The sequence below is a fragment of the Maylandia zebra genome, linkage group LG10 (genome assembly GCF_041146795.1).
Source record: "Maylandia zebra isolate NMK-2024a linkage group LG10, Mzebra_GT3a, whole genome shotgun sequence".
Taxonomy (NCBI): Eukaryota; Metazoa; Chordata; class Actinopteri; order Cichliformes; family Cichlidae; genus Maylandia; species Maylandia zebra.
The window spans coordinates 32,822,008-32,966,186 of NC_135176.1; the positions used below are offsets into that span (position 1 = coordinate 32,822,008).

The 144,179-nt window shown below is 43.1% G+C and overlaps 7 protein-coding genes across 12 annotated transcripts in view; 4 read left to right on the top strand and 3 right to left on the bottom strand.

Annotated features, from left to right (window-relative positions):
* The window catches only part of LOC101470144 (arrestin red cell), a 22,390-nt gene extending 11,385 nt beyond the window's left edge, over nt 1-11,005 (bottom strand). Inside the window, exons 1-4 of one of the 4 annotated variants that reach the window (XM_012920681.5) lie at nt 10,719-11,005; nt 1,480-1,510; nt 423-483; nt 234-278 (exon numbers count right to left, since the gene is read on the bottom strand). In XM_012920681.5, coding sequence (XP_012776135.1) covers nt 234-278; nt 423-483; nt 1,480-1,510; nt 10,719-10,741 — 160 coding nt within the window. In that variant the 5' untranslated portion in view covers nt 10,742-11,005. The remainder of the gene's footprint in view (nt 1-233; nt 279-422; nt 484-1,479; nt 1,511-10,718) is intronic. The other 3 variants (XM_012920682.5, XM_004556866.6, XM_004556867.6) reach the window with 3 other exon arrangements.
* A 3,890-nt stretch (nt 11,006-14,895) lies between these two features.
* ap4m1 (adaptor related protein complex 4 subunit mu 1) lies at nt 14,896-31,775 on the bottom strand. Of its 2 annotated transcripts, none has more exons than XM_004556868.5 (16): nt 31,476-31,775; nt 30,918-30,976; nt 30,620-30,705; nt 30,094-30,200; nt 29,874-29,970; nt 28,599-28,709; nt 27,289-27,366; nt 26,701-26,763; nt 26,424-26,490; nt 25,397-25,450; nt 22,698-22,804; nt 22,264-22,355; nt 18,828-18,872; nt 18,266-18,316; nt 16,435-16,552; nt 14,896-15,347 (listed from the first exon to the last, which is right to left on the bottom strand). In XM_004556868.5, exons 2-16 carry the CDS (start codon nt 30,973-30,975, stop codon nt 15,156-15,158), a joined length of 1,326 nt encoding a protein of 441 aa, XP_004556925.2. In that variant the 5' UTR covers nt 30,976; nt 31,476-31,775; the 3' UTR covers nt 14,896-15,155. The 2 variants fall into 2 exon arrangements, with proteins under 2 accessions (XP_004556925.2, XP_023011030.2); XM_023155262.3 differs by having other exon boundaries at nt 30,918-30,979.
* A 186-nt stretch (nt 31,776-31,961) lies between these two features.
* rbmx2 (RNA binding motif protein X-linked 2) lies at nt 31,962-36,590 on the top strand. Its single transcript, XM_004556870.6, has 6 exons — nt 31,962-32,093; nt 32,931-33,046; nt 34,037-34,088; nt 34,161-34,290; nt 35,605-35,788; nt 35,876-36,590. Exons 1-6 carry the CDS (start codon nt 32,089-32,091, stop codon nt 36,283-36,285), a joined length of 897 nt encoding a protein of 298 aa, XP_004556927.3. The 5' UTR covers nt 31,962-32,088; the 3' UTR covers nt 36,286-36,590.
* Nucleotides 36,591-39,766: 3,176 nt separating this feature from the next.
* Nucleotides 39,767-67,603, bottom strand: siah2l (seven in absentia homolog 2 (Drosophila)-like). 2 transcript variants are annotated; one of them, XM_004556871.5, is made up of 3 exons: nt 67,019-67,603; nt 43,578-43,757; nt 39,767-42,987 (listed from the first exon to the last, which is right to left on the bottom strand). In XM_004556871.5, the coding sequence occupies exons 1-3, from the start codon at nt 67,463-67,465 to the stop codon at nt 42,616-42,618; spliced, it is 999 nt and encodes a 332-aa protein (XP_004556928.1). In that variant the 5' UTR covers nt 67,466-67,603; the 3' UTR covers nt 39,767-42,615. The 2 variants fall into 2 exon arrangements, with proteins under 2 accessions (XP_004556928.1, XP_076745578.1); XM_076889463.1 differs by lacking the exon at nt 67,019-67,603 and adding an exon at nt 58,609-59,043.
* Nucleotides 67,604-73,144: 5,541 nt separating this feature from the next.
* LOC112429908 (neuronal acetylcholine receptor subunit alpha-10) lies at nt 73,145-97,767 on the top strand. The gene is made up of 6 exons (XM_024801117.2): nt 73,145-73,293; nt 91,040-91,185; nt 91,280-91,434; nt 91,512-91,758; nt 91,832-92,117; nt 93,627-97,767. Exons 1-6 carry the CDS (start codon nt 73,236-73,238, stop codon nt 94,325-94,327), a joined length of 1,593 nt encoding a protein of 530 aa, XP_024656885.2. The 5' UTR covers nt 73,145-73,235; the 3' UTR covers nt 94,328-97,767.
* Nucleotides 97,768-133,814: 36,047 nt separating this feature from the next.
* LOC112432606 (olfactory receptor 2K2-like) lies at nt 133,815-135,456 on the top strand. The gene is made up of 3 exons (XM_024801114.2): nt 133,815-134,176; nt 134,501-134,727; nt 135,119-135,456. Exons 1-3 carry the CDS (start codon nt 133,815-133,817, stop codon nt 135,454-135,456), a joined length of 927 nt encoding a protein of 308 aa, XP_024656882.2.
* Nucleotides 135,457-143,971: 8,515 nt separating this feature from the next.
* Nucleotides 143,972-144,179, top strand: part of LOC143420649 (uncharacterized) — a 1,119-nt gene continuing 911 nt past the window's right edge. Inside the window, exon 1 of the mRNA XM_076888786.1 lies at nt 143,972-144,179. This exon is cut by the window's right edge and continues 911 nt beyond it. Coding sequence (XP_076744901.1) covers nt 143,972-144,179 — 208 coding nt within the window.

Genomic DNA, 144,179 nt, shown 5'->3' on the forward strand with positions numbered 1-144,179 from the left:
GCTTCAGCTCTGCACAGAAAGGTCAGCAGGAAGTTGATGAAACAACACGAGCGCAAGGCTTTTACTCTCGTTTATTTACACACGGCAACAAGTCAAAGTCGCTGCACAGTTGGCTTCAGCACACTCTGCCACATGATTGGCTGATGAGACATTTGCTTTATAGACTTAACGTTTAGATCTTGCAGTGAAGTCTCAGTGTGTTCCTGTACATGTGTGCAGGTGTTCTCGCCTACCTTTCCTGTCCTTCAGGTACTCTGGGTCGACCAGGATCACGCCATCTGTTGGCAGGAAGGAAGACAAACAGTCACGAAGGTCACCGGTTTACCTGATCAGGATCTCTGACTCCTGTAAATACAGGACTGCACCACAGCAGCCGTGCTCCCTGAAAACTCCAAAACAAACACAAACGAGTCCAGACTCACCGACTGGGTCCACGTGGTCCAGGTGGTCCACAAAGTCTCGCTTTCCCAAGTAAACCGTCAACTGCACAGACCAATCACAGGATTAGTTTATTTAATCCAGATGTGTGATCACAACAGCTCAGTGAAAACTGGATAAATCCTACTGGAATAACTTTGACCTCTTCCTGGTCCCCACACAAAGATCACCAGCTCTGTGCACACGTTTGCAGACGATGTGCTGTTAATAACTTATTTATAAACTGCTGCTCTCTGTATTGTTTCCAAGTACAACAATGGAAGGTTTTTGGTTTGGAGTACAAAGGCGGTCACTGGCTACAGCATCCAACCTTCCAGAGAGCTGCTGCAGGACGTTGTAAAAACACCTCACACAGGTGGAGACCAGTGTCAGGTTAACTTCCAGGTTATTTCTCGACCAACCTGGAAGTTAGCGACCCCTAAGCCAGAAGTCCGGGAGAAGGGACGCTCTCTAATCGAAGTCCTAAAAGAACAGAATCTGCTAACAGCATGCAGCGTGTGAGCTCATGTTAAACTTCCCCATCGACAGGAAGTTTAAAAAAGAAAAATGTAACTATATCAAAGGAGTAAAGCAGGATCTGCCCGAGTGTTTAACCACACTGAACCACAACCTTCTGACAGGGAGTGAATTTAGAGGCAACAGTAAAGGAACGACTGCATAACACTGAATATTAATCTTTATCTCGACTCTCTTCTTAACAAATGTTTAAACTAAAACTGGATGAACTGGTCACACTGGTGACGTCCCAGTTTACTACCTGACTTCACTGTGGAGCTGCTCTGCCTGCTTCATCTTTGTCACATAATGAGTGCTTTGCGTCGCTCCCTTTGGCAGCTCGTTTTTCTGCCCTTACGTCTGTATATCTGCTTTTAATCGCCCTGATTCTATGATTGTGGTTTTTACTCTGGTGTTTGAGTGAAATGCTGCGATCTGAAGGGTCAGTATGAACAAAGCTTCATGTTTTAGGTGGCAGAGGGAGAAGAGTGCTTTCTACTGCTTCCTCACAGTGTCAGATGTTGCAGAACAAACTCGTGGACTCACCTTACAGTTGGGGCTCGACTTCTTGAAAACTCTGAGAGGTTTGGGAAGAGGAGACAGAGAGGAGGAAAGAAAGAGAAGGTTAGCTCGTTTTTTCTGGCTGAACCCTGTCGCTAAACGAAGAGCGCTGCGGTCGATTCAAACAGGTTTTCAGACCCGCTGCAGCTCATCGAGAGCGTGTGGGTGAGACAATTCTGTGAAAAATAACCCGAGGAAGTGTGGCAGCTTCCTGCTGTGTCGAAATAAACAGTGGCCTTGTTTGAAACCGATGGTTGGGGGTGGGGGGGAAGTGGTTTTGATGAAAAACAGTGTACATGACCTAGGGTTATTATGGGATGTCACCGCACTGCTTTAAGAGGGAAACAGGTGGATGTTAACCAACACGATCACTTAAACTACTCGAGTCCAAGTCTGCGCGATGCCACTGAAACTTTTACAAACCTTTGAACCACCAGAAACACGCCGCAGGATCTCAACAATCATTACAAGAACAGCTGAACACACCGACACCAGGACTGAGTCTAGACCTGAGCCGCAGCTGAAAGAGCGAGGCTTTAGCGTGGCTGCAGTTTCACTGCCAAAACACAAGGTGGCAGCGGACTGCCCATTTCCTAACTGATATTAAAAAGTGGTGGAAGAGAGAAGAGAAGCATCGAAGAAAAACTAATCTCCCAAAACCGGTCCCAGGCGCAGCTTGGACCCACGATCTTGATGTCAATAAACCAAAGTAAACTTCGGCCCCTCTTCGATCAGCGCCGCCCCGGATCACTTGCAGTCCAGCACTACTGGGTGTGTCTGGTTGTCGTCACAGCTTTGCCGGGTTTCAAAGATGGCGGTTTTGATTTTGGTGAACCTGATGCTCACTGAGTGATGCTACTTGCCAGGCATGCAGTCTGATGACATCACATTTTACCACCTGCTCAGATCGCTAAAAAAGTAGCTGGTACTATGACCTAATGGAAAACCCTGAAAGGTGTGGCGAACCGCGGCTTTTCTGACAATAACCTGCAGAGAGAGCACAGATGGACTAAACCTTCAGTTTGTGACCGCGGTCTTCGTTCTGCTCTGCAAACACAAACCGCAGCAGGACCAAAGTTTAACCTCGGACAATGACGGAAGTGCCAAAAGCATCCTGCTCACAGTGATGAAGCTCCACCCACTCTGGTGTCCTCCCACAGTGCAAACCAGAAATGCCACATCCCGTGTGTTACGCTGCTTTTCACGCTGCTGAATTTTATCAGTCAGCTGGAAAAGGACGCCGCTGCAGTTCCTTTAATGTCCACTTGAGGCTTCAGAACTCAGTCAGACCCCGCAAGGTCTTAAAATCTCTAACTTTTCATTTTCTTCATCATAACAACTGCAGCTAAATGTTTTTAGAACTCATCAATTTGAACTGCATCCAGTTTGGAAATTAGGGGCGTGGCCTCTGTGGCTGACAGCAGATGGCCGTTTGGAGTCTTTTCAGTCAAGTGATGTGATGAAAAACCACCACAGGTGCCAACACACCTTGAAAAGCTGAACTCATTTTAAGGCCTGAAAACCAAACATGCCCACAGTTCAGCAGCTGTGTGAGGAAGCACCGAGGCTCTCAGCATCTGTATGAAGCCGTCACTTCCTCCAGGCCCTCGCCGCCTCAGACATCATCCTCTGCCAGGACGAGGCGCTGCTGTCCTGCTTCACAGCAGCTCCTGCTTCCTGTCACAGCCGCTGATGCTTTCCACACTCGGGTTAAATTTAGATCACTTCAAAGCATGAATTAAAACTGATTTACAGGTTTCTGCGGCTCCGATTTTTGGCGCTCGAGGCTTATTTACGACTGTGGTGTTTTTTAATCTGCAGCTTTGAATCCAGAAAGAACAAAAACACGTCGTAATGAGCTGCAGATATGAACCGCACGCACAGCTCAGCTCCACGCCTCTTCAGGCCACGCCGTTCCAGATCTGCTTCCCAATTAGGGCCGATAACAGCAATCGTTTTCTTTATCGATTACCCTCAAACACCACAGCAGAGGATGGTCACAGCTTCTCGAAGCCAGAGGCGACTGATGTCAGACTAATAATCCAGAAACTGTTTTATTTAACAGAGTTGAAGAAAGCGTTTAAAATGTTAGCATATATGAATAAATTAGAGTCACTGTGGTCATTTTGCTCATTCATGCACAGAAAGTTACCCCAGGTCAGAGACATCAGCTGTTTCTGCTTTTATTTTCACTTACTGACATTTTACAAGAGCGAGATTCACTAATTGAGACTGTTTACTAATCGTAGCCTAAACCTGGTGCATTTCTTTCTCCTGGTATTTACACAAACCTGCTGAAAACAAAGCTCGACTGCTCAGAACAAAACGCTCCAAGTGACTTTTTAGGCCAGAATCAACTAATTATTCTACACTTCAAACAGGAAACAGGTGGAACCAAGGCAGGCGCCGCGGTGCAGCGGTTCACACGTCCACCTGTGTCGGCACCTCTGCACATCCAGCCCAAAGAAATCTCATTTAATTTTCAGGAACGATGACTCGACGAGACGCAAACGCTGCAAAGGAGGAAGGGGGCAGACATGGCAGGGTGTGAGGACTATAATGGGCCTGCGTCCGCTCACGTGTTTCCTGCTCCCGTTGGTGAATGTTGGTGGCCACAGTCCCCAATAATGAGGTCAGTGTGTAGAAGTGGTCCCAGGAAAGCACAACAAAAAAAAGACTCAAGTGTGTGTTTGTTGCTGCTGCACACACGACTGTTTAAAGACACGGATGGTGTTTGGACTGCTGACGAGTCTAAATTGTCACTTCTGCCCATATTCGTCTGCTGCTTCTTACTAATAAAGTTATTTGGTTCAGTGAGGCTTCAGATATGAAATAAATGAATACATTTTGTTTCCTTTCAGGAGCATTTTTGTGACTTCACCGTCAGAAAACAAACTAAAAGCAGGAGGAACAAGCTGGAGCTAAGTGGGTCACCCTCCATCCCAATTATCTGAGAGCACGTTTTCCAAACTTTGTGCCAATACCAGTTATCAGCACCTTGCAGAGAGGCCCACAGGGCTGCCAGATCACACCACAATGATGGCAGCAGCCTGCCAGCGCCTCTCAAACCATTACAAATCACAGCAGCACGGCTGGAGCTCATCGACTTATTTTAGCTGCTGCTAATTTCAGCTCGCTGCCTTTACCTTTAATTCCACCTTAAACTCTGAGTTTGTGTGTCAGCTGAACCACACAGTGGACCTCTGGGACCACGGCTCCTTTTAGCGTCATGGCCGCTCATTGCTCGCCCATCAGCTGGTTACTGCGGGCTGCTGTAAGAATTGGATAACTTGTAAGACCCTGCATCATTCTTTCTTCTAATTGGTCAGCTTCTGGAAGCCTGCTGAGGAGCAGACGGTGGGCTTGTGGTTTGAGTGTGTTATGGACCAGTATTTTAACTCTGAGCTCTGCAGGCAGAGAAACTAGGAGGAGAAACTCGCTCGAGTCCTCGCAGGATGAAGTCGTAAACGTCCCTGTGAGCTGCTAACCTTAACGAACAGCAGGCCTGCTTTGTTCTCGACTCCAACGTTAAATCTGAGGTGATGAAGGGCCCTGCTGCGCAGATATAAACACGCCTCGTCCTGAAATGCTTCCTGGACTGACGAAGTTACAGCGACAGTGTTTGTGTCCAGGCTGAGCAGAAACACTCGTCCATCATGGAGTCCAGCTGTAGTGCTTCAGCTGAGCGTCGCTGCAGCTCCTGCGATTCATTCAGCGATCGCTGCATTTTTATTCTGTGGTCTTTATAATTTAGGCACCTTCATATTATTTTTATTATTTTTGCAGTCAGTGGGTAGAAATGGTTACATTCTGGAGGACATGTTGGTTTCATGTTAAACTGCTGGTTCTTATTGTGGCTGAACGAGGTAAAGGGAACCTCTGTGGCTCGTTTCCACGTTTTTATTCTGGGACTGCACCAGAGCAGTTTTACATGAGTCACAGTTCAGAAATAATCCTTCCTCTTTACTCTGAGCCTGCTGCAGTCCCTTTAGTTCACCCTCCAACAAGCTTTCATCTGACTGGTTAACTTCTGGAAGTCAGCTGAGGGGCAAACAACCCCCTTCATCCTGGCTCCAAGCATAAACAGATGCTTTGGACAGTGGGTGGGGCTTCTGTGCTTCTCTGTGACTTCATACAGATCCCAGAGTAGAAAAAAAAACAAGCGGTGTTTAGCGTGCTGCAGACACCGAGCTCATGTTTAATATGAACAGGAAATTTAAAAACAGCTCACTTTTGGTGTGATTAATAAACCAGGAGGATGACGCACTAATGAGTAGGTTAAAATGAATACATGCAGATGTTTCAGCAAAGCTTCAAACCCATCAGTGAGACTTAGTGTGGCCCCAAAACTCAAATATTCTCATTTGTATTTGTGTCAGAAACAGAGAGAAGCAGCAGCGGATGATACGACCACGTGAGGCTGAAGCTGGCGTCGAGGGAAAGAGATCCCGTAAACAGGAGAGCGTCACAGCGAGCGCTTCCACCTGCAGGGGGGAGGTCTGCAGGGACGGCGCTCGCTCAGACAAACAGCTGACGTGAAGCTTCATGTCTGAACATGAACTGTTGCCATGTGACAACGGGATCGTGTTACCCAGCTGCTGGTGTTAAAAACATTTCAGATGATTTGAAGAGTCTGAGTGCAGATTTTCTCTTCTTAATTGTTTGTAACCAGAGAACACTCGGAGCTTCAGCTGCTGAAACGGGAGAGCGATGGGCTTAGAACGGCTCCATGCACCAATCTGAGAGCTGGGAGTCTGCAGCCATAAACCCTACATCTTCATCTGATGATCTGCAGCATGGTGCAGCATCATGCTGGAGAAGGCTCAGCATCACCAGAGAGCTCCTGGGAGGGGAAAGGACTGCAAACCAAAATTGAGCAGCTTTAAAAAGCTCCAAACGACACAAATTCAAATTCATGCTCCATGAATGACTGTTTTTTAAATCACGAGCGTGACCACAGCCGCTGCAGTACCTGTACAAGCAGGTGGAGGACAGGAAGCAGGTCGGACCGCAACACGAGGAAACCAGGTTTCCTCTCGGTCACAGTTCAGTGAGCGGCGGCGTCTCGTGCTGTTTATTAGCCAAACACTCAGAGCGGCAGGAGCGTGATGCTCGCTGCGTTTCACACTCTGACAAAACTTCCTCATGTTTGCCGGACGCCACCGTCGCTGCACTTCCTCTGCAGCGCCTGCCGCCCACAGACACTCGCGTTTCAGGGCCGCCTGCCTTCACATGCATGCCAGCCTCAGTTACACCTTCCTCTGGATTTACACCCAACAAACACAGTTTAGTGGCAGCAGAAATAATCCCAGGAACAAAGCGCACGAGCAGGCTCTTATTGTGGCAGTTCAGCCCGCCCTTCCTGTCAGGCCGATGCCTTCAGCTGAGCCTGTAACGATGAAGCTGCAGATAAGCAGGACTCAGACTGGTCTGACCACCGGAGCAACGAAACAGGGTGAAAGTTAAATTTTAAACTCTGCAGCTGAGCGAGGAACCAGGAAGTTATTCTGCAAGACTCAAACTAGACGTTCATCTCCAGGCTGTTTTCTTCCTCTTTCAAACTGCTGATTCAGATTAAATGACTAAACTGTGGGCGGTTTTGCAACTGTTTTCATTAGTAATCAGCCAATTAGTCGAACAACTGCTCCTAGAAAAACTAAAATTAGTGCAGAATGAGGGGAGAAAAGTGATGAAAGGGAGGGATTTCTGCGGCTGGTATTAAACTACAGACCTGTAACTGAGCTTCAGACACAAACGCCAACACAACAAACCGTCTGTGTCATTTTCTGAGAGTCAGATTTGACGTTTTTGTCAAAAAATATTCAACAATAAAGTGAATATCTGAGCTTTGTGTTGAGGATTATTTTCCTTTAAATGTCCTGATCCAGCATCAGTTGCTCCTGTTACACCAGCAGGAAAAAGTACTGCAGTATCTGCTGTTTCCATCCCCTCAGCGCTCAATCAGCTCTGCAGCTAACAGTTATTTTTATCACCAAATTCACGTTTATGTGACATAAGAATCATTTTATTGTTTATAAAATGAATTAAAAATGTATAATTTGGACACTTTATGGAGCCACTAAGGCCTGAAACAGTCACAGCTTATTTTTCTTCATTGCTTCTAAAAAAGACACAAAACTTCTATTCTGATTAATCTGAAATCGATCAGCGTCGCTCCAATGTTGGAGCTTCAGGCCGCAGGAAGTCCCTCAAAATGAATAAATAAATATTGCAATTATGTCTCCCATTAAATATTTACGCCTGGAGAACGAAGCGGAGCTTTAAAAAGCCACATGGGATGTAAGCATTAAAGCTATTCTTCATTTCCTGATATTTCTGATCAGCTTTTATCATTGGCAGGTCAAAAATGGACTTTTTGCGGCTTTTTGGTCCTTTTTAACATTTACCCTGAAAAAACCCGACGTTAGAAACATTCGTGTATTTAGCGGCGCTCTGAACGAACCAACTTTGAGGTCACATGTTAAAGCTTCATACAGGCCATCGAGTCGGACTCTTCCTCTGCCTTTGAGCACAGTCTGACGCCCTGAGTAAGAAACCTGCGGTCGTGTATATATTAGTTGGTTTTGAATTCGATTTCTGGGCGTGTGAACATCTCCAGCCGATGTACGACATTTCACACCTGGTCGGTGTTTCGTACGTTTGTACAAATTAAAAGCAGGATGAAGAACAGGAAGTGCATCACTGTTTGTTTCCAGCTAAAAATAACACAACCAGTTTTGTTTTTTTTCAAAAAGAAATGATTTGCTTGCATTTGCATGCAGAGCAAATACACACTGCTACTTTCATCTGTGTCTGCAGCATGAAGAGGGTCAGGCCTGGGTCAGCCATTTTTGATAGTAATAAAAACAACAACCAGACATGAATAATAATAATTAGACGTTTGAGCTGTGACAATAATTCCAGACATCTAAACTTCACGTTGAGCACAAAAACAGCTGCAGCTTTGAGAGCACGCCAACCTGTTTACACGAAAAATGTGGCAACAAGGGACAAAGTCAGCACCAGACTCCTCTTACAAAACCAGCGACTCTTACATGAAAACAGGGTCGAGTTTATGCAACGCACCATTTCCGATATGACTAAATACATTAGGAACACCAAAGTCATGCAGCAGCAAGAACTAAGCAGCTGAGCGAGCTGTAAACAAGCAGCTCACGTGTTTTGTGACATAAAATTGCTGTTTTTGTGAATGAGTCTGGTAAAGCGTGACGGCTTCACGTCCTTGACACAGGTGTTGAAGATGATCTCAATACAACAGCCAATTAAAACGGATTCTTTTAGCTGTGCAACACCTGACACGGTAAACAACTGGAAGCAAAGCGTGAAATAACAGTTTTCCTGAGCCGTGGCCTCTGAAGGAGAGGCCTTTTTGTCTTTAATGTAACACACAGACAAAATATCAGGATGTGATTGGTTCTAGCTGGGCTCGTCGCTACACCTCGCAGCCACACTTACTAATCTAGTCGTACAAGACTCGAGGAGAGAAGCTTCACAGCTGTCAGTACAAAAGGTGAAAGGTCAAAGAGAAAAACTTTCCACTGCTGGCTGGTGTTTTGCAAACAGGCGAAGTGCCACAGAGCCACTCGACATGCAGCTTCGATGTATAATCTGTTAACAGCAGCTCGAGCGTGAATGTCAGTGAGAGCCATTTCTTCAACAGCTATGACGTTGGTCTTTCCTCCTGCCCGTTTCCTCTCCTCCCAGTTTTCCACCTGCTTCCTAACAGGAAGTAACTGGCAGGAAAGAAAGTTAAGTTGCAAGTGGAATGGGCTGGGCTGACTCGCCCCCCCCCCCAGTTAGAGGAAAATCCATCAAAAACAGCGGCGATGATCAGCATTTTATAGCAAAAAGCTGCTACACATGAGGAAACGGATCGTGTGCATGAAAGCTGTACATCCAACAAACCTTGACCTCACAGAGGAGAAACAGGCAGGATGTGGATGTAAACAGCCTGAAGCAGTCAGCACTTTAATGTCATTTTCAGCAGCTTACATGTGCTGGAGTAAAGGAAAGAGCTGAACCTGACTTTAAAGGCCCTGTATTCCTGCCACATTACAACAGGACGGGGTCTGATGAGCTGCACAAAAACATAACAGTTATTCCTCATCATTAGTCTTATTTGTGTGTGTTGGATTAATGCAGTTAAGCCCTCTGGGTCTCTTCTGTTAATCGGAATCTGCAGAAGAAGGAATAAAGGCGAAAACACGGGAAGGAACGCTGATCCACAGCAGTGCTAACCCAATTAACTGGGGGTGTAAACACACAAGGGAAGGGGGGCATCCTGAGCTTTATAGAAACCACAGTTACTTTGTGTCGTTGTGCTGTGCCTACACACCGAGTAGATCGACCCGAAACAGGAACCAGAACTTACAAATGTCCGAAAACGAAACCTCCACCCTCTTTAAAACACATTTACAGCTAACTGGCATGAACCTGCGGTACCAGAAACCCGAAATAAGCCCGTGATGGAGGTAAGCGAACCTAAATAGCCCACCAATACGCTCCTCCGTACCAAATTCCATTCAAAAACACTTCATTTTAACATTTCGCCCCTGGTTAACGAGAATAAACAACACTCTAATATTTCACGTTTCATAAAAGCTGACTGTAAACATTGGAACTGAATCGAACAAGAACAAGCTCCATAATTTAAACAAATCTCGAGTTAAAATGCTGTTTTGCAGGTTACATGTCGATACCGCCCACTAAGGTTTCAGCGGTCTTTTACTGGACAAACACCGTGGGAATTCCTCTCTAAAACACCCAAATGTGGTGTAGAATTACACGAATATGGTGCCGATTTTTTTTCTTTGTGCTAGATTAAGCGGTGGGCATTAACAGTTGATCATTTTTGGTGTGCTTTTCAGTCAAACGGAAACGTTAGCGGGATGTTGAAAATTGACAGATTTCTGAGCGGACGCTGGAACGCCGTCCCTTCCACCACAGCCGCGGATAGCTAACCCCACCCTGCTGTGCTAACTTCGCCTCCTGCAAACGAGGTCATCGCTCTGAGAGCTCCGGACCAGAACCAGAGGGCTCGCTCGCTGGTCTCGGCCCGGGTCTAGCTAATTAAGCGGGTAAATCTCTGATGCTCGAGCTGAGAGGAGAAACTCCTCCGCCTGGGCCACTAGCACGACTGCTAGCGAAGTGCGTGAGAACCGACGCTAACCCGCAGCTAGCCGTTTATAGCCTAGCCGTCCTACCTGGTGCCCGCCTTGTCCCCCATCTCCTCTGCAGGCGGACGGCAGGAAGATCCCAACAAAATGAGGCCGGACTCGTAGGTGTCTTGACTTTAAAACGGAGGCTTTTCTTCAGGCTGTTCCCCTCACATCGGCGCACAGAGAACTAGTTAGTATGGTAATTTGATTTAGCGCCGCCTCGGCTCTCCACTGGCTTCCGCAAAGGCAGCAGCTCCCCCTCCCCTCTGCGTGTTTGTGCGCGCTCTGCTGTCTCTGTGAGGACCCGCTGCGAAATGAAACAGCAGCGGGCTAATCCAGCTGCTTTACAGGCTGACCGAGGGTTTACTGCTACTTCAAGGTCCATTCATAGTTTGGCATAAATGATTCCTAAACTGCGGTGCAGCGCAGACATGCTGCTACCACCGGCCAGTCAATGGTAAACAGAGCAGGAGATGATTCACATTAAACAGCCTGACATGTTTAAGGTTCACCGCAATCCAGGGCCGTATTACCCACAAGGCTTCAGGTTTCCCGGATCCTCAGGAGCCCCCAGGAGTCCTCCACATTATGAAGCGATACAGAAATCAGGGAGTTGCTGATCTTTACTGTAGCTGATGTTTTTTCCCAATAACACACCAGGAAACACAGTATGACAAAAGTACCAAACAGACGTAATTTTTTTTATTTAAAAAGATACAAAACAAGTAGCGGAGCCCAAAAACTCCGAATGACTTTTTCCCATAGACGTCTACATGATCACCAACCACATGGTTTTAACTTGTCTGTCATTTGAGACGTGATGTCCTTACAGACTGGTCTGCAACCGTTTGGCAACCGCTGGTCGGTCGTGAGCGAAAAGTGTATTCCCCAACTCATCAGCGATTGCTTTGGTTGCTAGCAAGTTGCTGCAATCATCCGTGTGTCTGCAAAGCTGTGAAAAAAGCAACACAAATAGAAATGTCGAAGATTCACCTTCAAAGTGGAATTTGTGCCTTCTGACACATATCGGCGTGGTTCTGAGCCATCACTTGTACTTTGAAGGCGACCCTTCTCTGATTTGCATCGCACTATTTCAGGTTTCACCGTCACCACATCAGTAATTAGCAAAGCGTTTGCCCACAATTGGCATCTTCCATGCAAACTACAGGCAACCGAAGCAACCACAAAGACGTTTTTGTCGCAGCGTGCTCCTTGCAACCGATTTCACCAGGCATACGCTAACAACCTCCAGGAACCGTCACCAACTACTGAGGGAATACATACTTTGCCCTAATGTGTATCACCTCCAATATTGCAGACCACTCTGGAGGAATGCAGACTGACATCATGTGACAAGCCTCTAGGAGACTGGAGGTCTTTTTATGCAACCACAGTCATCGCCATCTATTGGTCTTCAGGTAGAACACGGGTTTAAGACACGTGCTTCATTTTTCCAACCTGTTCTGCTGGGCTTCACCTCAGCTTATCCGAGTGCCTGACCAATAAACTACACGGTTTCAGGCTTTAATCTGTAAATCACAATTTTGGGCTATTGTCTTCAAATTTGGACTTATTAAAACAACATTTCTTGAGTTACCGAGTGTCAGGCTAACCCTAGTTTTGAGTTATTAGATTGAAATTTAAATGTAGTGTTAAAGACGAGCTTCCATATTTCCTCCATAGATGTTAATGTTCTTCTGAGCCGCTGTAGGAACAGTGTTTGCGCTGTAAAAGGACATGCAGGCGTTTGCCCTGTGACATCATTGCAGGACATTTGCAAGTTAAGCCTGCAGCTTGTGCAGTTAAAGATTAGATGTTGTCACCTCGTTCCAGACTTAACACGCATTTCACAACTTCAAACTATTTTGTAACTAATTTCTGATATTATCAGCTGCAGAACACCGAGCATCAACTGGGATGTTTCATCATTTAAGTTTCTAACCACGAATGCAGGCGTACAATAAAGCAACAACTTATTTCTTACGACGCAGGAATTTGTTCATGTGTCACTTTTAGAACATTTAATCCCAAAATAAATTAAAAAATGGTCTCGATGAGGTCATCCAGGTAAGTCACCTGGATGAATGAAAAATAGATTTTGCTGTTGATCCTGTTTAATTTCTTGACATATCAAACACATACCCACTGTTAGCTTGTTGTAAAGAGCAGATAGCTCCGTAGGAAACATGGTGTTTATACCATATTTCTATTAATCTTATTAACACACTGATATCAGTTAAAGTTTGATGCTTAAGGCTGCGTACTTTCACTCCAGGCTTAGTCTGTTGGTTTATTGGCTTCGGTGCATTTTAGGAAACTTTCATTCATCTGATGAACTCTCTGCTCTCAGACTAAAGGCGATGTCACAGCAAGAGCAATAGGAAAACCCCACTCCCTTCTTCTGGGAAAGCATAATAAAATTATAGTTATTTGAACTAATTGCATTACTTCAGAAATTCTGTCCTTAGATACACCAACAAAATTTCCATTTTATTGAAAGTTCTTATTAATTACCAAGGGAATAACAGCACGCCACTCATATCTGGAGGTTTGTTACATTTGACACTGAACAGGCGGCGCGCTCGAGAGGAGTGGAGTCACAGGTCACGCATCAAGCATCGCCAAACACTCACTCGGTTTTCGAGGGCTTCATAATCCACTTAACACTAATTGGGTTGGAATGGCACTCCATGTGGCGGACCCTCCACGTGAACACGAGATGGTAGCTCAAAGGTAGCTCTTGTGCTGCCTACATGTGCTAACAACATCTGCTTTCAACGGTCTCTCCTTCCAGTTTCTGCACAACATGAGGTTTGGATCAGAACGTTCTTCATTGGACTTTAAGGACTAACACGTTTATTTGAAGCTAGACAGACACTTTACTCGATTCATCTAGAGCTAACAGTTGGTTCTTTGTGAACAGAAATATTTTATCCTGAATAAGCCCCAAAAGTTGGTTTTCTAACAGTGAAAACAGGAGTGCCTTAAACTGTATTCTTTTCATGGGGTGGCTGTAGCTCAGGTGGCAGAGCAGGTCAGCCACTAATCAGAAGGTCGGTGGTTCGATCCCAGGCTGCCTCCTGGCTGCATGCCAAATATCCTTGGGCTAACCCCATGTTTGCCTACTGGTGGTGGTCAGAGGGCCCGGTGGCGCCTGTGTCCGGCAGCCTCGCCTCTGTCAGGCAGGGCAGCTGTGGCTACAATGTAGCTTGCCATCACCAGTGTGTGAATGACTGAATGTAGTGTAAAGCGCTTTGGGGTCCTATGGACTAGATAAGCGCTATACAAATGCAGGCCATTTACCATTTACCATTTTTAATGGCCACCAGGGGGCCAACGACTTCTCGTCCTGTGGACCGTTATCTAACCTAGTGGGCCGTGACGGTACTGCAGGTGTCATAGAAATTCAGTTTTAATTTACTTACAAACTACAATTACATATTTATATTAATTTATGTGAACTTGAAATGCAGGAGAAGTTTGTGTCCTAGTGACAGATGGGTCACGTTAGCCTTAAAACTTTGCATATAAACTGCTAATGGGTAACATTAGCAGTTTATAGCCAACAGACTGATTTTGAATAAAATTGTCATGTAAATGCTTCACTCTCTCACACTTTGATCAGAGTGGAGGTTTGAGATCGGGATTTTCTGGTTTTGCAGCACTCCTGACTTTGGGAATCGCTGCTTTGGAGAAAAAGCTTTAACAGCTTTCTTTACGAAGTCATTGACTTCTGCAGAGTAAGACCGGTGACCTACGCAGAGGCTTCGTCACATGTGCAAAGCTGGTTTCGCCCTCAACCCCCACTGATGGTAATGACCCATACCAGCGACTGTCAGGATCAACTCCAAACAGGTTAAATACCTAGGACTCTCCTGTTTTAGAACTGAAGGAGCTCCTTGGATGAGACGTGGCATGTCTTTACAAACATAAAGAAGTCACGCTGCCTTCTTTTTCCCAAACTTTAGGACTAGCAAAGACAAACAATGTCAGATTAAACCAGTTAGCTCCTGAACATCAGCATGAACAGCAGGTGAAGGAATTCACTAGTTTAAACTTTAGTTTGAACTTGAGCAAAAAGAACACAAGAACTAATAACAGGGATTGTTTATAAAGGCCTGAATGGAAATGTAACAGCTGGCTCTTCACTTCCAGGATGCCTACATCCTCATCATCAGCGCCACCATCCATCCACCCTGAGGAAACAAAGAGCTACACAGTGTCCTAAAGCTCAATTTTAATTTCAACTTTATGTCATGCCTAGAAGGTTAAATGCAAGGAGGACAAAGAGAAGTGGAACTGGTCACCGAGCAGAAATGATTCAACTGAATCAGCACATAGCTCCGATTCTGCACAAACCACCAAACACAGAGTCACAAAAGGATGAAACAGCGAGAATCACATTTGCGTTATTGATGTCACGTGTCTCGTCTCCAGTCCTGTGATCAGTCAGTAAGATCATCGCTGAGGTAATCCAAATGTTCAGATCCGGATCGTGTAGGAGTCCGAGTGGGTGACGTATCGGACCCAACGCTGCGAGGGGCCAGGCTGGATGGGCGACAGGCGCAGGAAGCGGATCTGCAGCCCCGTGGCAGTGATCTTCGGCAGCTCGAAGCTCAGACCCACCGGACCGACCTCCAACATAGAGGCCGAGCTGAGGCTGGGGACCTCCAGCTGAAAACAGGGGGGGCAGAGGTGAGGGGTGGGGGTGCTCGTTAGTTAATAATTTATATGTTCATGTGATAACTTGTTATCTTTCACACAAACTATAGGCAGCCGAGGCTTTCAGTATCACCTCACACCTGTCTGGAGATTCGCACAAACATTCGCAAACCTCTCGGTAAATTCATTTTTGTCCCTAGCGACCGGTGGTTGCCGGGCGGTCACTACCAGCCTTTAGGCCCGTGTGAGCAGGCGTTTAGCCAGCGTGACGGAAGTAAAGCTAAACGTTTCCTCTATTAATATTTCTGTTTTCTTGGAACTTTTTAATCACATTGATGGTAATGAATCAGATTAGCGTGTTTTCACGGGACTGTGCAGTCATGTGAAAACACGCCATACTTGTTCAGGCTTTTTCCAATTGGACTGTGTTTCCTTCAATCAAAGCACAAATCTAAAACCTGAACCGTCTCTTAGGATTAGACACATCACTGCACCATCCTCCATCTTGATTTCAGTGATCACATGACCACTTTGCCTGTTGTTTGGAGGCAGGTGTCACTGAGGGAGGAGGTCCTTTCCTAAATCTCTGACCGATCAGCACGCTGTAACAGAGGGCGTGGAGCACGAAGAATAACGTGTAACTGGAACTCCCGATCGTTTTTGTCACTGCTGTGATGGCGGCCATGTTTGCGCTTCGTTTTTGTGAAGCTGCAGGAAGCGGTTGAGTGTCGCCCGTCTGTAACTACATTTATGTGTTTGAAAGTTTCATTTTGGCCTGCATCACAAGAGTTTGTGTATTTGATTGTTAGTATGAACAAATTTCCAGACATGTGGTCACCACACACGGGGCGATCGTGGTTCAAGAGTTGAGTTCGCCTTGCAATCGGAAGGTTGCCGGTTCGAGCCCCGGCTCCGACAGTCTCGGTCGTTGTGTCCTTGGGCAAGACACCACTCCACCCTACTGGTGGTGGTCAGAGGGCCCGGTGGCGCCAGTGTCCGGCAGCCTCGCCTCTGTCCGGGCGCCCCAGGGCAGCTCTGGCTACAATGTAGCTGCCATCAGCAGTGTGTGTGACGCGCTACACAAATACAGGCCATTTACCTTGAACAGCGCTGAGAGCTGTGTCCCTCCAGCGAAGCGAGCGATCTGCCAGACGACGGCTCGGCTCTGCGGCTTCAGCTCGGCGCTCTGATCCGGGCTGCTCAGCTCCTGCGACAAACTGAGCAAACAAACAAACGTGAGCGGCTTCATTCACACCTGACAACCTGCTGCAAACCACCCCCGCCAGAGGTCAGAGGTCACCTGGCTGCTGTTACAGACATAATCTCAGTGTGCGGCGGCGAGGCGGAGAAGCTTTCAGACATGATTTGATTGGTAATCCTGACGGCAGCTTTCAGCTGATGTAACCGTCATTTTCCACAATGCTGCTCTGTCCATAACTGAACTCTGTGGTCGTTAAACTGACCTCAGCTCTCCAGTCACGGCGAGCGTAACGTCCAACAGGAAGGACGCAACGTTCATCAATCACTCGCAGCTGTCGGCAGCAGTTTGTAAAGCAAGGCCTCAGATGAGACTTCATTCTGATTCAAGCAGCTCAAAGCCGTCTGGAGACCAAAATACTAATTTTGCTCTACAAGGGCCTGATATCCACTGACGAGGACGTTATGCTGCCACTCTTCTATCAAAATTTAAAACGAATGTCCTCATACGTGGATCTCATTTTCATCAAAAACAAAAGTCAGGTAATTCTTTGTTTTTACATTCATCGGGTCCCAATCAGGCCAAAGAGCAAAGAGAGATTAAAAATGCCGTGAAAGAGTTCGTGTCTTAGGAGGTTAAAGCTTTAAACTTCTGAAACATTTTTCTTAAAACTTTGTGATGAAAACTTCATCGCTGCGAGTTTGCCACATCAACACAAGCTGTACAGAAACCACCTCAGCTCACGCCTGCTGCTGGAAGATTTACGGCTGGATGGAGCGAGAAACCACGACCCCTCTGCCCCGCGGCCTGAATGCTGCCAGACTCTTCTGTGTGGAGCTTGTGGTTATTCTATGGTTCAGTGCAAGTCGGGCTCCACGGTGCTGGGCACTGAGCACCAGAGGACGTCGAGCCCTCGGGCCACCCTCTTCTGATTGTTTGCTCAGAGATCAAGGTTCTTTATTTGTCACATGCATAGTTATACTTGTATAACTATGCATGTGACAAATAAAGAACCTTGATCCTTGTTAAGGACCTGAGCCTGTGCTGGGAGACACAGCAAAGAGCTGGACTACCTGTGCACCCTCCACAGGGTCCAGGTATCACCTCCTGCTAGCAGCAGTGACACTGAGACTAGCCAAATGCAAAGTGTCCTGTCACAGCGTTCCTGTTTAGGGTTTGTCTCGTTGTTGGCCCTCTGAACCTGACTTACGATCAGTATCCCTGATGTTTCATTGACATGACGGCACAGTGATTAAAAAGCGGCCCTGTAATCCTTCTGATCAGTGGATTACAGGGATCTGATCATGTGATCTGCGCTGAGTTTGACAGGCTTTTAAGTAAATTGATGTCTTTATGATTTTACTGGTTTGGACTTCACATGACGTGAGAACCTAAACCAACACCATCCCTGCTGCCTGTACGTCACCTGTGACTGTGCAGCAGGACTGTGTCTCGAGGCCCTCCACACATCGCTGACTTTGATTTCCATGACTTTCCTTAACAAATAAGAACCGCCCCTCCTACTTTGCTAATGTTGTTTTCTATTTAAAACACTTCTAAGAAGAGCCGCGGTTTCTTCACAGGCTCGAGGAACTCTCGTCTGGCCTTAAGCTTCCTGTTCGGGCAGAACAACAACAACTGAGTCACATTGAAATCGACGCGCCGGCGCTGCGTTTACATACAGACTGATTTCCATGAGAAGCAGCAGCTGGTTTGAATGGCAGCGCCTCACCTCACGGAGCCTTTGGGGACGGGGATGGTGGCACACACGTTGATGGCGGCGCTGCAAAACAAAACAATGATGTCATCATCATCTGTCATTATCACCCGAGTGCTGCACTGACGCCTCAGCTCGGTCCTCGCTTTGCTTACAGTGATCGTAAAAAAGCTGTTAGAGCTTTTTCTCCAAAGCAGTGATTCAGTCAAAGTAGCATTATTCTGCTCGGTTCCCTCCTCAGATCACAATAATCCTTCTTTATCTTAAACAGCTGAGAAGAAAGGAAGGAGACTCCCATATCCTCAAACTCTAAAAAGACTGGATCCTACACTTCCCATCATGCCTCTGGATTGTGTGAGCCCCTGCTGACTGCTTCCCCAGATTGAACTCTCCTTTTTAATTTGGTGCGCTGGCCCTTTAAAGCGGCGTCTGGCCGACAGCAGCTGGTGTCGTTTCCAACACGGACGCCGTGAATCATTCAAACACACCTGCTGCACCTGCAGACGGCCTCAAGCAAACATGTCTGCTGCTTCCACCTGAAGCGCTTTCTGTGCAAATATGTGGGATGCAAACAGACCTCTTTGGTGGTAGATCGCAGCGAAGCTTCATGTACATCAGCAGCCTGCAGAGAGGAGAAACTCGTTCACACAGAACGTCCCAGAGTTAATAAAACCAGCTACAGCAAAACCATGATGGTGCCGAGTAAAGCTGTGAGCTCCTGTGTGATGTTAGTGAACAAGCTGATCTCCCCAAGGTCAAAACTAAAGAAATAAAATAAACAGAGAAGTTTTAGTCACCGAAAACTGAAACACAAAGCCTGCCAGTAAACTGTGATGTGACTTTACTGCAGAAGGTTTTCTTGTACGCTGATAAAATGAAAGAGACACAGAGACAGGCTGGCAGGTCAGCAGGTTAACGAGCTTTAATAATCAGTTTATTCTATGCTTCAGTTTTAAGTTCAGTTACAATTTAAATACACGTTCCTGAGCTACGGAGCTAGAGTCCTATACTGCAGTTCCTCTAATGTCCACTAGAGGCTACAGCGGTGAGTGGGTCCCCACACCAGAAACAAACATGTTTACAGCCTGAAACACAAACTCTTCATTCTCTGCTCATCATTTCACACCTGTATTTTATAACTCATGTGTTTAAACTGCATTAAGGGTTAAAGTTTCCATCAGGGGCGCGTCGGTGCTTTTGGAGCATTTCTATAATAATCCTGCTGTCGGGTTGTTGGACCAACGGACCTTTCAGGAAGTCTGAGCTCCAGGTCTGGTGAAATTCTGGGATGTTAATTGGACGTTTTTTAGCATCAGTTTGCAGATGGGATGCTGCAAACTGAAGTTAGGCAGCTTTAGCTGATATGATCAACAATCATTTGCATATTATTGATCATGAAACTGAGCTCACGGCATCATTGTTCATCAGTGGAGTTATTTCACTCATTATGCAAATGTGGAGTTTATAAGGTTGGAAAGCTGCAGTCAGCTGAGACTGAAGAGTCACCAGGATGATGATGATGAACAGAATCCACTCTCTGGGATTCAATGATGGCTCAGTATTCCCCCTCTTATCCAAATACAGTCACATGGTTACGGTGTGACAGTCAGCACTGCACAGCCCTGTTGGGTAAATCTGCTGTCAGCCTGATGATGGACTGAGTTTTGTGCTCACAGCTCTCACACTGAGGCTGCAGTTGTTACTATAAAGCAGGGGCCGGCAACCCTGGGTTAACTGATGGCACAACCATAGCTGGACTGGCCCGATGGTGATTTTTTTTTTTTTTTGGTAACAGTATAAACAATGAGAGGTGGTGGATTGGTCAGGATCTGGTCAACATGTAAAAATAAGTCAGTTGTTTGGTGGTGGCATCACGGAGCTTCCACAGAGGCCAGCAGGTGGATGAGAGGAAGGGGAGGCAGGAGCAGAGACCTGAAGCGGCCGCTGGTCCGAGTGTCAGGTGAACTGAACTTCAGGTAAGAAGTTATGACCTGCTGTCTCTGGGTCAGATATAAACTAAGTTTACATGGAGTTTATTTTCGTTATGCTGACTTTTTACAGTCAGTTGCAATAACTCGTACTGCTACTAGCTAGCATGACGGAGTTTCTATACAGGTGGGTGGTGCTATGATGTTACTGATAGTGAACTTTATTTTATTCCTAAGGTCAGTTAGTAGAGTTTCCAACCGTCCCGTAAAAAGACAGAATCGTCTCGTATTCAGAGAAAATATTACACGTTTCGTGTTGAGGTGGAAAGGAACCGTTTGTGCCGGACTTCAGCTCGAATGGAAAAAGACACAAAGCTGGAGTTACTCTGTCTTTGCTGCACAGCTGCCTCTCCTCTCACTCTCTCTTCTGATCAGCTGATCGGCTTTTCTCTCTGCGCCACAAACAGGAAACCAGCTGATGTCGCGCTAAACAACAGCAGCACGTTTGATCAGCTGTTGTTAGAATTTATTTAATATTAATTTCTAGTATCAGCTGATGTTTGCTGGAGCCACAGCTGTAAAGCTGCTGGTCATGATGTCGGTTTGGTTATCTGGTGAGAGGGAAACATGAAGATGAAACCAGGAGATGTCCTTACTGAACCATCAGAGCTGAACAGGTGATGGAGAAACAGGTTTACCTTTTAGGTGACATGAATGAGTTGAAGTTATGAACTGTTTCTGAGAGACAAATAACACCAGGATCCTTGTCTGTGCAGGGGCGGGTCTAGCAAAGTGTTGCCAGGGGGGCAGGCAGGGCATTAACAGGGAGAGGGGGGCACAAAGACATACTTTCTTATTCTCATTTAAAATGTCTGGCTTTTAACAAATAATTATCTGAATCTTACAACCAAAGTTTTTATCTGACGTAAAATGTATAGAAATCATACATATACCAACAAGACTGTGCATCACTGTCACCACAGCGTTGGCTTTCATTCAAAGCTTTCACCTGCTGGACGTCACTACCTGACAGGTTTACCTGTCTTCAGAACATTGCAGAGGCCTTACTGACAGTGTTTGGCTCGACATGTCTGTGTGAGCAGGTTTTCTCTCACATGAGTCCTCAGGCAGCCTCTGAATGCTGGACACTCTGAGACCAGAGATCACAGTAACATGTGTGTCTCTGTATCAACAAACATATTGGCCCAGTTTACTTTTCTTATCACTGTTGTGAGGAGGTCATAAACAGCATTTGTATTTTCTGTTGTTCAGTTCATTTGCTGTTATGGATAAAAAGTCTTTTTTTGTTTCAAAGTAGCTGATAACTATTCGCTGACAGCTGCCAACATCTGAACAAATATAATTCTGTAAAGTGGATCTATATAGTGTGTAACTGTTAATATAGAGCGTTATTAAATTTATTGATAATGCAGTCATATGGCACACTGACCTCTGAGGAAACTTTAGATGGCACTCATCATCAGAAAGGTTGCCGACCTGCTATAAAGGATGAAGCTGGCGGCCGCAGCCACAGGAATAGAAGGCGAGCTGCACTAAAGCAGCAGGAAACGATGGAAGAAAGCCTGTTAACAGGGTGTAGGCTGAAAACTGCTGGAGCAGCCTGCTTCCTGTTTTCCAGCACGTTTTTCCCTTTATGGCTGATAAATGTCAGTTTGAGCTCAGGGAAGCCTGGAGTGAACAAACGGGTGAAGAATCAGGCGAATATACCTGAAAGGGGGCGCCGGAGCTCACCCTTTCACAGATCAAACCTCACCTGCCTGCAGGAGGTGAAACACCTGCTCAGACTGTCTGCCCTCTGCTGGCACAACTGTGCAACCACAACCCTCACCCTGCAACCAGCTGCTGAGTGAGCGATGTGTCCGTCACTCAGCATTCACCTGTTTCATGTTGGCATAGTATTCGTTTAACTTACAGGTTTTATGAGAATCGTTTAAGGAGGCCACGCCACATTTTAACTGGGGAGTCTGAGGAGACAGTGCACCGCTGGAGCCTCTGCTGGACGTTAGAGGAACTGCAGGTTTCTGAACCTCATGTAGTTTGTGTCGATGTGTCTGAAGGTCCTACCTTCCTCCGTTGTCTCTCTCGATGGTGGGGAAGAGTCGGAAAGGAAGCGCAGACGGCAGGTCGTCGCTGAGCTGGTACTGCATCACAGTTTGCTGCAAGAGGAGGAGATGAAGAGCATGAGGAGCAGTCGAGAAACAAACTGCACACGCTCAGAGTTCAGTCTGATTTGATGATGTGAGTGAAACGTTTCAGTGTGTTACAGAAACCAGAGCGCGCTGCTGACGTAACCCTGAAACTACAACAGGTGAGTGCTCAGGCAGCGCCTTCATGCTGACTCTGATGGTGCTGAGGAGCAAGCTCTCTTCCTGCAGGCAAAGCTGTCGCTTCCTGTTAAAAGGGAGTTTTTCCTTCCCACTGTCGCCAAAGTGCTTGTTCATAGGGGTTCATATGATTGTTGGGTTTCTCTGTATGTAATACTGGAGGATTAGGATCACCTCTCCCTGGCTGGGACACAGTCGGAGGATCCGATGGCTGTCAAACTCGTCCAGCCGCACCGCCTGGTGAAAGCTGCACTCGTCGACCCGAACGGCGGCTCCGTAACCTGAACAGGAACAAACACGGCAGGTCACACACACCCTTCATTTTAACCTGCACATCCTCTCGCCTTAGTGATGGGAGTCCATCCAGATGTGGATCCAACATCATGACCCACAAAAAAACTGGGTCACGATGTTGTCTGAAAAACATCACCGACTAATCTGAATCCAGACTTTTCAGGATTCGGGGACTCCCAGAGTCTCCCGACTTCCTGCTCAGATCCGCTCCAACATTTTCAGTCATAACCATAAACTGACGCCAGCCGCAGTCCGGACTCTTTAACCAGCCCCGCTCAGTACGTGCCGACTTTCAAACCTTTAAATCCACCGTGAAGCTAATAAGCAAATAAATACCAAAATAAAGACACATGCATCTGTGAAAAGCAACGACACAAACAGCAGCAGGAAATGAAGCCGTGCTGTTTTTAATAACACCGACAGGATGAAGCACGTTTAACGCTGCTCTGTGTTTATGAGGACGGACATCGTGCACGGCTCACTTTGTCTTTCTACTCACACTTCACTTTGATTTGATCGCTGAACAAAAACACGGCTGCAACATTTCAGCATGAAAGGTGTATTACAGTTCGTGTGAATCAGGTCAGAAACACAAATAACTATGGAAGTCTGACCCGGGTGCTGATAATCACTGATCACACCACTGAGTGTGATCACCTCCGTAAGGTCAGTTTGCTGGTCTGCAGCATTAGACCGTCCTGTCAGGACTTTACCCCGAGCTCAGAGCGTGTAATGCTCAGAGAAACTGCTCAGGCCTCAGTTAGCATGCTAACAGTCAACGATCACGACAGATTGTAAGGGCTGTAGGAGAAAGCCTCTTCTCTGTAAAAAGAACACAGCGCCATAGATTAGATGAACTCTGCATACCAGAGTGTTCGAGTCACATGTGAGGCCATCAGTCCCACAGATAAAGCTTGGACCAAACTGGGTCGTCAACAGGACAATGATCCCAAGTACAGCAGCAAATCTCCAACAGAACAGCTGAAAAATAAACCAATCAAGCTGCAATGGTCCAGTCAAAGTCCAGACCTGAGAGAGCTTTGCATGAACGAACAACTAGAATACAGAGTGGACCAAAACCGCCCCACAGTGATGTGAGAGCCTGATACAGTCACACAGAAAACCGTCACTGCAAAGTAATGCTGCTTAAGGAGGTTATAGTTGCTGCTGACTCAGTTCTTACAGAACTGCAAACAATAGTGAAAAACTTTGAAAGCAAATTACTTGTCACTTAGAAGTGTGGCAGCACTGCTCTTCTTCATGGGCAGCACTGTTGGCGCACAGCACGAAGGTCCTGAGTTCAATTCCACCATCATGCTGGGGTCTTTCTGTGTAGTTTGAATGAATGTGGGAGTGAATGTGAGCGACCCTGAGAAGCGGATGGCTGCTCTTCTTCATATCTAAGTAATATCAGTTAAATCCTGTTTCTGTGCAGACGACACAGTTGTCTGTTGTTTATCCCCTTCACTGGTACAAACTCACATCCCTGCAGTCCATCTTTGTCTGGTTCTTTCTTCTTTGCAGGTTAGAATAGTTTTAATGTCAAATCTGTAGGCTGGGCTTATAGCAGCCTTTCTTCTGCCTGTTCACTACTGAACACAGATCGTGGACTTCATATGTGCTGCATCCTGACCAACTGTACAACAGTCTGGTACGGGAACTGCTCTGCGTTGCAGAGGGTCATGAAAACTGCCCAGCGCATCGCCGGAGCACCACTTCCTGCCATAAAGGACATCTACAGGAAGCGGTGTCTGAAAAGGGCTGGGAAAATCATCAAAGACCCCAGTCACCCATCACATGGACTCTTCACCCTCCTGCCCTCTGGGAGGCGCCACAGGAGCCTCCGGACTAAGACCACCAGGTACCGGAACAGCTTCTTCCCCACAGCTGTCAGACTCCTGAACTCTGCCTCCTGACATCTGACCCACGTTAAACTCATGGACTGAACATACACACACCCACAATGGACAACTGTACCCTCAAACACAATAATAACATGGACTGAACCACCACTCACAACCACTAGCACTTTATATAGCCTCTGTAGAAACTATCTACACCCTCACTTATCTTAACTGCACTACTGTATAGCTCTGTGTAAATAATCATTCTGTACATTCGATAATCTTTAATCCTACAACTGTTTACAACTTGCATAGTTCCCATTTCTGTATAGCTGTATATCTCAGATTCTGTAAAGTTATTTATTTCATATTCTGTATAGTTTTTCATATTTATATCTTGTTCATATCCTGTTCATAGCTTGTACTCACTACAGCCTGTACATACTTATAGTTATAGAATATTCACAACATACTTCATACCGTGTACATTATAACATAATAGACCCATTTCTGTAATATACTCACATATCTATATTATTGCTAATATATATTGTAATATATCTATATCACTAAAGCACTTCTGGATGGATGCAAACTGCATTTCGTTGCCCTGTACCTGTGCATGTGCAATGACAATAAAGTTGAATTCTATTCTATTCTATTTACTCTGTGATGACAACATAACATAAATACAATAAACTAATGAAAGGCTGCGATGTGATTGTGCGTTTTTACCTCTGAGCTGAGACTTGCCGATGCTGAACTCTTCGTTCAGTCCGATTCGCATCTCTGTTAAAGAGACGGCACAGACACACCAAACTGAGACGAGAAGATGACATCGCTTCAGATTTTAGAGACAAAGAAACAAATCACAAGTATTAACGTATAAGACGTTTATTTTGATATTGTAATGCACATGTGTTGTACTGGTTCACTCGGTGCTGCTGGATTAGTTTAATTCAGATATGAGGAGAGCTAAACAAGGAAATAAACAAAAACTTCTCTTTAGAGGATACTGGGGGGGAGTCGAACTTCTGTGTAGGGAGCGAACAGCAGCATTCATGAAGCAGATGGTTCCTGACTGGGTCGCGGTTCTGCTGGACGAGAACATGAACCTGGACTGTTCACGTTCAGGTTAAGTTAGCAGTGTTGTCGTTGCTGTCATGCTGTGATGTCTTTACTGCTGCTGAGTGTGACGATTAGCTGCGACTGAGGAAACCTGACCTGTGCTCAAAGTTCAACGTTTACCTTTATTGGCTCATTATGACGCGTTTGTTCACATTATAATAATAATAATAAACACAACAACAAAAAGTGCATCAACACCAGTCAGAATAAACGAGACGCAGCCTTTTCTCATTGGACTGGCTGCTGCGTGCGCCACCTATGACATCATCAACCTTAATGACAGCTGTGTTTGATTGGCTGTGCGTTTCTCTGTTTGATGGGAAGTTGCTGGTACAACTTCACATCTCAGCAAAACTGAAGACTGATTGTTTCCTCTCGTTTAAACGAGTAAAATCGGTCGCCAGGAACTGAGTCGACGGCGAGCATCAACTGACTTTAAATCCTCCAACTCACTGGAGGACATACGATGCTTCATCTTTTCTTTACCACTGCTGATCCTTGGAAATCCACAGTTTCAGTGCATCCACTCAGACACATCTGACAACGGATGTGTCTGAGTGGACGGGACCAGCTGACTGAACCCTCCACAGACACCACCTGGTGGCTCGCTGAACCTCTTTTTGAGCTGTCTCACCTGAGCAGCTCGGCATGTAGCACTTCACTCTGATCTCGCCCTCCACATCTGCCTTCATCAGAAGTCCCTGCAGCACAAACCCAACAGCTCTGCACAAAGTTCTCTGTTTTGGTTGATTCACCTCAGAAATCTTTTGTAATTAAATGTTTTTGACACTAACACATTCCTCAGAGTATTCAGTCTTATTTGTTGCGAGTCTGAAACTGCACCACAAACACTTTTGGCCATTTTTAAGCTTTTCGGGTGTGACTGTTCTTCTCACGCTGATATTACTCACGTTGGAGCCGATGACGACCGTCATCCTCTCAATCACGTCCACAAATATCTCGCTCTTCCCTCCCTGGAAAACACACACAGACCAGATGATCAGAAGCCAGGACATGAAAAGTTCTGTTTTTTTCCAGGAAGTTTTCAGTCCAGCTGGGACCAGACTATTTACTGAAATCTGACAGTCAGTTTCAAACCTCCAAACCTGCTTGTAAAACGGAGCAAATCCGTTCCCATAAAAACGGACCTAACTGAACTTTTACTAACTCATATCTCGGTGAACGACGACTGCCTCACCCTCGGCTTTAGGCGTTCTGAATGTTGATTTAACCTTCGTCTTAAACTAATCAGCTCATCTTCTTGGAAAAATGAAAGAATATCAACATTTTTACACCAGAAACAAAAACATGTATATGAATATAGATCGCCTTCATTTTTTGAGGCTTGTTTATCTAAAAGATAAAAGCCCACTCCAGGGCAACGAGCCCACAGATCATCCACAGACTTGAAACGAGAGCAGCTTGTTCTTCACTCGTCTGTCAGGCTGTCGGCGTCCTCTCGCTCAGGTGTTCCCCTCCCACACTTGTGTGGGTTTTACCTGCTCTCTGCTGGACTGGATTGGTCTGGTGGCTGCAGAGCTTGGAGCCACTTTGCTTTGCTGCGTCTCTGCTCCAAACTGCAACGACAGCAAACAAAGAAAAACAAGGTAAACAACGCGGTGAATGCAGACTGTCAGCTGACTGCAGAATGAACACTAAAAATAAAAATCCATTAAAGCTCCACGAAGGCTCTGAGGTCTTTGTTCCAGCACAGTTAGCTCTCAAAGGCAAAAACAGACAAGTGTTTCCCCTAAAACAGTAAACTTTACAGCGGGCCTGTCTGCCAGCTGCTTTGCAACCCGCCTCCACCCCAAATACCCTCAGTTTCTCCTGGTGTCTGATCATCGCTGCTGCCACTGCTCAGTAAATCTTGGTGATGTGATGCTCCTGCTCTCAAATAAACTCTCTTTTCTAAAATAAAGGTGAAGACGATAAATCAAACTTGCCTTCTTGAGGCAGACGAGCACAACCTTACTAACTCACAGAGCTGCTAACAGTCAAACAGACTGAAGACAAGACATAATTAACTTTTACAGCCCAGTTTGACCAGCCAAACATTTCTCCTGGGACTCTTTACTATCGGCACAGACGCGTTCCCTGGATGTTTAACAAAAACCAGACACAGGGGCTGATGGGAAACCAGGAGTGCTCAGAAACATAAAACAACAAGAAAAACTTGTATTCAGCAGCAGAGCTAATAAGAGTCGTGCACTGAGGAGGTCAAACCCGTCTTCCCGTAACGTCCAGCCCTGGGTGCACGGACTTAAGGTCACAGATTTGAGGAGGAGCCCAGCGCTGACAGAGTAATCTGTCCTTAAAGCCTCAAAATTTGGAGGAAGAAAACAAAACAGGCAGTTGTGTCGAGACATTATGGAACCAAGAAGACCGACCTTAAAAACATGGCTCAGATTATTTTCTTCGGCAGGTTAGACGACTCTAACATCGTCTGCAGTTCAGCCAGAGCCTCATTAAGACCAGACAGCTGGAGGAAATTACATCCATCCGTGTGTCTAAGGACAGATTTACAAAGCACGAACGGACCTCGGCTCACATATTTGTTTTCTGCTGCCTTAGAAAAAAAGCCCAAAGCCTCTGACTGTGAAGCAAACGTCCTGAACACCTGATTCAGCCGAAACTCCTGTTTTTAATCCTGTTGCTATGACAGTTCTTATTCCTCTGGGCCAAATCACCTTGAATGATCTGAAAACAAAAATGTGACTTTGATGCCTCCTGAGGACAGATGGCTGCGGTTCCCCTCGAAGCTAATGTCAAGAAAACAAAGCAAGCAAGCGAGGCGGTGCTACCGTACCAGGCCGACATTGCTGAGGTCAAACAGGCTGAACGGCCTGGAGGTGACGGCTTCGGTCTGGATGAAGTTCTTCAGGACGTCAGAGGAAGTCGTCTGGATGTAACCGTAGTCCTGACAGACAGAAGGAGAGGACGGTGTTTACACGAGCAGAGGTTCATCAAACGAAAATGTGACTAAAGCTGCGTTCACACTGCAGGCGAAAGCGCATCAAAGCCGATTTTTTGACCCTCTGCGACACATCTATCCCATCATGGTGTGACAGTGTGAACGACACAAATCCGATCTGGGTCACTTTCGTATGTGGTACTGAATCGATACATATCTGTTTCAGAAAGCGACTGCTGTTTGACGGTCACGTCGCATTAAATCCGTCTTTTACGTCACTGACACAAGACAGACGCCAATTATCAGCGCCGGAGAAGACATCGCGAACGCTTCCTGACCATCCAATGTAGATGTCAGTGAAACTGTTGGGAAGACAACGTTGGAGAAACGTGAACATTTTATTTGTACTGTATAATCTGCAACTATCCTTTGAAGCAGCGCTCCTCTAAAACAGCAATAAGGATCATTATTAGGTTATTTACATTATTATGTCAATAACAAAATAACTTAAAGCAAAAACTGGGAAACGTAAAGTCCGAACTCTTTATATTAAGGCCATCAGTCACACATGCTGTTGGTCTGGGTCTAAACAGAGCGCGTTGTGTGTGACGTCTTCTTTTGCGCATGCGGCGCTTTGAGCGTTCACACTAGAGCGCGTTTGCTGTCGCATTTTATTTGTAGTGTGAACGAGCAGACAAAAAAATCTGAATTGAGCAGAGTGAGCGTAGCCTAAATGCTTGTTTCCCTCTAAGAGAGATGGAGCAGGAGGTGCTAAATCTGCACTACAGAAGAGGAAAACATGCTGCTCCACCCACAGCTCATGTTTTTACCTCTTCGCTGTAAACCTGAGCGATAACGAGCTCCACACTGCTTCCACACCAACGGGAAAACTTTCATATAAGTTTGTCCGATGTGAAAAACGACTTTGGATAATTGGAAGAAAATTCATGGGAAATTAATGAGATCATGAACTCATCAGTGAAGCATTAACAGAGGTCACAGAAAAAGTGCGATACGTTCATTTTCACAAAGACTTCTTCACAATCAGACCAGAGTCTTCCCCAGGTGGATATCTGTAAGAGTGCAGGTTTGAGGCTACGTCCTTCTTTACATATATTAAAACTTTACAGCACCACCTGTAGCCAAAAGGGTGGCAGCACGGAGACTCACCACGATCTCGTCCAGCAGCTCGTAGATGAGGGCGAAGTTCATCTGCACCGACTTCTCTGATAGGCTGCCGCAGTAATCTTTAACCAGAGCTGCTAACCTGCAACAAAGCGCATGCTCAGTCAGCTCAGGAGCTGTAACACCATCAGGTGCAGAGCCTCAAACTGTCTGAGGTCACAGCCATCCTCAAACACAAGCAGTCAGCTTACGGATGACCTCATACCTGTTGAGAAACTCGGTAATGGTGAACGGCGAGGAGCCCGCCGTGGTCGTGGCGACCCAGTACAGTCCTCCCTGCCTGATGTGGACGAAGTAAATATCCTTATGATTCTGCAGGAAAACAAAAGATGTTTAACCAGACATGAGGAGAAAATAACTGGCATTATAATCAAACATAATGACTCCTTCTGAAATCTGAGAACAAGCTGCTCATTGTTGGTTTAAATGTTTTTAATTATGAGCTGACTGGACAAAGTCCGGACAGAGAGCAGATGTTGCTGCATTGCAACAGCTTTTGCAGCTGGAACGCTGACCACGTCATGGAAACACATAAAATGAACCAAAACAGACACCAGAACATCATGTGGAGTCCGAGTCACTCACACGGACCAATAATCTAACTGCTGTCAGGTTAACTGTTCTAACAAACCCTTCAAAAAGTCTGAGCTCCACTTTGTGTGTTTGGATGGTCCTGAGCATTAATCAGCAGGTATGCGTGTCTCAATAAAAAGAAGCCATAATTTATTTACCATGACGACCGGAGGCTGGTCTCCGGTCAGCGCCGTGACCTTCTCGTAGAAAATACTGACAATGTCGTTACCAGCTCCTCCACGGACTGGTGGGTCAGGTCAAGGTTGATGTTTACACACAAAATAAATAAAGCACATTTTCAGATTCAGAATTGTCCCCATACAGCCGACAGTATGGAGGTCCGGCACTGCCGAAATATATTTACAATTCAAGTTTACTTAATGGGGGACTAATACAGTTATTCATACAGCTTTCATTTGTCCTGAGCTGTTTCCAGCTGTGGGAACAGAAGGATACAGTCTTTATAAATGAGATGGTCCCCCTTCGAGGACAAGATGAAGACCTGAGAGATCATCCTGCTGAGAGACACACAGGAGAAATGAGAAAATAATAATCGTCTTTATTTACTTATATGAATTAATTATGTTGCAAACAAAAAGTGACAGAACTCGGTAACTAAATAAAAACACTGAAAAGGAGATAAAATCAAGTACAATCAGGAAAAAGTTGTTTGTTTTTTAAAGAGGAGACTTTAAGTACCTGAGGCCACGATTTGATTTCCTCAGGCAGATCGAAGCCTCAGAGCTCCTCATGCAAACACCCAGGTGACAATAAAATATTTCGTCCTTAATCAGCTCTAATGATTCTTATGCCGAATTTGATTTTAGAACCAAAATAATCCGAGAAACCCTTAAATGTGATTTTAATGCGTGCATGTGCTAGAAGAAGTGAAAGAATATTTTAAAATGACGGAAACTGTAAGCGACCTCAGTCTAAAGCCATTAGCATGCGGAAATTAGCTTTTCACGCTCATTTTGTAAAGCTGAGGTTAATAGCAGTTACTGATTCACTCACCCACAGATGGCCTCCGGGGAAACAGATGTAAAAATAAATAAATAAAAAAGTAAAAAGGTTTCTTTTAACCCTTTTTTTTTATCCCTAGGAAGCCATGACTGGCAAGGAAAGCTAATTTACTGATCGTAACTGGGAATTCGAGTGAGCTAACCCAGCATTTATTAACTCAAAACGGCAAAAATAAGATGTTAAAAGGTGAAATTAAAATTTAAAAAAGTTCGTTTGTAAGCTAGATCCCGGCTATCCGGGTAGTTGACACACACACACCACAAGAGCATCTCAGTTGACAGGTTAGTGTTTACAAACCGCGTCATCACCTCGCAGTTAGCGCACAGCGCCGCCAGCAGTGCGGGAGGATAATTTAAGTTAAAATATTTAGAAATGTAACCCCATAAATAGCCTTTATAGCTACATCGTCTTTCTATCAATATCAATTAGTGTCACTCACACTAATGACAGTTTAGACATTTAGCCGTGTAAATGTAGCTCGTTTTAAAGACATCCTAACAGCAGGGGGCAGCACTAGCAGAGGCGGAAATTCAAACGGAAGTTGTTTCTGCCTGAGATTAGCCATTTTCAGCACAGCGTTGATGTACAAACCGTATAGTCGATCATGAAGTAAGTAATTATTTTCTTATTAAGCGTTTAATTCAAGTTTTTTTTATCGTTTACTGATCAATGACAACTATTCGGTAATGATTATAGCCATTCGAAAATGACTATTCGCTACCAAAAGCGCCAGCATGAAGATTGTTTGAGTACTTCTTCATGTACAATCTCGTCTCCCAGAATCCATTCAGAAAACCTGAGATTTTATGTTTATTTTCCACCAACTTTTCCCCATAAAATAATCAGACACACTTTCTGCGGTTATTATACAATTACAGGAGCCTTATTTCAATTCGGCATTCAGTAAAATAGCATAAAATGAAGCTTGGACCAGAGTTTGAAGAGGTGATCATCGCCTCCTGTTTTGGCGATAGGCGATTTTCTTTACCGTTGCGGATGTGTGTTAGCTCACTAAAATAAAAACGAATCAGAGCTTCACAGAGCACAAACACCCGTGTTGCGTTCCTGTCAGTGTGTTCACGGGGCTTTAAATCAGTCATAATCTGAATGGAGTTTGGTCTGTAGAAACAGACGTCATTGCGCTCCACATATCTGGAATCAGTGGTCTTAAAATCAGTTCTGTTTGTGCCTTATGTTTAGGTTTAAATTACATTTCTTTTATATTTTACTGTTTATGGCTTATGTCTTTTTATATTTTTGCCTTTTTATTATAAACTCATATGATTAAGCTCATGTTTCTTCTCCAAATCCTCAAATTTAGCTTTGCAGAAATAAAACTTAAACGCTGGGTTGTACGAGATGAAAGCAGATGACTGTCACATATTAATTACAGATTATGAACCAGGATTCTGAAAAGGAAACACTTTGTTTTCTCTCTGTTTTCAGTCCTCTAACGAAGGTAAAGCTGATAAACGAGCTGAACGAGCGTGAAGCCAGCCTCGGGGTCAACGAGTCCGTTTCCTGGCACAGCGAGTACAAAGACAGCGCCTGGGTCTTTGTTGGTGAGACTGCGTGACAAACTGAATAATCCACAGATGAGCAGATAATGAAAATAATCATTAGTTTAAAGTTGAGGGGAAAATGTAAACTGGGAGGAAGTAAAGGCTTTTCTTTAGAAGCCACATCCTCACATGACTGAATCATTCACCATCCTTTGCCTCTTGGCTGACAGGTGGTCACCAGTCTGCCAAGGTCCTTGGTCAGTCAGGGATGTCCTGTGCTCCCATTGGTTGTCATTTCTGCTTCAAAGTTTCTGTCTCTGCAGCACAAACTTTTTGACTCTTCCTGATCGGCTTAAGCTCCACGTGTCATGTATTAGTGAGCTTAAGAGGTTTTTCATAGACCGATATTTCATATGTTCCAGATAAATGATCGACGGGTATCAAAAAATGGTCCCTATGGACCAATCAGATCTCTGGAAAATGACTTCACTCAATCTGGAAGATCCATGAGACATCTCAGATCGTGTAGTCTGTGTGGAAAATTCCCACTTAAAATCGAATACAAAAACCCTCAGACCGCCTTAAAATCTGTACTCTGAGTGATTCCAGCGATGGTGAAGCTGCTGTTCAGAGATCTGATTGGTCAGGTGATGGTGAGTTCCTACCAGCTGACCTATAATCTTGAACATCACATGCTCTGGAGCAGGTTAGCTGTGCGTCATAAGCATAAGTTACTGAGGTGGTAATAATGAACCACTTTTGTAACACCAAAGTGAAGCTAGTTTAAAAACCACAAATGCTGTTTCATAGTCACACCTCTGGAGAAGGGGTTTGATGAAGACTTGGCTTTTTGGAAATATTCCTTTTACATGAAACACTCTGAACCATTACCAACCATGGTATCTTCAGCTTTAATAAAGGTGTTTATACTGGAAACAGCAGTGTTGTTTTGTGTTGTTGCAGTGTTTATGTTGCTGACATTAGTGATGAAGTAATGAAAGGTTTTTGGAGAATGAATAAGCAGCGTTTTGGATGTTGTGTTTTCTGCAGGAGGGTTTCCATACGAGCTGACTGAAGGAGACCTGATCTGTGTCTTCTCTCAGTAAGTACCTCATCATTTCTTAACTACACTACTCACAGATGGGGAGCACCAAGATTCACTTTGTCCTGTCAGGTATGGAGAGATCGTCAACATCAACCTCGTGCGTGACAAGAAGACCGGAAAGTCCAAAGGTTTCTGTTTTATCTGCTATGAGGACCAGAGGAGCACCGTGTTGGCTGTCGACAACTTCAACAGCATTAAGGTGAAAGGACACACTCTGCTGCGCTGCTCTGAATCTCGTCTGACTCGTAGCTTGCAGTTTGTTCCTGTTGACACAGAGGTCAGTCATGGAGGTCCACAGAGTCCTGTGTGTCTAATGATACTGTTTGTGTTACACAGGAAAACACTACATCTGCTTTCACTGATATGCAGATGATACCCAGCTGTATTTATCCAGCCACCAGATGACACAAATAAAGTTAAACTACAGTTTAATGATTTAAGAAATGCTGGAGTCATGTTTGACCAGGACATGTCCTTCAATGCACATATTAAACAAATATGTAAGACTGCTTTCTTCCATTTGTGCAACATCTCTAAAGTTAGAAACATCCTGTCTCAGAGTGACGCTGAAAAACTAGTTCATGCATTTATTACTTCCAGGCTGGACGACTGTAATTCATTATTATCAGGACGTCCTAGAAACCCGCTGCAAAGCCTGACCTTGTAGCACCATAATCACCCTGTTAGAGCACTTCGCTCTCACACTGACAGAACGACTTTAGATCCTGAAGGTTTTTCGAGGGTATCGGGCACGCGGGGCCTTTTTGTGCTTCATCCCTTTTACTCACTTTACTAGAGTTTTACAGGGAACAGCTGCAGAGATGATGATCCAGGTTTCTTAAGAAATTGTAAAATTTCGGATGTAAAGTTGTGTCATCAGCGTGGTCTGTCCGAACTATGATGAGGAGCAGGTGAACACTAATGTTGTTTTAATGGCCCTGAAGGAGTCGTGGCTACATGATAAGCCACCTGACTCATGTAGATTTAAACGTTCATGTCCTCGAGCTTGTTGTGAGCCGACATCTATCCCACATGGTCACATGACCCAGAATGCAGTTCTTTTTTTCATTTTTTTCCAGCAAATGATCAGAAAACGGAAACATCCAGAGGGTTCGAGCTCCTGTGTTGACAGAAAACCTTTTTCCTGGGAGTGTTTTTACTTTGATTTTTCTATTAAAAGAAGCCAGATCATGATGTCAGACTAGAGAAACAATCATGAACCTCATTTTCCTACATGGATGTGAGGCAGCAGATGACAGACTTATTTAAATACTCATATGAAGGCAGTTAGTAAAGGCCAGTCTCAGCCCTGGCTCAGAGACTGAACGATGAATTTTAATTCCTGTTAATGTTGTTGTCAAGTGTGAGTCTGCAAATATTCAACGTGTGAAGCTGAAGTTAATGTACGTAAACTATCAGCTGTTTGTGACGCGGTGGCTGGTTGTTCGATTGACTTCAGGACTTTAAAGGTTCCAGTGAGAGTTGATCTCTGACTGTTGGTTTGTGCTGTCAGATCAAAGGTCGCACGATTCGCGTTGACCACGTCAAAGACTACCGACCCCCCAAAGACGGCGAGGACATCGACGACGTGACCAAGCATCTGAGGGAGGAGGGCTGCGCTCCCAAAGTCAGCGAGTCTTCCCCCTCCTCTGAGGATGACGAGCAGTACGCCGTACCTGTGAAGAAGCCCAAGAAAGGTGATGTCACATCCTGTCGTGTGAAACCCGCCTGACACAAGATGAGGTGGATTTTTATTTCTCTTCATTCTGCGCTCTCTGTTTCAGACAAGAAAGAGAAGAAGAAAAAGAAGAAGGAGAAGAAGAAGGACAGGAAGAGCAGAGCCTCTTCTTCATCACCACCTCCTGTTTCAGTCAGAGTCAAAGAGGAGAAAGAGGACGCCGGGTACGACAAATACAACCAGAGAGGGCCGCCGCCAAAGCCAGGAGGACAACCGAATGGACAGACAGCGAGACACAACGAGAGACTGAGAGGGGAGGAAGAGGAGGAGAGGAGGAGGAGAGACGCAGATCGGCAGAGAGAGGAAGAAAAGAAGAGGGGTCACGAGAGGGAGAATGACAGAAGCAGAGATAATGATAGAAGACGAGAGACGGAAAGAGAAAGAAGAAGAGACGCAGATCGGGACAGAGATGACAGGCGAAGGGAGAGAGACAGAGACGATGACAGGAGGAGGTAGAAGAAGAACATGGGAGACAGACATGTTTAAATCCAACACAGATGAATATGTTTTAGTCCATTCTTAGATATTCATTTGATATTTCGTTCATGTCAGCCTTTTATGCATTATTCCTAAATGAAAATGCTTCTGGCTCCTGTGTGAGCTCTGAAACATTCAGCCCAGCACTGGTGTCACTGCTGGCTCATCGCACCACAGCGAGTCTGAAGTTCAGCTTCTGTTTAAACCTTACGTGAAAAGCTTGAAGTCCACACGTCTGTCTGACAAAACGTTGATGTTTGTTTTACAATAAATCAATATTTCTAGTTTTGGCATGAACTCATTTTAAGCCCGTCCTGGTGACATCACGATGATGCCTCAGTTTGTTTACATTTGGAAAGAGTCGCATAAATGAAAAAGACTTCTGTGATTTTGTGCTTTGCTCAGAAAAATAATTTCAATGGCAGATTTAAACATTCGTGTAAATGCGGAAAATAACATCAACAGTACATTTAATCTATTAGATCGATTAGTTTATTGATGCAGCACCAACAGTCACCTCAAAGCACATATTTTAATGTAGAGATACTACAGTAATGAGGTCTACTCTGGAGCCTGTTCTGGCATTTGTGCCATAGAAACTGAACATCATTTAATAATAATCCCTGAAGCCCTCATTTATTTCTTAATAACATTAAAATCTACAATAATGGATTCCACAGCAGTGGGTAACATACGTCATCACAGCAGATGACTTTCTGAAAGTGCTGTCACTAAGTTAAAGGATTTCTTGTAGCTGTGTACCACCACAGCTCAGAGCAGCTACCTGAACTCGCAAAGAGATTGATCATGTTAATAATTTTACACCTTCTGTGCAAGGACTCTGGATACTGGGTCCTCTGAAAACAAATGCCTCAGATCACAAGTACGTGAGTCCCTGGTAGAACTTGCTCTTCAACAAAACGGGCCTCTGTAAAGCTCAAATATCTTGATGTTCTTTTCATCAGTGATTGATGAAAAGAACATCAGGTTCGTCTCCAGGCTGACAAAAATGCTGTTGAGCCAACTATTCCTTTAACATAAACTAGTAAAATAACATTTTAAACATTAGAGAAAATACCAAATCCAATGCCACTGATATTACAATACTTTCATAACAGTTGATCTTTCTGAGTTAACTTCAATAATTACTTCCTCCAAACCATCAACGTGTCTTTTAGACCCCATTCCTACAAAACTGCTCAAAGAAGTCCTGCCATTAATTAATTCTTCGATCTTAAATATGATCAACCTATCTCTAGTGATCGGCTATGTACCACAGGCCTTCAAGCTGGCTGTAGTTAAACCTTTACTCAAAAAGCATCTCTAGACCCAGCAGTCTTAGCTAATTATAGGCCAATCTCCAACCTTCCTTTATATCAAACATCCTTGAAAGAGTAGTTGTCAAACAGCTAACAGATCATCTGCAGAGGTTTATTTGAAGAGTTTCAGTCAGGTTTCAGAGCTCATCACAGCACAGAAACAGCTTTAGTGAAGGTTACAAATGATCTTCTTATGGCCTCTGACAGTGGACTCATCTCTGTGCTTGTCCTGCTAGACCTCAGTGCAGCGTTCGATACTGTCGACCATAATATCCTATTAGAGCGATTAGAACATGCTGTAGGTATTACAGGTACTGCACTGCAGTGGTTTGTATCATATCTATCTAATAGACTCCAGTTTGTGCATGTAAATGGAGAGTCCTCTTCACACACTGAGGTTAATTATGGAGTTGCACAGGGTTCAGTGCTAGGACCAATTCTGTTTACATTATACATGCTTCCCTTAGGCAGTATCATTAGAAGACATAGCATACATTTACACTGCTATGCAGATGACACCCAGCTCTCTGTCCATGAAGCCAGATAACACACACCAATGAGTTAAACTGCAGGAATGTCTTAAAGACATAAAGACCTGGATGGCCGCTAACTTTCTGCTTCTTAATTCAGATCAAACTGAGGTTATTGTACTCGGCCCTGAAAAGCTTAGAAATATGGTATCTAACCAGATTCTTACTCTGGATGGCATTACCTTGGCCTCCAGTAACGCTGTGAGGAACCTTGGAGTCATTTTTGACCAGGACATGTCCTTCAATGCACATATTAAACAAATATGTAAGACTGCTTTCTTCCATTTGTGCAACATCTCTAAAGTTAGAAATATCCTGTCTCAGAGTGACGCTGAAAAACTAGTTCATGCATTTATTACTTCCAGGCTGGACGACTGTAATTCATGGGGATTCAGTTTTCAGGCCCCTCTTCTGTGGAACCAGCTTCCAGTTTGGATTCAGGAGACAGACACTGTCTCTACTTTCAAGATTAGGCTTCAAACTTTCCTTTTTGCTAAAGCATATAGTTAGGGCTGGACCAGGTGACCCTGAATCCTCCCTTAGTTATGCTGCAATAGACGTAGGCTGTCGGGGATTCCCATGATGCACTGAGTTTTTCTTTTCCAGTCACCTTTCTCGCTCACTGTGTTAATAGATCTCTCTGCATTGAATCATCCATCCGTACTTGGAAGGATGGATGATAACATGACTTAAACTTTTTATTAATCTCTGGCTGTTTGTCCTGTCGTCCTCCCCTCGCCCCCAGCAGATGGCCCCGCCCCTCCCTGAGCCTGGTTCTGCTGGAGATTCCTGTTAAAAGGGAGTTTTTCTTTCCCACTGTTGCCAAGTGTTTGCTAATATCAGGGTCGTCTGATTTTGGGGGTTTTCTCCTTATTATTGTAGACTCCTCACCTTACAATACAAAGCACCTTGAAGAAACTGCTGCTGTAAGCTAAACTGAGTTAAGGTGCCTGTTGAAGACTCCGTCAGATTCTAATAAGCTCAGCTGTCAGTTGAGCTTCAGTCCTCAGAATTGTTGCCATGACAACATCTCCACTTCCTGTCACTCTGGAGCAAATAAATTTGTGAAATTTGGATTGTGACCCAGTCCTTCCAAATTCAAGATTGTATCTTTTATCAAAATAGTTTTTGAACTGCGAGTTTTTGCACAAAAGTTTCTTTTTCTGTTACTGTGTCATAAATATGGTCACAGGATGGATTCAGAGAGAACTTGAACCTGCTCCTGAGGGAACGTCCTCAAACTACAGTGTCTTTCTGGCACTTAGCAGGTACCTAAAAAAAAATTAAAAAAATAAAACAAAAAAAAGCCTAAACTTTGAGCAAAAGCAGCAAAAAATGTGAAAAAGATGAAAACAACTTTAATATTTGGTGTCCTGGTATTTTCTTAAAGACTAAATCGTGTCTCTAGCTGAAAGTACACAGCATCAGCCTAAGTTCAAAGTGAAGCCAGTTTAATACGTACACCACCCTCTTTTCCAAATATGGTAAAAAATTTGATGCTCATTTTTTTTACTGATGGTTTCGAACTGAAATGTTAAAATATTTTGGTGTACTCCAAACGATGAGGAGAAGTTCAGTTTATTAATGGAAGGAGGAATAGCAACATGAAGGTCAGCGTAAACAAACCTGTTTATTACAGAAACATCACAAACTGAGCTTTACAACAGAAACATCACCGTGAGCGTAGAAAACGTACTCTGGAAATCTCAAACAGCAGCACAAATACGTGTGAAAACAAAGAGTGGGAGGAATAAATCTTTAGAAAATAGACTGTCCCTTTAGCTTCATTTACAATATCTCAAAATATTTCATGGAAAGTCGGCGTGAAAGTGATTATTGTTGAGTGTGTCTGTGGACACGAGCGTCCCGGGTTGTGGACCTCCCTGTGCGTCCTCATGCTTCATTTCCAAGGCTGTTAAAACTGAGTCTGATTCTTTGTTGGCATTCAGAGGCTGGAAAACCCTCATTCAAATATGAACACATGATGGAGGCTCAAGACTTTTGCACTGTGTGTGTGTGTGTGTGTGTGTGTGTGTCAGCATTTTTCTTATGGTGCCATAAAACTTCTTTGCTATGTGGAAGTAAACGTGCTTTCATCCGAAGAGTAAAAAGGTTTCTTCGTCACTCCAACACTGGGAGAATGTTTCCTGCTCTCATTGTTTGTGATCAAAGATTCACATCAAACTGCAGCGAGCACTTTGAACTTTGAACTTTGAAAAATCACAAAATGATCCGCAAACGGAAAAACGGGACCCTGAAACCGGGACACTCGTGTCGAGGTAACCACACCTGGAGACAAAGAGACAGCAGTGTTTGCTCTGTGTTTCTACTGTGTGCACATACAGCAGTCATATTAGAATAAGCCTTTTTCCTGCCCACTCTGGAAATGTGGGATGTGACAAGTTTTATGACAAATAAGCTCAAATTTGCAGTTTTCTGTTCACGACCCACCAGTCAAGCATAACACACCACAGAAACACGATAATCATCGAGCAGGTACGAAGGAGCCGGGTGTGTTTTTCTACAAGCACAGAAATCTAATGACTACAGCTTAAAAGCAGAAGTCAGCCAATCAGAATAAGACGTAACTCTGAATCATACAAAGCTACCCTCTAAAGAAAATCCAGAGCTGGATGAGACACTTGGATGAATGATGGGAAGAAATCGGCTTATTTTGGACTTTTCTTCATCTTCATGAACACAGAGGAAACGCCGCTGAGCTCGGAGGGCTTTGCGGTTCAGTTACAGACATGTCTGTGGTCAGAGGTATCTTTCTGGTCAGTTGCTATGACGGTTTCACGAGAAGGAATTTAGTTTTTAAAACCCACATTTCCACATAAATACACGAGTTTGTGTCGGTCGTGTCTCTGTGGCGTTGAGCAGACGAGCAGCTCTCCGTTCTTCTGAACACATCGTTGCGTTTTTCTGTTTCCCAGAAGCAGCACATCAGCACCAAGGCCCCTTTAGAAAGCGGGTGAATGGGAGGAGGTGGTTAGCGGTAGAAAAGTAAGGCGCTGGCGGCTAAACGGACTGCAGGAGGAGGGACGGGAGGATTATTCCTCCATTTTACTGCTTTTATCAGAGATTAAAGAAAGTCTGAGGATTAACTGAGCACAGCTCAGGTCAAAGGCCGACCTCCAGTCAGAGACCCGCCATCAGTCACCATCTGCAGCTGCAGGGATCTGAACCGGCAACCTCTCAGTCAGAATGTTGGTGTTCACATTACTCTGCTTTACCTGAACTGCTGGCAGCCTTCTTCCACCAGCTGACTCCAGGTCTGTGGAGCTTTTTCACAGTATTTGTTTTTTATGAACACAGACGGATTAACCTGCAGATCATTTTCTATACGTGCATATTAAAAACACAGCTGACAGCCCGACCCACGGCCCTTTCTTTACTGAGTTTATCAAAAAGGTTTAAAAAAGTGTGAGGAAACAGCCAATGAGAATGACAGTTTTTAATTTACTGACACGTGACAAAGAAAACTAACGACTCAGACAAACATTTTCCTCGGATTAAAAGTGTCTAATTCCTCATTTTGCTTTAAATTCCAGTCTTAAAATGACATTTATCCTCTTTCATACTAAAACGTTACAGCAGAAATAAACATGTTCACATGCCTCACCTCTATGGACATGTAGATAGTTTTCACCAACTCCTTCAGTGCACAGAGATTATTGAAATAAGTCAAATTCACCTTGAATAATATTTCCTGAATATTTTTGGTCTGTTGGCAACAAGGTTAGACTCATTTTCCGCTCTGTCCTATAATCACTGGATGATTTCTTTGTTATATGTGATACTAAAGCAAATATCTTTACATTCTCCACTTCCTTTCAACAAAAAAGCCAAAACAATAAATAATCTGCACATTAACCAATAAAGAAGCCACGGCTGAACTCTGCATGTTCAGAATCTCTCTGTAAACAACTAATCAGACGTGAACGTTATCAGAGCGTTTCCTGAACCATTAACTGTGAATGTCGTAACAGTCGTGGTGTATTTGGCCTCTGCTGGTGAAGAACGTAAACTCAGTCTGATAGCACCAGAACTGCAGAGCAGAATATTGTGAACACGCCGGCCTGACAGGAAGCCGATTAACCCGACGCAGGAAGAGGGAGCCGCTTCGGCAGAGAGAAGTGTTTGTTTCCACCAATGAGGACCGAGTCCTCGGGAGTTTAATCTCTAACCAGGCCAGACGTCCTGGCTGCGGTCGAACCAGCAGATCCGACCGTTCCTCCATCGAGGAGAGTGTTGGAGGCTCGAGGTGACGCCCTCGTTTCCAGACAGGTAACCAAAGGACATTCTGCCCCACGTCCATCGTTAGCTGACCACAGAGGTCAAAGGGCTGCTGCTGACTGTTTGAGCCGACTCCTCGAACGACTCCAACTGAGGCTGTCAGCAGGTGCACTCTGCACCTCCTTAACTCCTCCCTCGGCAGGAGGCTCCCCTCGGCTCCGTCAGCACATGGAGATGGTGACGTTGATCCCCAGGTTACCATTGTCAGCGAACAGATGGGCGATGGAGGTGTCGAAGACCAGGCAGTCACTGTTCATGATGGCGGCGGCCACGCCATCGTGGATGGAGCGCGGCGTGGCCTCCCAGGTGAGCCGGCGCCGGTTGCCGTTTAGCTCCAGGCGATAAGCGAAGTTTTCGGCCTGCTTACGGGTGCCGATGAGCAGCACGACAGCAAAGAACTGCTGGTGACCTTCATACTTCTCCTGCTTCTCCAGCACCAGCATGAAGTGGTGGCTGAAACATGACTGCATCATCACCCAGTCGACGGCGCCCGGCAGATTGATGTCCGTCGCCAGGAAAACGATGTCCTCCCCCTGCAGCACGGAAACAAGTACCGATTAGGAAGAACTCAACGTTTTCACACTTCACACCTGCAATCATGAGGAAAACAAGCTGAAGAACCAAGAAGTGCTGTGGTGTCAGAGACGTGAGCAGAAAAGGTGAAACGTTCACTTACACGAACGTCACACAGTTAAGAACACTTGTGATCCCGTTTCTACACAGTGCCGTGTTTCTCTGTTTCGCTGCTGAGGATTCCTTAATAATTTACATTGTTTGTCTCAGCAGCTTGTAGACCTGATGTGTAGGATGTCCTGAAATCTCTCCTAGCTGCGTTCCAACTACATCCTGCATGTTCAGTTGGTGAGTAGTTAAATCTGCTGGTTACTTCAAACTGCGCTTTTGTTTGATTCAGAGGTTCCACTGATACTGAATGCAGGGCCTTACACTGGTTAACGGTTGGAACGCTGACATGACAGCTCGACATTCATTGTGGATGCATTGTGTTAAAGCCCCAAAGTGCAGAAACAGTCAGAAGGACAGGCTGCAAACAAAGATGGTTCCCACTTTGCCCGTGTTTCTACCCCATACTGTGTGTCTGTAGAATCAAAGTTTGGATCTTGACCTGCAGCGTGGTGATGGACTTGTGAGCGTGCATGAGGTGAGGCATGACGGCCTCCAGTGAGCCATGCCACTTGCAGGTGGCTCCTGGGCACGGGCAGGTGTACGGCCTGAACTCGCACACCTCCTCGTGATCGGGCTTCTCGCTGTGGTGAAGAGACAGCGGGCAGCCGGCTGACGAATACTGCAGGGAGGACACACAACACAGTTAGAGGCACGCTCGACCTGAAACATCAGCTGCTGAAGGAAAGTCGCATCTCACATGAATATTACATCAAGGAAATTGACCCTTTTCTCTCACCGACAATCTACTTGAACTAATGTGGAAGTGCCTTAAACTTGCATTCTTTTCAATGTTGTAACATGACGGGGAAAATGACCCTTGGCCATGACCTCTGTTACCGCTTTGATGAGTTCATGGACTCACTCAGATCATACTTAATAAAAGTCCATTAAGAGTCAAAGACTGGTTATGCTCACTGGCTAACGTACAGTTTTTCTGCCATCGTACGGTTTCTTGTTGAGATCCGGCCCTCGCCATCCAGGTTCAGCGTAAACACTCATCTTAAGGAAGTAACAACATTTATACTTTCTACAGTTAAAACTACGCTGTGTGCTTAAAACAGAATAAACACAGAAAAGTTGTAATATTTTTAGTCATTGTTAGTTTGGTTCGTTTTAAAAACTAAACTGAAACATTGTTATGTTAGTCCAGGTCCAACACAAACCACTTTTCATTTCAACGGTTCATTGATGCTTCTGTACTGATGTTTTGCCATTTCCACATTTTCCCTCCTGATAAATGTCTGAACTGTTGCCTCGGCTCAGAGGACATTAAATGAGGAGTAATTTAAATTTTCTGGATGAATTAAGAAGCTGGGATATAAAGACAGCCGATGGCTGCTGCCTTTATGCAGACAGGAGTGCGTTACTGTAATGGCTGCAGCAGTCTCCTTCATTTTCTGAAACGCTGAAGGTCACAGCGGTGAGACTCTCCCTCCCTCATCCCGTTTCATCTCCAACAACAGACTGACTACAGACAGACGGAGCTTATAGCGGGGCATGAAGGGGGGGGAGTGATGAGGAAGGCAGTAAATGAGGTATGAAAACAGCGAGGCGGTGAGGAGCTCAGGGAGACGGGAAGGCTCTCGGGGGAAGCGGACGATGTCGTTAGCGATGCCGTTTGAACATCGCCCCCTGGTTTCGGCGTGCTGGGAGAGCATCCATAAACATGAGGGGAGACACATCCAGACAAGAACGGCGTGTTCAGAAGATGACTGCTGATTGGGTGGTTTGACACCGGAACACCACACAGTACACGCTCTGCACCCAGCTGTCACAGCACATCATCGAGATATGGATCCATTATTTATACATCAAATATATGCAGGAGAGTAGCTTTGAACAGAAAACAGGATCCCAGATGCAGAACGGACATCTGTGCCATGTCTCTGATGTTCAATGTCATATCTTTCCCAGTCTTACTAACGCAGTGCTGGAATGGGGCAGACATGTGCCCCGAAGATTTTTAAACTTCAGGAAGCACCTCTCAGGTCTCATTGGCCACTTTGTTCAGCTAAAGCATGATCTCATTTTAAGATTCTTCAAACTTAGAGGAACTATGGAAAAAGGTCTCAAAGTCTTGGAGATAGTCCACTCTTCTTAAGCTCAACTTCTACATCGGTGTAGCCTACACAAGGTTCAACTGTAGCACTTACATTACATTCATACTATACATTAGTCAGTTCAAACTGATCCATTCTGCCGATCAAGGTGAAAAATGGTGACAGAAGCAGCTGGAAATGTGAGGAAATAATCACAGTAATTGTGGGCTGTGCCAACATGACATTAGCTGTACTGAGAGTGCAAGTCAGGTTATGGAGTAAGCTCTGCGTAAGGGTTTCAGGATATGGTAAATGGCCTGTATTTATATAGCGCTTTACACATCCAGTCATCCACCCATTCACACACACAGTCACACACTGGTGATGGCAGCTACATTGTAGCCACAGCCACCCTGGGGCGCACTGACAGAGGCGAGGCTGCCGGACACTGGCGCCACCGGGCCCTCTGACCACCACCAGTATGCAACGGGTGAAGTGTCTTGCCCAAGGACACAACGACCGAGACTGTCCAAGCCGGGGCTCGAACCGGCAACCTTCCGATTACAAGGCGAACTCCCAACTCTTGAGCCACGATCGCCACCAGGATACTCCGTAGACTCAACACAAAAGTACAAAGTAAAGTATGACTGAGTGTTTCTCTAGGACTTAAGAACCATCAGTACGTTCACACCAAACACAAAGTTTTTCTTGAACTTTATGTTCTGCTCCTCCTCTTCCCATCAGCTGGGCAATTTTTCTGTGTCCATCATGAATGAATATGTTCACACAAGCAAGAACTGGTCTGTTTTTCAGGGACTTTGGTTTTTAGCAGAGATGGCACGATACCACTTTTTCATGTCCGATACCGATATGAATCTGATATAGTGTGTTTTTAATATCTTGCTGCATTTTGTATAAGTTCATACTCAAGTTTTAAAAAACAAAACATTAAAGCTATTCTGTTATACCTGTATGTAAAAAAAAAAAAAACTTTGGGTGTAAGATTCAGATAATTATTTATTAAAAGCTCGACATGACAGAATAAGAAAGAAAAGTATGTCTTTGTGCCCCCCTTTCCCTGTTAATGCCCTATCAGCCCCCCTGGCTAAACTTTGCTAGATCCGCCCCTGCACAGTTACCAGCGTCAGCTACGTAGAAAAAGATCCTCGAGTAGAAAGTAATAATAAATAAATTCTAACAACAGCTGATCAAGCTTAAACGTGCAGCTGTTGTTCAGCCGCTGGTTTCCTCTTTCTGGTGCAAAGTGGGCCAAAAGCAAACCAGAGAGATGGACTCGCGACAGAAAAGCCGATCAGCTGATCGTTAAGCAGTTTCATGATTGAAGTAGCAGCAGCAGAGAGAGAGGCAGTCGCTCCATATATCGCTTGTTAAGCTTAACGCAGGAATGCTTTACAAACACTCAGAGATGAACTTACACACTTGCTTTACTTCTCTGGGATCACTTCCTCGGAGATGAAATGCTGGTTTGGTAGCGACACTCCGAATGCTCAACCAGGTCTCGCACGCCACAGCCGCTCTATCACGTGACCACACTGCTCCGACGTGCTACGGTTATGAGCCGAGTTACGCCATGTCACAAGTTTTGTGAGGTGCTTTGATGATATTTAATGGATCGGATTACATTTTTTATTTCTCTCCGATATCGATCCAGTAATTTAGGTCAGTATCGGACCGATACGTGATATCGGATCGGTCCGTCTCTAGTTTTTAGTAGAGATGGACCGATCCGATATTACGTATCGGTATCGGTCCGATACTCACCTAAATTACTGGATCGATATCGGAGAGAAATAAAAAATGTAATCCGATCCATTAAATATCATCAAAGCACCTCACAAAACTTGCAACGCGCCGTAACTCGCCTCAGAACGTTAGCACTCGGAGCAGTATGCATCACGTGATAGAGCGGCTGTGGCATGCAGGACCTGTCGGTGGTCTGGATAGCATGTGGAGCTTCGCTAGCAACCCGGCATTTCATCTCCGACAAAGTTATCCCCGAGAGAAGTAAAGCAAGTGTGTAAGTCCATCTCTGAATGTTTGTAAAGCATTCCCGCGTTAAGCTTAACAAACGATATATGGAGCGACTGCCTCTTCTTGCTGCTACTTCAATCGTGAGTCCGTGTCTCTGGTTTGTTTTTGGCCCACTTTGCAACAGAAAGAGGAAACCAGCGGCTAAACAACAGCAGCACGTTTAAGCTTGATCAGCTGTTGTTAGAATTTATTTAATATTACTTTCTACTCGAGGATCTTTTTCTACGTAGCTGACGCTGGTAACTGTGCAGGGGCGGATCTAGCAAAGTTTAGCCAGGGGGGCCGATAGGGCATTAACAGGGAAAAGGGGGCACAAAGACATACTTTTCTTTCTTATTCTCATTTAAAATGTCTAGCTTTTAATAAATAATTATCTGACACCCAAAGTTTTAATTTGATGTAAAATGAATAGAAGTCAATTACTGTATATAGTGACTATTAAGTCTAATATATATACCCTAGTAAGCTATAGCACTTTTTCCTTTGGGAAGGTACCATCTGTGCAGTCTGCAATTTTGTTGAAGAAAGATGTTGAATCTATTTAATATTTCTTGAAAAATAATTGATTTCTGTGCATTTTTTTTCACACTGCATCAAATTAAGGTTGATTACGTCGATTAAGCATCATGAGGTGGAGCATGAGGGGTGGTTCCCTATTTTTTATTTATTTATTTTTGTTGTTGCTGGGAGTTGGAACCCTATTAGTTAGGTTGCTTAATATTTACGCTAAGTACTCTTTAAAATACCAGAATAGGGAGGATGGTGTAGGCTTAAGTTTATTAGATTGATCAGTATTGCTGAACTATGAAATATTTTTTTTGCATACAGGTATAACAGAATAGCTTTAGTGTAGTTGTTGTTTTAAACTTGAGTATGAACTTGCAGACTTGCAAATTGCAGCAAGATATTTTAAAAAACTGTTTTGTTGATTAAAAAACACTATATCGGATTCATATCGGTATCGGCAGATATCCAAATTTATGATATCGTATCGGACATAAAAAAGTGGTATCGTGCCATCTCTAGTTTTTAGTTCCTTCCTCAGTCTCTAGACTTCATTTAGACTCCTGCAGCAAATCTAAATCCAACTCACGCATTAACCACAAAACCCTTTTAACTCCCACACAGCAACGTTTCACGCCATCCAAGTTGCCGTGGTATGTGTCGGCCTAATGTGTAGTCAGATGCACATCAGGTTATGTAAAAGGTTTTAGGTTAGGGTTAAACTGGGGTTCTGGTTATGGTGTAAGCCATAAACCCGACGCAGAAGTACAATTCAAGTTTAGGAGTAACTGATATTTAGTGTTGGAGTTCCATCCATCCTTTTTTTCCCGCTTATCTGGGGCCAGGTCACCGGGGCAGCGGTCCAAGCAGGGAAGCCTCCTCCAGCGAGTCCTGGCTCTGCCTGACAGTCGATTTAGAAATTAGCTAATTTTTCTAACAGTCGTTAAAACTCTTGTTAAGTTATGAGTCACGCACAGCTCAGAGCTGGAGGTCAAGGAGGAATGCAGAGCAACCGGTGAATTAACAGCTTCACGTTCACGCTTTGCTACATTGGGAATGAGGTGGGTTGAGTTTGGCGTGGGGAGTTTCAAGCTTGTTTTGGATCTCTGGTCCTCGAGTGGAGCAGGTCTGCTGTGGCTGAGAGAGCTGAGAAAATGAAACGGACCAAACTCACAGCTCTGATCATGTTGTCCTCAGTGTCAGTGACACGCCAAACACCAGCATTCCCACTGATTCAATGCAACTGGTGTAAATGCAAAAGAAAAAAAGCTTCTGAAGCTTTGCTGTTCTTGAAGGATGGGGAGCAGGTCGTTACCCTCAGGACGCTCAGAGAACTCTTTGGTGATAAAGTGGAACATATTTAGCCTCCTGAGCTTCAGCCGCTACAGTCTCCACCCAACGAAACATTCTCACGCCAAACAAGACGCTGTGATTTCTGCTAATGTGTGCTTATAATACAGTGAGGATAAAATGTCTGACAGCAGATCTGCCTTTGTTGAAGCTCATTATTGAGGCATTCTGGCCAGTGTAGTAATCATTTAAGCTGTAAAGCATCACTCTGCTGCCTAAACACAATAAACAAACCTCAAACACGCTCTGTTAATAAAATAGGATATAACCGGTTTTGGCTAAGCCTGAAGAACTGCTGTCAAAGACTGAGCGTTATCTCAGTCGGCAGCACGATAAGTAGATTAACGTCTGGAAGGCGACTGCTGGAGAGGGTCTGGCTGTCAGGATGGATAAGGAGCACACCTACACATCTGCAGGAGGAGAAAACAGGATGATCATCCATTTATTCACTAATGTATAACACGAACCACTTCCTGTTTGTGTTAACACAGATCTGGTGAAACACTTGTCTACTACAACAGGCAGCACAACCTGCTGCGAGGTCAGGAGACAGCATCAGACTCATGACCAGGAGTCCAGTTCAAGCCTGTGAGGACTAGAGCTCCTCTTTCCAGTAACCGATGACTAACCAGCAAACTGACAGTTTCACTCAGTTTCTCAACTAAGTCCAGGCTTTAAACAAAAGCTCTCAATGAAATGAGACTTTTCAGACAAATTCAACCAGATCTGGCTCGTTAGCTTCCTTCAGACTCCCATTTCTGAGAGACAATCTGCGTAACGTAGTTTGAATTTTCCCCCCCAACTGAAGGTTATACTGAAGCCTCCTATGGATGTTTCTGGGGTATCCAGGTTACCTGGATCTAAACTGAGAGCAGATGATAAATTAACCAGTGATAAACTTAAATATGCTATGATGGGTTGACCAGTTGGCGAAGAATATGCCGACTAGCCACTTCCTGTGGGTAACACTATTACAGCATCCCATTTGTTCATAGAGCTTTTAGTAACTTGAGAGTTTGGGTGTATGGATGTCATCTCAATGCAACCCCACCAAAGAGACAGTTCAACTCTAGAGACAATCGATAACCAAGGGACACAAAATAGCCTCGACAGCATTAATGATCAGAATAATGTAGCAGGCATGAAGCCACTGCAGGCGAAGTCCTCGATCGCTGCTCAGCAGGAGCTTTACTCAGTGATTAAATATTTACGATCTGCGGGTCAAAACACAGCAGCGGCTTCCTGGAAAGGGCAGCAGACACAAAGGCCACATTAACCGACTTCTATTCATTAAAGCAAACTGCTGGTTCAGATGTAACAAGCGCAGCTCTCTGAATTATTAACTTGTAAGCTAATTTATAAACTTACATGAGTTGTTCTTCATTTGTCCTGGGTTTAGATTATTTATTTGGAATGATTACTTAGTTGAAATTGTGATTTATTAACTACAACCTATAAAAAATAAAATAAAAATTGTAATATGAATATTCATCTGTTGTCCAAAACCCAGAAAACATGTCCACCACCTTCTGAAGCCAAAACGCAGATATCAGCAGAACTAGGGCTGCTCGAATATGGCAAAAATGATAATCTCGATTATTTGACGATATTTATTTAACAATAACAATGTGTTGGATAATGACTTTAAAGATTGTCAAAAAATAATATAAAATAGTGTGCAAATACTGATAACAGTGCAAATGTTTGCAATATAAAAAATAAATGAAAAATGAGTTCTGACTGTGCGAGCCCATAATGTTTCCACACCACTGAAGTTTTTTTTACCTCTCTTTTCAACCAACAGCAGTCACTCTCCTCTCCAAATAACTTCTGCTTAGCTTTCCGAACTCCCTCGGGTCCTCTTAATCAGCGGTCCCCAACCCCCGGGCCTCGGACCGGTACCGGTCCAAGAGTCGTTTGGTATGAGAGAGTTGAGGCTCAAGTGTGAAATGTATAGTTTTCAGGGTTTTTATCGGTTTTCAGTGTTATTTTGTTATCGTTTTTATCATTTACTCGGTTTTCCTGGGTCTTTTCACGTGTGTTATGAATAAATCTTCTTTTTTTTTGGTACCGGTACTAGTTTTATTTTGTTGTATTTATCCGCGACACCTTAAAGGCCGGTCTGTGAAAATATTGCTGGGCATAAACCGGCCCGTGGCGCAAAAAAGGTTGGAGACCGCTGCTCTTAATTGTTGTGACACGTGTTCGAAATGCAGAGAGGTGCGCTCGATTTGCCACACGGAGCAGCGCGAGAGTAAACCACGAGGGAGGGGCTAATAATCGGCTCAGTCATTTTTAATGATCGTTGAAAGCCCAGATCGTAATCGTGATTAAAATTCGATTAATTGAGCAGCCCTAAGCAGAACTAAAAAGAACGACCTGATTTCCATGATCAATTTTCAGGACTCGATTTAGAACAGGTCAGAACATTTTGTCACTTTGTGCCAAACACACAGCAGGCAGGAATCCTCTTATCCAGATTGTTTTAGCAGAGGATTTAGAACAAAACCTGTGCAGCGTCTCATCAGGACTCCGACGGCACAACCTGCTGTCAGGAAACACCTCGCAGTCCTGACCAACACAGGCTGAACATCTCTGCATTAGTCTGCTGTGCATCTGATGAATCAACATCTGTCATGTACAGGAAAACCAAAACTGTAGAGTAAACTGTTGAATTTAAAAGCATGACAGTACTGAGAGTTACGGGCAAACCAAACGTATGCAGGGTTTTCTCACAGAGGAAGCATGGATGATGAAAAACCTGTTGGTCGAAGCACAAACCCCGTGGAACACCACGGACAACTTGTGTGTGAAGCAGATAAATAGATGTGATTCAAACCAGCACATTTCCTTTAAAGCCAACATGTGCTCAGGTAGCTGCAGTGAAAAGCTGCACTGTAAATATAAGTGTCTCATTATGTTCGATGAATTTCATCTTTGAGGTCTTAAAGTATTTTTTTTTTTATTTGCTGAGTCATGTTTTGATTATGAGTCAGCCATAAAAGAGAAAACCAGCTCTGTGCAGCCGAGGTATCAAACTCCACCCTCGACCATCAAGGCTGGTTTTTAGGGTAGCTAAATCTTCACATCCATTAACCTCATTTCATCATCGATCTCAGTCAAACTTACTGGACCCATTTGTTCCTAATAAAAACCCGACTGCAGAGGAGGGAGGCTTCTTTACCCCCAACTCGTTTAGCAGCACGTCTCGCTCAGCCTCTCTGATCCTTTCAGCCTGATTGGTATTGATCGTGCTGGGCTCAGCTGAGTGCTTTCCTGGCCGTGCTGCTGCTTCAGCCGGCGCAGATCTGATGAATCTGTTCTGTTGGGATTGGTGAGACGATGAAGGGCGCTGTGGTTCAGGATAATGGTTTTGGTATTCCTGCCGGCTGTTCACCACCTGCCTGAGGATGCTGCTTGTGATTACAGACACATATGTGCACAGTGAACGGCATCTGAATACGAGCTGGGACTCTGGTTCGCTTAACCAACTCTGGATTTGTCATTCGCCTCACAAAGGTGGCTTTTGTCTCTCCATTTCAACAAAGCCTATTTTTAGACCCCTTTATTCTTTTTTATTTTTAGTCATCTCTTCAAGGAGCCTGACAAGCTTATCAAACTCTGCACATATCTTAGAAGTTATGAAAATGTGTATACCTCAGTGATTATCTCTATGAGAGATGCAGCCACATCCTAAGACATTGATAAAGCCTCCTAAAGCAGTCATGCTCAAACATTGTAAACCCACAGCACACCTGCAGTCAAGAAGAGACCCTTTCACCTTATTATTAGACTAAGACATACGCCATAGCACCTTTGCTCTACCGACACTTCTCACAGCCGCAACTTTGCAGTAAGCTAAAGCACATCAACTAACCTCCATTGCCTTATCAGATACTTTCAGACAGTCTTCCTGCCTCTGGTTGAAAGAAGTGTTTCTTTAGTTCACTTGCAGTTTAGATTTAGTCGAATGAAGCAGTTGGTCTGTAGGCCGATGTAACCGCCAGTACGCTGCAGAATCAGATGATGCTCGTGGTCTTTTCAAGACCTTGTGAGGAAAAAACGATGCGACTGGTATGGTATTAGCTCTGACATGAAAAGGTGCACCTCTGCAGATGCGTTAATTGCCAAAGACATATTCAACTGATGTTGCAGCGAGGCCCCAGTCCTTTGGATGAACACCAGCTTCACCCTTTGCATTGCAGCTGGTATTTCCCGCTTATACTCTGCGACCATGATCAGTGAAGCAACACATGAACTGGACCTCACAGTTCAAGGCGGAAAGACGCAAGACTGCAACAAAAAGGACGACCAACGCTACAGGATCCAACCACCGAGCGAGGAAATTCGTGCAGACGCAGCTCAGCGATACCGGCGAGAACTGTTGCAATCCGGCTTCACGTGCAGCACAACTTTACAGTAAGCTTTTAAAAAGCTCTGGTGTACACGACAGTCCATAAGCTCAGTGTTGGTTCATTCCCTACTTTGTTTAGTGTAACAAATGCTCGCTCAGAGGACATTGTTCAGATTTTGTCTCTAGTATAGTCAGATGTTTACGACGTGAAAGACACATGGACACGCATCACTGCAACTTGTAGATCGAGCTTCTCTTTCAGCCATCTTGCCTCAAACTGAACTACGTGAGGTGCATTTGATTCATAACAAGACTCAACAAACGTTTCAAGGAAGTGTAAAGTTTTTGTGCTCTTTAAAACATGACACATGTTACATTATGTTATGGAGTTCCACAGGGTTCAGTGCTAGGACCAATTCTGTTTACATTATACATGCTTCCCTTAGGCAGTATCATTAGAAGACATAGCATACATTTACACTGCTATGCAGATGACACCCAGCTCTATCTGTCCATGAAGCCAGATAACACACACCAATGAGTTAAACTGCAGGAATGTCTTAAAGACATAAAGACCTGGATGGCCGCTAACTTTCTGCTTCTTAATTCAGATAAAACTGAGGTTATTGTACTCGGCCCTGAAAAGCTTAGAAATATGGTATCTAACCAGATTCGTACTCTGGATGGCATTACCTTGGCCTCCAGTAACACTGTGAGGAACCTTGGAGTCATTTTTGACCAGGACATGTCCTTCAACGCACATATTAAACAAATATGTAAGACTGCTTTCTTCCATTTGTGCAACATCTCTAAAATTAGAAATATCCTGTCTCAGAGTGACGCTGAAAAACTAGTTCATGTATTTATTACTTCCAGGCTGGACGACTGTAATTCATTATTATCAGGAAGTCCTAAAAACTCCCTGAAAAGCCTTCAGCTGATCCAAAATGCTGCAGCAAGAGTCCTGACAGGGACTAGAAAGAGAGAGCAGATTTCTCCTGTTTTGGCTTCCTGTTAAATCCAGAATTCAAAATCCTGCTCCTCACATACAAGGTCTTAAATAATCAGGCCCCATCTTATCTTAATGACCTTGTAGTACCATATCACCCTATTAGAGCACTTCGCTCTCACACTGCAGGCCTACTTGTTGTTCCTAGAGTATTTAAAAGTAGAATGGGAGGCAGAGCCTTCAGTTTTCAGGCCCCTCTTCTGTGGAACCAGCTTCCAGTTTGGATTCAGGAGACAGACACTATCTCTACTTTCAAGATTAGGCTTCAAACTTTCCTTTTTGCTAAAGCATATAGTTAGGGCTGGACCAGGTGACCCTGAATCCTCCCTTAGTTATGCTGCAATAGATGTAGGCTGCCGGGGATTCCCATGATGCATTGAGTTTTTCTTTTCCAGTCACCTTTCTCACTCGCTATGTGTTAACAGACCTCTCTGCATTGAATCATATCTGTTATTAACCTCTGTCTCTCTTCCACAGCATGTCTTTATCCTGTCTTCCTTCTCTCACCCCAACCAATCACAGCAGATGGCCCCGCCCCTCCCTGAGCCTGGTTATGTCGGAGGTTTCTTCCTGTTTAAAGGGAGTTTTTCCTTCCCACTGTCGCCAAAGTGCTGCTCATAGGGGGTCATATGATTGTTGAGTTTTTCTCTGTATCTATTATTGTGCGATCTACTGTACGATATGAAGCGCCTTGAGGCGACCGCTGTTGTGATTTGGCGCTGTATAAATAAAATTGAATTGAATTATGTCTGGGCATCCATAAACAAAATGTGATGATGTGTTTTAAAATTAAAATAAACTGAAAATCTGTCTTGACGCAGCCGTACGTTAAAGCTCGCCAGCATCATTCAGGACTCACCTGACTGCCCGGCAGGGGTTTGGTGCGTCCGACAGGTCGACGGGCTCTGTCCCTGACCTCTGACCCATGCTGCTGCTGCTGTACGGTGTTAGCGGTCAGCCCTGCAGCACTAGCTGAACCAACCCCATGGCGGTGATGCCAGCCCAGAAGGCAGCGCCAGTGAGCCAACTCTCTGAGCAGAGGTAGGCAGGAGGCTGGGCACAGCATCGGCACAGGCTAGAGCTGCAACAATTTTACTGATTAGTCGACTCTAGTAACTGTTTTTGATCTTTTCAGCTCATATTTCCAGGTTTCTTTGGTCTTCTGTGAAAGACAAGTGAGTATTTTCTGGTTCTGTTGGGTGGACAAAACAAGACATTTGAACTCATCACTATGGACAATGACGAAAGCTGACTCCTGCTGAAGCCGACAGCTCACCAGCATAAAAGTCTCTCACTCTTTTAAACACTACAAGTCAGAATCAAAACTTTAGTTAAAGTTTTTCTGCACATGCTCCATGTGTGCAATTCCTTTCTTTGAAATTTGTCCTGGAAACTCAGAGGCTCCAACTCTAAATTTAACTTTGATTTCTCAAGTCTTTTGTCCCTTTGGGCTCACCATACTGAACCAGACAAAACAAGCAGCAGCTGTTCAGACAGACTGCAGAGCCACGTGGAGATCATATAGCAGAGTGATCAGAAGTTCACAGGAGGACAGAGACCGGACGAGCGTCTGACCATGTTTGGTTTCTGTTTAACTCACCAAGTCAGACGATTGGCCTCAGTCTGCTTTAGTGTGAGCTCTCAGATTTACTGCAAGAGTCTTGAAAACAAACACAATGAGTTTGGTTTGAATACATGCTTACAGTACAGGAGCACCTTTATAGTCACACCAAGTATCCAAAACCATAGTAAAGCTATTAATCAGTACATTTTCTAACAGAATGGTGCGTTTAGAAAAAAAAAAAAAAAAGACCTCTTCTATTTCATGATCAACTTCAAAGGACCATGAAATAAAACCAAGCTGATGGGTTCAAACATCTTGCTTATTCTTCTCAGTAAAAGATTTCAAAGTATGAAACAAAGAACACACATTAATTATCAACAACGTTGATAAATGAAACAACCTCATGTTAGTTGGATTAAATAATGGGGACATTTTTTTTAATACAAATATTTTTCTAATTGTCCACAAATCTCATGTTCAGACTCAAACCCTCACCTGTGACTGTAAAGTGTGCTTAAGCATCCTTTGGTTTGGGAGGCTGCTTCCATGGTTTTGTTCTCACTGTGAGGAATCTGTGTGGAAACCGGCGCCTGAGCAGCGTTAGCCTTCACCGCACGCACCATGTGAGTTTATAGAGCCATATTGCTATTTAAAATAAAAATCTGAGTGATTTTCAGTGATGATGGCTGTTTTTGTTGTGATTTATCAAAGAACAAAAAGAAATGACATGGTCTGTGAATATAAGGCCAGATACACATCAGCCACTGCCAGCAGTAAATTAGCAAAAATCACAGCGACAGGCCGGCTATAGCGATGCTGCTGATCTCGATAGACTATAGAAATAAACACATACAAAGAGCCTGCTGCAGAAACACTTTAGGTCTTTATTGCTAACTGCATTAAGTTTCCTGACAGGTGGACGATGAGACAGGTGCTAGCTGCTGCTAGGCTTCACCTCAGCTAACTGCAGAATCCTTGGACTGGATCTCTGTGCTGTGTGAGTCTATTTGAGCATTTTTAATACAATGATCCAATAACAGGCCCGTGTGAGGCTAATTCTACTAGATATGGTAGCAAGTAACAATAGTTATATTGTTACTTGCTACAGTTATTTGATATTATATTTTGCACTATCCTACTGTATACTTGTATTCTATTGTACATATTGTATATCTTATTCCTCTGCTGCATTGAGCATGTGTAAGACAAAAGAATTTCCCTCGGGATAAATAAAGTTCTTCTTATCTTAAATTCTACAGTATCTGAGCATTAATTAGCAGGTATCCTGTGTCTGTGAGGCACCATTACAGCCAGGCTAGCTAACGTTAGTTGCTAACGTAACACCCTGTTGTCCAAATACAGTCCAACATGGCAGCAACCAAAACACCAACACCGAGACCAACAAACCAACACTCTTTCTTTTTATATTAGAGTCAGTTAGGCACCGTTTTCATTTACTGAAAACTCTTCATACACTTTTAAATGTATAACTTTTTTAATGTTTTTGTGGTGAAATCGTAGCACACTGTGACTCAAAACACAGGTTTAGTGTTTAGTTTGAGAGGGTATGAACATGAGCTTTGTTGGCAGAAAGAATAAAATGTTTTATATTATTTTTAATTATTAAATAAAAGAACTTGTAAATATTTTAAAATAAAAATGTTTGCTGTCCAACGTCACACGTCAGCTACCCCCCAATTTGTTTAAGCAGCGCCACCCTGTGGTTCAGTGTGAATGTTTATTCTAATTGTTAATTAATCTGCCAATTATTTTCACGTTTCATCGTCTGGGTTTAAACTGCCCAAAGACACTCAGTGATTTTACAGCATTTTTGAATGAAGCGTTTTCTTTGCTGCAGTGATTAACACATTCACTGTGCACGCCAGTTTGAGACCCGGACACAAATACAAGATCCGGGTCACGAGAGTACTCCGAGTGCTGGTCCCAAGTCCGGATCAAGTGGAGGAAGATCCAAACCAAAACATGTGGGGGCCATTTAAGAAACACCGGAGCAGCCAAAAGAGACTTACGTGCTCGCTGTTTTCCATCTAATGTAGATGAAATTGATTCAGTTTAGTTTTATTTATGTTTTATTTATTATTATATGCCGATTCACACTAACAGCCACCTCAGTGTAACGCTTAATTCAACTGTTTTTGCTGTAAATTTGTTTTTTTAAATCCGTGGAAACACCGAGCCTCCGAGTCAAACCACAAATGCTGTACAAACAACATAAAACAGTGAAACGTCTCTAACATGGGAGGAAGTAGAAATAGAAATATTTTTCATTGGCTTTTTTTGGCTTGAAGAGCAACAAGCAGTAACACAATCGACAATCAAATACTCATTGTTGCTGCTTCACTGTACACATTTATTATCATTTTAATTAATGAGGAAATTAACTGGCAGATTAATCAATCAGACCCACAGCTGCACCACCAACATGAATCAGGTAATCGATTACTTTGACAAACAAAAACATTTTCATACGTTGTTCTGATCAACAGCATTCGTCTCCAGTTCAGACGGTAAAACATCAACATCGGTTCAAACCAACCTGATGACTCAAATCAATCGATAATCGATCGGTAAACGTACCAGAACCTGTCGGATCAAACAGACGCAGCCGTAATGCAGCTGAACCTCGCTCGCCCGCTCTCTCTCTCCTGCTGCAGCAGCAGAAAAGAAAACACGGGCAGCTGTTTTCTTCTTCTGTGGTGACGAAAAAACAAAACACGCAGGGCCTAAACACACGCACACACACACGCACACACTGAGTGAGCTGTGTGGCGTCCGTCTGACTGACCGGCGGTGAATAACACCGACACACACTCGATCACTGTTTCTGGTTTTTAGTGAATGTCTCTCGGAGCTCTCCCTCTCACTGTCTGAGCAGCAGAAAAACGTGCGTCCTCCAACCGACACTGAGACACTGCAGCGTGTGCGCGCACACAACACACGCACACACACACAGTGGGGGCGGGGAAACATGAGAGAGAGAGAATAAAAGGGGAGTATCGCTTAACCGAGTGCCATCCTCCTCCTCCAAGCATCTGTCAGCACTGCTCTGTGTGTGTGTGTGTGTGTGTGTGTGTGTGTGTGTGTGTGTGTGTGTGTGTGTGTGTGTGTGTGTGTGTGTGTGTGTGTGTGAGACCAAACACAGGACCTCTGTCTTCACTCTTTTGTTTTGTTGTGAATATAGAAATAAAATAATTTCTATTCAATTTTATTTCTTTTGCAACATATTGGTAAAAAGGGTAAATGGCCTGTATTTGTATAGCGCTTTACACATGCAGTCATCCACCCATTCACACACTGGTGACACAGTGTGTGACCAATACAACAACAATTTCCTCAAGGTGCTTTATACTGTGAGGTAAAGACCTTACAGTAATACAAAGAAAGTAGAGATAGTGTCTGTCTCCTGAATCCAAACTGGAAGCTGGTTCCACAGAAGAGGGGCCTGAAAACTGAATCCCCATGAATTACAGTCGTCCAGCCTGGAAGTAATAAATGCATGAACTAGTTTTTCAGCGTCACTCTGAGACAGGATATTTCTAATTTTAGAGATGTTGCACAAATGGAAGAAAGCAGTCTTACATATTTGTTTAATATGTGCGTTGAAGGACATGTCCTGGTCAAAAATGACTCCAAGGTTCCTCACAGTGTTACTGGAGGCCAAGGTAATGCCATCCAGAGTAAGAATCTGCTTAGATACCATATTTCTAAGCTTTTCAGGGCCGAGTACAATAACCTCAGTTTGATCTGAATTAAGAAGCAGAAAGTTAGCGGCCATCCAGGTCTTTATGTCTTTAAGACATTCCTGCAGTTTAACTCATTGGTGTGTGTTATCTGGCTTCATGGACAGATAGAGCTGGGTGTCATCTGCATAGCAGTGTAAATGTATGCTATGTCTTCTAATGATGCTGCCTAAGGGAAGCATGTATAATGTAAACAGACTTGGTCCTAGCAAAAATCCACGACACTTCAGGCAAAACCTGACTGATTTTATTATTTGATGTGCCTGAAGTCTGTTCCTGGTGTCTGCCTCCTCACTGACAGCTCTTTAAAACAAATTCAATGCAAAATGCTGTTTGCTGGATTCACATCCACAAAGAAAACCACTACAAAGCGCTGATTCACTCCTGACATCTGTAATCATTCTGAATACAAAGCCTTCTTTCCCTCCCCATCTCCAGCTGCCTCCCTCTTCCCGCTCCTCCACAACCACCCACACATGCAGGGCCTTGGAGTGGGGGTATGTCACCAGGGTGCAGAGGAGGCTACCCCCCCCCCCGTCCCCTTCTGGCTGCCTCTGCCTCAATTTTATCCCACAACTTAGACATTCACATTATTCACACTCTCATTACACATACATATAGGATCTTGGGGGTGGGCACAATCACGGAGTCCAAATCACCATCAGGGTGTATACCTCACCCCTGACGTCGTTGCCCACCTCTCAATTTTAAATACACTTAGACATTGAGGGTTAGCAGGAGGGACTATGCGCTTACCTGCTGCTCCTTGGCAGGTAGCTCCATGCCCTCCTGGGTTTTAATTGCACCTTAGAACACATATGCATCAACACTACAATGAGCGGGTGGAGGGAGGTTTGGAGTCTTCTCCCACCCCCATTCTCTGCGGCCTGCTGGAGCGGGAGGGCTAGTAGGAGGAGTTGGCCGTCCGACTGCGGTCTGGGGTGTGGGGCCTCCCTGCTGCTGCGGAGTCGGGGTGGTCTGCCTCTCCCCACCGCAGGGAAAAGGGTAACACCACCTGGGTCTGGGTGCAATTCCCCCCTCCAGGGGCAAGGGTACCTAGACCCGGTTTGTAGAGTACGCTTGGGGAGTGTGATTGTGTGTACAGCGTCTCTTTATGTCTGTCTCCACGTTGGTTGAGTGTGGAGTGAGTGCATATGAGAGCATGAGGGTGGGAATGGATGTTTGTGTCTGTGTGTGCCTGTATGTCTGTGTCTATATGTCAGGTTGGGTATCAGACGCCACCTCTCTGGGGACACCTCAGGCCCTCCAAGGTTTGGAGGCCTATCTCCACCCACCACCACTTCCCCTGCCGGTGGCGGACTCCCTCAGGTGTCGGTGTGTTGGTGGTTCTTTGTGTCTGGGGGTGGGCGTCCGGGTACACACCGGCTCACTCCTTGGCGGCCGCTTGTCGGGGCCTGGGGCCTGGGGCTCGCTCGGGCCCCTTTGGAGGTGGGGTGCCCCCGGCCTCTCGGCCTAGGGCTCGGTCACTCAGGCGCAGCTGGGGGCCGGCGGAGCTCACGGGCGCGTCACTGCAACTCCCCCTGACTTCTGCTCCGCGGCTGCTGGGCGAGCCCTCATCTGGGACTCTCCTCAGCTCTTACTGGGACAGTGGCGCGGCTGCCCCTCTGTTGGTCTTCCATGGTCTCTTGTGTTCTGGGGGCCTCTGGATGTCTGGAGTTTTGATCTCCTCCATACCCGCTTCACACCCTGGAGGACGGGGCTGTGGCCCCCCCACACTCCCTAGCAGATCATTACATGGAGAAACCTTTGGAATGCAAGCATGCTGATCCACACAGGTATGCACACATGGGTATTCACAGACGCGGACTAAAGCTTTCTTGGCTGCTGCCTCAAAGCACACTGTGCGCTGTCTATCTTGCGTGCTGCACAATATCGTTTATTACTTAGTAAATACTGATATCTATGACTAGCTAGTTTATTGTGATGGTATGGTGCTTTGTTTTCTCTATTATTATGTTGCTCTTTGTTGTTTGCTGTCTCCTCTGTTTGTTTTTGTTTGTTTGTTTGTTTGTTTTTTTTCTCCATACAGGTGACCCAGGAGTTTTTTTTTTTTTTTTTTTTGTCTCTCTTCCCCCCCCTTCTCACCGTCTCTTCTCCCCTTTGGTTTTCTTTCTTTCTCTCCCCCTCTCTCTCTCATTCATTCCCCCTGTCCTATTTATTAAAAAAAAAAAAAAAAAAAAAAAAAAAAAAGACAAAGGATGAACTGAAGCTCTGCCATCACGTAATGTCGCATACTGCTGTTTCTGATGTCATTTAGAAAAAAAAAAAAAAAAAAAAAAAAAAAAACAAAGCCTTCTCAGATTTGTTCATCTTGCACCACTGTCAGATCAACTGTAGAAGCTTTAAAAACATGAAAATTAAAGCTTTTTTCCAAAAGTCTATAAAAATGTCCATGTGCCAGTAAAACTGACCTGACAGGTTTCAGGTAGGACGGTAAAATTATTGCCAAGATTAAATAACGTCTACATCATCACACCATCTTGTTTTCAGCAGCACAAAAGCTCTGCATCAAAGCGCAGAGCAAACGTCAGAGTGCTGATATACTGGCTCACACTAAACGTAAAGCCTCAAAGACACACAGTAAAGATTGATGTTTATGCCTCAGTTTAGATTGTGTATTTATCTTGTTGTATTTCAAGGAGTTACACAGAACTTCCTCCTGTTTGTCCAACGACTGAATGTTGCCAAATACGTTCTTCACACACAACCACCTCCTGGAGAAATCAGCAGCTTACCTCCTACCAGTCACCAGTAAAAATGAGGGAAATATATATTTAATGGCAGCTGGCATCCTTGTACACGCAGTGCTGCCATCTTCTGTCACAGTCCGTTATTACACTCTTAAATCCTGCTACTTATTCCTGCGTCTTTTGTGATCTTACAAAGCTTCAAACGACGCGTCGACTATTAAACCAGTCGTCGACGATTTTGATAGTCGACGTAATCGTGGCAGCCCTATTTGAAAACCATGGCACACAGTATATCAGCAGAAATGTGCATGACTAGCTTGACAGTTGATCCTTGCTGCTCTCTGCAGTTGCTTAAATACAATAAAGTTCCTACTCATCAAACCAGTGTTTTAGTATTTTGTAATAAAGCTACTGTGTTAGTGTACAGTGTTAATACTGGGACTGATTGATCTGCTTGTGTACTCACAAGCGCGGCGCAAATTTTGGGTTCTTCGCTCTAGTTAGCGTTGACGCAGCGCATGCCACATCCGATTTGTAAAGACAACTTACTGCTAAAGAGAGACAGACGGCAAAGTGGGCAGTACATCCTCAGTTTAACATTAACTCGTTGCTGCAGCACTAAAGTGATCCCACATCTGAAAAAGCATGCGGGGCTGCTCGTGTGTTGAATTTATGGCAGTGAGGTGCAGGCCTTATCATTTGCTGCAGGAGTTCAGAATCATCGTTATTGTGGCAGTGTACATTCCTCCTGACGCTAATGCTAAGGAGGCGCTATGGGAGCTGTACGAGGCCGTCAGGGACCTGCAATCTCTCCACCCCGAGGGCTTTTTCATTATCGCTGGGGACTTCAACCAAGCAAACCAAGGACATCAAGCTCAAAGAAAGTCAGTGATCTCTTTGCCTGGTCAGGAGATTCTCAGCGAATGTGGCGGGACATCCAAACACCTCTCAACCAGACGCAGTTAACACATTCGATGCCAGGTTTGGGACTCAAAACAATGAGCCAGCATGGAAAACCAGCCCCTCGCCAGACAACCAAGTGCTGTCCCTGTCCACGGCCCGAGTGAAAGGACTCTCGCTAAAGTCAACCCACACAAAGCTGCTGGACCAGATAATATACCCGAACGTGTGCTCAGAGCCTGTGCTGACCAGCTGACCGATGTCCTAGGACAGCGGTCTCCAACCTTTTTTGCACCACGGACCGGTTTATGCCCGACATTATTTTCACGGACCGGCCTTTAAGGTGTTGCGGATAAATACAACAAAATGAAACTAGTACCGGTACTGAAAAAAAGAAGATTTATTCATAACACACGTGAAAAGACCCAGAAAAACCGAGTAAACGATAAAAACGATAACAAAATAACACTGAAACCGATAAAAACCCTGAAAACCAGACATTTCACACCTGAGCCTCAACTCTCGTGGCCCGGTACCAAACGACCCACGGACCGGTACCGGTCGAAGGCCCGGGGGTTGGGGACCGCTGTCCTAGCAGACGTCATCAACATGTCCCTGAGCCAAGCTGTTGTGCCACAGTGCTTTAACCCCCCCCAATCAGACCTGTGCCAAAGACAGCTACAGCCTCGGAGCTCAAATACTACTGCCCAGAAGCACTTACTCCAATCATCACAAAGTGCTTCGAGCAACTAGTCCTGAGTTACATCAAGAAGCAGCTCCCCCCCAAACTGGACCCACTACAGTTTGCATATCACGATCAATGGGTGATGCGATCTCATTGGCACTCTGCCTAGCTCTATCACACCTGGATCAACGCAACGCCCACATAAGAATGCTGTTCACTGATTTCAGCTCAGCATTCAACACCATCATCCCCCAACAGCTGATCAGCAAGCTGGACCTGCTCGGACCCAACACCTGCAACTGGATCCTGGACATTCTCACTGATAGACAGTACAGGTTGGAAATATAAGATCCAACACCATCACACTGAGCATAGACGCCCTCCACCCCCCCAGGGATGTGTGCTGAGCCCACTAATCACGCTGCTGACCCACGACTGCACCTCCAGCTCCAACACAATCCAAATGATCAAGTCTCCAGATGACACCCCAGTGGTGGGACTCATCAGGGACGATGATGATGCTGCATACAGAGAGGATGTGCAACGGCACTTTGGTGCAAGGACAATAATCTATGTCTCAATGTTGACTTTAGGAAGACCAAGGCTGTCCATCTCCAGCTCAGCATTGCTGGTGTCGCAGTAGAGAGTGAAGAGCACCAGATTCTTCAGTGTTTGCATCACAGAGGACCAGCAACACCAAATCGGTGACAAAAAGAGCTCAGCAGCGACTGCACTTCCTGAGACGACTAAGGAAGGTTTTGCCTCCCCAAACCCATCCTTAACACCTTCCACAGAGGCACCATGGAGAGCATCCTAACCAGCGGCATCACAGTCTGGTATGGAAACTGCCACAGTCTGACTGCAGAGCACATTATTGGCAGCTCTGTACCCAGACTACAGGATGTTTACACCTCATGCTGCTATTCAGAAAGCCAATAGCATCACTGTCACGACTTAGCTAACATAAATTAATGTTAGTCTGTTAGCCACAACCAGCCAACCAACCACATGACGTCACATTCTGTACGGACAGAAGATGGCACCAAACATCTTTTTAAAACTTTAAGCACTTATTTCTTAAATCCGGCTTCACAGACAGTGTAATATATGTCAGGTGTGAGAGCAGGACTTAGTGGTGTAAATCAGCCATTATATGTAGAGTTTCATGTCCTCTCTACCTCATCAAGGCTGCAGTTCTTCCTCCTACTGTAGAGAACAGCTCAGTAAATATTGGGTCCTACGTAGAATTTTCGGGCTTTTCAAAACACAAACCTCCCCTGAAAAAACCCAAAACATCTGTGACCAAATGATTTGTATGGCTGACATCTACACCAGCCTGCAGACACTTACCAAGAAGCATTAGACGAGGAAGATCATCACAACAGAAACAAAAAACATATTTTAACAGCAACAGTGAAACAAATGAGCATGAGCCTGCTGTCTGCAGGAGGTATAACGACACAACATGATTACAGGGCAGCAGGACGTGTACGAGTGGTGAGGAGATTCTCGTGGGTTGAAATCTAAATGATGACGAAACGCTCGTCGACCAGCCAAATTTTATGCATGATCTTCACTTACAGCTTCAATGAACTCAAATTAAGCTGAATTTAATGTTTTCTCCCCTAAACTCTTGGGGACATATTCTGTTGAGGTCACATGCACTGCATGAAAACACCACCAGAGGGCAGTCTGTCCTGTAACCAGCCTGCTGAGCTGAGCGAGCTGTGAAACATCTACTTTCAGTTTGTATCAAGTCTTTCTGTACTATGCAGGTTGGAAACTGTGTCCATATCAGACCTCCTCTTCCTCCTCAGGGTCAGAGTCAGGACTCAGTTTTCAGCCGCCGACACACAATTCAACTTTAATGTGCGTGTAATGGAACCAGAGCCGCCGCTCCAATCAGTCGACACGCTGCGAGGCCAAAGGTATGTGGACAGCTGCACACTTGTTGGACATGTTATTTAAAACCTGGTCATGATTCTCACTCTACAGTCACTTTGGTATGCAGGAGATTAAAACACCAGTCATCCATTTTTATCTGCAGGTTTTAGACAAACAGAGGAAACAATCAGCAGAGTGACGAGTCCTGATTAATCAGTGGACTCATCACTGCTGGCTGAACTATGTTTATTACAGTTACTGAACTAAACACAGACTCTGGACTTTCCTGGTTGTATTACTCTGACAGAGTATTAGGGCCACATAAAGAAAATAAAAATCATTGATATTTTTGAGAATAAAACCAAATGATATTGCGAATGTGTACTTTAAAATGTGTTTTAGTTCCTTTAGGACATGAACACAGTGCAGTGGGAGGCATAAGGACACTGAAAAGAAAGGAAAGACCAATCAAACAAAAGAACAAACACACAATCGTGGAAGCGTTGGCCAAATTTGTACAAAATGAAATGGCAATGAACAAATGCCAGGATATCGATGATTACACCTGCAACAAAGAGGATGGACGTTATCACAAGATATGATAGGAAGATGTTTCAAAGCAAACAAATCCTCTACAAAATAACTAATTTGACTTTTTTCTTGAGATTTTGGTTTTATTCTCAAATTGATCAATCATATTTTTTCTTAATGTCGTCCTAATACTCTTTCTATATTACATAATGAACTCTGTGACATGACTTTCCTTCACTGATTGCACGCAGTGAACTAAGCAGTGATGCTTCAACGTCCGATTATTACTACAGGCAGTGAACTCAGCACGGGAAAAATAAATAAATAAATCCCAATTTTCTGGAGTAACCTTTGACCTTTAACTCCGTTGACTGTGTGTCAGACGTTTTCCTGGAAAATCAATCGAAATTCTAGTTTGGCTCTGATGACGTCACGTGACAGGTGTGTGTGGAGGAAGTTGTGCACAAACTGAAGTGAAGAGAGTTGTGATGTAGTGTGTGAGTATCAGCTGGGCCGGTTTGTGTCTGTGGGTCTACCTTGCAGGGGAACGGCAGTGTGGAGGCCACCTTCTCCATGGCCAGGTTCCGGATGCTCGGGGTGAGCGGGCCTCGGCAGGTCGGGCAGCAGCTCAGCTTCTGACGACACTGGTTACAGACCAGGTGACCCGCCTGGCACTGCAGGATAGGCGGCAGGACGTAGTCGAAGCATACCGGGCACTCGAATAGCGCCGTGAGCTCCGAGGATTGTCCGACGAGGCCGGTAGCCGGCATGGACACGGTGGAGGAAGGGGGAGCAGACCCCGACCCGGCCACGGAGCTCACGCCGGCGGCCGCTGCGGCAACAGAGGCGCCTGCCGCTCCCCCGTGCTTCCCTCCGCCTGCTTTCCCGGCCCCGAGTCCCCCACCTCCGGCTGAAGATGGACGACTCATAGCTTCCAGCTGCGGTCCCGTTCCTGAGAGCTGCCGAACAGGCGGTACCGTCATCTACTGTTTACTACCGGACGTCCCTCGAGGCCCCCGGAGACACAACATGGCGGCTGCTAGTTTGTATCGCCTGTCGGCTCCTGCCATTGGCCGCTACGTCAAAGATTGACAAGCCGCTCGGCCAATCAGAGAGTGGAGTCGTGTTCGGCTTGAAAGCAAAAGAAAAACAAACAGCGTCGCATAAAAGAACAAATATATACAATAGAACAGGAGAGAATATTGGAAACTTATTTAATTATAAATATTAAAAAAATGAATGAAGTGAGAATTTAATGTTTTTCTCTTCTTTGCTTTTTGTTGTTGTTTTATTCTTTTTGTAACTGAGCAAAACACTTTTTTGTGGGATTTTTTCCCCCTAAAATGATGAATCATGATAATTAAGCACCTCAGCGTGGTCTGAAACGGCTTTTGTGTCGGTCCTAGCAGAGCTGACCTGTTGTAGCCGCGCTGGGCTGCTCCTGCTTGGTGGCCAAAGTGACAGTCTCCTGTTTGCTGCAAACTTTTGTGAGTTTCATAATCTTCTACAAAGTTAAACAACTACGGAAACAGTTGTAATAAATTAAGAATTAACAGAACTCAAGCATGAGCAGTTTCCTTCATCCCTGAAAACCCACCACCCAATATTTATGCTTCTTTTTGTAAATGAATGACTCAATTACACCAAAAAGGGTTTAATTTAGAAGTTTACGCTCCCTGCTCAAATCACCTGAAACTCGCTGATGCCCTCTGCTGGATGTTAGACTGACACGACCGCCTTCTTTGCCCTCATTATCTTCAAATCCAGCGGATGTTAATAAACGGAGACACAAAAGCTCTCAGATGAGCTTCAGATGTTCCTTCCTCTGTGTTCATGTCACAGCAGACCGTGCAGGTCACATTAGGCTCGGGACTTGTTTCATTAAAGCTGCTGCACACGTTTCAGTGTCAGCATGTTGTTTGTGGAGTGGAGCAACAAAGACAAACCAGATGTGTGGATGTGTTTGAATTTATAGAAACCAAATCTGAATTTATTCTCACTTCAATAAGCAGTGACTCCACCGAAGGTAAAACAAACAAACAAACAAACAAACAAACAAACAAACAAAAAAAAAAACCTGAAACTGTATAAAGGACGAAAGAAAGAAAAACTTTTCATATTTATTTCCCCAAATGAGCGACTTTAGAACAACAGTTGAAATCTTAGCAAACAAGATGGTGAGAAAAGTATAAAAATCAGAGAATATTTACAGCTGCTGTGCAGCAGTAGTTTTTATTTTGTTGATAGAGAAAGACGGGAATATAAATGTGAAGCTATCGATAATAGAAATCAATATTATTCTTTGTCTTTCGACTGCTCCCTTTGGGGACTGACACAGCAGATCATCCGTCTCCATCTCACCCCCGCAAAACTTCCACATTTAAAAATAGTTTTAAACTTTCCAAAGCAAAGCTGCCAAAAGAATCTGAGGAAACTAGTTTTTTATTGATTGAATCTTTATTTTGAACATGTTGAAAAACATAGAATTCAAAGAGACAAATGAACAAAGCAAAACAAAAGGAAAACGAGCAGCCACAACTCCAAATAAGGAAACTACAGTTTTCATTTTATATCCAGAACATTTTTACATTGTGTTGAAATAAAATCATAAAAATCTATAAAATCATGAAAATCAACCCACACATGTGCAATAAGACTGCTATATGTGAAATTCTTTTTCTGACAAAGTTGTACTTTAGTATGTTCTTACTCAGTTATAGCATTTGTATTCCATTTTATTCTATATAGTATTTTATTTTATTGCATTCCAGTGTTTTCTAATTTCTGCTACATAACTTTGCACTTTTGCTGTAAGGAAACAAATGTCCCACCTGTGGGACTAATAAAGGTCATCTAGGTCTCGCTCCCTTAAGGCCAAAACAGAGAGAATGAGGAGGAGCTTCTTCCCCCAGGCTATTCGGGCCCTGAACCAGGTGTAGGACTGGATTCTCCCACACATCACCACACATTTCCTATAATCCTATAATTTATAATCTTTATAATACTTTATAATCTCTTCTGCTATTTGCACATTCTTTACTGTAAATTCAGAAATTAATTTGTAAATTTTGTAGTAACCTGTAAATTGTAAATATTGTAAAACTTTTCTTCTGTCATTTAATGGTCGGGCATTGTACAGCTACAAGCATTTCACCCCCATGTCATACTGTGTATGGTTGTGTGTGTGAGACAAATAAAATTTGATTTATCTTATCTCTGACCTTCCCAAAGTGTGGGGCCCGCCCCCTAGGGGGGGCGCAGAGCCATTGCGGGGGGTCGCGGTATGAAAAAGGAAAAAAATAAAATAAAAACAACGCTTGGACACTGCCAGCACGGGGCTCCCACACAAACGCAAAGCAGGAGATGAAGCATCGCTGAACATGTTTCCAAACCAACTTCAATCTAAGACAAAGACTAGAAAATATGATGAAGCAAATCTGCCCTTTGGTTTCACCTGCACAGGTGCAGAGGGAGGTCTCCCTGCAGGATCAGTTTCCCCGTCTTCGGGAGCAGCGCTGGGCTGTTTAGATCACGGACAAACAGGATCCCACATTCTTGATCTTTAGTTCACAAACACTTGTTGTAATGACTAACTGCTCCTGACATGTTGGAGATGTTTGCTCTTTATACAGTAAAGCAGAAGCGGTTTTAGATACGGGCGACACGGGCGGTTGCCCGGGGCGGCATCACGGGCATCGGCACAAAAAAAAATGCTTGTACTCATGCTGCCCCGACGTCAGCCAGCGCATACTGGGAATGGTACAGGCACCGATCGGTTTTCTATCGCCCATTTGCTGGGAGTAAGGGCGCCCTCCGTTTGCGGGGTGCGCCTGCTGTTTGCGGCGCAGGGAGGAGAGGGCGGGGCGGCGGGGAGTCTCTGACCGGCTAGAGCAGCGTCTTATAACCAACCCGCAAAATAAAACAAAATAAAAACAAAACAACAAACACGAAAACAGCAGACATCATGATACAGACTCATAATTTGCACCGATGTTTTTTCGAAATTCTGTACACGAGTGAGCGCGAGAGCCCTCGGTGCTCCTGCTCGCTGCCGAAGTCAAAGTAAACTTTATTGTCATCTCCGCTACAGACAGTCCAGCACATAGAGACGAGACGACGAGGCTCCAGTTACAGCAGTGCAAGGAAACAAACAAACAACAGTAAAATAATGACACCGTGACGCCTCTGCCTTTGTAAACAGAGGGACAGTAACTGCGTGTAAAACCTGCAGACAGTCAGATTAACAGTATTTCGTCTCTATCTGCCATTCTGTTATTCCTCTCATGTAAACAATAACGTGGCCACAGCGTGACGTGAAAAAACATACCTTTGACGTTGCGTGACGAACTCTGTATTCCTCGTCCACACATAAACGCAAAAAAGGAGTTTTAAATAATCTCCGTTTCGAAACGCCGTTTACGTGGACGAAACAGCTGCGTGTTCAAAAATACCCGTGTGTGCGGACGCAGCGTAAAAGAGTTTATTTTCTTACTACCTGTAATTTATAGCAGGTTACTTGTATTTGATTAACTGTTCACTAAATGTTTGAGGTGTGAAATAAACCGCAATGGAGCAAAATATGGGCGCGTGTGGTTGGAGGATGTGTTTGTGCGTGCGTGCGCGCGTGGGGGCGAACATTTTTCTTAGCATAAAAAGTTTGGGCACCACTGTCTTATCTTATCTTATCTTATCTGAACTCTACTGACATGTACTACCAAGCTGCACCACAAGATGGTGCACTTCAGTCAGTATATGCTGAATATGGGAAAAATAAACTACATAAATAAATAAATTCACCTTTATGTCCAAATCATTATTTTCAATGTTGAGAACCCACGCAAACACGTGGAGAACATGCAAACTCCACAGAGAAAGACCCCGGCCTGATGGTCAGGACCTTCTTGCTGTGCAGCAACAGTGCTAACCACCGTGCTGCCCATTAATCCATAACATGAGGATTTATACCAGCTGTAAAGCACAGGAGGAAAATGTATAAATTCACATCTTTATTCACATTTATGAGCTTTGAGGTATTAAGGTTTTAAATTGATTTGTTGACCCTGTTTTCACTGATTTAAATGAAAACTGTAACTGATAAAAAGAAAAAAAGATCATTTCTGTGAGCTCAGGTGTGAGTTGGACTTTGGCACATCAGACTGTGTGGAGGGACACCTGAGCCTTCCATCACACTGGTCTGGTAACACCTGCTCCCAGTATCAGTGCGCATTGTTAAAGTTTGGCTCCATAACTGGTTTCTGTTGGCCGGTTCAGGCCGGCTTTGGCCCTCGGCCCACCTGAAAGGCTTTTACTTTTATTTTCCAGGAGGAGTTATAAGAATTAGCTGTCAGCAGCGTCCCAGCTCAATTAACCTTCAGATGCTTTTGAGTTCACTCAACAAAAGCAGCTTGAGAAGACAAAAACGCTGAGCAAAGCCAGCTGGGAGATCTCTGCAGTGCTTTTTAAAACCTACTGCTGGAGTATGAAAACTGAACATGTCAGACACACTCCTGATCTGCAGCTTCTTTAGTAAAACTAAATGTGAAATGTTTCAGGTTTTAGATCAGCTGCTGTATTCAGCTGTTTTATAATGAACCCTCTTACATTTCATGAAATGAAATACAAACTACCAAAGATCAGAGCACTAACCTTTCTGGGGCTCACATGAACGATCGTCTGTGATCATTTCAGTGGAGCACAAACTGGAAGATTGTAGATGTTTCTGTAGAAACTGACATCATTGTTTTAAACTTCCACTGAGTCACTGGTAAACAAAGAGAAAACCAAACTGGACAATATGCTGCTTTTTTCCTTACTTCTGTTCCAAAGAACAGACTTTAACCTCTGACTTCATCACCACGTCTCTGTCTGCCAATTTAATTCCTGCTAATCCGCTAATCTCCTCCTGATGTCATCACATCACTTCTCAGACTTTATTTTTTCAGTCGGCTCTCCACACGAGTCACACCAAATACACATGTGGGCCAACAAAGTGGGTTTCACACGCCACACAGCAGATTTTGAGGTTCTTGAAATATTAAAGTTGTGATGAGTTTTTAAATGTAACCGCACATTTAGGACAAACTGTCAGACAAGCTGGAGATGTGATCGATGCACTGAGCTCCTCCATCCTGCTCATCCTGGACGTCGCTTCGTGTGACACTGATCGCTGGCTTGTGGATTATTGTTTGGAAGGATGGAATTTGTCATTTTGGTTGACACCATTTAGTTTTCTTTCACCTGGATGTCTGTTTTATAGTTTGAATAAAACCAAACCTCTGCCACCTTAAAATGAAAACAGTTTAAAAAATGATGTTAAAGGGAAAAAACAGCAGAGAAAGATAAATAAATGAATCAGTAAACTGCACGAGACATTCTGAGAATGTTGTTGGTTAACCCAACAATACAAAGTGTAACTGTAACATCAGTAAAAGTGCAAAATTATATTTAAGAGCTACAAATTGTTAATCTGATGTTTGAAGGTTTTGTAACATGTTAACAAAAATGTCATCATAGCACCTTAAGGAGGATTTTTAGCCAACATGGTTAGCAGGAATCAGAAGTTGTTGTGACACTGTTGAGCCCCCATACAGGGACCACCGCACTACAGCAAACACACTGACCTGCATCATCAGCCCTCTCTCTCTCTGTCTCAGTGAGGTTCCTCCTCCCTGCTCTGTGGTCGGACTCTGATGTGTGTTTGCACTGTTACTAATAGACTGTTTTTGCCGGGTCAATAACAGTTATCAGAACGAGATGAAGTTCCTCTGCAGTGGATCAATTGCGCCTCTCGTGCTTCTCCTCATCCTGCCAGGTAAAACCCCTTTTCAGCTTCACTTCAGGTATTTTTAAAGTGCAGAACCATGAACACAGTGAGTGTTTTTCTCATTATTGTTACTGATGTTGATATTTCAGGGTTTTACTGTATGTTTTCTTAAAGTGGGGAAAGTGTGAGCTTTTTTAAACAGTGTTCAGTGTTGTATGTGAACGGTGATATAGCTGAGGATTAATGATATTGATCTCTGTGCTGCTGCTGAACCTCTGAACACGCTCCATTCTCCTCCATTACAAATCGCTCCAAGTGATATTTTATTAGCGGTGAATCTGAAGATTTCTATCTATGATTAGTTCACTGTTTCATTCCCAAAGTGTCCAAAAATACTTTATATATGCCCATCATATTGGATTCAAAGAGGCACACTGAAAGTGCCCTAAAATATAAAAATAATATGATAAACAAAAGCTTTAAGTTTTGGAATATTCCTTTAAAATGACTGATATTTAAAGCCCTACACCCTGTAAGCATGACCTCCCAGGCTTTATTAATAACCATCTGTGTCTTTGTTCATTAAACAGTGAACATTTGCTTCTATGATTCGTTTCATTCTCTGAGACATCAGTGTGAGAGCAGAAGAGAAGCTCTGAGACCAAAACATTGTTTGGATTGAAAATTGGACCTTAAAATGTAAAAAATGTTTTACAAACAAAATATGAAGAAGTTTTCTGGAACTAACAGACCAGACAGACTCGTTCACACCGTGCGTCTTGTGCATGTTCTGCTTTGTGTTGTATGCTGTATATTCTGCTCAGCCTTACTAATAATGACATCAGCGTATGGGCGGTAACCCCTGTGACCCTCACGCTGCTCTGAACACTCAGCTTCACACTGCTTTCTCCTCACTGTGCTCTGTCATGTCATAAGGGCAGAATATCCTTATATGATCAGATCAGGCACACAGCTCTGGTAGTGATAATAGAAGCCCCGCCCACCTGTTATTTAAGATTCTTTTATGAGGGGCAGCCAATCAAAAGAAAGCTGGCTTAAAGCAAGGATTGCCTTAAATGGGGAGAAACTAAAACAGCTTATTTCAGACAAACCTGGGGGCCTTGCTCTCAGGCCCATATAAGATTATCATGGATTGTTTTAAACTTTGAATCATGTAAAGCTACCACGAGAATAAATTATGGAGCTGGAGCTGTGGGAGACTGCAGGTTTTTCAGGACACCACTGGTACTTTTGTATCTTTGATTGATTGAATCTTTATTTTGAACATGTTGAAAAAGTATTAAAAAAGTAGAATTAAAAGAGACAAATGAACAAAGCAAACAAAAGGAAAACGAGCAACCACAACTCCAAATAACGTCCATGTTCAAAAAGGAGCAGGAAGAAGCATAAGCTTATTTAATCCCACCCCTTTTCCACTATCTAGTATCAATAGACTACAGAAATACCTCCTTGCAATTACATTATATGTTATGTGTAATTTATTATTATTTTTTAAATATATACACATATATGTTTCTATCTATCCATACATACGTATATACACACATACGCACATATACACATTTTCAATAACCCCATTAACACCTCAAGGATACACAACCTACAATTATATATATATATATATATACCCATACCAACAAACCCGTGCATGCGCACACACATGAAAATATTAGACAAGAACACCCTATCAAATCTCTACCTTTTCCCTGTACCCTGTAAAAACCATATCCTTAAACCGCTTTTTAAACTGCGCCATGCTTGGACATTGCTTCATATCTTTACTTAGTCTGTTCCACAGCTTCACTCCACACACAGAGATGCAAAAACTTTTTAATGTTGTACGGATACGAGGATGTTTTAAATTTAATTCCCCCCTCAAATTGTATCCCCGTTCCCTTTTAGAAAACATTTTTAGAATATTGTCAGGAAGCAGGTTATTTATTGCTTTATATATAATTTGTGCTGTGAGAAAATGAACCAGATCTGTGAATTTTATAATTTTGGATTTTAAGAATAGTGGATTTGTATGATCTCTGTAACCAGTTTTATGGATTATCCTTATGGCCCTTTTTTGTAATATAAAGATTGATGATAGCGAACATTTGTAAGTATTGCCCCAAACCTCTGCACAGTAATTCAAATACGATGCAATCAGGGAACAATAGAGAATGTGGAGTGATTTGTGGTCCAGAATGTGTTTTACTTTACTCAAGATTGAGACACTTCTTGAAATTTTGTTATGTATATGATTTATATGAGACTTCCAGTTTAATTTATCATCTATAATCACACCAAGAAACTTATGTTCAAGTACTCTTTCAATTTCCACACCATCTACATGAATCTGCACTTGTGCATTTCTAAGGGAATTCCCAAATAAGATAATTTTAGTTTTACTTAGATTTAGCGATAGTTTGTTCCTGTTAAACCATTTTTTAATTTTGCACATTTCTGAAGTAATTGTATCCAGCAGCTCCTTATTTTCCCCCCAGAACAAAAAATATTTGTGTCATCTGCAAATAATACTAATTTTAATATATCAGATGCCTTACAAATATCATTTATATAAATAATAAATAATTTTGGACCCAGTACAGAGCCTTGTGGAACACCACAAGCAATGTCCAAGCATGATGAGGAATGGACACCCAGCTTCACAAATTGTTTCCAGTCACTTAAATAATTTTTCACCATTGCAGTACAACCCCCCTGATCCCGTACCATTCCAGTTTATTAATTAATATGTCATGATTGATTGTGTCGAATGCTTTCTTGATACTCCAGCTGCATACTGTTTCTGATCTATAGCATTCGTAATCTCCTCAATTGATTCGATTAATGCCAGAGATGTTGATCTTTTTGATCTGAATCCATATTGACTGTCAGAGAGTAATTTATATTTATCTAAGAATTTGTCTAATCGTTTATTAAACAGGTTTTCTAGGATTTTGGAGAATTGTGGTAGTAAAGAAACAGGCCTGTAATTTGTGAAGTGGCGTCTATCCCCGGTTTTATACAGCGGCACAACTTTAGCTATTTTCATTTTGTTTGGCACTTTTCCCGTCTGAAATGATAAGTTGCAAATATATGTTAGAGGTCCTACAATTCCTTCAATGACCTTCTTGACGATTTTCATGTCAATATCATTACAATCAGTAGATGTTTTATATTTACACATGTGTACAATGTCAATTATTTCTTTTTCCTCCACTGATGTGAGGAACATTGAGTTAGGGTTCCTATCAATCAGGTTTTCACTACAGTCTACTGATGGCAGTGACTCAGGAATTTGTTCTGCCAGTTTTGGTCCAATATTTACAAAATAATGATTAAAGCTGTTGACCTTATCAGCAGTGTTTTCCATAATATTGCCATTATCGATAAAGTATTGTGGATAACTTTGTTGTCCAGAATTATTTTTAATGATACCGTTTAAAACATCCCATATTCCTTTCATATTATGTTTATTGTTGTTCAATATTTTACTATAATACTCCTTTCTACATACACATATAATATTGGTCAACTTATTTTTGTATTTTTTATATTTATTTTCAGCATCTTTTGTTCTTTGTTTTAGGTATTCCCTATAGAGTGTATTTTTCTTTTTACATGCATTTTGTAAACCCTTAGTGAGCCATGGTCTATCTGAATATTTGTGCTTTCTGTTGTATTTTATTGTTGGACAGTTTTTATCGTACAACTCCATGAATATTCTTAAAAATATGCCATATGCAATATCAATATCAGCTTCTTTGTACACCTTGTCCCAGTCCTGATTTAATAGATCGTTCTTAAATGCAGTCATAGTTTCTTCTGTCCTTACACGTCTGTATCTCAGTTGTTCTTCATGCTGATTTTTCTTATAATTAGTGTCATAAACTGCAAAAACTGGTAGGTGATCACTGATGTCATTAATTAATATTCCGCTCACAATGTTGTTTTCCATATTGTTAGTGAAAATATTGTCAAGTAAGGTGGCACAATGTGGTGTAATTCTGCTAGGCCTGGTTATTTTAGGATGTAAACTCAAACTGTACATAGTGTTTAGGAATCCGTCAGTCATTTTATGCTTTTTTGGATTCAACAGGTCAATATTAAAATCACCACAGATAAACATAACTTTTTGATTTGTTTTAGAGAATATTTCCTCTATGAAGTCATTAAATACTTGAATACTAGAGCCAGGTGTTCTATATATACAGCTAATTATTACATTTTTCTCTTTTTCCTTATAAATTTCAATTGTTATACATTCTAGTAAATTATCAATTACAGTTGTCATACTTTCTACCACCTTGTAGTTTAGGTTTTTATCCACATACACAGCTACTCCCCCTCCACTCTTGTTCCTTCTATTTACAAAATTCACTTCATATCCCTCCTGTCCAAAGTCCGTTCCTTTCTCCGCATTGATCCATGTTTCAGAAATGGCAATAATTCCAAATGGATTTGTCAACTCATTTAGATATTCCTTTATATTGTTGAAGTTGGCATACAGACTTCTGCTATTAAAATGGATTATTGATAATTTATTTTCTGTGTTGATGGTGTGCTTAAACTGTTCATCAGTGAAGTAGCAGCAGTTACAGCTGATGTTGTAGAAGAAATTATTTTCCGGGTCTATATACTTTTCTAAGTCTAGAACATTATGGTCTGTGTATCGAAATGTTCTCAGTTCCAGATTATCATAAAGAGAATTCCAATGAGTCATGTTGATATTGTTGCCGGATGCAGATGAAGTTCTTTTGGACTGTGCCATGTGTTGTGTTGTGTGTCACGTCACATGTGTATTCATACCTCCAGAGTAAGTTGACCTCAGTATTTGTCCAGCTCTTCCATATTTCTGATGACCAACACTTGGGCTTGTTCCGGTGTTCCATTGAGTTTAATGAATAATTTGCAGTTGGTGGTCCATGTACTTTGAATTTTTCCCTGTTTCTTCAAGTAACGTGCTTTCCTGGCAATGTCCGCATTTCTTTTTATCAGATGTTCGTTCATGAAGACATCGGATCCTTTCAGTTTCTTTCCTTGTTTTAACAGTGCTGTTTTCTGTTTTCTGTTTGCAAATCTCACAATGATGGCTGGTTTGTTACTGTCATTTTTTCGGGGTAGAGGGTGGCAAGCCTCAATGTTGTTATAATCCACTTCCACACCTTTGGACCGTAGAAAGGTAACCACTTGATGCTCCGTGGAGTTGACATCTTCCTCTCCTGGCCCTCCTACATTGTCAGTGGCGACCGCCCGGGCGTATGACCGGGGTTTGATGCGAAGCCCCGTGATGATAACATCGTTCATCCGGGTGTACTGCTCCAAATCCGCCACTCTGTTCTCCAGGTACGCCAGCCGCCGATCCTTCTCGGCGTTCTGGATGCGGAGAGCCTTAACTTCCTCGACCAGGTCCAGGATGGCTTTCTGCTGCAGTTTGACAGTAGAAATCTCCTCTGTCATAAACTCCAGCGACTTCTTAATATCGTCTCCTTCCTCGGCTGACAGAACTTTTTTCGGGCCCATGCTGAGAGACACTCTTGTAGCTTTGCCGTGACGACCGGTTAGCTAGTTGATTCTTAATCACTTATTTAGGGACTAAAACTAATCGGTTAGGTTGAGAAAAGGAAGTAGTTTGAATTAAAATGTGGGCCTTTGCTGCATTAAATATGCAAAAATGACAGATTTAGAATTTTTCAGATTAAGGATGTTCACTCACAGTGACATCACACAGAGTCGAAAACGTGCCTGAAACTGAGTGTTGAGAGCTTCTAGCTCACAGGGATTATTGGACATGACCTCATTATTTAAGACTTTGGTAATGTTTATTATAAGAAATTTATATTATATCATCATGTAAATGAAAGAAATGGAGGAAAAAGTAAAACAGTTGCAATTTAATGGGATAATTAATTATAAAAATTGCGCATTAAGATGTAGAAGTACTGATGCTGCAAAGCAAAGTTAACTATGCTGTCGGTGAAGTCTGCTGACTTTGAAAAAGTCATATGATGGATTTTTTTATTTTTTATTATTAGATTAGACCATGAGCAAAGAATCCGAATACTTTATTATCTTTGAGCAAATTATGTGTTCACAGTGTCAATGTCCTGCATCTGTGCTCATGTGATTTGTGCAGTAATAATACTACACTAATATAGTAACTCATGTAAAACCTCACATTAAAGAAACCAAATGATGACTTTAAGGTCACAAAATGCATCATCAACCATTTCAATAGTACAGGTTTGTGTTTAGAGCCATCACTCTGGGCCCTTTCTCTATATATACATTCAAACAGAGACGTTGGAACGTCTTCTGAAGAAAATCCCGACGCTGTGCAGTACTGGCAGGCAGGATGTTCAGTGATAAGCATCAGTGGATGGAGGATTAAAGCTGTCTGGTGACCTGTGCACTAGTGATGTGTCGGTCGCGAACGAAACGGCTCTTAGAGCCGAATCTTTGACGTGAACGACGCGAGCTGTGGATTTTTTTTCTCTCTCTCTCTCGCACTTTTTCCCGCTTCACTCCGCACGTGAGTCTTGTGCTTTGCGCTGGGCAGAGGGGGGAGGGGCAGTAGTTAGGGAGGGAGAGAGAGAAAGAGAGGCAGGGACAACAACATTAGAAAGGTATAGTAATCATCCACAACTATTTTCGGTTGCAGATGATAAAGGATTCAGAAAGTTTATTCATGCAGGTCCATATGACAGAGAATATGCATGTTCTTTTTGTTTTCATATTATAATTTATATTTAATTGTGTTGTGGTTTGCAGTGTTTTGTGTTGTTTCACTTTAAATTAGTTTAAAAGGAAAAAGCTGAAAATTAAAATAGTTAAAAGTTGAAATGTGAATAGTTGGTTTTTGTATTATATGATTTATTTATTACATTTTATATGGAGTGAATAAATAAAAGTATATTTACGGTGGCCGCTACAGACAAAGCACGTACAAACTTCAAATCATGTAAAAACTCCAAAACAAAAGACAACGGAGGTGCTCCACGATGCTAGGGGGCAGTGTTGAGCTTTTGTTACCTCGTGGCTACATAAGCCAGCAAGTACCAACGACCGGATTTGGTGTGTGGTAATAACAGGTAAATGAACTTTTTTTTAAATTATTTGAATATATATATGAGTGCCTGTGTATAAATACACAAACAATACACACATGCTTTCAATTGTGTAATTTAAGTGATCTAGTAGCTCTGCTTTGGAAGTTCAGTTCATGCTAGAAATGTGTTTTGGAGTTTGTACGTGTCTTGTCTCTAGGGACCACCGCATATATTTATATATAAACATATATAAATAAAACCACTTTTTTTTACATTAGTAATTCTTTTTGTGCATCATTGTATATTATTGTTAATAATAAATCAATAAAGCAACAAAACAACCTGAAGAGCCGGTTCTCTAAAGAGAGCCGGAAATCCCATCACTACTGTGCAGTACTCTGACTCTCACCCTATCACATCTGGGATAGGTCCCTGCAACCCTGGTAAAGATAGGATGGAGTGGAAGTTCATTTAAAACCATTAACATTTTATGGTAACCAGACTCTAGACTTTTTTGAACACTAAAAAAAACCCTCTTTAAATGAACTTAAAATAATCATGGGAAGGATTTCCACATTAATAAATGGCTTTCTATTCCGATTAAGCATTTTTGTTGCACTAATGTAATTTGCATGGGTTGGATCAAGGCCAGAGTGTGTAAAATCTAATTATATTTCTGTAATACAAGTATAAAAATAGCTAATTTTCAGCTTAGTAGAGGCTGCAGGCAAGGCTGTAGTTTATCTTCCTATCTTTTCAACTTAGTAATCGAACCTTTAGCTATGGCTCTTAGGGAGGACAATCAGGTTGCCAGAATCTCTAGGGGTGGGACAATGCACAAAGTATAATTGTGTGCAGATGACTTATTGCTGTATAAATCTAATCCAACTGCATCAGTCGCTAAACTGCTCAAGGTATTAGATCACTTTGGACGCATATCTGGATACAAATGTAACTAATCGAAAAGCCCACTGTTCCCTATTAATAACATAGAGCAAGATCTCTCTGCCTTCCCCTTTAAATTAGAAAAAGAAACGTTTAAATATTCGGGAATAAATATAACCCGCACAATGATGGAGGTGCGGATTCATAATTTTGACACTTACCAAAAGTACCAAAAGAGGCTGGTGGGCTAGGGTTGCCACTACTGGGCGGCTAATATCACCAAATTATTGCACTGGAAATATGTTTATGAGAACAGCGAGGGTGAGGCTTGGGTAAAAATGGAACTGATGTCTAATCCACTTCCCCTCCTAACCTCATCCGTAGCTCGAAATCAAAAACAGAAAATAACAAATCCAGTTGTAGGAACATCTGTTAGAATATGGCTTCAATTCAGAAGGTGCTTCTGTTTGCAACAGGTTAGTAATTTTTTCATTGTTGCTTTTAACCCTTTTATTGCCATCCGTTTCAGATAAAGCATTCCAAATTTGGCACAATAATGGTTTGAAGTTTTTTTTACAATTTACTTTCAGGAGAAACTTTTAACACCTTTGATGTTCTGATGAGATATTACAATATACCAACCTCACATATGTTTAGATACCTGCAAATACGAAGTTTAGCAAAAACATCGTTTCCTTCATTCCCCTACCTACCTCCTAAAAATCAAGTGGATACCATTTTGGAAATGGATCCTTTTGGCAAAAGGCGATTCTCCGTCATATACAAACTGTCTTGTGGTTTGTGTCTCTGTGTTCTCTGGTTGCTCTGTCTCCCCTGTCAGCTGTATCCCTTTGTCAAATCCGCGTGTCTGTGTTATGTTTCCTGTTTTACTTTGAAAGTCCGTGTCTCATGTTAATGGGTCTGGTTTTGCTTCCTTTGTGTCGTCAGCCCTGATTTGTCCCAGCTGTGTTTCCCTCCTGTCTCTCGTTCCCTGATTGCTCCCCCTGTGTGTTCTCTTTGGTCTGTGTCGCGATCGCCCTTATCTACCCTCATTCGTGCTGTGTTCTGCCTGCCTGCGTTTATTCTTTGTATTTTGGAAGTTTGTTTACTTTGAGTTCAGCATTAAAGCTGTTTTTGTTTTTTTTTAAGTTCACGTCTGTCTGTCTGCACTTTGGGTCCTGTTCCTGCCTGCACACAGCCGTCACATAACAAATCTGAGCTTCTTCATCATTTCTTTTTCATCATGAGAGGTGTTAATTTGTCTGCATGCTGTAACGGGTCTCATGATCGCAATATGCTTCCTTCGCAGCAATAATTGCTTGTGGAAGTTTGTGGTAGGTCTCCGTTGTAACATGAAAACCAAGCTGGAGAATGTCCAGATAAGAGCAAAAAAATCCCCCCAAAAACAAAAACTCGTTTTTTTGCCAAAAACTTGTTTTTGTGACTCAGAGTGTATTGACAGAATCAAATGTCAGCAAACATTTGCACTGAAACGTCTGTATTGAACCAGTTGTCGAAGTCATTAAAGAAGTAACAACAAAAAACCCTAAAAAAAAAAAAATTGCCCTGATGACGGCAGTCAGGGAGGTTTCCTCTGGAGACCATGAATGATGATTAGATAGATTTAGATATTTTAGTTTTTATCAGTCACTCACTAAGACCAGTCTTTGATTTCAGGTGGGGCAGTTTGGTGTTCTGATCCATCTGCAGAACTTCCACTGGCTGAAGGATTTGTTTGTTAAATCAGGCTGTTTTTAAGGAGACTTTGTTGCAGTGTTTTGCGCCTTGTTTTTTTTTTATTTGTCTTAAATTATTGTCTTTAAAAAACTTCAAAAATCACTTCAACCTACTGATTTTACATTTTCCAAAAATGAAGCACTGCCTAGCTAACACAGATGTTAGTGTGATGATTTCGTTTAGCTTTGGTAGTGTTGATCAGAATCGGATCACTGATGGGGGATTTGTGTCAGCGTGCTGCCCTGGCGGGCGGCGTGGACACCTGGGTTTGTGACTGTGATAACTTGAGAAAGACGTGACGCAGTTTCTTGAAATTCACACCACAGATACATGTACAAAAAATTTCAGATGAGTTTGAACTTTTCTGAAAATCTTGTGAACACAATAAATGTAATCTAGGATGTTTAAGACGATAGCACAGGTGCATCTACGAGGAGGCAGAGGGCGGCACTGACCGCCGCCAGTATTTCTCATTTTTGTTCGTGTGCACAGCTGTTAGAGTGGCTAACAATGTTGTTGCACATATGTACTTATGTCTGAGTATTTGTTTGCTTTTGGTGACTGGAGAAGCATTTGGAGATTAGTATTTTCCTCAGACCACACTGAAGAGATAATCCTATTTGGTCTGGGAACACTCAGGAACTGCAAAACATATACAGGAGAAAATTAATGAATGTGTGAAGCAAACTATCAATAAACCCACCTAATGAGGTTATTAAAGGCATACTGCCATCCTTATCGAGATAAATGACAAACTGTTGAAAACCCCCTTTGCTCCATGGCAGTTTGTTTGGTTAGCATGGTTGCATACATCAGTGGGATCATGAATCAGGAGAGCAGAACTGAGAAGTTTTCCTTCAGGTCCTCAATTCAGTGAACAGTGAGGTTAAAAGTTGATGATGGACCAAAGTGCTGGACAGGACATGCTCACATCATATGACATCGTGGTAAAACAATGTTTATATGAGCATGCTAATATGCAGATATTTGTTTACCAGCACTAGACACAATGGACATACTTTGAACTGAAGATGAAAAAAGTCAAGGCATCATCAAAATCAGCCGCCCTCTGCGGCAAACAGTTGCACAACATTTCACAAAAATCCAGCCAACAGCTGCTGACGTCCTGTTTGTATGTTAGGCCGTTTTGATTCGATCTGCTGAAGATCATCCAGACAATTATCTGACAGGAAAAAACAATCGTAATGTTGATGCACACACTGAAATCACAGTTGGTCAAACATCTGTTGGTTTGTAGGGACAGGAAACAAACTGATGAAGAGTCACTGGCCCATGCAGTGAACTGTCTCCAGATGGTGAACTTCCCACATTTACTGCTTCTTTTTGTTTCTTATGAAGTTAGATAGTAAGTGCTAGTTGCTAGTAAACAATAAACAGGCATTGCTAGGATCGGTCAATGAAGACTGATGTGTAAAGAATGAATGAAATTTGGTCCGTTCCTGTATTCCACTACAGATTACAGATTACATGCCCCAAAATGTATTTTGTATCGTATTCTGTTACGTTACTCAATGAGAGTAACGTATTCTGAATACTTTGGATTACTTAATATATTATCATGCTTTTTACAACTGAATGTACTATTTAGTATTTAGTATTTATTTATTTATTGTCATTGTCAAGAACAATGAAATTGTGTTTGGGGCTTCCATACAACCCAAAAAAAAGAAGAAAATAATAAATACCCCTTAAAACCCAAGTGTACATATTTAACCCAGTGTGACTCCAATGCAATAAGACAATCCTTAGCAATAATGTTCGTAGAAATATTGCTGTGATTTATTACTATTACTGAAGGTTACCAACACCAACTAGATTTTTAAATCTTAATATAAATGAGTAACAGTAGGGTGGACATTAGGTAAGGCTGCTCCAACGGAGCTTATTGTTTCAGAGGAAAACACGAACACAGCGTACAGTCGAGTCTTAACAGCTTACTTACAGCTGGGCTCGTCAGTGGTTATTATTATATTTACATGCTTCATACATGCTATGCCTGTAACACTCTGCCTGTTGCCTTCATATTAAATCATTTTTTGAATAACACTTTTAAAAAATATTTCTTCACGTCATTATGCAGCCGTAAGTAGAGGTGACATGAGCCGCGAGATTGAGACACAGACATTAGAGCCTCTTGATGCGTGTTTGGGTTTCCCCCGGCGTGGAATCACCAAAAATAGAGACGGCATAGCCGAACATATGAAACAGGAAAATACGGCCGTGTAATCCATTTATTTCAGCAAAGGAACTGTAACAGAATACAGTTACTCATATTTTGCATTTTAAATACGTAACGCCGGTACGTGTATTCTGTTACTCCCCAACACTGTCCATTCCATACTGATCACAACAGATCACAAAGTTTATCGGTAAAGACTGGATCTGCATCCAGATCCAGGAGATTTTGGGCCCATCAGGGTCTTCAAGTGTTTTTCTGTTAGTCATTAATGAGGAGGTTCAAGTACTTATTAAAGAGGTACAGTCTGTGATACGTATGTTTAACATCTTATGGAAAAATGTTAAGCAACATGTTCAACTGGACTATCCTCCATTATCATCAAAGCACCAAATAAGGATATTCTCATGCTGTTGTGATCCACGTGTATATTCTTACAGACTCTACCCCGTCCTCAGCACCTTTATGCTGCGTTTCACTTTCATTTGTCATCAGTTGGTTTATACGCTGTCAGATCTAATGGATTTCTGGCCCATAGTTGTTTGGATATTTCGCCTGGCGTAAGGTGTTGAAACTAGAGACATGAAGGGTGTTTTTATTGCAGCTACATTTCCTCAGCTTGCTGAAGCATTAAGTTTGTGTCCTGTCCTTGTCCCTGCATAATCCCCAACTCTAACTCTCACAGTAGGATAGAATAGAATAGAATAGACCTTTATTGCCATTGTACATGTACAATAAAGTTGTGGCTGCTCCACACTAACTGTGCAGATATAAAATGTATATAGTAAGATACAAACAAAGTGAAAGCAGATAACACAAGAACAATTCAATTTCAATTTTCAGTTTTATTTATACAGCTCCAAATCACAACAACAGACACCTCAAGGTGCTTTACATTGTAAGGTAGACCCTACGATAATACATACAGAGAAAAAGCCAACCAGCAGGTTGTAAGTAATTGGAAGTCGTGCAAAAGTAGTGGGCAAGAAGTCTGGTTTTTATTAAGTTGTGCTCCCAAATGTTGGCAATCAGGGAAAAATGAAAATACTTTGAAATGAAACACATGACAAAAATTTCACACTCACTTCTGGCATGTTCTGTGCTGTAAATGTTGTGTGGTTCAGATGTGGTCCATGCTGACATTTGGTGCGTGTACAGCAGACCAGTGGTAAGTTAAGGACACTGGAACTCATCCTGAGTGAAAGTCATGTTAATGTGGCTCAAAGGAAACTCCAGTCATGGGTCACATCTGGGCCGAACATTTATTGCTGTTTGGGTAAAAATACCATTAAAATGCACAATCTGGAATACCAAGCTTAAATATTTTTATTAGTGTGAATTCCGATTTTTACTAAAAACACAGTAACTTAGTAAAAAGTACGTATATCTACTTATAAGCACTGCTGAAAAGATGAGTTAATTTAAATCAAAAGGTAAAATGTTGTTTGCTTTTTATGCCAAACTATCAAAAACTTTACAAACCACTCAGTTAATTTATGGATCTTTTTTAAGTAAAGATAAGCTATTTCTATAAATTTGCTCCATTTAAACTGAAGATTGTCACTAATTTGGGGCTTTACCTGCAGGTATTTCCTTCTAACCTTGTCTTTGTAGCACATTTGGTCAAGAACAGAACCTTAACCTTTTCTCCATCAGTGGGTTTGTTTGCAGACAAAAACATCAGCTGTGAATCAGCCTTAAACACAGAAACAGAGCTGAAGCAGAACTGGACCATCTCCATGTGTTCCTCGAAACGACACCCAATCCCGTTTTCTTCTGTTGCACAGATCCAGAGCTTCACGTCCACATTTCCATTTTAGTACAGACGATGTGAACACTCTGACCCCCCTCGCTGTGTCTCTACAGTCATATTGCAGTAATCTATTATTTCCTGTTAAGTGAAGGTCGTTAAACCAAAAACGGAGTCTCGTGTGTCTCCTTTTTTGTGCAAAGCATGTGTGTAGTCCTTGTTATCGAGTGTTCAGAGTGGGTGAAGGTTTAGCATCTGAGTTTTTATTTTACTTTATTTTATCCGTAAAGGTTTCTTTATTGCGCCATCTTTAAATGAACATCACGTAAAAAGCAGACTATTAGGTCTGGATTTTGTTGTTATGTAGATTTTAATTTACTGAATTTGAATCGAACAGTTTCTCTACAGTCTGTGAAACAAAAGAAGTCATTTCTATTTTCCCTCTTATACAGACTGTAGGTCTGTAATAAAGTGTAATCTTTTTATTACATAAAGCCAATAATCTGCGAGGTGTCAGGCAGAAAGCGACAGCATGTTGTGGTTGCGAGGTGATTTTCTCAGTGAGCGTCACTCTGCAGCCAACAGTGAGGTCTGTGCTGTTTATCTGCTGCTGTCTGGCTGAGAGTTCACATGAATCATCAGCACTGCCAGCCACGATGTCTGACCTGATAACAACTTTGGAGAACATGAAATATTTATTCTCCCCCTCAGACACCATTTTATTATTCCTACAGAAATGATTCATGGGCCACTATTATTGTTATTATTAGAGAGGGTGAAGGGCTCCAAGTAAAGCTGCTGCCCTCGACATTAAGAGGAAGCAGCTGAGCGAGTTCAGGCATCCAACCAGGATTCCTCCCTTATCCCGAGAACACATCAGGACTTCCATAGAAGAGCATGAGAGGGTGGCTGAGGTGACAGAGGGTCAGGCACAAGCTGAGACTACTGCCCCTGTGACCCAGGCTGGGATAGGAGAGTAGATGGATTATCATTCTCATCAGATATTTACAGTGTGATCTTGTTGCAGAGTAAAAACACATTCAGGAAAGAAATATGGTGTGTGAAAGGTGAATATGCACAGTTTGTGAATGTATTTTATGCTCGTGAAAAAATACATTTGAAACTTGAGTTGCTTTTTACACTGTAAAAACTAATGGTAAGACCACACACCTTTGGAGTGGGAGTTGCAAGTTTGATTCAGAGTATCCAGTAAGGGTCCTGACCAGACCGCCCATGCTAAAAAAACAAACAAACCAAGCCCTGGAATGACGGCCACGTCTGCAGCTCGGACACAAGCACATCACTCATGTTGTACTATATAGAATTGTGTATGTGACAAATAAAGCTTGTTTGTTGTTGTTTGTAAGTACGACTCAATAATTTCATCCTTTGTTGTTTGTTCCAGTTTTTATTATGTGAAAAATCTATTGGACAGACTCATAAACAGAGTCATCGTTTGCCTTCAGCACTGCTGTCACCATCATTAACTGTAAACAGGATATTAGAGCAGTTATCAACCTGCTGCTGCTCTGGAGACCCTCGCTGATTAAACGCTGAGGTGATTACTGGGTTAATTGAACTGGGAAATGTGGTTTGCATGTGTGTGTTATGGTATGTAGCGTTGAGCATTTCTGTAGAAAGGATCCAGCAGCAGATCAATGCAGAGAAAAGCAACAGAGAAATTACATAAGACTTGACAACACTTAAAGTTTCATGTGCAAAATATTCTAAAGATGTGCACCACAGCGTGAAGAGTGAACGATTATACACCTTGACTTCTTGATCCTTTTTACGTCATCATCGTTTATTTATATAGCACTTTAAAAAACACACCTGGTAGACCAAGTGTTGAACAATACATCTATAAATAGTAATAATATAAGAACTGAACAAAGCAATTAAATCAATAAAGAGTTAAAAGCCAGAGAATAAAAATAGGTTTTTAATCTCGACTTAAAAACCGGCACTGATGTAGTCTGTCTAATATGAAGAGGAAGATTGTTGCAAAGCAACGGGGCCACAGCAGAGAACGCCCGGTCTAATCTGAGTCTCAGCCGTGACTTAGGGACTGAAAGCAGCAGTTGCTCAGCTGACTGGAGGGAACGAGTTGGAACGTAAGGCTTCAACAAATCGGACAAATAAACAGGTGCCAAAGCATTTAAAGATTTAAAAACCAATAAAAGAACTTTAAAATGGATCCTAAATTTGATTCGAAGCCAATGTTGAAAGGCCAAAACCGGAGTGATGCGGTTGAATTTCATTTTTGCACTAATTGTAAGCGTGACAAAGTGCCCAGCCCCTATTAAAAGGGAATTGCAGTAATCCAGGAGTGAAGTAATAAAAGCATGAATTACAGCTTCTAAGTTACGTTTGGAGAGAAAGTCCTTGATCTTCGATAGACATCTGAGGTGGTAGAATGCTGATTTTACCGCCCCATTCACGTGGCCATCAAGAATCAATTTTTACTCCAAGATTTGTGATTGAATTCTTCAAATGAGAGATCAAACAGTGAAATCAACATCTGGAGGGTCAGGAAATGGATTTGGGCCAAATTGGACTCTCCACCATTTGACCTTAGAACTGAAGAAGCTTCTCGGATGAGAGGTGAAACGTCTTCAAGCAACTTAAAGAAGTCCAGACGCTTTTCTTTGCAAGCTCCTTTGACTACGATGACCTGGATGACTGAGAACCTTCACAGACATTTGGGCCAAATAAAATCACTTCCGTTTTTCTTTTCTGTTTACATCAGCACAGGATTCACTTCAGCTGATTAGAATGTGGTCACATCGTTCCTAAAGCATGGACAGGCAGACCTTTAACTAACAAATTGACATGATGCGCCGTCTTTTTAATAAATCCAGGAAAGCAGTTTCTTCTCCTTTAAACAAAAATATCAAATACATTTATCGCCATCATTTAAAAAGCGTATATACTTGTGTTCTGAGGGCCTCTGGATGTCTGGAGTTTTGATCTCCTCCATACCTGCTTCATGCCCTGGAGGATGGGGCTGTGGCCCCCCCACACCCTCTAGCAGATCATTACATGAAGGAACCTTTTAAATACAAGCGCGTCCATGCTCACAGGTGTGCACACATGGTGATCACACCCACAAACTACACCCTTTTTGGCTCCTACCTCAAAGCACACTGTGTTCTGTTGATCTTATGTGCTGCACAATAATGTTTAACATTTAGTATTTACTGTCATATTCCCATATATCATTGTGATGTTGTTTATTCTATTACTCTTGTTCTCTTCTGCTTGTTTTCTTTTTTCTTTCTCAGCAGGTGATCCAGGTGATTGATATATGCATTTTTTTTCTCTGCCCGTTCTGTTGGTTTTTGTTTTTTGCCCTTCTCCCCCGTCCCTCTTCTCAGCTGTTTCTCTTTCCCTCTTTCTTTCTCCCCTTCTTTCCCCCAGTCAAGTCTGTCCCGTGTTCAGTAAGTGAAAATAAAATAAACAATAAAAGGTGAATCAAATGGACCATTACGGCAAGGCTGGGATGGTCAGTTTGGTAAAGTAAATCCGTTGGGCATCTTTCTTTGCCTTTAGACAACAATTCTGATGCAAAAGAGCCAAACGGGACAGGCAAAAAAAAAAAAAAAAAAAAAAGTGTACATACGCTTCACACTCCATTAGCCTGAAGTATTTGGTCCTTGAAAGTGATCACATTTAACCAGTACCAGGTACCAGTAGTTTTTATGGAGGAACTTGCCTGCAAACATTCAGCAGCTGTGAAAAGTGAAAGAGAGAACATCTGTCTTCAGAGTAAAAGTGTGTCTCATGTTCTGAAACATGTTGGCTGCAAAGGTGAGGCACAACTTTTACTCTGAGGGCAAATGTTCTGTGTTTATATCTGATGTCACACTATAGCTTTTGCTAGCACCTAGCTAATAATTAGGCACATCTCAGCATCTTCCATGCAAACTATGGATAATTGCATTGACCTGCTAGAACCAATGCTATTGCAAGGAAGGTTTTGGTGCAGCACCCTCTTTGTGACCAGTTTCACTGAGCGACTGCCACAGCAGGTAGAGGTGGGTTGCAAAGCAGCCTGTAAATGCACAACAGTTGTGCATCAGTTGATCTGTTGCGATTGCAGGTAATGACTTTGAGGTCTGCCTGACCCGGCACTATTCTTGTCATCTGTTTTCTGATCCTCAGTTTGCCGGGCTGCTCATGGGCGCTTCGCTCAGAAACTGATGAAAGACTTATTTACCAACTACACCAATGCTCTGCGGCCGGTGGAGGACACCGACTACATCATCAATGTCACATTACAGGTCACTCTCTCCCAGATCATTGACATGGTAATCAAACCCTGAATGCCTATCCAGCTCTTTATGCTGTATCTAGTCAGGCAGGTACTGGTGTGACCTTGCCGTTTTCATGGATTTTCACCAGGATGAGCGGAACCAGATCCTGACTACCTACCTGTGGGTCCGCCAGGTATGGATGGATGCCTTTCTCACATGGAAGAAGGAGGACTATGATGGCCTTGACACCATCCGCATACCCAGCAGCTACGTTTGGAGACCCGATATTGTTCTGTATAACAGGTAGGTGTATCATCCTGCTGGCTGATCTTCAGGATATTTATTGATGTTTTCAAACTCCTTCCTTGTTTCTATCATAGTGCAGATGATGAGTTTTCCAGCTCCATGGAGACCAATGTTGTTCTTCGTAACGATGGCCAAGTCATGTGGGACCAGCCAGCCATCACCAAAAGCTCCTGCTCTGTTGATGTGGCCTTCTTCCCCTTCGATTTGCAGCAGTGTGACCTAACCTTTGGCTCCTGGACTCACAACGGAAACCAGATGGATTTGTTCAATGCCCTGGACAGCGCCGACTTGGCCGACTTTGTCCCCAATGTGGAGTGGGAGGTCAGTAATGGTGTCATGTGTTTAGCACATCCTTAATGAATGTTTTGACGAACCCAAAATTTTCTCTAACCAGGTTCTGGGAATGCCAGCCAAGAAAAATGTCATCTTGTATGGCTGCTGCTCAGAGCCATACCCAGACATTACCTTTTCCCTCCACCTGAAGAGGCGGGCCTCCTTCTACATCTTCAACCTCCTCATTCCCTGCATGATGATCTCCTTTCTGGCTCCACTGGGCTTTTACCTGCCAGCGGATTCAGGTGAAAAGGTTTCTCTGGGTGTCACAGTGCTGCTGGCCCTCACCGTGTTTCAGCTGCTCGTAGCTGAGAGCATGCCACCCTCTGAGAGCGTCCCGCTGATAGGTGAGAACAGCCTCTGACTTTTATTTACATCTATGTATTTAAAAAAAACATTCATGATGAATCAGAATTATTGTAATGTTTATATTCATCATCCCTCCTGCAAATGTTACATGGCTACACTGTATCTGACAAGTTACTAATATTTGAGGGTGCCTTAGGATACCTCAGACAGACACATTTCAGCCTTAGGGATGTCCCTAGAGTGTATCCTCGGAGTAATCCAAAGAGATTTTCCTGTTATGCCAATGTGTTAGGCAAGCAGAGCTTCCCTGCAGAAAGAGTGCAGAGGCTAAGCCTATGTTTGAAGCCACTGAGGTGTTTGATGGGCGGGGTTGACATGATGTCACTAATATAACTGAAAACTTGTGGTATGGAGAAACTCCAATAGCTCCAGCGTTGTTTAGATTAAGCATTTATTGCTCATCATTGCTTGAACTTGCTGTTCCACAGTTCATCTTAATATCCAAAATAAATCCCAGCAGTCACAAACTGTTTGGTCCCTTCAACCAATTAAACCTGACCCTAATTAAATGTTCCTACCTTAAATCCAATCATTTACAAACACAAAAAGTGAAAACTAGTCCCACACATAAGATAATACACAAAACATGAAAATGGCTCCTACAATGAGGTTCAGGTTAAAGGGAAGACTAAATGGGATTTAGGAGTCACCAAAGAGTCAATCAACAGGAAACGGAAAATCACTCTGAGGTCTCCGAATGGTTACTGGACATCTCTCTGAGGGATGTTCTTGCTTACCGTCGCGCTGATCTCTGTCTAAAATCGAAGCTGGAGAAGGTGGAGCTGTTTTTAGATTACGTGAAAGATGTAATCTTTTGTATTAAATCTATTAGCAGAAAATACTGGTGATTGCCCAACAACACCTGATGCTGACCAGTTTATAAAGTCTAATTTACACTATTGTGTTCATTGATTGTTTACAGTCAGACATGACCTTCACTGACTTCAGAAGTCTTTTGTAGATGCCTTTAAAGTATGTAATTTGGATAAAAGTAGCACATCTCAGTGATTGCTGGGGCACAGTTGTTGTCGATGGATTTGAGGACCTTTCAAAACCTCCAGCTTGCAGCTCTCATTGAGTCACTGAGCCTTGGCATCAATGACAAGAGGACCACTGACAAAGAGGATTCAGATACAGACCCAATCAAAATGATAGGTGGAGCTTGGATGGAGGTGGGTTGCAAAGCAGCTTGGATCTTACTCTAACTGTGATTTTCAGCTTTCAATTTTCAGAGACTTCAATGCAGCAATGCAGCAACTACCCAAGTGCCTCTGCAGTAAATAAAGAAGTATAAGAGGAATGTTTGCTCGTCTGCCGCTGTCTGTAGTCACACCCACTTTAGACTTCACAGGGTTAATCAGAGTGTCCTATATTCACCAGCTGTATGCTTTTACTGCAACTAAGACTAAAGCTTGATTTGGAGTTATAGGGACAGCAAATAAGGGTCACCAACCTCTACCTGACTTTTCGGTGTCTTATTTCTATAGGAAAGTACTACATTGCCACCATGACCATGGTCACTGCATCAACAGCGCTCACCATCTTCATCATGAACATCCACCACTGTGGCGGGGAGGCTCGTCCCGTGCCTGAATGGGCCGAGCGCTTCATCCTCAAGTACCTCGCCCGCATCTGCTTCGTGTACGAGGTGGGTGAGAACTGCCTCGGTGGCGCCAGGAAAGAACCTTTATCACAGGAGGGGTCTGACAGCCCATCAGCCAATGGCGGCAGCACCAAAGGAGCAAATTGGGATGTCAATGGGAAGGCGTGGGGAGGAAAGGTGGAGGTGGAGCCTCTGAAGATGGGGCAGGAAGTAACCAACCAGACAGACTGGAAAGAGGATCTGTTTGTGACCATTGACCACTCACAGGAGAAAGGAGCTGCTGTAGTGCGAGGGGAGGAATCAAACTGCGGTGAGCACGAAGAGGAAAAGAAAGGTGTAGGTGTTGAGGGAGGAGGTGGAGATGGGGGGAACAGGAGGGAGATCTTGGTGAAGTGTTTATGCCAACACCAGGAACTGGGCAAGAATGTTGAGTACATTGCCAACTCCTACCAGGACCAGCGAGCAGCACAGCTGCGCATCGGCGAGTGGAGGAAGGTCGCCAAGGTCATGGATCGCTTCTTCATGTGGCTCTTCTTCATCATGGCCTTCTTCATGAGCATCCTCATCCTGGGAAAGTCCGTCTGATGGAGCTCAGCCTAAGAATTCACGAGATGATAAAATTGTTTGTTTAACGATTAAATCATTTTTTCTTCCTTTTTTTCTGACACACGTAAACAGCTAAAAAATAACTGAATGATGGTTTTAAGGGTCAGTTTACTGTTTTGTAAGCTGGTACCTGGTAGCTTTCCTCAAAATCATTTCCACCAGAATTTAAAATGCTTATCTTTGGATTTGAAAGAGACTCTGAAGGCTGATGAAAGTAAAATGATTGGGAAAAAAATAGTTTCTAATTATTTACAAAGATCCTAACAAATGCTGGAGAAGCTAAACACCTCTCTGTTGGACACAGCATGAAGGGAGAATCAAGGGTGGGTTGCAAAGTGGTTTGCATGATGCAGCAACTGAAATTTACCAGTTAGATGTGTAGATGGGTGTCTGCAGAGCCGTTAGTTGAGAAGGATGAATGAAATGAAATGAGTAGAGCTCTAAGCGTTAATCTCAGCGTTAAAATTACATTAACACCATGACCACATTAACGTGGCAAGTATGGTTAGCAAATTATCACGGATCGCCCCGTGCGTGGGGCTGGATAGCGCTAACGCATTAACGAGCTAACCGCGCTAATGTGTTGACGCGGTCCAGCCCCACGCTCGGGGTGATCCGTGATAATTTGCTAACGGAAATTTGCCGCGTCAATGCGGTTATGACGTTAACGTCATTTTAATTAGATTAACGCTGACAAGATTAGAAATAAGTGATCTGCTGTTTTTCTTAATTTAAGTTGTATCGTGCTCATATCTTCAGATCACAGAGGTTTTAGGCTTGCGACTGTTTTCATTCCAGCACTGAATTGGTCACTCTAGATTTCAGCATTCAGGCATTTATGAACCCATTCATCATGCCTTAATACTTTTCATTGAGCTATCTGACTCTCAGAACAGCATCCCCACCACCTTTGTTCCTGAGGGTAAGTTGGTATCGGTGCTTTGATGCATCTGATCTCGACTTTGTAGCCTTGATGAAGTAATAATAGGTTCAATTTGTCCTTTCTTGTCCCACATTATTCATATTTAACACACTTTAATCTGAATCAATTCTGTCTGGCAAATACAGACTTTTTATACTCTAAACATGGTAATGCTGCTTCTGTGATTACGATCTGAACTACAAACTGTTTTCTTGCAAATAATCATAATCTGGAAACAAAAAGGAAAAAAGGGAAATCTCATAAGAGTCAAATCTGGTTTTTCCCTCCAAAAATGCTTTCTGGTACCCGGTTGTTCAGTGATGACGTGACGAATCCTACTTCCGGGCCTAAAGTAGTCTGCGTTTAATATGGCTTTTGTGTTGTTAACATGTTTAATGTTTTGTATTTTCTTCTATTTGATCTCAAAAAGCTCCTAAAACAGTCAGTGATCACTGTTGACCTCCCTCAGCTTTTATTACCGCTAATCATTTATTTAAGCTCAGTTTTTAAAACCTTAGGATGTAACTACAGCCCAGCCCATGCAGCAGTATATGAATGACTAACCTGGTATTGTGGATGGATTATCTCAGTTGTTCTCCTGGCTGAAGTTTGGTCCTTTTACAGCATCCTGCAATTATATGTAGTTTACTTTTATTTTAAATCCAAACACACCTCACACTTTTACTGCTTTTAAAGTCAAAACCAGTGACACAGAAAATCACTTCCAAATATTTGCAGTGATCAAAAGCTAAACAGCTCTGCACAAAGCCTCATATCAGAGTTTGAAAGTCTTACTTTACACGTCTGGATGTTTTTTTTATTGACGCTGTTTGCAAAATAATCGGTTTCATCACATCACACAGATTCTTTGTTCAGCATTTTGTCTTTTACTACAGCATGTTAAATAATAAGAGTAAAGTCTCATATGATCGTTTTTTTAATCACGTGGGTTTGTGGAATCGCACAAAAGGTTACAACAACTGAGCAAAACATTTGAGAGCAAACAAACAGAGACATCAGAGAGGACGGGTCCATGATGCTAGAACGCTAGCTCAGACGGGAATGACTGCTTGTCCCAAATGTGCCTCACATCTGCAGTTTTCTTTGGCTGTCTGGATAGTTAGCCGACTGTATCCACAGACTCTATTGGTGCAGCTTTGTAGACACAGATCCGGCTAATTAGTTAATAACTGATGAGTAAAGCCCTAAAATTCCACTCACCAAACTGGAGCTCGGGTATGTTAGATCAGCGGTCTCCAACCTTTTCTGCGCCACGGGCCGGTTTATGCCCGACAATATTTTCACGGACCGACCTTTAAGGTGTCGCGGATAAATACAACAAAATAAAACTAGTACTGGTACCGAAAAAAAGAAGATTTATTCATAACACACGTGAACAGACCCAGGAAAACCGAGTTAACGATAAAAACGATAACAAAATAACACTGAAACCGATAAAAACCCTGAAAACCAGACATTTCACACCTGAGCCTCAACTCTCACCGCCCGGTACCAAACGACTCACGGACCGGTACCGGTCTGAGGCCCGGGGGTTGGGGACCGCTGTGTTAGATGATCTGTTTGTACATTTAACTGCACAGCAGTCATATTAGTGGTTAAATAAATACTCCAACAGCACAAACACGGTCCAGAGGTCCATTTCAGGGACTCAATCAGCTGTGGTGAAATAGCCGAGGTGATTCACAGCTGTCAGTCAAAGACACCAAAGATAAGTCACATCCAGCACAGTTATCATGAGGATGCAAAACAGCTGCAGGGATAGAGTGGATATCAGAGGAACTGCAGCTCTGGCTTCATCTTTCTGTTTTGCAGGTGTAACCTTGGCTCACATACAGTCTGCAGTAAACTGTCTCATGTGTGTTTCCCTTACAATGTTCGCCAGGTTGTTTTTTTGTTCTGGTTTGGTGTCTTTTTGTAATCCAATGCATGTGATTCAGCACGTCTGCACAATGAAACACTGAGTGTTATAATCCTGAGTGTGTGATGATCCTAACCTCACAGAGGCACAGAGTTTATCGAAGGTTCACTTGAAGAAAACAGAATTTTCTGTTTTTTTGGTTTGGTCTCTATAAATGCAGCTTCAGGGTTTGTTTATGTTACCAGGATGGAGTAAAAATGCATCAACTTTTGTTTGTTTTTAAAAAAGAAGCTGTTTTACAGACTCATAGAGCATTAACGTCTCTGTGAACTAGTTTGTCCTCTGAAGGCCAGAGACAGGCTTTTGCTTTATTATGAAAGGAATAAAAAGGCAAATTTATGAGACTAAATATTTAAGACTAAAGATAAAAAATCACTGTAATTTTATATGCATGAAACCAAGAAAAATGTTACTCTGCTTATTTCTTTGCTGTGTTTGAAACATCCAGTGTCAGCACAACAACTGTTAAATTTATCTGCCCGTGTTTTTGGTTTGTGAGCTGTTCACACGGGACACTCTGTTAATGCCGTGAAAGTTCTTATTAAAACTGTTTTGTTCACAGAGGTTTGTTGGGACTTTTCTGACATGATGTGTGTGTGGTATTGTGGGTCTGTGGGGTTTGCTCTCCGTGTGTGTGTGGGGGGGTACTTTCTGATTCTAGATCACACTTAGGTGTGAAGGTGAGTGAATGGTTGTCTGTCTCTCTTTGGCCCTGGTTGGCGATGTTTCCAGGGTGTAACCCACCTCTTGCTGTATGGTTGCTGGGAGGGGGATAGACTACGGCCCCCTCTGGACCCTGAAATGGAAAAGGCAAAAGAGCTTTTACTTTAGAGTATATTTTAAGGAGTCTAACAAACACTTATTATTGTTTTAACCAGAAGAAACATGAGATTGGTTTGAGAAGAGGTGAGTAGAAGGACGTGTCAGGTTTACTTTTATTTCTTGATGTTGCAGTTTGGCTTCTCTGCAGAAGAGGGCAGTGCAGCTGCATCTTTGGACGGTTGCTCTACATAGATAACCCGCACTCAGAAAGGTCATGTCAGTCTTGAGATGGGAGGAGCAAATAAAGCACAAAACTGCACAAGCTAAACCCAAGGACAGCAGGTGATTTTAAATATATGTTTCTTTAGAACTTGTGGATAATTTTCATGTATAAAAACATCCCACACTGTCCTAAAGGTCTGAAGTCTGACTCATTTAACTGATTCCTAAGATCTAAACATTGTATGATAGATGCTGCAGGTTTTGATGCAGCATCATCAGACTGAACAAACCTCTGGGAAATGTTTGATCCTGTAGTTATAAAAATACATGTCAGCTTTCTTCTGCTTTCCCTTTAAAATGGAAACAGTGAGAGAAGACGGTGCAAAACCAGCACATTGCTTTATTATTAAAGTGCACGACACAAATTGTTCTGCAAATATGTCAACTTACAACGATGCACAAAATTAAACAAACAGCGAATCCAATGAATGGATTGTCAATGCCTGGGTACTCTCCCTTTAAAAGAGCCAAGAGCCTTCCTTTCCACTTCCTCCATGTAAAGGTTGGCTACAATAGGTGACACGGGGGAGCCCATGGCACCGCCATGTTTTTGTCTGTAGAAACCGTCGTTGTATTTGAATTATGTGGTGGTGAGGCAGAGGTCTAACAGTGTGCAGATCTGATCAGGTGTGAAGTTGGTCCTGTCCTCCAAGGAGCTGTCTTCTTGTAGTCGTTGTCTGACAGTCTCCACGGCCTCCGTGGTGGGTATGCAAGTGAAGAGAGAGACTACAAGAAGTCTCTCGGGCGATCGTGGCTCAAGAGTTGGGAGTTCGCCTTGTAATCGGAAGGTTGCCGGTTCGAGCCCCGGCTTGGACAGTCTCGGTCGTTGTGTCCTTGGGCAAGACACTTCACCCGTTGCTTACTGGTGGTGGTCAGAGGGCCCGGTGGCGCCAGTGTCCGGCAGCCTCGCCTCTGTCAGTGCGCCCCAGGGTGGCTGTGGCTACAATGTAGCTGCCATCACCAGTGTGTGGATGTGTGTGTGAATGGGTGGATGACTGGTTGTGTAATGCGCTTTGGGGTCCTTAGGGACTAGTAAAGCGCTATATAAATACAGGCCATTTACATCAAAGGACACCATGGTTTCATCTGGATCCAGGGGAAGTTTCTGGACCTTGTCGGTGAAGTCGGTGGCGTTCTTCATGTGGTGTGGGGTGTTCCCCACAAGAGGTGCCAGGACGGTAGCAAGGTGTTTAGCAATGTTATAAGTGGCTGAGTTTATGCTACTGACTATGGGTCTGAGTGGGACAGCTTCCTTGTGGATCTTAGGAAGTCCGTAAATGCAGGGTATGGCATCCCCTGGGTAAAGGCGGTGATATGTAAGGCGGTCAATAATTTTGTCCTTTTCAAAGTCTTGAAGGCAAGCTATAACTTTCTTTTTGTAGCTGCTTGTGGGGTCTCGCTTTAAGGCTTCGTAGGTATTGTTGTCACTGAGGAGAGTAGTGATCTTTGTATGGTAATCTGTAGTGTTTAGGACCACGGTGCATCTTCCCTTATCAGCTGGTAAAACAGTGATGTTGTGGTCTTTGCTCAGGGAAGAGACGGCCTTCTTTTCTTGTATTGGGAGGTTGGACGGAGGGACTTTGGCACTGGAGAGCGTGGCTGAGACTTTCATCCTGATTTGCTCTGCTTCTGTCTGTGGTAATTTATTAATCCATATGGCAGATTCTGTGGCTGTGATGAGGTCCACCATGGGCAACTGTTGCAGAGAAATGGCAAAATTGAGTCCTTTGGCTAAAACCCTCTTTTCAGGTTCAGTGAGATTCCGGTCCGAAAAGTTCTTCACCCATTTTTCTTGACTGTCCTCAGGTGTGTGTTCTTCTCTGAGTTGTGTAGGTTGAGACTGAGGAGTGAGCTTGGAAAGAACGCTTTTCTTTCCAAGCTCCTTAGACTACGATGACCTGGATGACTGAGATCCTTCACAGACAATGAATGGATGAATGATCTACAGTTACTTCCTGCTGTCCTAAGATTACCAAAGGTCAGCTTTAGCCTGTGAGCCACACTTTGAAAACTCTGCTGATGAGCTGACCAAAAAGGTGGATATTTAACAAAGATGGAGGAACATAAACCATTAAAACAGTTGTATAAAAAGATAAACTGGTCACCGTAATGTCACTCTCTGGTTTTAGATTTTGCTTTTTGAAAGATCAGGGTTAGTTTACTCACTACCGAGTTGTTGTTGTTTGGGTTTTTTTTTTTTTTAAAAATTGACTAGATTTGGATGAACGAGTAGCGTTACAAGCAGCCAGGCCCTGCACTACAGTGTTCAAGTGGGTGAATTATTTTTTTAAATTATATTTATGAAAACAAACACAAACCGACAACTCAGAACAGCCATCAATACACATTAAAAGGAAATTCGGGTTTTCACTTAGGCTGGACTCCTTAGTTCTCATCCTCTGTGGTATTGTATTGGTTATGAAACAGCTGTGTGCAGGCAGGAGAAGGACCCAAGGTGCAGACACTCAGAGGCAAAACTTGAACTCAAAACAACTGTAATGCTAAACTCAGATGTAACATAACTGGACATATCAAAATAAACCTACACAGGAAGACTTACAGAACACACAGCATGGCACAAGGGTAGATCACTACACAAACATAGAGAAACACAGGGCTTAAATACACAGAGGGAGCAATCAGGGAATGAGTAACAGGAAGGAAACATAGCTGGGGCAAATCAGGCCTAACGAAACAGGGGAAGCAAAACCAGATACATTAACATGAGACATGGACCTTCAAAATAAAACAGGAAACAACACAGACTGAACTAAAGACACAGACTCACACGCAGGCACTGCAACAGAGGGAACCGAGACGTGAACCATAAGACAGAACACAGACAAAGAAACCAAAGACTAGAAATGATAAATAATATAATAAACTCAAACCTCTGGGTCAACAACACAGGCATCCTAACAGTATTACTTCATGTTCCTGTTACAGTGCACAGTGGTGTTTGTGTTGTTCATCTGTGTTTGCCCAACATCTCTAAAATTAGAAATATCCTGTCTCAGAGTGACGCTGAAAAACTAGTTCATGCATTTATTACTTCCAGGCTGGACGACTGTAATTCATTATTATCAGGAAGTCCAAAAAACTCCCTGAAAAGCCTTCAGCTGATCCAAAATGCTGCAGCAAGAGTCCTGACAGGGACTAGAAAGAGAGCAGATTTCTCCTGTTTTGGCTTCCTGTTAAATCCAGAATTCAAAATCCTGCTCCTCACATACAAGGTCTTAAATAATCAGGCTCCATCTTATCTTAATGACCTTGTAGTACCATATCACCCTATTAGAGCACTTCGCTCTCGCTCTGCAGGCCTACTTGTTGTTCCTAGAGTATTTAAAAGTAGAATGGGAGGCAGAGCCTTCAGTTTTCAGGCCCCTCTTCTGTGGAACCAGCTTCCAGTTTGGATTCAGGAGACAGACACTATCTCTACTTTCAAGATTAGGCTTCAAACTTTCCTTTTTGCTAAAGCATATAGTTAGGGCTGGACCAGGTGACCCTGACTCCTCCCTTAGTTATGCTGCAATAGGCTGCCGGGGGATTCCCATGATGCATTGAGTTTTTCCTTTCCAGTCACCTTTCTCACTCACTATGTGTTAACAGACCTCTCTGCACTGAATCATATCTGTTATTAACCTCTGTCTCTCTTCCACAGCATGTCTTTATCCTGTCTTCCTTCTCTCACCCCAACCAATCACAGCAGATGGCCCCGCCCCTCCCTGAGCCTGGTTATGTCGGAGGTTTCTTCCTGTTAAAAGGAAGTTTTTCCTTCCCACTGTCACCAAAGGGCTTGCTCATAGGGGGTCATATGATTGTTGTTGTTTTTTTCCTCTGTATGTATTATTATAGGGTCTAACTTACAAAATAACGCTGAAAACCGATAAAAACCCTGAAAACCAGACATTTCACACCTGAGCCTCAACTCTCGCGGCCCGGTACCAAACGATTCACAGACTGGTACCGGTCTGAGGCCCGGGGGTTGGGGACCGCTGCCCTAAAACATGCTGCGCCAAAAACTGGTCCACCCCAAGGATCTGATTCTTTTTGTTTTCATATTGCAGCAGTCTGGCTGCGGTTTGTGTCACGGGTGGAGTTGAGACCACGACGATTCATGGAAGATTTCTCCGGACAGACGGAGGAATCACTTGAAAAGAACGCAGGCAGTGATCTTTCCAGTGCTGGATAGCTGTGACATGACTCTGTGGTTACTACAGTTAAAGAAAACCTAATTAATGCAATAAATGCATTTTTGAGGTCTGTATGTTGGTCTGAAATACCTGGATACAGTGAGGCACAAATCCTGTGTCTGTTTTTGTCTCAGGAAGACATGCAGCCAAATTAAACATCAGCTGATTTCAAGTAATCATGGAGAAGCTGAGGTCAATGAGTTACAGTTCTTTGTTTTGTTGAATTGTACTTTGGTTCTTTTAACACACTTGACAAACAAATGTTTGCTCTCTCTTGCTCTGTGAAGCCAAAGCTAAAACTATTAAAAAACGTTCAATTTAATCTTTATTATGGCTGTTTTGAAATGAATATCTGTTCACGTTGTGGTTGTAATTGGCAGTTCTTTGTATGTAGCACATTTTATTACATGCATTTCAGTATGCTGTTAAACATACAAACATAGTGGATTATGGATGCTAACAAATCTAGCTATGCAGTGCTAGTGTTAGCTGTTAAGTCCAAGCACTGCTGTGATGTCCAGATTGTTATTGGAGGGTCTACCTTACAATATAAAGTGCTTTCAGGCAGCAGTTGTTGGGATTTTGCACCGTATAAATAAAATGAAATCAAATTGAGACTTGAAAAAAAAAACATGACAGCAAATCTTGAGAATGTCAAACCAAAGGTGAATACAACAGCTATGGTATGGTGGTTATATCCATTATTTATATTCAGAGTATACATATATAAATATATGCATATCAAATTCAAATTCAAATTTTATTTGTCACACACACACAACCATACACAGTATGACATGGGGGTGAAATGCTTTTAGCTGTACAATGCCCGACCATTAAATGACAGAAGAAAAGTTTTACAATATTTACAATTTACAGTTTACTACAAAATTTACAAATTAACTTAGGAACTTAGGAATTATATATACATATATATGCATGAACTCTGTGTACATAGTCTACTGCAAAGAGTCTCTTCATTCCTGCTCTGTTTACATGACCCTGATTGTTTATTCATGCAGTCTGCTTCTTCAATCATTCACCAACAGCACCTGTAGGAGGCGTGGTCCTGCGGCTCTGCAGTGTGTGAGGTGGAGGATGAGGGGACATGTGCGGCAGAAACCTCCTCATTCACGCCTCTTTCCCCCTCGTTATAAAACTCTCAGATTAACAGATGACAGTTATACAGCAGGTTTCTGGTGACAGAATGAAGATCATCATGTTTCTCCCACTTTTGCTTCTGGTCTGCTCTGTTTCAGCAGATCAGACTGAGACTGCAGGCCAACAGTCCTGTCCACAGGACATCCACGCTGCGCTGAGAGAGCTGACCGCCTCATTGGCTGTGCAGAATGAGCGGATCACTGTCCTACAGAGAGAGAATCAAGGTACAGTTTCATACATCAATGTGACTTCAACAAAATGAAATTTATTAAAGAGCATGTAAAGAGGTGAAGACAGAAAATCAGCTGAAGCTGCAGTCAAAAGAGACTGTAATAAAGATATCATGGAGCAGGAAATATATCATCCTAATGATGTATGATGTTGAAACATACATGTTGGGGTTTTTTTTACATGTTGGATTGCAAAGTACAAAACTTCAAAACATTTTAATATTTCTTTAGAAATATTAGAAATATTAAAATGGGGGTGGGGGGGTTGAAAACGATGTGCCAGGAGTCCGAGCCTTGATCACCCGGTTAGAAAGGCTCGGACTGGGACAAAAAAATCGGCCCGGGTATTTTGACTAGAGACCGGCCCACCAGCTATTACAGGAAAAACCATAAAGCCTTTGAATGAAAACAAACGCTGTTGTGACAGTAATGTACACTGTCTAGTTGGTATACATGTATGATTTCTATACAGTTTACATCAGATGACCACTTAAGGACATCTCCTGGTTTCATCTTCATGTTTCCCTCTCACCACATATCTAAACCGACATCATGACCAGCAGCTTTATAGCTGTGGCTCCAGCAAACATCAGCTGATACTAGAAATTAATATTAAATCAATTTTAACAGCAGCTGATGATCAAGCTTAAAAGTGCTGCTGTGGTTTAGCCCGACATCCACTGGTTTCCTCTTTCTGATGCAAAGTGGGTGATAAACAAACAAGAGAGAAAGGCGGATCAGCTGATCATTGATCAGTTTCATGATTGAAGTAGCAACAGGAGAGGGAGGGTGAGAGAATGAGAGAAGAAGAGGCAGCTGTGCAGCAAAGACACAGAATCACTCCAGCTTTGTGTCTTTTTACACACATCTGCACTGAAATATCATTCTCTGCCTGTCTGTCTCTGTCAGTACTGTACTGTGTATTTATATTTATAGAGTATAGTTAAATTATTGTATAGTTTTTATAATGTGCTATAAGCATGTGTGCACTTTTATAGAGCTGTTCTAATCTCGTTATACTATGTATAATGACAATAAACCCTTTCAATTCAATTCAATTTTTTCCATTCTAGCTCACGTACTTCAGCTAGAATGGAAAAAATTGAATTGAATTGAAAGGGTTTATTGTCATTATACACCTCATACGGATGTATTGAGGTGAAATTTCCCCTTGTGGGACAATAACAGGATTATTATATTCTTTTGTAATTGGTCCAACCCACAGTCCATCATGACCAATTGGCGAATCCACCACATAAAAATGATATACAACATACACTCAACAAAAATATAAACGCAACACCTTTGTTACTGCTCCCATTCCCCATGGGATGGACGTAGAGACCTAAAATTCATTCCAGATACACAATATAACCATCCCTCCCAAACAGTGGTCACAAATCAGTCCAAATGTGTGGTAGTGGGCACATCTGCTATATTGAGATAATCCATCCCACCTCACAGGTGTGCCACATCAGGATGCTGATCTGACATCATGAGTAGTGCACAGGTGTACCTCAGACTGCCCACAACAAAAGGCCACCCTGGAATGTGCAGTTTTGTCTCACAGCAAAATGCCACACATGCCACAAGCAATGAGGGAGCGTGCAATTGGCATGCTGACAGCAGGAATGTCAACCAGATCTGTCGCCCGTGCATTGAATGTTCATTTCTCAACCATAAGCCGTCTCCACAGGCGTTTCAGAGAATATGGCAGCACATCCAACCGGCCTCACAACCGCAGACCTCGTGTAACCACACCAGCCCAGGACCTCCACATCCAGCAGGTTCACCTCCAAGATCGTCTGAGACCAGCCACCCAGACAGCTGCTGGAACAATTGGTTTGCACAACCAAACAATTTCTGCACAAACTGTCAGAAACCGTCTCAGGGACGCTCAACTGCATGCCCGTCGTCCTCATCGGGGTCTTGACCTGACTCCAGCTCGTCGCCGTAACAGACTTGTGTGGGCAAATGCTCACATTCGATGGCGTCTGGCACGTTGGAGAGGTGTGCGCTTCACGGATGAATCATGGTTCACATTGTTCAGGGCAGATGGCAGCTGAGAATGTCCCAGTTCTTGCATGGCCAGCATACTCACCAGACATGTCACCCATTGAGCATGTTCGGGATGTGCTTGACCGGCGTATACGACAGCGTGTGCCAGTTCCCACGAATATCCAACAACCTTGCACAGCCATTGAAGTGGAGTGGACCAACATTCCACAGGCCACAATTGACAATCTGATAGACTCCATGCGACGATGTGTTGCACTGCATGAGGCAAATGGTGGTCACACCAGATACTGACCGGTTCTGGGTCCCCAGACCCCCAATAGCGCAAAAAACTGCACATTCCAGGGTGGCCTTTTGTTGTGGGCAGTCTGAGGTACACCTGTGCACTACTCATGATGTCAGATCAGCATCCTGATGTGGCACACCTGTGAGGTGGGATGGATTATCTCAATATGGCAGATGTGCCCACTACCACACATTTGGACTGATTTGTGACCACTGTTTTGGAGGGATGGTTATATTGTGTATCTGGAATGAATTTTAGGTCTCTACGTCCATCCCATGGGGAATGGGAGCAGTAATAAAGGTGTTGCGTTTATATTTTTGTTGAGTATATATATATATATATATATATATATATATATAGAAACCCAAGAAAGAGGAGGGAGACGAGGAACCATCATGGAAGGACAGGCCCCTGCACGGTATGTACCACCGGCAGATAGAGGAGGTGGCTGATATCCAGAAATCCTACCAGTGGCTGGACAAAGCTGGACTGAAAGACAGCACAGAGGCACTAATCATAGCAGCACAAGAACAAGCTCTGAGTACAAGATCCATAGAGGCTGGGGTCTATCACACCAGGCAAGACCCCAGGTGCAGGCTGTGTAAAGATGCCCCAGAGACAATCCAGCACATAACAGCAGGGTGCAAGATGCTAGCAGGCAGGGCATACATGGAACGCCATAACCAAGTGGCCGGCATAGTGTACAGGAACATCTGTGCCGAGTATAACCTGGAAGTCCCGAGGTCAAAATGGGAGATGCCCCCAAGGGTGGTGGAGAATGACCGAGCTAAGATCCTGTGGGACTTCCAGATACAGACGGACAAAATGGTGGTGGCTAACCAACCGGACATAGTGGTGGTAGACAAACAGAAGAAGACGGCCGTAGTGATCGATGTAGCGGTTCCGAATGACAGCAATATCAGGAAGAAGGAACACGAGAAGCTGGAGAAATACCAAGGGCTCAGAGAAGAGCTCGAGAGGATGTGGAGGGTGAAGGTAACGGTGGTCCCCGTGGTAATCGGAGCACTAGGTGCGGTGACTCCCAAGCTAGGCGAGTGGCTCCAGCAGATCCCGGGAAAAACATCGGAGATCTCTGTCCAGAAGAGCGCAGTCCTGGGAACAGCTAAGATACTGCAGGACCCTCAAGCTCCCAGGCCTCTGGTAGAGGACCCGAGCTTGAAGGATAAACCGCCCGCAGGGGCGTGCTGGGTGTTTATATGTTGTATATATGTTATATATATGTATATATACATATATATGTTTTTATTTTTTATAAATTAAAAAGCATTCAAAACAGTGAAATTTTAAAACTGTGTATATAATGTATATTCTGTGTATTTAGTATCTCATTCTTATTGCCTGTTTATGCCCTGTCCTTATCTTCAACATCATGCTGCTCTGTTGTATCTTTCTTGCCCCTTTTGGGATAAATAAAGTCTCTCTGATTCTGATTTATTCAAGTTACAATTCAGATTCAATCTGAGCAATTCAAATTCGAATTTAACTTATTCAAATCCAGTTTGTGATGGCACAAAGTTCTGCCCATAGAGACTACTGCTGAGTGTAGCATGAACAGAATAAGAGTCACAGTTACTTTCTTACTTACAGAGAAAACCATGTGAATCACTGTGTGCTGTCAGTGAGATTTCTTTCATTTTGCATTTTCTCAGAACAAGCAGTGAAGCTGGAGAGTCAGAAGGCTGAGACTGATCAGCTGAAGCAGCAGCTAGAAGGTACTGTGTGGGAATCTGAAAATATAAATAGAAAAACACACATTTATGTAATTAGGGTTGCAACATGGCGCAGTGATTAGCACTGTCTTTCTGTGCTGAGTTTGTATGTTCTCCTCGTGTTCGTTTGGTTCTCTCCGGGTACTCCGGTCCAAAGACACGCGGAAATGGGGTTAGGTTAACTGGTAATCATAAATTGCCCATAGGTGTGAATGTGGGTAGGAGTGTGAATGCAAATGTCTGTCTGTCAGTCTCTATGTCTTAGCCCTGCGACCGACTGGTGACTTGTCCAGGGTGTACCCCTAACTCTGGGATCGGCTCCAGCCCCCTGCAATCCTGTCAAGGATAAGTGGAAGGAAATGGACGGATGATTGACCTGAATTCAAAAATCTATGTCTGAATGGATTAATGTTAGACACTGAAACTAAAAACTGCTCTGGTCAGCTCAACATCACATTTTAAAATTCAAGTTTCAGAGCACACATTAAGTTCATTACTGGATCAAATTTACTGAATGACATTAAACTGAGTTCATGTTTGTCTGAAGCACAAACCAAGATGCAACTAAAACACTGAGTAACACAGTTTGTTGTTTTCGCAGAAGCTACAAAATAACTTCCTGTCTGGCATCCTTAAAAAATAGATCCAATCAAATTTCAGTTTCCAATCACAGAGTCTGATTTCTTCTGTGACAATGAAATGCTTTTGGCTGTTTCTTTTGTTGAGATGAAAGTTGTGGTCATGGTCATTTTTTCAGTAAGAGTAACTCTAAAACAGAGACCACTCTGGTCTTCAAACATGTTGTCACAAACACTGGAAATGCTTACAACAAACACACAGGTAATAACACTGAATGTCACTTCTCAGCTATGTTGACGTCAGGCTGATGTTCCAGATGTTCTAACAGCTGATTTAACAGAACAAAAACAAATGTCCCACAGGTATTTTCACTGCACCAGTGAGAGGAGTCTACCACTTTGTCTGGACCATACTTGCGCATGTTGATGGCGTTGCAGGTGCTGTGTTGGTCAGGAATGGAGAACACATTTTTCTTGCATACGGAAATCAAGGATCTGGTAGTGTCAGTGGCTCTCATGGAGCCTCACTGCTTCTAGAGGTTGGAGATCAGGTGTTTGTACGTCTTTGGCCTAATGCAAAGATATATGACAATGAAAACCATCATAACACCTTCAGTGGTCATCTGATCTTCACCATGTGAGAGGTGTGACAACTCCAACACTTCCTGTTTGGCCTGTCCTGTGTGGGCGGAGCTTAGCCATTAGATAAACAGGAAGTAAATCATTTGCCATAATCAGTTTCTTGCTCTCTCTCTCTTTCTGGTTGGGTTCTAGTTTTGTGTTTATTTGTTTCTACTGACTCAGATAATTTACTTCTTCTTGTTATCTTTGATTCAAATACATCCAGTTAAATGCTCAGTGATTCTCTTCTCTTTGTCCTTTCTTTGAGTCAGCTCTTCATAAAGTGCTGCTCCTCCATTAGGTCCTGACTATTTTCTATAAGTTGGTAAACGGCATCGTTTTTTATAGGCTCCACTGTCCTGTGTTGGTCAGTCTGTTATTTTGGTGACTGCTGGCCCACATGTTTGCTTTTAACTGGAGTCTTTCCTGTTAAGTTGAGCAAAATCCAACAGTTCCTCTTTTTCTCTTCTTTGATAATCATGCAGGTGTTTTTCTTAAACTCTTAACAGATGTTAAACCTAATCTGACTATCATGATAAAAATGTAAACAGCTGATTTAGTTAATCCAAATGCAGACACAGATAACTGACTGTAAACTTACTCGGGTTCATTTCTTTAAATTCTTTAGTTTCAAAATAAAAGCATCATTGAACTAACGCTGTTGATTTCTTTATATGTGTTTCATACAAACTTACACATGCTGGGAGTTACTATCACGTGGTGTTTAGAAAGAGCTGCTTTTAAAACATCATCTACAGTAATGCTGACAGCTCTGTGAGGCTGAACTCTGATGTGATGAGCACACCATCAGCTACATTATTATGATCTCAATAAACACCTCAAACAACAGCATGAATGAAAAGGAAAACAAACTGTGAGTGAAGACGTGGGAAAAAAACTTCATCTGAAGTGCAAATTGTATATCTACCTGTGTAGTTTATATCGTGTGAAACATAACTTTCCTTCAGAATCAGCTAAGTTTTTATTGATAATGCTGTAAAAATACCAGATGAAGTTTTTACATTTTTTCTAGAGTTTTTGATCCTCCATCACTTAAGTGCAGGAGCTGTCCGTGTGAACTTACCAGTACTGAAAAACACATTTAAGCTCAGTTGCAAATTCTAACCAAGTCAAGTGTCACAGTCTAAAGATATTTTATTCTACAACCAGGTTTGTTTTTCCTATTGAAACCATTGGATATATCACAGTTTTCGCAGTCCACACTGCGACGTGAAAACGCTGGGTAAGTGACGGAAGTGACGGACAAGGTAAGCGACCCATGTTGTAGGTGACGTCAGACGCCGGAGATTTTGGCGGAGAAAAAGCAAATGGTAGCATAGAGTTTAACAAAGGTTTTTCAAGCTTCAGTATTACCAAATATACTAATCAATTGTCATATAACTAACAACATCTGTTTTATCATCTCTAACACCCTGGAGGACAACGGGGAGAGTTTAGACGGTCTCCAAGATTACATCGACCGCTGTTTTCAAGATTTAGTAATGCATAAGGCCCAGAGTGCATCTTCCCCGGCCAAAATTGAGACGCCGTCATCGAAGAGATGTCGCCCGGCAGACTCCCCCGGTACAACATCGCCTGCCGGCAAAGACATCGCAGACATCCTGGAGTCAATCGACAAGCGATTGTCCAGTTTCGATGCGAGGCTGTCCCTGGTGGAGATCTTACACCGGGAATTTAAATCTCTGAGAGAATCCCTGGAATTCAGCCAGCAGCAGGTGGAAACGCTTGCCGCTGAAAATGCCACGCTACGGGAGTCGGTCAAATCTCTCACCAATAATGTGACCCAGCTAAACATTGAAAATAAAAAGATAAAAGAGTCCGTTATCGATCTACAAGCCCGTAGCATGAGAGATAATCTTGTGTTTTCTGGTATTCCAGAAACTGCCGGAGAGGACGCAGAGGCAACGGTGAAAAGCTTCATTAAAATCCACCTGAAGCTGCCGGAGGACACCGTAAAGAACATCAACTTCGATAGAGTACATTGCTTGGGGGGCGTGCGGTCGCGGACCGGGAGACCACGGCCTATTGTGGCCAAATTCGGTCAATTCAAACAGAAGGAACAGGTGAAGAGTCGCGGCAGAGAGCTGAAAGGAACGGACTTCAGCGTGAACGACCAGTTCCCCAAAGAGATCCTGGAACGACGCAAGGTCCTGTTCCCAGTTCGACGTAGCTTCATCCAGAAAGGCTCCCGTGCTGTCATCGCTGTGGACCGGCTCTACGTGGACGGACAGCTCTACCGCGACCCCGGCACCACACCGTGGTTATACTGACAGCACTCCAGATAAGAACCCGCTACACTCTTTTCTTATTCATTCACACTTTCTCCTTTAACATGAGTTTAAGCTAGTAATATCAATATGATGTCATAGCAGATATAACACCGTCACCCTCCGTCATTGCTTTAATTGGAATGTTTCCGTTTCGTTTCTTTTTTGTTGTTGTTGCTCACAGTTCATGTGGTTTCTTTCTTTCTCTTGTCTTTCACTGCTGTGGTCACCTACTTCCCCACTCACCTACAAACAACACCCTTTATTTCTCCATATTTTCACACCACGATCACGCAAACACATCAGCTCAACGGCAGCACATTCACAACAGCCTCACAGCACGCACAGACTTGCAGGACACATAAGCAAGCCACGCTTGTTCATATTAGTGAATATTCACACACATAGTCAGACTTATGGAGTCTCTCACCACACTTCTTTTTCTCTTTCTATTTACAAACAAGGGATGTTTCCATATTCTCTCCACCTGTCTAAACGAAACACCCAGCATACATCATTAGACATACACACACAATTATGGGCATGCTGAGGTTTGTCACATGGAATGTAAATGGAGCTGGCTCCAGAGGAAAGAGGTTAAAGATATTTAACCAGCTTAAAAAACTACAGGCAGATGTTGTTTTATTACAAGAAACTCACAGACCTGTCACAGGTTTAAACGAACTTAAAACACCTGAGTTTCCTAACGTGTTTGCAGCCTGTTATAATTCTAGACAACGGGGAGTAGCAATTTTAATACATAAAAATGTTAATTTTACAGTACTCGATACAGTTATAGATCCAGAGGGTAGATTTCTAATTATTAAACTATCAATATTGAACAAAAAACTATGTATTGTAAGTATATATGGTCCAAATGTTGATGAACCCTCATTCTTCCACGGATTTTTTAGTGCACTCTCTGAACACCTTGATTGCACACTCATTCTTGGCGGTGACCTCAACCTTGGACTAAATGAAGACATGGATAGGCTCAACACAACAGGAACTCAGCACAATTGGCAGTCCACAAATATAATCAAACAGTATATGAGCGACTTTGGTCTTTGCGATGCATGGCGCTCTCTTCACCCCACCAGTAAGGAATATACTTTTTTCTCGCATGTTCATCACTCTTACTCTCGTCTGGATTATTTTTTGGTCAGCAGCTCACTGCTGTGTGACATTTCAGACACTGAGATTCATCCTATAGCTGTCAGCGATCATGCTCCTGTATCTTTAACACTAATGCACAAGAATAACACTACGCCAAGAAAAAACTGGAGATTTAATATATCACTACTTAAAGATGAAGACTTTATTAAATATTTTAAAAAGGAATGGACTTCATATTTAGACTTTAATGACACTCCCGGAATATCTGCTTCTGTTCTATGGGAAGCAGGGAAAGCTGTGATGAGAGGTAAAATAATTTCTTTCTCATCACACAAAAAGAAAGAAGAAAACAAAAATATTCAGGAATTAGAAAAAAACATCAAATCACTAGAAGAAGCCTACGCGTCCCACCAAGATCAGGAAACATTGAACAAAATATGCAAAACAAAACTAGAATTAAATGAAATTATTAATAAAAAAACACAATTCCTTATACAAAGACTTTGCTTGCAGAATTTTGAACACAGTAACAAATCAGGTCGATTTCTAGCTAACCAGCTAAAAATAAATAAAGAAAAAACAACTATATGTGCTGCTAAAGATTTATCGGGGAACACAATATATGATCCTGGAAGAATAAACAACATTTTTAGGGATTTCTATGAAACTTTATACTCACCACAAATAAACCCATCTAAAAACGAAATTGATCTGTTTCTTGACAACGTAACTCTTCCAAAATTACTAGATAGTCAAGCAATGGAACTGGATTCGCCACTGACGCCAAGTGAACTCCAGGAAGCCCTGATAAGTATGCCCAATAATAAGGCTCCAGGTCCAGACGGCTTCCCTGCAGAATTCTACAAAGAATTCTGGATAATTTTGGCACCAGTATTCCACGGCATGTTGCAGGAAATCGAGGAAAATGGCAGACTACCACCAAATATGAATTCTGCCAACATTAGTCTCCTGCTAAAACCAGGCAAAGACCCTTTATTTCCCTCAAGCTATCGTCCAATTTCTCTTTTAAATGTAGACCTTAAAATAATCTGCAAAGCTCTCTCAAAGAGATTAGAGAAAATGACCCCCCTCTTAATTCATCCTGACCAAACTGGTTTCATAAAAGGTCGGCACTCCTCAACAAACACTCGTAGATTACTTAATTTAATAGACTACTCATACGATAAAAACATCGAAACCATAATATTATCTCTAGATGCAGAAGAAGGATTTGACAGAGTTAACTGGAAATTTTTATTCGCAACTTTACACAAATTTGGTTTTGGAAACTCTTTCATAAACTGGATAAGAATATTATACAATTCCCCAACAGCTCGTATCAGAACAAATGACCAGACATCCTCCAGCTTCTATCTCCTGAGGGGCACCAGACAGGGATGCCCACTCTCCCCCTCACTTTTTGCAATTTTTATCGAACCTCTAGCAGCAGCATTTAGACAGGCTACAACAATTAAGGGCATAAAATGTAAGAACATAGAACATAAAATCAGTCTCTATGCGGATGATATGTTGCTTTTTCTGCAAAACACACAAATCAACCTCTCTGAGGTAATTACTTTAATAAACTGGTTTTCAAGAGTTTCAGATTATTCAATTAACTGGCCAAAATCTACAGTTCTCCCCATTAACTGCTCCTTCCATAATTCTTCCTCTGCCCCACTGCAATCCGGAAATATTAAATATTTAGGTATTAATGTCTCTCCTAAGCTTTCAGACTTAACTAAATTAAACCACATCCCACTTCTAAAGAAAGTAGAAGGCGATCTGACTAGATGGAAATCTTTACCCATATCACTCATGGGAAGGGTCGCCACTATAAAAATGATGATCTTGCCAAAAATAAATTACTTATTTTTGATGATCCCTAACAAACCATCACAAGATTGGTTCAGATCTCTGGATTCATATATTTCCAAATTCCTTTGGAAAGATAAACCCCCGCGTATTAGCTTAAAAACGCTACAAAGAACCAAGGATAGAGGAGGATTAGATCTGCCTAATTTTCACCAATACTTCTTAGCCAACAGGCTTCAGTTCATCTCAGAATGGTTAAAACATACCTTCTTAGTTGAGCCCTGGCTAGATGTTGAACAGGCACTATGCAAGGATCTAGAGATTTCAGACCTACCATTTATTAGCTCAAACATCAAAAGACATGAATGCTTTAAAAGTATCAACATCAGCTTTTCTCTAACAGCATGGTGGGAGTTTCTAAAAATAACGGAGTCTTCATTAATCCCATGCAAACGTACACCTATCTGGAATAACCCTGACATATTACAAAACAATAATATGATTAATTTCCCAGAATGGAGTTGTAAAGGAATTAAATACTTAGAACATATATTAGAGGGAACAGAATTTATTCCATTTGACAGACTAGTTGCACAATATGGGATCAACAAGACAAGATTTTTAGAATATCAACAAATTAAATCCATAGTAAAAAAGAAATTTAACCTCAGTCAAGTTGAATTACAAACACCACTAAGTGCGGCACATTTTCTTACTCTTAAATCCCCCAAATTATTATCTAAAATATACAGAACACTTTCTAAATTAGATGAATCAATATCCCTTCCTATTGCAAAGTGGGAAGCAGATTTATCAGTCAGTTTAGACCAAAACTTCTGGTCTCAGATTTGCTTAAAAACCTTTAAATTAATTAAAAATCCCAGTCTGCAATTAATACAATACAAAATACTACATAGAGTGCACTATACAGGTCATCGGATGTTCAAGATGGGCTTTACATCTTCCAACAACTGCTCACACTGTCAAGGCAATACATCAGACAATTACATCCACGCTCTTTGGTTCTGTCCACCAGTGCAAAAGTTTTGGCGCGAGATATGTGAAGACTTATCAAAGTGTCTGAAATGTAACATTCCAACCTCCCCCTTAGTGTGTTTGTTGGGCAGCTTAGATAATGTCACTTCAGAAAAGAATATCGCCCATATGGTTTTCACTGCCCTATGCATAGCCAAGAAAACAGTCCTCATGAACTGGAAAAATAAAAATAATCTTAATTCTAACCAATATAGAAATTATCTATTAGATTACATTAGTCTTGATACAGCCTCTGCCACCACATCAGATCAATTGCTCTGGACTCCTTTTATCAGCTCCATCACCTAGTGGGGGTGGGGGGTCATAATTTGGTCCCGCCTTCACTGTTGTGATTGGTGTGGGGGTAGGGACAGGCTTAGGCGTCGGGGGGTTCCCCGGAGGCATCTTCCTTGGGGGGCTCAACCCGGGGTAGCGGTCATGTCCGGTTGGGGGCTCTGTTGGCTCTCAGGTGACTGTTTCCTCGCGGCTACGTGCAGCGGGGCTAGGGGAGGGTCTGTGCTGACGGACGTGGGTTACTGACCTGGTAGCCTGGCTGGCCCTGGGTGGGTCCGGGATGGGCGTGAGGTTCTGGGGGCGCTCCGTCTCTGGGCTGGGGCCCGGGCCGGACCTCGGGGGCTTGGATCCTGGTTGGTGTGTTGCCGGGGTTGTGGGCGGGTGGGTGCATGGGGGCCCGGCCCTGGAGCGGGGTGCCGCCGGTGCGTCGAACCACCTGGGGGGCTCTTCAACTGGTGGGGGAGATGGTCACATCTTGCAGGAGCTTTCCTCTCTTCAGGAACTCTCTCTGCAGGAGGGGGAGATACAGGAGAGGTGGAGGAAGATCTCAGCCTGGGCGTTTACTGTCTTATGTAGTCTGGAAGATGAGTGGATGGTGGGGTGGGTGCAGTTTTCTCTGTGGTGGGGTTGGGTGGACTGTCCCGGGCTCTGTGGGGCCGGGAGGCGCTGCTGCACTGGGCCCCGGTCTGGATGGGCCTGGGTCCCCTTTCCCTGGCGGGTCGCGGAGTGTGGGAGTGCCTACTGGGGTCAGCGGGGGAGCTGGCCCCAGGGAGGGGTTACCTGCCCCTCCCTTCCTTCCCTCCCCATCTCCAGCTGCCTCTCTCTTCCCGCTCCACCACAACCACCCAGTAGGGGTGGAGTAGGGGTATGTCACCAGGGTGCAGAGGAGGCTACCCCCCCCCTCTGTCCCCTTCTGGCTGCCTCTGCCTCAATTTTATCCCACAACTTAGACATTCACATTATTCACACTCTCATTACACATACATATAGGATCTTGGGGGTGGGCACAATCACGGAGTCCAAATTACCATCAGGGTGTACACCTCCCCCCTGGCGTCGTTGCCCACCTCTCAATTTTAAATACACGTAGACATTGAGGGCTATCAGGAGGGACTATGCGCTTACCTGCTGCTCCTTGGCAGGTAGCTCCATGCCCTCCTGGGTTTTAATTGCACCTTAGAACACACATGCATCAACACTACAATGAGCGGGTGGAGGGAGGTTTGGAGTCTTCTCTCACCCCCATTCTCTGCGGCCTGCTGGAGCAGGAGGGCTAGGTGGAGTTGGCCGTCCGACTGCGGTCTGGAGTGTGGGGCCTCCCTGCTGCTACGGAGTCGGGGTGGTCTGCCTCTCCCCACCGCAGGGAAAAGGGTAACACCACCTGGGTCTGGGTGCAGTTCCCCCCTCCAGGAGCAAGGGTACCTAGACCCGGTTTGTAGAGTACGCTTGGGGAGTGTGATCGTGTGTACAGCGTCTCTTTATGTCTGTCTCCACGTTGGTTGAGTGTGGAGTGAGTGCATATGAGAGCATGAGGGGGGGAATGGATGTTTGTGTCTGTGTGTGCCTGTATGTCTGTGTCTATATGTCAGGTTGGGTATCAGACGCCACCTCTCTGGGGACACCTCAGGCCCTCCAAGGTTTGGAGGCCTATCTCCCCCTACCACCACTTTCCCTGCCGGTGGCGGACTCCCTCAGGTGTCGGTGCGTTGGTGGTTCTTTGTGTCTTGGGGTGGGCGTCCAGGTACACACCGGCTCACTCCTTGGCGGCCGCTTATCGGGGCCTGGAGCCTGGGGCTTGCTCGGGCCACTTCGGAGGTGGGGTGCCCCCGGCCTCTCGGCCTGGGGCTCGGTCACTCAGGCGCAGCTGGCTGCCGGCGGAGCTCACGGGTGCGTCACTGCAACTCCCCCTGGCTTCTGCTCCGCGGCTGCTGAGTGAGCCCTCATCTGGGACTCTCCTCAGCTCTTACTGGAACAGTGGCGCGGCTGCCCCTCTGTTGGTCTTCCATGGTTTCTTGTGTTCTGGGGGCCTCTGGATGTCTGGAGTTTTGATCTCCTCCATACCTGCTTCACACCCTGGAGGACGGGGCTGTGGCCCCCCCACACTCCCTAGCAGATCGTTACATGGAGAAACCTTTGGAATACAAGCGCGCTGATCCACACAGGTATGCACACGGGTGTTCACTGCTCGTAGACCCAAATTACACCTTTCTTGGCTGCTACTTCGAAGCACATCTGTCCTGCGTGCTGCACAACAACATTGAATATTTAGTATTTACTGCTGTTTACACTTAGCTAGATTAATGCGATGGTGTTGTGTTTAGTATGTTGCTTTGTTTTTTGTTTTTTTTGTCTTTTTTTGCTTGTTTTCTATTCTTCTCTCAACAGGTGATCCAGGAGATTTTTATTTTTTTTCTCCCCCCCTTTCTCACTGTCCCTCTCCCCTTCTGTTTTTCCTTTCCTTCCTCTTTCTTTCTCCCTTTCCTATCTCTCACTCATGTCTGTCCCGTCTGTAACATCTGAAAATAAAATATAATAAATAATAAAAACAAAGATCGACCAAATAGACCAATACGGCAATGCCACGATGATCCATTTGGCAAAGTAAATCCATTGGGTATCCTTGTTGGTCTTCAGACAACAATTCTGATGGCTAAAGAACCAAATGGAACAGGCGAAAAAAAAAAAAAGGATATATCACAGTTTTAGCTTTTATCAGTTTAATGTTCGCAACTTAGAAGAACCAAAACAAGCATTTGTAGCCTGACTCTTTTGTCTGTTTTCAGATAATTTACTGGAGAAAAGTTTAAAAAGTGCATTTTAATAAATTTACATGGGTTATTTGACAACCAGGTTATAATAGCACATGAATGGTCTTATTATTACTTGCATTGCAGGCTCATCTTATAGAGATTGAAAATGTGACGTCATTCGGGGTAAAACCGCAAAGGATTCTGCGAACTCGTGACAAGCGGTACTAGCGCACGCAGGCTTTCAATTGAAATTACATTACACAGCGATAAAAAGAAACAAAAAATGGAAAGAAGCTGTTGTATTATTAACTGCAATAGCCGGTCGCATGACAGCCACGGGAAGCCGACGGGTAAAAAAAACCAGCGAAATAAAACTAAAATGCGCACAACACTGCGTCGCAGACCCAGTACCATGAAATTTTTTGTCTGAATTTCTTAGGGTGCCTGGGTCATCAACCCAGAGTTTTCAGTTTTGCGTTATTATTGAACTGATTTTTATATTATTTATCATTTTGTTTTGGTTTCTTTGTCAGAGTTGTGCTTTCTGGTTTCTCTCGCTGGTTCCCGTGTCTGCTGTATCCGCTTGTCAGTGATCACTGTCAGCCTAACCATCGGGAACCCTCACGTTAACCTTTATCAAGTGGAAAAAAGTTAGCTTTCATCCTCCAGCTTCACTGTGTTTATGCTAACATAGCTGTGTCGCTAGCAATCACGTAGCACATCATTATATACCAGCTAGCCCAACTTCAGTAACCCTACAAACGTCACAAAGAGATCGGTTGTTATCGGATTACATCGTGGAAGAGAAATTGTTCGAGCCATGTTTCCGAAGTAACAAAGAGCCGACGGATGGCCTGGATTGCAGCCATTCAAAGACCAAATATAACGTCCCAGAACACTCCAGCTCACTACGGAGCCTCGCAGGGGACATGGGAGAAAAAAAAAATTAAGACGGACTTTTGCGAGATCTCGCAACAAACTCGGAATCTCGCAAAAGTTTTAGCCGCATTCTTTGGAGGCCGCCAGCTCGAAGCCGACCGGGAGGTCGAGGCACGATGTGCCGGGAAAGTGGTGTTCCTCCTGGCTGTAGTAGGTCTCGACCTCCCGTCAGCTTCGAGCTAAGGGTGTCAGATCTCTGAAAACGTCAGAGCACTTTTGCAAATATGTGATGTCTTGTAAACCGAGCAGGTATCTGACGTTTACACAACTACATTCACGCCTCAAAATATCTCAAAAGTGTATTTTGTGACCCAGAAAGAGTAATATTACAACTAAGTAGCTGCCGCCATTGTTGGAATTGTTAAAATTGTTGAAATTCAACTTTTGCGAGATCTCGCAAAAGTCCGTCTTAATTTTTTTTCTCCCATGTCCCCTGCGGGGCTCCGTAGCTCACATGTTAGTCTGCTCCAAGCATTTCCACAAGTCTTCTGTTGTAGTTATTACATAATTTATCATAACATAATTGTTGATGTAGGTTACAAATAAGTCTTATATTGATTTGAATTGAATTCGTTGTGCTATGCTGCTTTGTTCACTGTGGCTTTGCGGGCTAATGTTTGTTGTGTTTTGTAGGAAAACCAGCCTACAAAATGCAGGAATGCGATCCAGACTGGGCCCTTCCTTCCACACTGAGATGACGTTTTTGGTCAAGGAAAACTGAGCTTTTTGAAAAAGCTCTCCAAAGTGGATTAATTTGAAAACGCCGTTTTCATGTCGTTTGCCTGGCCTTCTCCATACTTGGTTGATCTTGGTTTCATCTGTCCAAAGAATATTTTTCCAGAACTTTGCTGGGTTTTTTAGATTTTTTTTTTTTTTAGCCAATTCGTATCTGACCTTTCTATTCTTGAGGCTTATGAGTGGCTTGCACCTTGCAGTGAACCTTCTGTGTTCTCTTTATGGATACCAATACTCCTACCTCCTGGAGAGTGCTGTTCACTTGGTTGGCTGTTGTGAAGGGGTTTCTTTTTACCATGGAAATGAATCTGTGATCATCCCCCACAGTTCTCGTTGGTGGATGCCTAGGACTTTTTGTGTTGCTGAGTTCACCAGTGCTTTCTTTCTTTGTCAGGATGTACCAAACTCTAGATTTTGCCACGCCTTATAGTTTTCTGATCTTTTTTTTTCTTTCCTCTTTTCGCAGTTTAAGGATGGCTTGTTTTTCCACCATGGAGCTGTAGACCACACGTTGTCTGGTCGCAGCAAAATCTTCCAAATGCAAGCATCTGCTTAACTGATAATGACATAACAACAGAATCATTCAATTTGAATGTGGATACCCTTAAATGAAAGCTAAGAGTCTACACTTATGTCCAGATCCATTATACAGCTTTGATTGGAATATGTTTCAGTAAACAGGTTAAAAAAACTATAACTGTACCTAACTGCATCGGTATTTTACTTCACTATTTATCTTTTAATTCGTTTTTCTTCCTCCAAAAATTATGAAACATAGCACTCTTAAAAGAAAAAGTTTTTCTTCAATCAAACAAAGCCTCTTGTTCTCAGTGATTAAACTTTGTTGTAACTTTGTTGTCTTAACCCTTGCATGTTTGGAGCTGAGGGAGTACTCTGCCATTTGCCAATTGTTACAGCTAGTAATGAGCGTTAATGTTTTTGAAACAAAGGTAATTATTGATGACGTCCCCTGTGGGCTGCTTCTTAATGCAGCACTTATTAACAGCTTTTGGTGGTAATTAGTCCTCTGGGAGAGAGAATGTAGGTCGTTAATAGTTCCCAGAGGATAACACAGCAGGCAGTAATGATGATCCAGGGAATTACAGGTCTTACACATACAACAAAGAAAACTTTGACTACTGAGCTTTCTAAATCTCAAACAGTAGCCAGTTGTCAAAACTTTTGCTGTGGACATTCAGAAATGGGTTTTTTTCCTCAAAGATTTATTTATTGCTTTTCCAACAACATTTTAACCAACAGGAAGGGAGAGTTCTAATAAAATAGAGGAGGAAATTAATTTAAAAAAATTGAGTGTATAATAATAATGTATGTACATCGTATATGAACAGTGTTGGGCAAACCCATAGATATAGTTATACATATTCTCCCATGTAGATCATTCAGATATTATTGCAGAATTTTTTTTATATAGATAAATAAAATAAAACAAAGCAAAAACAACTCCCCCCCCCCAAAAAAAAAAAAAAACAAAAACAAAAAACAAATAAGGGGAACAGACAGTGCTCCAAAAAACACAGTGAGACATTCAGAAATGGTTAAAAGTATCTGTTACCTCTTAACTTCTTTCTAGTGCTGTTTCAGTGTTTTTACTCTGCTACTGTATGCTAATGTCAGGGATGCATACAGTTCCTCCTCATAACCCGATTCACCTCAAACCCCGCTATATGCCTGTTTTGAACAGGGAGCCTGTGACCACTAGCCTTCCTGTCAGTGTTCAGTTGTGGGGTGACCACAACTGGAGGGCTAGAAGTATTAGGAGGTGGTCATAGGTGGCCATAGCAGAACTACAGGGCTGTTTTGAGGTGAAAGACTGGGAGACACTAAGAACCTAACGGAGAGGATACAATGGTAATCTTATTATTACCTGAGGCCCTCACTGACTCTGTATAAGTCATCCACTGCAGACACTTTATTCACTTTTACTCACTTACAGTTATTTTAAAACTGTGTATATAATGTATATTCTGTGTATTTATTATCTCAGTCTTTATGCACTGTCCTTATCTTCAAAGGCATGCTGCTCTGTTGTATGTTAATTGCCCCTTGGGGATAAATAAAGTACATAAAACTTTTGTTCACAAACTTATTGACTTACCAGTGTTGAAAACCCAATTCTTTGATCTTCGGGCTGAAGGAAGAACAACACTCGGTGTTTTAATGCTCAATCAACAATCTCTTTAATCAGTACAATTCTCTTTATTCCATACAAACACAATACAAACGTCCGGATGGGAGATGTGCATGGGAGGGGGTCCGGCAGATCTCGAAGTGTCTGACCGTTTCACACATTCTTATAGCTTCTTCTCCCCTCCAAAGTCATAAAATCTAAACATGCACTTTCTTTCTCTCCCTCTCAGTGAGCTTCAGTTATGGCTTCCTGTGCAGTATGTTTTGTTCTCCCTAATCAGAGAAATAAGGCCATGATTCTATGCAAACAGAACTTCTTATAAATCAGCAGTATATTGCACCATAAAACAGTGTAATATTCCATTCCTGTTTTTCTCTCGAACCGGGCCGTACAGTCATGACAAAAAAAACCCCAGACTGTTAGGATGCCTGGGTCGTCGACCCAGGGTTTTTGAGTTTATTATATTATTTATACTTCCTAGTTTTTGGTTTCTTTGAGTTCTGTCTTATGGCTTAGGTCTCTGTCTTCTTTAGTTGCAGGTGATAGGGGAGACAGAGCATCCCCTTGTCTAGTTCGCGTCTATGTGTATCTTAAGTTCCTATATCCCCGTGTTCAGTCAGTGTTTTGTGTCTGCCCTGTTCCCACGTCTCTGTTCCCTTTGTAGTGCCTGCTTATGAGCCTGTGTCTTTGTTCAGTCTGTGTTATGCGTTTCCTGTTTTACTTTGAAGGTCTGTGTCTTATCTCAGTGTGTTCAGTTTACGCTTCTTTGGTCTCGTCAGTCCTGATTTGTCCCAGCTGTGTTTCCCTCCTGTTACTCATTCCCTGATTGCTCCCTCTGTGTATTTAAGCCCAGTGTTTCTCTGTGTCCGTGTCGCGATCTACCGTTTATTTTGCTGTGTGTTTTGCCTGTCCACCGGTGTAAGTTTATTTTGAGTTTTTCCAGTTATGTCATGTTTGCGTTCAGCATTAAAGCTGTTTTTGTTTAAGTTCTGTCTCCGGAGTCTGCACCTTGGGTCCTATTCCTGTCTGCACACAGCCACACCTAACACAGACATGGTTAGGAATGTAATCCAAGCTGCTTTATTCTTTTAAACAAATAAAACCGAAAAGAACCCTACTGTCAAAAACAGAGTGGTGTGTGTAATCAGTACCACCAGTAGTGTGTGAACGAATGGATGAGTGGAAAATGATGATAAAAACTCCCTAACACATGTAATAGTGTCAAAAGCAAAAACCAAAACAAACCTAACGCAGCCAAAGTCAACAACCAATTAATTTTATTACATATACATGGGGATTTTCACAGGTCAGCATCCAACATCAAAATCTGCTGGGGCAGTCCCAGCAGCACACATTTAATCACAGACATCAACAACCTTTGTCTCTCAAACTAGGTTCCTGCGGATCCCTCTCTACCTCCTGCCTCCCTATCTCACGTCCTTGCTGCCCACTTCTTCGCACACTGTATTCTCCTTGCTTTGGCTTACCAACTCCTTATCCCACTAACGGCAGCTTTTCTGTCGCCTCTGCTTCTCACATACACCTGTGACCTATTCTCCCAATTCTATGTGTGAATGTTTAGTAGCTTTACCTGCGACCTACTTAAAATTCAAATCAAATCAAATTCAAATTTTATTTGTCACATACACAGTCATACACAGTACGATATGCAGTGAAATGCTTACACAACTGCTCGTGACCTAAAGAAAAAAGAAAAGGCTACGAATAAGATAGGAAATAAATATGAAAATTAAAAAGGGTAAATTTTACTAGGAAGGAATAAAATAAAATAAAATATAAAAATTAAAGTTGAAAAATAAAATAACTGTACAACAAAATACACAGTATAGAACTATATACAAATGTATGAGAAATATAAATATATACACAATAACAGCAGCTGTACAAGTATTAAATGGAAATGAAGAATATAGTGACCAGTGTTGTGCGATCCACATTATGTCTTGTGCAGTGCAAATATGCTTAAAGTGATTTAAGTGATGAAGTGACCAGAATGTTCAGTGTGTGTGTAAATGAATGATGAATATAATGCTTTACTATGGTTAATACAACTAAATCCCCAATAATACGATAATCTATTCTCACACTTGTCAGTAAACATCAGTTTATTTATTACCATTCATCAACATATTAACAGTGTCATGATAATGTTGTTTGGACTTTGTGTAAAGTTATACTTTCCCATATGTAGGACCCAGCAGGAAATAATCTGCTTCAGATTATTGTGTTTTCTGGATAGAGCATGCCGACAGTTGGAAATTCTCCATAGTTTACGTGCACTATACCTACATAGTATATCAGAGTTTGAGCTGACATGTTAAGGACCATAACATTTAATAACGCGCAGCCATTACTTTCTCACATTCTCCAAAAAACAGACTAATGGTACATATTTTCAGACAATCTCTGCAAAGAGATATTTAATAGTGTTGTGTGGTTTGCATATATGTAGTGTGAAGCAGGCTGTAGCCAGTTAATCAGCTAAGTGGTGTTTGTGTATGTATTTAATTATTAGTTTGTTAAAAAAGTGATACCTGGGATCTTAAAACAATAAAAACAAAGGGGAAATGAGCGCAGCACACAGACAAAAATGGGGAACATAAATATACTGTGAAGAATCAGATAAATTAATCTGATTACATTTTTACTATGAAACCTGCATGAATCCAAACTATCTTACTGATGTTTGAGGGATCTTTCTGTCTGAATGAGTGTTCTTCACCAAGCTGGGAAATGTTTCCTGTTGGAGTCAAATTGTTAAATGTTGCCATCATTGTACTTACATTTGTAAGTCTTGGTTCAAACTATAGGATCAAAGACATGTTTCGGACCCCCTCCCCAGCCTGTTGAATGGTGGGGGAGGCTGTAGTGCTTTATTATAGGCACATGAAGGTTCTGTTTTCTTGTTTAGTAAACTTCCTGCCTTTATGACCCTTTTGTGAGCAGGAGGTCACACAAATGCACCCCCAAACACACACACACACACACACACACACACACACACACACACACACACACACACACACACACACACACACACACACACACACCTAGTGCTTGACACCATAGGGGGGTTTACAATGGGTGTTTGTGTAAACTGTGTGTCACAGAAATAAAAGGCTGCTGTGGGGTGGTGGTTCTTCGAAGTGGTCTCACACCGAAGGCAAAAGGGCTGCTCTGAGATCCTTCCCTTGCTATAGCATGTGAAATCCCGGTTAAGCTGTTTGTCTTGCTTCGTTAACGGGAATAAGTTTCTAAACCAGCGGGGCCTGTGGAAGCGCAGACACAACATTTATTTGGTCCTTCCGAGCCAGAGCCCAGCAAATGGCTTCCACTGAGGAGGGAGAGACGCCGACGCCGCAGTCTGCTAGCAGCCAGGACGTCCGAGATGCTTGATGAAAGCCCCGGTATTTAATTTGTGGCCAGGCCGGTGAGTTAACGTCTGACCTCCCCTCAGGTTGGAGGCTGATTGACGGCATCCAGAGACTCTCCCCGTGAACGAGAAGCAACACAACAGTAAGTAAAGAGAGAGGGCCTTATTCGTCACCGTGACCATGCGATTAAACGCATGTACGGCAGCGCGCTAGCTGTGCATGCAGACGCAAGCTACCTGGTTTCCCCACCAGTTTTTTAAGGAGGTCTGGTTTCTCCGCAAGTTTTTTTAAGCAGGGTTCTCCGCAATTAGGGCCGTTGAGTTTTTAAGGATGGTTTCTCCTCTGCTGTAAGGGAGATCATAGGCCTATTTTGTGTGTGTGTGCGGGATGTGAGTGAGTACAGACCAGACGTGTTCTGTGTGTGGCTGAAAGTTGTCTTGAAATGGGGAATAAACTGAGTAAGTCTGCCTTGAAAGGGGATGGAATACATTGAAAGTATTCACCGGGCAGCACGTAGTATGTAGGTCATTGAAGGAAGAAAATAAGTGCGCAAAGCAGGTGAATGTGTCTGATGTCACTGTGTGTGTGCGTGCTCCAGAAGAGTGTGTGTGAAGCGATCTCCAACTGGGGAAGAGGTGAGTCTGCAGGTCACCTTCTACTCCAGTGGACACAAACGAAAGAAAATAGTTGCGTTGTTGATGAAAACAAGCAACAATAATATGCAGAGTGTTTGGTGTTTCTCAGCCTAAAACAACCACAATCAGAACAGGAAGAGCTAGACAGTGTTGTCAGGAACAGTCGCAAAGTGAGTTCCTGTCTGAAAGGATTTAGCAAAGTAATCTAGTCTCAATTCTTTTTCTTTTTGAAATGGCATCATATTGCTGAGGGTGGAAACGAAATGCGACGATAGATTCCACAATCAGCAATGAATGAATGAATAATGAATGAAAAAATGGGGAACTGACTGGACTGGTAAAAGCTGACAAAAGTTGACTGACTTAACACCACTATGCAAGGTTACCCCCACCCAGATGTGACAAAGGGGTGGATTTATGGGTGTGTGTCTTTTGTTGCAGGAGAAGGAGGAGACCAGAGGAGGAAACTTTGAGTCACATGACAAAGTGTGAGCTCTGTAAATTTAACCTTTTAGCTGTAATTTTTCTGGGTGTCTGAATTTACCAAATAAGCTGAAACTCTTACAGTTTCATCAGTGATAGTCGAAAACTATCCTGGATTTCACAGAGATAACTGGAACTGTTTATATTTAGTTTTTGTTGATCTTCTCTTGTGATACAAAACAGAAGACAGACACACACACACACACACACACACACACACACACACACACACACACACACACACACACACACACACTGTTAAAATGAAAAAATATAAGTCATGTATATCCTATGTTTATGTTTCATATTAGCGTCATTGGTCTAACTATAATAAGGAATATTATTTGTTCAGACTCTAAAGGTTCATTGTGCAATTAGTTTGAAACTAGGACACTTTACTTGCAGAATTAACTCTCGCTAATAAGACATGAAATGATCTCAGCAGAGGAAAAGAGTCCCAGCTGGACTGATTTTCTCTGGAGTGGCTGTAGTCACTAATGAGTGCCGTCACTGCAGCTCAAAGAAACAAGCACTCGGCCCTCAGTGACTTATTTGCTCCTTGTTTGTTGCTGAAACCGAAGTTTTGGAAAAAGCGTCAAACTGTTTAACAAGCTTACAAAATAATCACAATGACTTAGTAAACTGAAGGCTGACCCTCAAAAGCTTTACAACAATTTGTGCCACAGTAAAAGTAATGACTGTGTGTGTCAATATCTACCTTCCTGTGTAGATGACACCTAGAGACTCTGATCTATGCAGTTATCACCTCTTGTCTGGGTTATTGCAATCCTCTGTTGATTCGGATTAGCCAGTCCTTCCCCTTTTGTCAACAGCTGGTACAAAACGCTGCTGCACGATTTTTAACTGGTACAAGCAAACGAGGGCACATAACAATTCTGTTTTTGCACACGTCAAGTTCTGCATCTTAATAGTTCACCAGCAAGCAGCTGCCTGCTGCTGATTCCTAAAGTTCTCTGTGGTTGTGTTTAGACGCTGCTGGACTTTCTCTCCTTTCGTCTCTGTGCTTGTTTCCAAAACCTTCTCTTCTGACTTTTTTCTCTTCCTTTCAGATCACTGATGTTCTTTATTTTTCTCTTTTTCACTCTTTTTCTCCATCTTTCACTTTATGAGAAACTCTTTCTTCAACTCAGGCTGGCTGTTAATGTTTTCTCTCCTTCTTTTTTAAATATCATTGTTCGTTCTCTTCCGTTCCTCTGACAGCTTCCCCTTTGCTATTCTAGCCTGAAATGTACCATTTTGTAATTACTATAATTTTTCTGAAGCATGTGCATTTATACAGATTAAGGATGAATATTCACAACACAATTATGCATTAAGCAATAGAGATGCTATCCGGTCTTTAAGTTTGATGTCATTAGCTGTTTCCAGGTCCAAACTCCGCTGCAGGTCCCAAAGTCAAAGGAGCTCTGCAGCATTACTGAGAGTTACAAACTGTCTAAATTCTTTCATCTTTAATAAAATGATCAGTGTGGCTGTTTTACCAGGTGTAACATCCAGGCATCCATGAAAACAGAATATATGAAATTTAACAGTTAGAAGTTAGATTGTTTCCACCTGAACATGATACACCAGCTCTGCTGCCACCTCCAACATAAATGAAGACAGAAAACTAAACAGCAGTGACGTTTGTAGGGTTACTGAAGTTGGGCTAGCTGGTATATAATGATGTGCTACGTGATTGCTAGCGACACAGCTATGTTAGCATAAACACAGTGAAGCTGGAGGATGAAAGCTAACTTTTTTCCACTTGATAAAGGTTAACGTGAGGGTTCCCGATGGTTAGGCTGACAGTGATCACTGACAAGCGGATACAGCAGACACGGGAACCAGCGAGAGAAACCAGAAAGCACAACTCTAACAAAGAAACCAAAACAAAATGATAAATAATATAAAAATCAGTTCAATAATAACGCAAAACTGAAAACTCTGGGTTGATGACCCAGGCACCCTAAGAAATTCAGACAAAAAATTTCATGGTACTGGGTCTGCGACGCAGTGTTGTGCGCATTTTAGTTTTATTTCGCTGGTTTTTTTTTTGTATTTTTCTCCATGTTTCCTGTTTTATTTTGAAGGAATCTTGTGTTCTTTGTTCATTGTATTTAGTTTCTGTGAAGTTGGACCCTTTACACACGTACAAGACACGGACGTGGTGACAGCACTTCTTTATTTTGACATTAGGTTTTAGTGTGATTTTACAATGGAACAAAGACAGTCCCGCTCCGCTGTCATGGCCGCTCTCCTTCCCCTCCGACAGTCACTGTGAACATATAAAGAGTCACATTCACATTCCAGCACACCTGTTCACCCCGCCCCTGCGCTGCTTCGGGAGCTCATTGCGTCACCCTCCTCTGCAGCTGGCCAGAGACCACACCCACGCCACAGTTTCACTTCCCCTGTCCCGTCATTCATGTGTATCAGCTGTTTCCTCATATGTTTTCACTCCCCCTAATCATCCTAGTGTGTATTTAGTCAGTGTGTATTGTCAGGATGTCTGTTATCCTCACCACAGTCTGTCGTAGTGATTCGTAGTGTGTCATAGTTTTTTCATCGTTTTCATGCTCATCATCTGCCACCAGACAAATAAAGGCTTGCCTCTCCATTCATCTGCTGTTGGCTCCTGTTTCAAAAAGCTTCCAACTGCTGGCCTCTGCAGAAGCCAGCACCAAACAGTGTTGGGCAAGTTACTTTGAAAAAGTTATTAATTATAGTTACTAGTTACTTCTTCAAAAAAGTAACTGAGTTAGTAACTGAGTTACAAGATTCTAAAAAGTAATTAATTACTTCAAAAGTAACTATTATGTTACTTTAAAAAATGTTTAACCCTCTGGGGTCCAGGGTATAATTGGCCATTTTTAACTACGTTTGATGTTTCCTCCACATTTCACCTTTAAAAACTATTTATTTGCCTTGTTTGGTCTCATTCTTTTCAGCACAGCCTCACGTGTCTGAATTTACAGCTTTGTTTTCATTTTGACTGTACTAACACAACTGATCTAAAATCAGACAAAAAACATAAAATCCGAGTAGAAAAAGTGATATTTTTTACTGTAACTTGTGCCACTCCAGATATTTCTGTCCACTATAAAGCAGAACATCACAGCCTGATACCTGCAGCTCTGACAGCAGCAGGTGTATCACTCCTGTTTCTACCTGGAGACAGCAGTCGCCTCAATGTTCTGACACACAACACAAAACTATCCACAACACTACACACTAACTACACAAGACAACACATTAACTACACACTGCAAACACGCTAAACGTCACAAATCTCTCACATCTCAAAACTCGCTCTCTCTCGCCGTCACTCCTAAATCTTCCGCCTCTTCCTAAACAACCAAATGTCATGTTGCCAAATCATTTTTTGATTGGTCGACATGTTACATTTTTCCACCAACACAAACGGGCTGTTTTATGTTTTGTTTTTTTATTTCTTGCTCATAAGCAGAGCGTGCTCGCTGCGCTGTCCTTAGACAGTAAACATGAAACTATTGAGGAAAAAATGCTGCGTATATCTTGTTTATCATGACTCTGGTTTTACGTGGCCACACAGTTTATAAACTGGTATATGTCACCTTGTTGCTTTGTCTTTAAGTGGTCATGTGATTGACCACGACTACTTTATTCTTCCTCAGTCAAACAGCAGCACTCATGTGATTGTTTTGCCCCCTGAGATCCAGGTGTTGTGCCAGACAGTGATCATGATTACCGCGGGAGCGCAGCTGCTTAAAGCCGTAGTGTCCAGATTACTTACAGCTACTTCCGTGCAACTGATATAAGATGCTGTAAGCTGAACACAGCTTCAACCGTCTGTTTGTTGAAAAATAGTAACGGAGCGCAATTTCTTGTTGGTAACAGTAACGGCTTTGTAACGATAGGAATAGTAATTAGTTAGATTACTCGTTACTGAAAAAAGTAACGCCGTTATTCCCATCGCTGCAAACAACTGAGTTATTTTTACACATCGGCCAGCATCTGGCCAATCCACCACCTTTCATTGTTTATACCACACAAAAAAACAAAACAACAAACAAACAAACAAAAAAAAACATCGGTCCATAAAAAAGAGAAATCACAGTCCAGCTATGCATGTTGCCATATAATTTTTTGATTGGTTGACATGATACATTTTAACACGCATAGCAGAGAGTGTATGCTAGAAAATGCATTTTTTTTCCTGCAGGAAATGCGACAATAGTATTTAGGAAGAAACACAGCTTACATTTTTCATAACTGCTCTGGTGTTACATGGCCTATCAACACAATTTGAAACCGGTATGTAGTTTGAAGTCTGCACTTTAACACAAAGTGAAATGGAGACTCTGGGTCACTGCATCTTGTTGCAGTGTTGTCTTAAATTGGTCATGTGAATTGCAACCGTCGACCCCAGAGGGTTAAATCAGTGCTGCCTCCTACTCTTTGCCAGTTCATCCTGCTACATTTGGTAGTAACTCTTTTGTTCTCAGCATATACTATTATATATTGTACATATATTTATTAGTTTCAGATGTAGCCATTCTTGTATTTTGCTTGTTTACATTATTGTATTTTGCACAACTCTGTTGCTTGTGAAGCTCGCACACAAGAATTTCACTCACATGTGCTGTACCAATGTACCTGCACATGTGATGTGACAATAAAAGTGATTTGATTTGATATGCTCATTTCACCCGTGTCTACCGTTGCCTCTTTGTGTCTTCTCCTCCTGCCCTGTTACTCTCCAGTGCTGGTTCAGGTTGCTTCCACTTCTAAGGTCTGTTTACAGCAAAGGTTTCAATATTCATCAGAATCAGAATCAGAATCAGAATCAGAATGGGTTTATTGCCAGATGTTGAGGTTTACAACATTAGGAAATTGCTGCGGTGCTTCAGTGCAGACAATAAGAATTAAAGTGCTATGTAGAAAGAAAGATATGTGCATGAGATATACATGAGATATATACATGAGAATAAGAATTATGAGTGCTACGTAGAAAGATATGTGCATGAGTGCAGGTGGTGATCAGTGCCAAACATGAAATGATGCAGTGACACAGCGTAGGGTCATGTGTTAGTGGCGGGGACAATCATGTGGTTATTATTCATGTGTTCAACAGCAGAGGGGAAGAAACTGTTCTTATGGCGAGAGGTTCTGGTGCGAATGGACCGGAGCCTCCTGCCTGAGGGGAGCAGGTCAAACAGACTGTGTCCAGGGTGAGAAGGGTCAGCTGAGATCCGGGCTGCACGCCGCAGTGTCCTGGAGGTGTACAGGTCCTGCAGAGATGGGAGTCTGCAGCCAATCACCTTCTCAGCAGAGCGCACAACACGCTGCAGTCTCTGTTTGTCCCTGATAGTGGCTCCAGCGTACCACACGGTGATGGAGGAGGTGAGGATGGACTCGATGATTGCAGTGTAGAATTGCATCATCGTCCGTGTTGGCAGGTTGAATTTCTTCAGCTGCCTCAGGAAGTACATCCTCTGCTGGGCTTTCTTAATGACGGAAGTGATGGTGGGCTCCCACTTCAGGTCCTGGGTGATGGTGGTACCCAGGAAGCGGAATGAGTCCACAGAGGTGATGGGGGTGTCAGTCAGGATGATGGGGGGAGTGGAGCTGTGTGCTTCCTGAAGTCCACAATAATCTCCACTGTCTTCTGGGCATTCAGCACCAGGTTGTTGTGGCTGCACCAAGACACCAGACGTTCAACCTCCCTCCTGTAGGCAGACTCATCCCCGTCAGAGATGAGCCCAATGACGGTGGTGTCATCTGCGAACTTGATTAGCTTGACAGACTGGTGGGTGGAGGTGCAGCAGTTGGTGTACAGGGAGAAGAGCAGGGGAGAAAGAACACAGCCCTGAGGGGAGCCGGTGCTGATGGTCCGGGAGTCCGAGACATTCTTCCCCAGCCTCACATGCTGTTTCCTGTCCGTCAGGAAGTTAGTGATCCACCGGCAGATGGGATCAGGCACATTCATCTGGGAAAGCTTGCCTCGGAGATGGTCTGGAAGGATGGTGTTGAAGGCAGAGCTGAAGTCCACAAACAGGATCCTGGCGTAGGTTCCTGGGGAGTCCAGATGCTGCAGGATGAAGTGTAGGGCCATGTTGATGGCGTCGTCTACAGACCTGTTGGCTCTGTATGCAAACTGCAGGGGGTCCAGGAGGGGGGCCGTGAGGGTCTTGAGATGGGAGAGAACTAGGCTCTCAAATGACTTCATCCCGCTTATCTGTCTGCCCTCCTGCCCATCGTGCCTCCCCTGGACCCCCTCTGGAATCTCTGGAACAGGACCTGCGTCCAATCTGTACATAACACACTCCCACCAACTCCACGACAATCAGTACTCATCTTTAGCCATTTCCTTGCCTTCTTGTCCAGTAACCCCTCTTTCCTTTGTTGCAGAGTTGCTGCTCCATCATTCCCTCTGTTGCCCGTCACTAATCATTCTCCAGCAGCAATCTCTGATGATCCCTTGCCCTGGCGATGCTTGTCATCTGAAGTTGTGTTGTGATTCTGAGCTCAAGTTTGTGAGTAAATAAATTATTGTAAATAGTCATTTGCATGTTATGAGTCTGCATTTGGGTCCAAAAACTTTATATGAATCTCTGGTTCATTACATGTTGCTTTCTATTGCATAGATGGACATTTTAACATGGAAGCTTTGAGTGACTGATTCTGGAGCCAGAATCAAATGGCCATGCAAGGAACTGCAGTTTGTGGCACTTCAGGCACAGAGCTTATTGGTTGTATCCAGGATGGAGGCTGATGTTTCAGTGGTAAACATGAATGAGAAACGATCTGCAAATTAATAAAAGCACAGCACAGTTTCCTCAAACAGTCAGAGCAACTTCAGCACGCAGACGAGAAGGCAGAAGGATAAGAAGATAAAAAAGTATAATTCAAGCTTTTCGAGTTTTTGATCATTAGACATTGTCTGTCATTCTCTTCTTTGATTCCAGATCTTGTGGTGTATTAATTCAAAGCTTTTTAAAAAATCTTTTATTACATTTTACTAAAACATGTATCTATGAATCTAAAAGCTTTGTCTGGTTTGTGTTACCTGTTTCTTGGGTTTTGATGTGTTTTGCAGAAACGAGCTGCTGTGGATGGAGAACCTAACAATGGCGACTCCTCTCAAACAGCCGATTGTGTTTGAACTTGAAGGCTTCTATATACCTCCAGGGTTTGGCCCTTTACTGTTCTTCCTGGCTCTGTTTACCTACATGTTGGTGTTGCTGGGCAATGGTGTCATAGTATCCGTGATTGTTATTGACAAGAACCTGCACAGACCCATGTTTGTAATGGTGTGCCACCTGCTAGTCTGTGATCTTTTGGGGTCCACAGCTGTGCTGCCTGGTCTCATGATGCACTTCTTGATGGGGCAGAAGAGGATTGCATACATCCCAGCCATTGCCCAGGCCTTTTCTGTGCACACATATGGGCTAGCAGTGCAGGCTATTCTGGGTGCGATGGCCTACGACAGGTAATAAAACTATCAGCTCAACGTAAAAATCAAAGAAAAAAGAAAATCGAACTTTCCTTTTTGATGCTGCTGTTTGAATTGATAATGGATTATGTCTCCAACCTTTAGCTGTATGTCAGCATTGTGTTCTTTTCGTCTGTTCTTCTTCTGTTTTTATCTTCTTTTTGTTTGTAGAATTGTAAGAAAAAGTTTTTTTTTCCAAAGAAATGAGAAAGTACAGGATTTTGAAAAGACTTTAATTTTTTTTTTTCATTAACAAAACTTCTAAATTAAAACCTACTACATATCTTTTAGTATAAATGCCCCTTCTATTTCTCTGTGCAGGTACATTGCAGTCTGTGAGCCTCTCAGGTATCACGCTATCATGACCTCGGCTTGGCTGCACTCCTGCTGCGCCCTGGCCTGGTTGCTTGCTCTGCTGCCTATTGCTGTGCTCTTCAGCTTCCACATGAATGTCCCATTGTGTGGCAGAGTCATTCTGCATGTTTACTGCAGCAACCGGGGTATCCTAGGCCTGGCCTGCATTCCCACACCTGCCAGTGACATCTATGGTCAGTCCTAAGTGTATGCAGTAGATGGTTGAACATTTTATCAGCTTCAAATCAGCTTGATTCATAGCCTTAGTTTCACAGTTTAATTTTTTTTCTCTCCCTCAATAGTTAAAATGATGAGTGCAGTATTGCAAACCATTGTCTCCACTTTATACTGTTGTACAAGCAACTTCTGTGTTTTGTTGGATTTTTAGAGAAAGGAATTAAACTGATTGTGTTGTCATGGTTTTTTTTTTAAAGAAAAGCTTGTCCCCACAGTGAGATCTCAAGCATTTATTAGCTGTTTTTTCCAGATATAAACAGATTTTAACTGAGGGAACAATTAAACCACATGGGTATGGGGACATGTAATACTTGATTGAAAGGACAGTTGTCTCTTTTTATTCGGTAGGTCTGGCCATGACCTGGACTGTGAGTACAGGGATCTTCCTTATCATTGCTTTTTCCTACATCAGGATCCTGCAAGTATCTCTAAAACACAGCAGAATCGACACCAGCATCCGCAGCAAGGCCTTTCAAACCTGTGCTTCTCACCTCGTCGTGTACGTGCTCTACCAAATAGCCTCAGTGATCATAATTGTGAGTTACAGGTTTCCTTCAGTGTCTGAAAACCTAAAGAAATTCTTTAGCATTCTGTTCATCATCGTTCCACCAGCCATCAACCCCATTATCTACGGACTGGTCAGTAAAGAGTTACGCAGCAGCATCATTAAACACTTCACAATCTAGTGCAGTGTAAATGTTCCAAAAATACTGGATACTCATACAAGAGGCAGAACAAAGCCCAACAAAGTTTTTTAATATTATTGATATTATTAATTAATATTTATTTATTAATTGTTGTTGTGATTTATATATAAATGATACCAAATTGTATTAATGTCAAGATGAATGGACCCAAACTCCTGTAATTTCAGAATGAATGACCTGATTTGTCTTCCTTTCTACATCTATGAAAAAAAGTGAATGTCTTAATGCCTCAAGGAAGTTAATTACTTTAGAATAGAATAGCCCTTTATTGTCATTGTACATGTACAGTGAAATTATGGGTGCTACACTCTGCAGGAGTATAAAAAAAATACATAAATAGGAATAAAAAGCAAACAGAAAAGACATATAGAGTCTAGAGGAATACATATACAAAACATAGAAAGGCACACAGTGGAGAGCAAAGTGCTTGGAAGTAGTGCAAAGACAAGACTTGGTCTGAATAGAGTCATGTAGGGTTAATCTGACCATGGCTCAGATTAACGTGGGTGGGCAGGGCTGGGGTGTGGGGGAATAGTGTTTGTTAACAGTCTGAATGACCAAGGGGAAGAAGCTGTTAGTGAGTCTGGAGGTGTAGGACCTGATTGACCTGAGGCACAGACCAGAGAGCAGCGGGTCAAACAGGTGGTGGGCGGGTTCACCTGTGAGGGCCCTGGTTTACCTGAGACAGGAGGATCTGGCAATGGCCTCCAGGGTGGCAGAGAGCAGCCAATCATTTTTTGGGTTGTGTTAGTTACCCTCTGCGCAGCCTTCCTGTTCCCATTAGTGTCCCCTGCATACCATACAGACACACTGCGTACACACAGAATTAAAATAAATGGAAACTGAGAATCTACAATGAAGCACTTGTGTAATTTTCAACAGGTTTTGCTGGGATTGTGTCAGAGAGGTCAACCTGGGTTTTCTGGTTGACTTCGTACTGGCCTCGTGGAACCACTTTCTACTTTCCAGGAGTTAAACACCTCCACACAAAAGTCACTGACGCTAGTGTGGGTTTAGACATCACTTTATATGGCAGGTGTGAAACTGTAACAACAAAATACAGTGTATATGAGTGACAAACTAAAATAGTTACTTAACAAGCGGCATGACCATGTGCTTATGCTGACAGCCAATAACTGCCTACAAAGGGGTATTTATTATTTTCTTCTTTTTTTGGGGTTGTATGGAAGCCCCAAACGCAATTTCATTGTTCTTGACAATGACAATAAATAAATAAATACCTAAACCATAAATTAGCCTGCGTAATACAGCATGTAAGTAACTGCCATTAATTGACATAAAGTGCCAAGCAATAATGCATACTCACAGGGAATGTCTTTTTATGAACCTTTCACAACACATGTTAAGTCGATTGTCTGAGTTTTTCTGACACGTCTCCTGTCCGCATGGGCCATGCCTTTCTCTTAAAGGGTCAGCACACTAACCACCATGCTGAACAAAAAATGTACAAAATTGACAATAGTCAGAACAGACTTAAAATGCTATAAGATTTGTGTATATAGCAGGTGAGGACAAGCAGAGGGTGTGACAGAGGAGGATGCTTAAGGTGGTGTAAGATGGAGGCAGAGGATCTGCTGTGATGAACTGTAAAAGGAGCAGCTGGAAGAATTAGAATTTTGGTTCATGCTAATTAACTACACAAAAGTTTTATGATGACATGATGATTGAGAAGTATCTAGTTAGAACGTAGCTTTCAGTAAACAAGCAGAGCAGAATGTTTAACTTAAAAAAGTGCAACATATGACGAACACGAGGGTAGTTGAGATAACAAGCAGAGGATTAAATGTCATTTTCTGTTTAAATGAGGTCAAAAAAGTTTATTCAATGAGGAACATCCAAGGCAATCAAAAAAGTGGTAACTATTGGGTGAAATGCCATTCGTGTTTCTCCATCATGCAGTCTTTTGGCTTTCATGCCTCCTTTAATAATAATAATAATAATACATTTTATTTAAAAATAGCGCCTTTCAAAGTACCCAAGGACACTGTACAACAGATAAAAACACAGAAACTGGAAATATACACAATAATAAGAATAACAGATAAAAGTTAGAGCATACAGAGGTTTAAACATAAGCAATTTTAAACAGATGAGTTTTGAGGGTGCACTTAAAAAGAGGGAATGATAATATTGTTATAATATTATATTATTATAATATTTCTGAGGTCAGGGGGTAAGGAATTCCAAAGTCGAGGGGCAGAGCAACTAAAAGCCCCGCCCCCCATTGCAATCAGACGAGCGGAAGGAACAGAGAGAGAAAGAGAAGATGAAGATCTGAGGCACCGGGATGGGAAGTTCATCTGTACTAAATCGGAGAGGTATGGTGGAGTGAGAGAATGAATAGCCTTAAATGTATAAAGGATTACTTTAAAATGGATGCGAAATTTAACCGGGAGCCAGTGAAGTTGCTTCAGGATTGGGGAGATGTGGTGGGTAGAGGAAGTCCTAGTAATAATACGGGCAGCAGAGTTCTGGACACGTTGCAGCTTGTTAATAGATTTTTGTGTAAGGCCAAATAATAGTGAGTTACAGTAATCAATTCGAGAGATAACAAGATTATGGACGAGAATGGCAGTGGCATGAGGAGTGAAGAAAGGGCGGAGGCGATTGATATTACGGAGTTGAAAATATGCTGCACGTGTGACATTACTGATATGTGAATTAAAGGATAATGTGCTATCGAGAATGACACCCAAGCTTTTCACAGAGGGAGAGACAGGGACCAGCCAATTATTGATGGTGAGAGAGAAATTGTTAATTCTGGATAGCAGTCTTTTAGTGCCGACCAGGAGAAGTTCTGATTTTTTGCTGTTGAGTTTAAGGAAGTTGGAGGAGAACCAGGAATTGAGTTCAGCTAAGCAGAGGATAAGGGAGGGTGGAGGAAGAGTAGAATCGGGTTTGGTAGAGAGATAGAGCTGGGTGTCATCGGTGTAGCAGTGGAACTGAATATTATATTTACGAAAAATATGTCCGAGTTGAAGAAGGTAAAGGATGAAAAGAAGGGGCCCGAGGACAGATCCCTGCGGCACCCCAGTAGATAGAGGAGAAGGCTGAGAAGTGAAGGATTTTAATTGAATGAACTGAGTGCAGTCAGACAGGTATGATTTAAACCAGGCTAATGGAGTATGAGAGAGACCAATAGAAGCTAATCTGCTAAGAAGAATGGGGTGAGAGATGGTGTCAAAGGCTGCACTCAGATCAAGGAGAATAAGGATGGAGAGGAGACCAGAATCAGCTGCCATAAGAAGGTCGTTTGTTATTTTTATAAGAGCAGTTTCGGTGCTATGCAGAGGACGGAAGCCAGACTGGAACTGTTCGTAAAGGTTATTATCAGTTAGGTGTACAGTGGGGCAAAAAAGTATTTAGTCAGCCACCGATTGTGCAAGTTCCCCCACTTAAAATGATGACAGAGGTCAGTAATTTGCACCAGAGGTACACTTCAACTGTGAGAGACAGAATGTGAAAAAAAAAATCCATGAATCCACATGGTAGGATTTGTAAAGAATTTATTCGTAAATCAGGGTGGAAAATAAGTATTTGGTCACCTCAAACAAGGAAAATCTCTGGCTCTCACAGACCTGTAACGTCTTCTGTAAGAAGCTTTTCTGTCCCCCACTCGTTACCTGTATGAATGGCACCTGTTTGAACTCATCATCTGTATAAAAGACACCTGTCCACAGCCTCAAACAGTCAGACTCCAAACTCCGCCATGGCCAAGACCAAAGAGCTTTCGAAGGACACCAGGAAAAGTATTGTAGACCTGCACCAGACTGGGAAGAGTGAATCTACAATAGGCAAGCAGCTTGGTGTGAAAAAATCAACTGTGGGAGCAATCATCAGAAAATGGAAGACATACAAGACCACTGATAATCTCCCTCCATCTGGGGCTCCACGCTAGATCTCATCCCGTGGGGTCAAAATGATCATGAGAACGGTGAGCAAAGATCCCAGAACCACACGGGGGGACCTGGTGAATGACCTGCAGAGAGCTGGGACCAAAGTAACAAAGGTCACCATCAGTAACACACTACAACGGCAGGGAATCAAATCCCGCAGTGCCAGACGTGTTCCGCTGCTGAAGCCAGTGCATGTCCAGGCCCGTCTGAAGTTTGCCAGAGAGCACATGGATGATACAGCAGAGGATTGGGAGAATGTCATGTGGTCAGATGAAACCAAAGTAGAACTTTTTGGTATAAACTCAACTCGTCGTGTTTGGAGGAAGAAGAATACTGAGTTGCATCCCAAGAACACCATACCTACTGTGAAGCATGGGGGTGGAAACATCATGCTATGGGGCTGTTTTTCTGCCAAGGGGACAGGACGACTGATCCGTGTTAAGGACAGAATGAATGGGGCCATGTATCGTGAGATTTTGAGCCAAAACCTCCTTCCATCAGTGAGAACTTTGAAGATGAAACGAGGCTGGGTCTTCCAACATGACAATGATCCAAAACACACCGCCCGGGCAACAAAGGAGTGGCTCCGTAAGAAGCATTTGAAAGTCCTGGAGTGGCCTAGCCAGTCTCCAGACCTCAACCCCATAGAAAATCTGTGGCGGGAGTTGAAAGTCCGTGTTGCTCGGCGACAGCCCCAAAACATCACTGCTCTCGAGAAGATCTGCATGGAGGAATGGGCCAAAATACCAGCTACTGTGTGTGCAAACCTGGTAAAGACCTATAGTAAACGTTTGACCTCTGTTATTGCCAACAAAGGTTATGTTACAAAGTATTGAGTTGTATTTTTGTTATTGACCAAATACTTATTTTCCACCCTGATTTACGAATAAATTCTTTACAAATCCTACCATGTGGATTCATGGATTTTTTTTTCACATTCTGTCTCTCACAGTTGAAGTGTACCTCTGGTGCAAATTACTGACCTCTGTCATCATTTTAGGTGGGGGAACTTGCACAATCGGTGGCTGACTAAATACTTTTTTGCCCCACTGTAGATGGACTTGTGAAGCAACTATTTTTTTAAGAATTTTTGAGAGGAATGGTAGATTGGAGATAGGACGGAAATTGTTAAAGTTGTTGGGATCTAGACCTGTTTTTTTCAGGATTGGGGTAATAGCGGCAACTTTGAAGGAAGCAGGAACAGTTCCAGTGGTGAGTGAATAATAGCAGATATGAGGGGAAGGAGAGGGGGTAAACAGGCTTTGACAAGGACAGTGGGGATAGGATCAAGCTGGCAGGTAGAAGGCTTTAATTTGTGGATGAGATCAGCAATATCAGTTAAAGACGGAAGTTGAAAAACAGAGAGGAAGTGAGAAGGGGGTGGAGTTAAGACAGAATGTTTTTTAAGACAGAGTTGTTTTTTAAAAAACAGCTACTGAGTCCACAGTTCTTAATGTTTGGGGGAGAGAGTTCCACAGTCTCGGTACCACAGTGGCAAAAGCTCTGTCACCCTTAGTTCTCCTCTTAGTACACTCAACAAAAATATAAACGCAACACCTTTGTTACTGCTCCCATTCCCCATGGGATGGACGTAGAGACCTAAAATTCATTCCAGATACACAATATAACCATCCCTCCCAAACAGTGGTCACAAATCAGTCCAAATGTGTGGTAGTGGGCACATCTGCTATATTGAGATAATCCATCCCACCTCACAGGTGTGCCACATCAGGATGCTGATCTGACATCATGAGTAGTGCACAGGTGTACCTCAGACTGCCCACAACAAAAGGCCACCCTGGAATGTGCAGTTTTTTGCACTATTGGGGGTCTGGGGACCCAGAACCGGTCAGTATCTGGTGTGACCACCATTTGCCTCATGCAGTGCAACACATCGTTGCATGGAGTCTATCAGATTGTCAATTGTGGCCTGTGGAATGTTGGTCCACTCCACTTCAATGGCTGTGCGAGGTTGTTGGATATTCGTGGGAACTGGTACACGCTGTCGTATACGCCGGTCAAGCACATCCCGAACATGCTCAATGGGTGACATGTCCGGTGAGTATGCTGGCCATGCAAGAACTGGGACATTCTCAGCTGCCATCTGCCCTGAACAATGTGAACCATGATTCATCCGTGAAGCGCACACCTCTCCAACGTGCCAGACGCCATCGAATGTGAGCATTTGCCCACACAAGTCTGTTACGGCGACGAGCTGGAGTCAGGTCAAGACCCTGATGAGGACGACGGGCATGCAGTTGAGCGTCCCTGAGACGGTTTCTGACAGTTTGTGCAGAAACTGTTTGGTTGTGCAAACCAATTGTTCCAGCAGCTGTCTGGGTGGCTGGTCTCAGACGATCTTGGAGGTGAACCTGCTGGATGTGGAGGTCCTGGGCTGGTGTGGTTACACGAGGTCTGCGGTTGGATGTGCTGCCATATTCTCTGAAACGCCTGTGGAGACGGCTTATGGTTGAGAAATGAACATTCAATGCACGGGCGACAGATCTGGTTGACATTCCTGCTGTCAGCATGCCAATTGCACGCTCCCTCATTGCTTGTGGCATCTGTGGCATTTTGCTGTGAGACAAAACTGCACATTCCAGGGTGGCCTTTTGTTGTGGGCAGTCTGAGGTACACCTGTGCACTACTCATGATGTCAGATCAGCATCCTGATGTGGCACACCTGTGAGGTGGGATGGATTATCTCAATATAGCAGATGTGCCCACTACCACACATTTGGACTGATTTGTGACCACTGTTTGGGAGGGATGGTTATATTGTGTATCTGGAATGAATTTTAGGTCTCTACGTCCATCCCATGGGGAATGGGAGCAGTAACAAAGGTGTTGCGTTTATATTTTTGTTGAGTGTACTAAGAGGAGAACTAAGGGTGACAGAGCTTTTGCCACTGTGGTACCGAGACTGTGGAACTCTCTCCCCCAAACATTAAGAACTGTGGACTCAGTAGCTGTTTTTTAAAAAACAACTCAAAACTCGCCTTTTTAAAACTGCTTTTGGTTAATTTTTTGCCTGTTTTATTTTGTCTTTTTAAATCTATCTTGTAATCTTGTGACTTGTAATCTTATATGCAGCACTTTGTGATTCTGTCTTGAAAGGTGCTATATAAATAAAAATTTTATTTATGTATTTTTTTTAAGACTCGTTGTAGCGGCTCCCCAAGTTCAGCAGCACACACCTTTAGCATCCTAGGACACACCTTGTCTGGGCCTGCTGCCTTCCTGGGGCGAAGCTTCCTCAGTTGTCTCCTGACCTGGTCAACTATGACACTGGGAGTGGATTGGAAAGGGGGGGGGGGGGGGGGGGGGCTGTCATGCTGTTTAGAGAGGGGTTGGAGGAGGAGGAGGGGGTGTCATAGTGTCAGGGAGGGGGGGGGGAGCGAGGAGGGTACGAGAGTAGGGAGAGGGCTCTGTAGTAAAGGTGAGGGTGGGGGGGTTGTGGGCTGGTCAAACCTGTTGAAGAAGTTGTTGAGTTCGTTTGCCTTCTCCACGGTCCCCCCCACTGTGCTGTTCTTGATGTTGTGGCCTGTGATGGTTTTCACGCCGTTCCAGACTCCCCTCATATTGTTCCTCTCCAACTTCTGCTCCACCTTCCTCCTGTAGGTGTCCTTTGCTTCCCTCAGGCAGCGTTTTACCTCCCGCTGTGCTGCTTTCATCTCCTCCTTCACTTCGCTCCTGAAGGCCTTCTTCTTCATGTTGAGGACAGCTTTCCCTATCCTAATAACAAACCCACTGTTTGCTATAGGGCTTTGGAGCGTGATGTCACAGGAGGCGGGCCACGCCCCCCGCCGCCATGACAGTAGGCCAGACAAAGGATACAGCTTCAGCTATGGTTCGTACGTGTTGTGTAGTCGGTTGCAACGTTAGATCTCACGATCGTGAAGGCAAGAAACTGGATAATGGGCTATCTTTTCATCGTTTTCCATCCTGGCGGCAACGTGAGGGATCCCATGTATCCGATATCACCAAACAAAGACGGCAGGCATGGATTGCAGCGGTGAGACGAGCGGATATCGAGTTCCGTGCAATCCCCAGCTTTTTGTTGGTTTGCTCACGGCATTTTCTTTCCGGTGAGTTCTAAATTAATTCATATCACTATTAAAAGGCTTTTAGTAATTTTTTTTCAATGCGCTGCAGTCATAGATAATGAGATAAAAGATGCTAATGTGTGATGCTGCAGAACCACGTCATGTCGACTGAGTAGCTTTTGATTTGGCATAATTGCAGGCAAACCAGCATATGAAATGGATGTAACAAATCCAGACTGGGCACCAACACTGCACATGGGGCACGACGACAAACCTGTGTCAGACTCGGAGCGGCACGCAAGGCGTACGCAACGGAAGCGAAAAAGAGCACCCATTGCAGGTAACCCCCCCCCCCTCTAAAAACATACTAAATTGCTCTTATGGTACACTAATCCGCACATAACTTAAAGATGAATCACACACCTGTCATTGGAATATTGGTGTACATTAACCTTTTGTCTATGCACTATTTTTATCTTACAGGCTTGATGTTCGATGAAGGTCTGACAGAAGAACAACAACAAAATAACCATGACATGCAGGCAGTGGACAGCAGTTGGACAAGTGGAGGTTGACGTACCAGCTGCAAATGTGGACAGTGGTGATGGGAGTGACAGCGTCACGGAAGCTGAAGGGCAGACGAAGGATTGTGTGTACAGTCAACAGGGCAGAGCAGAAATAAACCGGCTGTTGGAGGAGAACAGACTGCTTCGAGCACAGTTGCAAAAGACAGAGCTGA

What these genes read in the sequence shown, in the direction of transcription:
- LOC112432606 (XM_024801114.2), top strand. Translation starts at nt 133,815, where the DNA reads ATGGCGACTCCTCTCAAACAGCCGATTGTGTTTGAACTTGAAGGCTTC. An exon ending in GGTGCGATGGCCTACGACAG is followed by an intron (nt 134,177 to 134,500) that starts GTAATAAAACTA and finishes TTCTCTGTGCAG; the next exon opens with GTACATTGCAGTCTGTGAGC. An exon ending in ACCTGCCAGTGACATCTATG is followed by an intron (nt 134,728 to 135,118) that starts GTCAGTCCTAAG and finishes TTTATTCGGTAG; the next exon opens with GTCTGGCCATGACCTGGACT.
- LOC112429908 (XM_024801117.2), top strand. Translation starts at nt 73,236, where the DNA reads ATGAAGTTCCTCTGCAGTGGATCAATTGCGCCTCTCGTGCTTCTCCTC. An exon ending in TCCCCAATGTGGAGTGGGAG is followed by an intron (nt 91,759 to 91,831) that starts GTCAGTAATGGT and finishes TTCTCTAACCAG; the next exon opens with GTTCTGGGAATGCCAGCCAA. An exon ending in TGAGAGCGTCCCGCTGATAG is followed by an intron (nt 92,118 to 93,626) that starts GTGAGAACAGCC and finishes TTATTTCTATAG; the next exon opens with GAAAGTACTACATTGCCACC.
- siah2l (XM_004556871.5), bottom strand. Translation starts at nt 67,465, where the DNA reads ATGACGGTACCGCCTGTTCGGCAGCTCTCAGGAACGGGACCGCAGCTG. An exon ending in CACTGCCGTTCCCCTGCAAG is followed by an intron (nt 43,758 to 67,018) that starts GTAGACCCACAG and finishes TCCTCCCTGCAG; the next exon opens with TATTCGTCAGCCGGCTGCCC. An exon ending in AGTCCATCACCACGCTGCAG is followed by an intron (nt 42,988 to 43,577) that starts GTCAAGATCCAA and finishes TCCGTGCTGCAG; the next exon opens with GGGGAGGACATCGTTTTCCT.
- rbmx2 (XM_004556870.6), top strand. An exon ending in ACAACTTCAACAGCATTAAG is followed by an intron (nt 34,291 to 35,604) that starts GTGAAAGGACAC and finishes TTGTGCTGTCAG; the next exon opens with ATCAAAGGTCGCACGATTCG. An exon ending in TGTGAAGAAGCCCAAGAAAG is followed by an intron (nt 35,789 to 35,875) that starts GTGATGTCACAT and finishes TCTCTGTTTCAG; the next exon opens with ACAAGAAAGAGAAGAAGAAA.
- ap4m1 (XM_004556868.5), bottom strand. Translation starts at nt 30,975, where the DNA reads ATGATCTCTCAGGTCTTCATCTTGTCCTCGAAGGGGGACCATCTCATT. An exon ending in TGCGATCTACCACCAAAGAG is followed by an intron (nt 18,317 to 18,827) that starts GTCTGTTTGCAT and finishes TTTGTTTTGCAG; the next exon opens with CGCCGCCATCAACGTGTGTG. An exon ending in AGCTCTCAGCGCTGTTCAAG is followed by an intron (nt 15,348 to 16,434) that starts GTAAATGGCCTG and finishes CCCTGTTTTCAG; the next exon opens with CTGGAGGTCCCCAGCCTCAG.